Here is a 117,184-nt window from a genome sequence, read left to right on the forward strand (position 1 = left end):
ATAACAGAGCACGCACTGTGTACCAAACCCACTCTTTCTAGTTAAGCAAACCTCAAAAGAAAGAAAAAAAATCCACTAAACAACCACAAAAACCCATGGTACGTTTTTGGACTGAATTATGGTCACAGGCCCCAGGCCCTGGTGGGCTGGAGTCTCACTCTTGAACCCTGCCCTGGTCCCCAAGTTCTCAGACAAGCAAGGAGCCCAGCCCAGCCAGACTCTTGGGCTCCGGGCAAGGGGAGGAGGCTGCTGCTGCTGTTGCAGCAAGAGAGAATGAGGGGTGACAACAGGTAGGACCGGCTGGGAGGACACAGGGCTGTGAGGATGCCCCACCCCCAACCTAACGGACCCACTTCCTCAGCAGCATCCAGGCGCTGGGAGGCGGAGCCCCCCTTTCCAAACTGGAGTTGGGACTTGTCTCCACACCCCACCCCCAGCTCCTCCCGGGCCTTTCGTTCTGGAAAAACAAGCCCTGCCTGGCGGCCTTCTTGAGGCCTGGCCTCTCCTCCTGTTTTTCTAACTGGTTTATATTAGCGCTGGTGGCCTCCCTCCCAGCCCTCCTCCCTCCTCTGCACCCGCCCGTGTCTGTCACTCCAGCGGCCTCGCTGCTTCTGTGGCTGCATCTCCTCCTTTCTTCCTGCCTCTGGCTGCTAGGCTGCGTCTCCTCCATGGAGGGAAGACGTCCAAGCGGGGCTGGAGGGAGGCAGACACGGCCCAGGTCCGGCCCCTCAGGCTGGAAGGGGTTGGGGGTCGGCGGGGTTGGGGGTCGGCGTCCAGCGCTGAGCTAAGCCTGGAGGCACCCAGTCCACACCCTAAACTCCCTGCGGAGCCCTCCCTCTCTCAGCCCTGTGGGTTCCTGACACCGCAGGTCCAGCCCTCTGCTCAGCCCCAGTGCAGAAGTTTGAAGGAGGAAGTGCACCCCTGGCACCACTGGGCAAGGAAAGGCTGCAACCCCTCCTCCCTGCCCCATCCTGCTCCCTCTGCTTGAGCCCACCTTCCCAGTGCTTGGCAGGAAATAGCCACAGATGAGAAGAGAGGCCCAGGAGAGAACAGACGGGAACTAAACAGCCGCGACATCACTGTGTTCCCCCCGAGCTCTGGCCCAGCGCCAGCCAGACCAGAGCCCTGGACCCACGTCCCCACTCCTAGGAGTCTAGACCGAACGAGGGGGTCAGCCAGCCTGCCCCGGAGACTGAGACTCAGACGCTGGCTCCAATCCTGGGGACCGGACATTCCAGGCAGCCAGGATCACTGGGAGGAAAAACCATAGGCACAACCAGACACACAGACATGTGTTCACACATGCTGTTCCGTCATTCGGCAAAAGCTGAGCACCAACTGTGTGCCGGGCACTGGGGTCCAGCACCGCACCCGATGCCAAGCTCCTGCCCTCTTGGAGCTGTGCGAGGAGACGCAGCCTGCAGACCTGCTTGCTGATAAATGAGGTCATTTTAAACACAGCGAGATTAAAGCAGGGCAGGGACTCCCTCCGCTGAACCGACTGAGACAGCCTCTGAGGGACCCACAGACACAAGTGAATGGCCAGGCCAGGGCCCAGGAAGCTACCTGCTGGGGGTGGGGGGAGCGTGCTGGGCACGGAGGTCTGTGGGCCGCGGCCGGGCTCTCACTCAGAGCGTGATGAGGCCTGAAGGGGTTTGCGTGCGGGAGGGATGTGGGTGGTTAGTTTAGAGCTGTCAGGATTTACACGGACACACAGGGAAACAGCCGCCCAAGGCCCAGGTGGTGCACAGAATTCTGAGATGCTCCCCAGGGCGCCCAGCCCCTGTGTCCTCCCCCAGAGCAGGGAAGGGTGACAGTGGTGACTGTGGCAGGACAGTCCTTTGCGCCCCCATGACAGAGATGCCCGCACGTCATTCGCTGAGGCCGAGTCTGCATCACGGCTGACGAGCCTCGGCTTCCCTCTCCCGCTGGGCTGTGAAAGGGCCCCTGGGGGTGACCTGTGCAAAACCCTGAGGGCCCAGCCCCACCTCCCCAAGAAGAAAACGGACCTCAGTCCTACAACCACAAGGAACCGGGTTCTGCCACCCACCGAGTGATCCTGGAAGAGGACCCCAGGTGAAGACGCAGCCCCGCCGACATGGGCTTCCCCTGGTGAGACCCTGGGCGGAGCTCCCAGCAAACCCACACCCAGACGCGTGCCCTGCAGGAGCTGGGAGGTAAGGAACGCGCTGCCTGAAGCTGCCTGATTTGTGTAGATTTTTGATGCAGCAGCAGGAGACGGATTGACTGTCTCCCTGAGCAAAGCAGGGGCAGGACTTAAAAGGACAAAAGCCACAGGCCTCACACGGGAACGGGACGGCGTCTCGCTGGAGACTGGCTTGTGGGCAGGTTGCTGAGCAGCCGGTGAGGCCGGAGCACGGCGCTGTGTCCCAGACCGCTGCGCTCCCAATTTCCCCTCGCACGGCTTTTCAGCTGCTTCTGACCAGCTCTCCTAGAAGCAGTCACGTGCGAGTGTGTTGGTCCTTCTTCTAGGGTCCTGGTGGTCTGCCCAGTGCCGGGGCTCACCCTGTGAGGCAGGGTTCTGCAGGCCCCATGTCCGCAGACCCGAGTGTCCCGTGGAGGCTCTCTTCTTCCGGTGGAGAGCACAGGTCAGGCAATGTGTTCAGACAGAGGCTGGGAGATCACTGATCCATTGAGACACTGATTCGAAACTCTGGAAATATAGACATTATTTCATGGGCCAGCCAACGCTTTTATCCTGAGAAAATGTCAGGGAACCAAGATCAAGGATTTTAGCGGTCGTGGTCAGACTTCTGTCAGTGGTTTCCTGCGCGGCATTAACAGGGTTCAGGCACCCCTCGTTGCCCCGCGCTTCACAGACGCTGCCCTTGTTACAGCCTGAAGGTTTGTGGCAACCGTGCAGCAGGCAAGCCTGTCGGCACCATTTTCCCAACAGCATTTGCTCACTTCATGTCTCTGTGTCACATTTTGGTGATTCTCACAGTATTTCAGACCTTCCACCAGCAAAAAATTCTGACTCGCTGAAGGCTCAGATGATGGCTAGCATTTTTTAGAGATAAAGTAGTTTTAAATGAAGGCAGGGGGCTTCCCTGGTGGCACAGTGGTTAAGAACCCGCCTGCCAATGCAGGGGACACAGGTTCGAGCCCTGCCCCAGGAAGATCCCACATGCCACAGAACAACTAAGCCCGTGCACCACAACTAGAATCCTCTGCTCTAGAGCCCCTGAGCCACAACTATTGAGCCCACGTGCCGCAACTACAGAAGCCCACGCGCCTAGAGTCCGTGCTCTGCAACAAGAGAAGCCACCGCAGTGAGAAGCCCGCGCATCACAAGGAAGAGTAGCCCCTGCTCCCCGCAACTAGAGAAAGCCCGTGTGCAGCAACAAAGACCCAACGCAGCCAATAAATAATTTTAAAAATTAAGGCATGTAAATCTTTTTAAAAATTAAGGCACGTGCATTTGTTAGACATAATGCTATCGCACACTTAACAGCCTGAAGTACAAACGTAACTTTTATATGCGCTGGGAAACCAAAAACTTTGGGTGTCTGGAGTGACTGCAGGGGCCTGGAACCGAGCCAGCAGCACCTCTGAGCCCTGCCTTCATCCCCTCTGTTTGGTACATTCTGTTTGTGAAGGTGCAGGGAGGCCAGCCGGCTTGTATGGGTCATTGCCTGGAACCATGACCTCAGGCTCCAAGGTCAGCCTCTGTATTTTATTCTCTCCCATCATGCCAGAATTATTTCCTTATCGTTCTTACCGGTTCTTCAATTTTGCAGCCAGGAATCAGGAACCACCAATGGACTCCTAGCAAATTTCCCCCGTGGTGCCTCTCACTGTGGGAGTCACCTCTGCCTACGAGGTCCGCAGCTCCACCTCACACGGGCGTGTTGGGAAGGCCGGGGCTGGCAAGCTTAGAGCAGCCACCAGGCCAGCTTCCTGGGGGCCACGAGCGCTGCCTCCACGTGCATGAGCACCACGGTTCCCTGGCGCCTCACCAAGGAGATTTACCTTTAAATGCAATGTTTCCAGCAAGGAAGCCCCTTCACCACGGGCTCTGGTGACGCCAAGGCTCCTTTCAGCAGCTCTGCTTTACGAAGAGGGGGTCGAGCTCCCCTCAGAGGATGTGGGGCGGGGGAAGCTGCGGGAGGGAGGGTGGGTGGTCTGTGGTGTCCTGCCCACGACACAGTCCCTCGGCCACCCCGAAGCCTTGACCTGGCTGCAGGAGCCTCCCTGCTGCCCTCAGCATGGACACCAGCACCGCTTGGCCCCGCAGCCTGGAGGGCTCCCAGCTCCTCTGCCCACCCAGCCTGGAGACCCAGGACTCCTCTGCTACCGGGGGTGTGGGGGGCGGTGAACCAACCACCAGACTCTGCGCTGCCCAACCCTGACGGGACCCAGGGCCACGCTGGTGTACCACCGTCCTGAGCGGCTTCCTTCCATCATTTCCTACAGTTTTCAGTTTTTCTGAGGAATCATTGGCTTCCCATCTCTATTAAGAGATTCCTGTGATACTTTCTCGGAGACCCATTTACAGACGCTTCACGGCAGCCTGTGTGTCTCCTGCGCACACAACCTCAGTGAGACACGGCCATCTCCTCTGCCTGTGCTGTGGATGTGGGCCAGACCGCATGTTCCAGATCGGCCGCTTCCAGTGCACAGGGGCCCCTGGCCCTGACCTGCCCCTGGGGACGTTGGGGCAGGTGTCAGCCTGTCCAGGGAGGCCGTTTCCTGTCGCTTCAACAGTCGGGGACCCCGGAGACAGCCCCCGGGAGGCCACCACTGCTGCCCCACTGCACAGAACATCCAAAGGCCAGAGAGCGGACTCTCTTTTAAAAAGGCATCACATACTTCCCCAGGAGTTGGTCACGGAAGTGTTTATCTCACAGAGGCTTCTGACCGGTGGGCACTGGCAGGGAGGGCCTCCCAGCGCAGGAACAAGAGCCCTCTTTGGACAGTTACAGCCCCGCCACACATGTGAACATGGCAGCTTCTGTCCAACACAAAATGACAAAATTGTTCAAACACAGTCATAACAACATTCCTCTTGTGTATAAATAGTCTGACTTTCCCATGTTATGGGCTTCGTAAACAGGGGGCTTCCAAACTTGCGCAGTAGGAGTTAATAAATACCCTCCATCATCTGCACTGCTCTTCGTTTCATCCACGGGAGGAGGCCTCCGTGTTGCCAGGGGCAGTCCGGGGGAACCCCAAAGACAGGTAAGGTTTAAGACATGTCAGTTTTCCAAAGTCTGGATTTGAGGCCTGAATTCTGGGAAGGCACATCGTCGCTGTTGACCAGACACAAGACGTGATGGGCATCTCGGCCAGAGTTGACTCAGGGTGGACGACACCTAAAACGGGCACAGCACTGAGTGATCACTGGGAGCACGCCTCATCTCAGAGACAAGGACTAGCCGGTAAAACGGAACCAAGTCGTGCTGGGGACCAGCCCAGGGCCCAAAGGGAGGCTGAGCCTGGAGGGGAGACATGCACCTCCTGGCCCAGCCGAGGACACGACCACTTCTCTTCTTGTTCACAACATGCTGTGTGTGGAAAGGACGACTCTTTCCCCCTTATATGCCCTTTCTCTGCTTAACGATGTTAATACACCTCTCTGTGAATGTTTATTCGAAGTACACAAATATTTACAGTGGTTTTGACAAATGTAAATGGAGCGCCTTCGCTTACCTAACTGTGTACATCACACAACGTATGTTTTAACTTTACCACCCAAACTGACGTAGTTTGGACAAGGAATCGATGTTTTTACATGGTAACACACTATTTCAGAGAAGAAGCCTTAATGTGTGAAAAGTCTAAAAACCTCCGGGAGGCGGTCAGGGAATCAGAATGTGGCCAAGAAACCTGACTGAATCGCAACTGGAGTAACATCGCTGAGGGAGTGGGGACCTCGGGAGTGAGCAGAGCCTGTGGCTAAAGGCAGAGGGACCTGCACACAGCACTGTGCTGGAGCTGAGAGGGGTTTCCGCCGCTGTGGTTTATCAGCTCTGACACTGCCAGAGGGGACACGGAACTGAACACTTAGGTGAGAGGTTACGGAAAAGCAAGAGAGGGGCTGGGGTGACCCGCGCGGTCCAGATCACAGTTGGAGACACTGGTATGAACTCACGTTCCTCGTAATATAACGCGCATACAGGTGGACGCTTGTGGTGGCAGTTTCCGGTGTGTGGACGCGTGGTCGGCTCCCATCCGAGGAGGCCCAGCAGCAGCACGCACACCCAGCTCCAGATCTTGGTTTCCGACAAAAGGAACGGGGGCTCCTTGGAGAAAAGGCTGGTTTTAGGGCGGGGGGAGGAAATACACAAGAGAAGCCTGGAGAGCAGAAAACAGGGGTGGTGTCAAAGGGGCACAGGGCCCAAAGCTGGACCCAGAGAAGCGACAAAACCAAGGGATGCTGGACGGTGACCAGAATAGAGGTGAACGTGCACGAGTCCACACTCAGAGACGAGTGGCTGGAGAAGCAAACAGAGAACGCCCCTTAGCCTGGGAGACAGAGCAGGAACGTGGCTTCCAGCCACGCCAGCACAGGAGGGCTCAGGGCTGACTTCCCCGTCCTGTGCCGCCCACGATTCTGTGGGTCAGCAGCGCCAGTGGCGGTCTGTGCTCCACGTGGTGTGGCTGGGGTGGCTCCAGGGGCTTCTCTCTGGCGGCTGGGGTCTCGGTGTGGCCATGAGCTGGGTCCTCTGTCCACACCACCCCTTCTCTCCACGTGGCCTCTCGTCACTCAGCGGTATAAGCCAGGCTTCCTTCCTGACAGAACCTGCTGGGCCCAGAGCAGGTCACAGCGCAGATTCCTGGGGAGGGGAGAGAGCACCCGGCCTTGGTGGGAGGAGCAGCAAAATCACATGGTGGCGGGGGCAGGGCAGGGGGCCGATGGAGACATCTGCAGAGATCACGCACCACAGGAGGTGAGAGGCCAGTGGCAGGATGAAATGTAAGTAATTCAGAGCCTGTCTGAGGTTTCCAGGAACACGTCCTTTATAAAAGGGATCCGTTCTTTTAATTAGATATAGTTAAACACGTATGTTTACATTTGAATGACCTTGAATATTTTTTGGAAAGAAAAATAACTTAGCTGACCCATCAAACCCAACTAGGAAATTTAGGAAAGTTTAATGAAGCTTCGCATAAGTAAATAAACATAATTCTTCCAGAATCCATAACATTATGTTACACTATCTTATACAGTGTTACATGTCGGGGAAAGACACACAGTTGTTTCAAGTCAAAATTATGAAACTAACCCAACTTGTCCAAGGATTCATCTTCATTAAAAATATTACCCGAGTGTTTTTAATACAAATTGTGAAACTCCACATTTTCCAGCCTGCCATTTAAACAATATTAAAGTAGTGTTTGTATGACATGAAGTCTCCTTGGCAACATTTGCCAGAATTCACACCTCTCTGCTTCTTATCCAACGATCAACCATTGTCCCAGCTTTTATTTTTTCAGCTGAACACTTCTAAGGCATTAAAAGTTCAGTTTCTTTTTCCTGCCTGGAGTTCTCACGTTCTCTATTTGAAGTCTGTGCAAGTGTGCATCAGCCTATTTAAGCTCATATACCCTGTGTGGTTCACAGGGAGACAGGGAGTGACACTAAGATGCTCAGAGCCTGTCCCGGGTCGTACGGCCCAAGAGCCTAGTCGGGTCTCAGCCAGCTGAGACCCTGGGACTCTGGCCTCGGGATACTCCAAGGCTGCCCAGTGGACGGGTCTCAGCACGCTGTGTGTGCTGCGGCCCCTGTGGTTACTACCCTCTTATCGTCCTACCTTTGGCCAGTGAAGCCCTTCTCGCCCTCCCGTGGCCTCTACCAAGGAGACACAGCAGGCTCTCGTGCACTTCCTGCCACAGGCCTGGCGTTCGGGTTTCCAGGTAAACACCACACAGGACGTACTTATACTGAGAAATTATTTGTTGTTTATCTGAAATTCAAATTTAACTAGGGGGCCTGTATTTTTATTTGCTAAAGTTTGCAACTTTACCTGGAATCAGCCATGTCTCCGAAGAGTCCTGGCTCCCATCAGAAGTGGGGGAGGGCACTTAAAGCCACCTCTGGGGGTCTTGGTTTGTGGACCCCCCTCAAGCATAAGCATCCAGCCAAGTGCCACCAGAGGAAGCCGTGATGTGGGAAAAAGAGGTCAAAGTCAACAAGTGGAGGAACGCACTTGGGAGAAGCAGAAACTAGACAAGGCAAGGGAGGCGGGCGGAGAAACACGCGGCATTAACACCCCCACAGAGGAGGTGCCACCACACCCTGCGGTGTAGACAGCGCCTCTAAAACACGAAACACACAAGAGTCTCTTAGGAATTAAGGACACAGTAACAGAAATGAAGAAATTCATTAAATGGATTCAAAGAAAATGTTGAAGATGCCAATGAGATGGAATATAGACCAAAAATCATCCAAAAAACAGGCGTTTCAGAAAGAGAAGAAACAGAGGGGAGGAATGACAACAAAGGGGTTCAAGGAAATGTCTCAGAACAGAATGAAGGTTAGGCATTTCCCGACTGAACTGGGCTCCCATCGGCGCGAAACAGACCCACACCGAGGTCCACGCGTCCCCTGGGGTGTTGCCACCAGTGAAGAAAGAGAGGAGCTTCCGGAGAGTCTCAGAGGCTCTGGGCTTGAATCGGGTCCAGTGTTGTCAACAGTACACTGGGACCCAGGAGACAACAGGGTTTTGTAGGAAGTAGTTCCCAACCTAGAATTCCATATCCAGCCAAACTGTCAGTCAGGAAACAGGGTCCAGTAAAGATCTCTGTGGGTTTGCAAGGGTTCAAAATCTTCTCTTGTGTTTCCTTCCACAGGAAATTATGGGGAATGTGCTCTTTCAAAGTCAGGTAAGGAAAAAGAAAATAAGTAAAAAAACGAAAAAAAACCAAAACAGTAAGGGAAGGAAAAGGGCAGGCAAGGGCTCAGGGGAGCAGAGGCTGAGAGAACCCCCAGGGTGAACGCCGGGCCCAGAGGCGGCGCACGAGCAGCCAGCTGGACAGGCGAGACGTCTAGGAAGAGACTTCACGCGGAGGGAACGCACCTCAGCCGCCCTTGGGAGCGGGGCTGAGAACTTGGTGTTGAAATTGTGATGAGGGCATAGAAAACTAAAGCAACTGAAAAGAAAGAAGAAAAACAAGACAGCTACTGATTCCACGGAAAACAAAAACTCACACGGACGGAAAAGCAGTGACCCTGCTTCCTTTCATGGTTACAGTCGCATGAACACGGACACTCAGGTCCCCCAACTCACAGGCCACCGAGTGGAAGGAGGGGCGGGGAGGTGGGCAGCAGACCCCCCGCCTACTGTGTTTCCTGCCATATTTCCCAGACTGGAAGCTATGCCCCCCCCCGAGCGTGACCTCCACTTAGCGCAGCACAAAGAGCATTTCCCAGTGAAGTCGATGAAGACAGAGCATGTCTGTGGTCACGGCGCTTAGGAGGAGTAAGGACTGTTTCTAAACCCACTCAGATGAGGCTGTGTACCAGGTAGTGGTATATATTTCTTGGGTTTTGCTCAAAAAAGTCCAAACCCCACCAATTTAGAGAAATGGCAATGAACGCCAAAAGAATCGTCTTTTAAAAGGGCTGAAATTATGTGTATAAATACAGATGATTGAACTTGGTGCACCTCAAAAAAAATAATAAATTAAAAGGGCTGAAGCTGCTTCTGGGAAAGGTGGCGAGGCCAAGGGCAGAAAGACTACCGTTTCTCTTAAGCACCACGAACTATTCAAGATGTGTGGAGGCATAATTTTTATACAAATAAACTTAAAAAAAAATTAGTTTTGGAGTTAAACAGACTCAGAGCTGAATCATGGCTGACTGTGGGCAAGTTCACCTCTGTACTTTGAGGGTCCTCCCTGATCAGACAAGGCTCATTATAGGTTTGTTGTGAAATGAGCTAACTCTTGTGAAGAACCTAGCACAATGTCTATGGTGGAAGAAATCACTCAGATGTGTCAATTATTAATTGTTTAAAAACATAGTTCTTATTCTGCGATCTATCTCTTACACACCTTTGCTCAGAAAGCTACTACAGGATGTACTCCATGAAACAAGAAAGTAAACCACAAAAGGTGAAAACGTGGCATTCCAGAAACAGAGGCTCCAGCTGATGAGGCTAAGGGTATCCCAGGGCAGCCCAGACAGGGCACCAGGAGGGCGACTCCACCTGAACAAGAGTCGCTCAAGGAGCTGGACTGAACTGACAGGTTTTAAGTTCCAGCAACAAGTTTGGGGCTGAGTTAGTGATACACAGAAAAACGTGCAAAAGAAAAACCAGACTGGAGAACAAAGAGCTGAACGAGAAAGGAAAGAAAAGCTTGCTGAGCGGTGTCCACATGCACTGTGCTGTGACTGCACTGGGAGGAGGCTGAGGCCGGCGGAAGGGCCGAGGTTGCCGCCCTCGGGGCAGCGTCAGGGGGGTGAGGGGAGGTGGGCGAGGCAGGGAGCTGACAGCGCCACACAAGCCTGCCTGGCTGGTGAATTAAGACACAAGAATCCAACTGTAAATACGAGTAACAAAACCAACAGGAACAGGCAAAGTGAACAGGCTCCTCTCGGCGGGGAGGGGACCTGCCCAGCCTCATGGGGAGGCCCACGTCTGAGCCCAAGGACCCGGGCGTGACCACCTACCCTGTTCATGTGAGGGCTTTGGTGTCCCAAGCCCTTGAGGCCTCCAGGCCAGACCTGACCTGTGGTCCTGGTGGCCTCTGGGGCCTCCTCCACCCACAGAGGGGCCTGGGGGCAGCGGGTACACTCAGCAGGACTCCAGGCTCAGTCAGCCTCCTCCCCTACACCAGAGGCCACCTACCCTGGGCGAGGCCGGCCCAGGTGGGGTGTGGGGTGTCAGGTCCCAGGACAGCCACCCCGCCCCGTGTCCCCAAATTCACTGGGTCCATCTACGCTCCACAGGCACACGCACGATTCACGCTGGAGACCCAGCTCACCCTGATCTTGGGTCTTGGCCACGGCTCAGAGGCTCCCAAGGAGTTGACAGAACTGCCACCCAGACTGGGGGCTGACGCCTCCCTCCTCCCGGACTCGAGGGACCCTGACAGCACTGCTGCTGCCACAGCTGGAGTGAGGGGGCTGCAGGCCTGGCGCCGGCCCGCCGGAGTCTGCAGCGCTCCCCTCCCCGCTCAGCCAGGAGGGGTCCTTGGAATACACACAGGCTGCCCCACACCCCGCAGAACTCCAACCCTTTGCGAGGCGGCAGGCTCAGCTGCGGTGAGCGCGAGCCCCAGCCCTGCTGCTCGGCTGACGTGACCCCCCAGGACAGGGACCAGCGCCACAGCTCGGCCGCCTCATCCGAACACGGCCCAGTAGTGCCCTGGGAGGCTGAGCTCAGCACTGGACAGAATCCAACAGGGAGCCTGGGCTCTGGGTGCCCAGCCAGGTGGTGGGGTGTGTCTCCCTCTGGCCCCTGCCCTCGGGCTAACTCCAGACCCAGGTCGGGGCTCCTCCGCCCCATCCTGGGAGCCGCAGCTCCAAATCCCTTCAGGGACGTGTCCCAAAATTCAGCCCTGGAGACGAACGTTCCCTGCTCCTCTGTCACCCCAGGCTCCAGCATCCTTCCAGGCAAGTTCAGCAGGCCGCAGCCCGGCCAGGGTAGTGAGGCCGGCCTCTGCCCCACGCTGAGGCCCTGTCGCCCTCGTCAGCCTGCAGACTCCTCGGACGGCAGGGAGCACGGCCACCCGCACACAGGGTTTGGGGGCACACGTCCGTGTGTGCTGTGTTCCCACGGAGCGTCTGAGCAGGGCGGGGCCCCAGCCGGCTCTTCCCAGGGCCTGCCCAGCGTCCACTCTCACGTCCTCCCACTGGGCCTGAGCCCTGGCTCCTTCCTTGGCCCACTGTGTGGGCAGGTCACCCAGACCAGAAGACACCGGCTGTGCCCCAGGCATGGAGAGGCAGAGGGACGAGTCACGAGGGCTGAGCTCACTGAGGTGCCCCCACAAGGGGTCCAAAAGGCAGATCCCCAGTGAGTGTCCAAGACCACCCCCATCAGCTAGAGCCCTGGCTGGGCCTCCTCTAGCTAAAGCCAGGCCTCAGGCACGGTGAGGAGAGGCTGGGGTTAGGGGCAGACCACAGGCCAGAACCACATCACACAGGCAGGCCCTTCACCCTGCGCCCCCCTCAGGGGCTGCCCAGGGCTAGAACAGGAGACAGCAGAAAGGAGGAGCTGGGTGAGGGTGGAGGCCCCGCTGTGGTCTGGGAGGGGCTGCAGAGTCAAAAATAAAACCCCCGAGACCACCTCCTGAGGTTGTGGTTGGGGCCCAAGGCACCCAAGCCATAGGCAAGATGAGGTCTGCACACAGGGGCAGGGAGAGGGCTGCCAGGGTCCAGGCCCTGCAGGGCAGGGGAGGGGACAGGGATTGAGGAGAGGGAGCAGGGCTGGGCTGGCTCAGTCACATCAGGAACAGGGGCCTCAACCAAGGTACCACTGACGTCCGGGCCCACCTGCTCTAGGGCAGAGGCTGCCCTGTGCACTGCAGGGCTTGTCACAGCGTCCCTGGTCCTCACCACTTTCACCCCCACAGCGACGGCCAAAACCATCCAGATTTGGCCGAATACCCACTTAAGAACCATTGCTCTGGAAGGATGGTGAGAGCACGTGGCCTGGAGCCCCTGGGCAGCCTGCCTTCTGGGGGTGCCCCAGCTGGCACCAACCCAGGGTGGAGGAGGCTGGAGCAGGCGCCCCGGGTGCAGGGCCCTGTGGCGCTCTGCCAGCCGGCAGCCTTCAGGCGTCTGGGTTTGTGCCTCCCTGCCCAGGCCCACCCCCAGCACTCACAGCCCCAGCCAAGCTTCCGCGGGGGTCTTTGTCTCTAGACTCCGCCAAGGATGGGTGGGGTGAGCCACGGGGCAGCTCCTCCGCTGGGTTGGGAAGGAAACACCGGGAGCAGCCGCTCAGCAGCCATGGGTGTCAGCCAAGGGCGTCCCTGGCAGGCTGAGGCCCTGCTGGGAGGCCTGGCGGAGCTGGGGCCAGACTTGGCACCAAGAGGGCATGGTTCACTCCACCCCAGGGAGGCTCCACGGCTGAGGCCCTAGGCCTGGGACCCCTGCCCCACCCACAGCTGGGGAAACTGAGACTGAGGAAGGATGCCTGTGTCCTGGTCCTCAGCCAGGACCCCGGGGGCTGCCGGGAGCCCAACCACCGCCCCCTAGTGGCTGCGGTCCTGCGCCCTCAACGGCCTCAGGTTCCCCCCAGGTCAGGGCCAGGCCAGCTTCACCCTCCCCACGTCCACCCCACACAGGTGCTCCGTGAGCCTGCCCCCACGAGGGACAAGGACCCAGACAGGCCCCGTGGTGAGAAGCTGCTCACCCGGCTGGCGGGCACACACAGAACAGGCACCCACCTGGCTCAATGAGGCATCAGGGTATCTGTTCCCTTCCAGAGGAACTGCCAGGAAGCCCATGTCCAGGCATCCCCCCGCCCCCCAGGTCTGCTCGACCTGCAGGAAACCAGGCGCATCTGTGACAAAAGACGAGGAGCCCCCACAGTGCTAGTGCGAGGCAGGACGGGGCATCAGCGACAGAGCTGTGCCCCCCCAGACGCCGCTCCAGGGCTCCGGAGAGAGGCAGCCGCCCTCCCCTCCTGGACCCTGACGTGGAGGGGGGCAGGTGCTGGGGACGAGCCTCACCTGCGCTCACGGACTCCGACCGGGCTGCCTCGCCTGCAGCCTAGTCCCCAGGCTGGACACAGAGGCCCAGGGCCCCCACCCCCACCACTAGGGATAACCTATCTCCCTCCATGCAGGAGGAACCTAGAGTCCCTGAGGGCTACCGGCTCACACTAAGACTCCGGGCTTCTCCAGCTGCATAAGAGGTACTCTCTCCTTAGCCAGTTCAACCCTGAACCCACGAGAGCAGACCACCCCTTCCTGATGGCAATCCCTTCCTCACCACCACCATTCAGGTCCCCAGAAAGCGGCAGAGGCCAAGGAGCCCTCAGCAGGGCCCCCCAACTGTGTGGGCCCACCTGCACACATGATTTTTTTTTAATAAACAGGTCCAATATCACATGACCCACAGAAATACTGCATGGAGAGTCAACCATGTACCCTAACCCATCATCACAGCCGGGGTGCTCCCCAACCCCCAAGCTGGTCCCCTGGTACACTCCCCAACTATGTGCTCATTAGGAGCAGGGCTGGGACTCTTCACGGCTGCCCCCACAGCACTAGTTCATAAACAGCCAGGCTGTCGCTCCCGCAGAGCTGGCACCAAGACGAGAGTCAGCTGGGGGAAGGCACTGCCAATCTGCCACCCAGGGCCCTTGTGCCTCCTGTAACATCAGAGGCTGGTGCCAGCCTCAATCCCAAGACAGCTCACACCAAGCAGGAGAGGGTCGAGGCCAGCAGGGACGGTTGCGTTCTCTGAGTATTTATTGCAACGGGTCATCATCAACAACAGAGGCTGGGGAGAGCCACGAGACTCATTTGCCCTTCAGGTAGATCTTGGGGGTCTGCCAGCCTGCAGGAGCTTCCTTCAGGCCCGCCTTCAGCCAGATGCGCCTCAGGTCTCTCTCGAACTTCATCTGCGAGTGCAGAGGGAGGGATCATGACAGGTCTGCAGCACAGCCACGCACCTCAACCACCCTGCCCAGCTCTGGGCCGAGGGCCCACACTCACCTGCTTCCGTTTCAGGCGTCCTTCCCTGACTTTCCGCCGCAGGAACCGAGTCCTCTTGACCAGCTTGCGGTACTTGTGATGATTCATCTTCCGCCGGCGGATCTTGAGCACGTTTTTGCACTGCATCTGGCGTAGGTGCCAGACCTCCTCACTCCCCTGCTCGATCCTTTCCCCCGCCTGGCTAGGCGGACACTCATAGAGTTGGGCCGGAGACACAGTCCCTGGGGCCCCAGTGTCCAGTCTGGGTAGAAGGTAGCGAACGGTCAGCCAGCTCTCCAGGGGACTGATGGACATCTTCCTGGGAACCAGCATCTCCTCAAGTTCCAGGTGGACCCGCTTGCCAGGGAGGGAGACCACCCCACTCGGGCCTGTTGGTTGCGTGCTGTAGTGAGCCCTGCAGGCATGCCTGCCCAGCACCGCGGAGACAGGCCAGGGCCCACTGCAGCCTGCAGGGGACAAAATGGCACAGTGAGTTACCGCTCGTGGGGCGACACGACCAACGCACGGCCACCGGGCCCGGGGGCAGAACTTCACGAAGCCCTGCTGACATTCCCAGGCGCAGCCTTCCCCTGTGTGAGACCGGGACGTTTACGCGGTTGTTTGTGCGGCCAGACCCAGCCTCCAGCCGGTGAAGCACAGCAGCAGGGGGAACTGAGCTGCTAACCCCACATTCCTAACCGGGGTGCGCATCCCACCCCTCTGCCCCACGGGGGCCTCTCACCTGCCCGGGGAACGGCCCTGAGCAGCTGGCGAGTCAGGCGCACCAGGAACATGGTCTGCGCGCGGCGGCGGTCAGCGGAGCTAGAACACAGGCGCGCGCCGAGGTCACTGCGGGAACTCCGGTCCCCCCCGTCTCCAGCAGCCCGTCTCCCGCTCCAACCTCTGCCACCACGAGGACGCTACGTCGAGCACGGCTCCTCCCGCGAAACCTCCGCTGCCGCCGCTCCGCAGCCGCGCGACCCTGGGCAGGTACTGACCTTCCCTGAGCCTAGCTGCACCCCGAGGAGCCCCCCGCGCGGGTGGTGCCGACGCTCGGGTCTCAGGCCCCGAGCCCCAGGCGGCCGCGGCCGCCTCGGCTGCCTCCGGAGCCCGCACGCCTATCCTCGCCAAACGCGGCCAGGAAACTCAACGGACCGTTCCGCCGCCGCGCTCAGGCCCTTCCGGTCCGTCCTTAAACCGGCCCCCAGCCCGCGTGCGGCCGCCCTCCGGTTCCCGCTAGGGCCCCACGGCTCCCCCTCTGAGTCGGAGGCGGCCCCGCCGGCCCCAGAAAGCGACGGTTTCCGGCCGGAGGAGCCGCCCCCACCCCCCACCCCCGCCCCAGCCTCTCCCACAGCTCGCCGGCCCCCCCTGCCCCTTGCGGAGACTAGAAAACTACATTTCCCACAATCCCAAGGGGGGGGGGAAGCCCTCTGCGCCGGCGTGGCCCGAACTCGCCGTCGCTCCCGAATTAGTCAGGGGCCTGTCGTGCCGGGAGGCCGGAAGTGGCTTTTCGGGGCTGAGGAACGGACGTTATCCCGGCGACGGAAATAGGGTTTGCGGGGGCGACGGAAGTGGCCCGAGCAGCTGCGGCTGCTGGGCGGGAGGCCGAGGACCCGTTGTTGCTGGGCTTGCGGGGAGTGCCCTCCACCCCCTGCCCTCCTTCCCGAGGATAGAAAGGAGGGTGGCAGACAGGTGACGGCGGCTCGGCCCGCGCTCCCTCAGTCCTAACGCCGGGAGTGCGGTGCCGGGCGTTGGGGGGAGAGCCCGGGCGCTGTCAGGAGGGACTAGGGGGTCTCGGACCTGCTGCCCCGTCTCTTTGGCCTGCAGCCTCCTCTCTTCTCCAGTCTGGATAAGCGAAGGAGGCCCCGTGTCTAAGCGGGATGGGTGATAATACGACGCCTTTTGCGTAGGTGGAAGTGTTTTTTCTTTCCTTAGAACAAGCTCCCATCCCGTGCCCATGGGAAGTTTTTGTCGGAAAACCAAAAGCAGCCTCCATGAGCGTGGGGTTTAGCTAAGACGCAGTGTTGCTTCTCAGTGTAGGCGCCTCCGAGTGCACCACTTCACCCGTCTAGTCCACAAAGCCTCCGCTGTCCTCGCTGAGGTTGGCTAGGATGCGCAGGATCCCTAGAATGGACCTGCAGGGGCTCCTGCTGGGACTGGGATTTGGGGAATCCCATTGGCCCTGCTCAGAGGCTTGACCTGTAGGAGGGTCTTCCTGTGAGTCTTAGCAGGAAGTGGCCAGGCCTGGCCATCCCCAGGCCTCAACCTGGCTAAGCAGGGAGTGGAGGATAGGCCAGTAAGAGGGCAGAAATCGCAAGGTCCAGGCGCAGCTCCATAACTGAGTCGCCAGAGGACACTGTACCCTTCCATCCGAGGGGCTGCTTCTGGCTCCCAGGTCGGGTCTCTGAACACATTTGGGAGCCCAGCTCTCACGCCAGCCGCACAGCCTACCCACGCTTTTGTGGTTTGGTCGTAAGAGTGAGCCACAGGACCGCCCTGGTTGAGCAGTGATTAAGAACCCGCCTGCCAGTGCAGGGGACGCGGACTCATCCTAGGTGCGGGAAGATCCCACATGCCGGGAAGCAACTGAGCCCATGCGCCTCACCTATTAAGCCTGCGCTCTAGAGCCCTCGAGCCACAACTGCTGAGCCTGAGTGCCACAACTATTGAAGCCCGCACACCCTAGAGCCCACAAGCTGCAACTAATGAAGCCCACGCGCCTAGAGCTTGTGCTCCGCAACGAGAAGACACTGCAGTGAGAAGCCCACACACCACAAAGAACAGCTCCCGCTTGCCACAAGTAGAGGAAGCTCACATGCAGCAGTGAAGGCCCAATGCAGCCAGAAACGAAAAGAGCGAGCCACCTGGACCCTGGGCGCTGACCCTGGTGCTTCACACCTCCTTGGCTGTACGGACTTGGGGCACTCTTCTCCAGGCCCACTGGCACCAGGAAGGCCATGCCTCCCACCCGCACAGCAGTGCTGGTCTGGGGAGAGCTGACACGTCGCATATGACAGGCCCCCCAACAGCCCTTGATCCGCACAGAGCGCACGCGGCAGCCAGAGACAGCTCCGACGCCCACCTGCACCACCAGCCTGTCTGCTCCCCTGCCACCCACTCTGATGGAGGACCCCTTGGGGGTGACACTCCGCCAGGGTCCCTGTTCCTGGCTTCCCCACAGCAGACTGCACAGGAGCAAGCAAGCAGGATGACAAACTACAAACCCTTTAACGTCCCGATGTCCTGAGTAGAGAGAATGTGTTTATTTAACCACGTAAAATGCGCATATAGGAAACTTCTCTGTTTAAGAGCTGGTGGCCTGCACTCAGCATTGCACAGATAAAAATATACGACTTTCAACACAGATCTAAATACCTTCACATTTTAAAAATCAGAATTCTCTACACAAGTTTTAAGCTGACAAAATTCAAGTTCTGAGTTTTCATATATAGCTTTAACTTGTATTAAACACATGTTTATTTACAACGTGGACAGAGAGTAAGGGGCTGCTAAGGCCATTTTCTCATTGTGAAACACTGCAAAATACGTACATAAGTACAACCTAATATAGGCAAAGGTTCGAAAAGTTACTTTCTTGGTTTAACGTAATTGAGCATCTGAACGGGAGTGGAGACAGCCTGTCACAGCACCAAGAAGCCACGCCACCAGGACGTGCACCCAGCCTTTGTGTCCAGCAGGGCTGCTGCTGAGGTGGGCAAGCCTGGCGTGGGCGGGCGCCTTGCTGGCCGCTCCCTTCCATTTCCAAATTCCTCACACGGCCCAGAGTCAACAACCATTTCCAGAAAGAGTCACGCCCCAGGGCCAGTGGCTGAGATGTATACAGCGAGGGCGGAGGGGCAGCCCTTCGGGGACCCTGCCCCTCACCTCCGGTGCCTGCTGTGCCCAGGGTGGTCCCGATCGTAGCGATGGCCTGTCCGCTCGTAAGACCGAGAACGCTCCCGTCGCTGGTCTCTGTAGTAATGACTTTTTTTCTTGTATTTTCCAGAACTATCCGCCCGCTCCCGTGAGTGGCTCCGAGAGCGGGAGGAGCTCCGGCTCCGGGACTGGTGTGGCTTCTGGGTGGAGTACTTGCAGTCCTTGGATCTCCGGTAGCTCCTCACCTTGGAGCCTTTGTAGGGAGCGCCCCGGTGGGCCTGTCTTGGTGGGGAGTCACTCCGGCTCCGCGAGCGGCTCTGTGACTTGGACCCGCCAGACGTGGAGCCGCTCTCGCTTTTCCTGTGAAGGAGACCGTGTGAGTGACCGCCCATCCCGACTACCTCAGGGTCAGGAGCAACTGTCCCAAGGAGAGGCCGCACCATCTCCCGGGGAAAACATCCACCCGGCCAGGTGCAGCCTCCGTGCGCCCTGAGCAGCACACACCTCCTCTTAGGAGAAGCGGATCGTGATGGGGACCTCGAGTAGCTCTGCTCGTGACTCCCGCTCCGACTTCGACTCCCTCGCCCCTTCGGCAAGCTGAGAACAGGGCAGAACACAGTCTCAGACCCCACATATCTCCAGCCAACCCCAGTGGCCCGTCGGGGCACACGGATACTCACCCATTCACCGGGCTGTCAGCCTTGGCTTTCTTCACGCCCTCCACTTTCCTCTTGGCGTTCTTCGTGGAGAGGGGGGAAGGCTTGTTTCCTTTGCCTTCTTTGGGGGATTCTGCTAGAATCAAGTATGGGAAGTTACAACCTGATGACTATCCTGGTGAGAAACGGCTCAGCCAAGGTGAGGCCGCTCCCACAGCACTGCCGCTGCTGACGGTCACGCCCTGCTCCCAGCCCAGCTCGGAACTGCCAGATGTCGGAAGGCCACCTGTCTTGTTCGTCTTGTCTCCCGACCAGGATGGGCGTCATGCTTAATTCTAGAATCTGACAACACAGCCTACTGCTCCAGATTTAAGAGACATTCATCAAAGACAAACTACTTGGGCAGGCTGGGGAAACGGCCACTTCAGGAGCCCGTCCATCCCCCTTCCTAGGGGTGGCAGAAAAGCGGACTTCACAGGGGCCCCTGCCTCATGTCAAAGATCACCTGTTTTGGGGGGACTCTTGAGCATAAGGGAGAGCTCAGACTAGATGCAGACGTGATTCAAAGGGAAATCTGGAGGAGAGGGCCACCCCCGGGAGGAGCAGACGCGCGCACTGGGGCTCACCCGGCTTGGGGGCAGGTGAGAACCGCGACGCGCTGTCCAGCACCTGCGTGCTGCCAGGCAGCAGGCCCTTGGCTTGTGCCTTCGCCTCATCAAGGGCATGCCTGCGCTTCTCCACTTCACCTTCCAGCTGCGTCAGATCAACCTAGAAAAGCCAGAGTGCACGATTCAGCCGAGGTGCTTCCAGGCAAACGCAGATGCACGTTACATGAAAAGACACAGAACCTTTTTCCGAGTATACAGCTGCAGGATTTTTAAGCAGATTTCTTGAATTTCTTCTTCAGTCGCTCCAAACAAAAGAAACCAATGGGGACGATTGGGCAAAGGGATCTGTAAACACAAAAGCCATCACCGTTATACTTCTTCATGGCCAACAAGATTCTCGGCAATAAAAAACAAGCCTGCTGGTCACCAACAAGCTTTCTACTGGCACCAGTGAGCACAGTTTGAAGCAAAGTACGTAGAAGTTTGCTGGGGTTGGTGAACCCCCAGGGCGGCCCAGGACTGACCTCCAGTGTCCGGGCAGCGAGATAGATGCAGGCACAGGCGATGCTCTCAGGCTGGAACCGCACGAAAACGTCCGTGCGGAGGCTGTCGTTCATGTAGTTCCTGAAAACCAGAGGCAGGAAGAGCTGCACCCGCCGGGCGAGGTGCACAACACCTGCCTGCACTGTCTAGGTGAAGTCACTACTCCGCTAAGTAGTCTACTACCAGGGCTTAGAGCCGGACAGTCCTGAGAACCTCACAAGTTCATGGAAAAACATTCTAGCTGCTTTTTGTGAATACAGGACAGGAAGACAGGGAAATTACTGAAAAAAACTTTAAAAGCTGGCTGAATGTCAGACAATACATGTTGCTATGAAAGAGAACCGACTTTAACTTTACTTTTCCCTCTTAACCTCTGGCCTGCTCTCATGCAAAACAGTGCCTCTGAAAGATGTCTACTGTGGCAGTTCAATGTATTTGATTAAGGAAACCTAAATGCTCAAAATCCACAGTGCAGAGAACCATGCAAACTCAAATGAACGGGCGGAGCACGAAGCCTGCAAGGGCCTTTCTGAGACAGCTCGTCCTCTCGCGCTCCTTTTCCAGGAAGAGGTGCTCACGGCGTAGCTTCTTCCACACGGGAGTCCACTTGAAAAGGGGGGAAAACGCTCGTGGGTGCATGGGAATGCCATGCAGAGGGCTCAGTGCCCAAAGGGAAATCCTCTTCTCAGGCTTATCAAAGAACTGTTTCCAAAGTGTCCCATTTCAACAAGGGGTCTTAAAATGAACATTCATAAAGTCAGATAAAAACAACAAAATACTACAAGTTTCATCACAATCAGTACATTTTTAAAACTCAGTACATTTTTAAAACTTTATATTTTAGAAGACATAAAAATACAAAACATTTGCATTTCTTAAGTTAAAGTTCTAACATTTGCAACATATTTGTTTATATGTATTCCTCTAAGATTTAATAGACCAAAAATCAGACCTCACATTAACTTTATCAATATTGCGAAAACAAGAGATTAATTCCACGAGAAAATAGTTGAACAGGTCACATATTTAGTAACATCCCCAATGGTACCGGCTCCATCCACAGGGGAGCCAAGTTGTGCTGGGGTTGGACTGATGCACCCCCAACCCTGGTTATCTCTGCCCAAAATCCTGGAGGTGACCTACGAACCCACGGAGAGATTCCTCATGACGAATTCTACACCTGCCCACTAGCAGCGCCTGGCTCTGAAGCTCAGGCTCCAGCGCCCAGCTGGGACCAAGGAAGAGCCTGTGCGATGGAGCCAAGGCCACGCGTCCCGACAAGTGCAAGTTCAAACATTTTATAAACATAACCATCAGTAACTTTTTTGGTTCTAATAAAAAAACCTTTAGTACTCAAATAGTGATAATATTATTAAACCATTAACTTTTAAGTCCTTAAAAAAAAAAAAAGACAAATGAAGTCCTCAAAACACATATTTAAACTTACTGCTATTTTTGAAATAAGTTACAATATAAAAAGTGTCCATGGAATGATTTAAAGATGCACACCTTTTACTAGAATGTGTCAACACTTAGCTGCTGAAAAGAGCAACTTTTGGACTTTCGGAAATAATATCCCCACCCCACACTACAGTCTGGACCCCCACCAGCCCGTGTTCACAGCTTCCCGTAGGTTTGTTAAGAGAAAGGTACTGCATCTTTATTGCACAGGTAGAGCAGTTTCAAATGGACAAAATTCAAGTCAAGACAGTTATCAACTCTAATCGATACAGTTACCAAGCACGACAGAGGATTAACAAGAAGCACAATGCTCAGAGAACCACAGCAGCAGCGGGCCAGCACTAGACTATCGTGCGCATACCACCATCTAGAGCCAGCCTTCGGCGGAGAGCCTGCACTGGATTGGCTGAGGACGGCCGCTGTCCCTGCACCGAAGCGCTTGGACAGGAGAGGAGAAGTCTTAGTCACTTACCCTCAGAGGCTACCCTTTGATTGAAAGAGTACAGAAAAGAAAAGTCAAAATAGGTTCTCCATTAGACACAGCATAGCACCAGACAATTCAGTCAGCAAAAACACGACCCTTACAGACTTAACTCTGTGGAAAAGCACCCAGCTCTGAACCGTTACTTCAGGCTTGATTTCTAGCACACGCATTATTACAATCAGTCCCCAAACTGTAGGAAGGCTTTCACCCACTCTTCCTCCCACGGGATTCGCTTAACTGAGGCCGTTACACGCGAGTCCACGGTGGATCTACAGCCACTAAGTCCACGCTGGCAGCTGCGGGAAAGTTCCCAACGTGCCAGGTCCACAGCCCCAGCGGGAAGCCCACTGACTGCTCTCCTCGGGGGGCGGGCCACCTTACCGTTCCACCAGTGCCTGATATTTGGGGAGTCTGGTTGGAATTTACAAGGCAGGAACAATGGGCACTCAGACAACTCCTGCCCACAACCAAGTCATGGGACTGACTACCCACTGCCCAAGTGCCTCAAATCAACATACTCCTGCACTGCCCTGGCTGCTCTCATAAAACAAGGAAGGTCAACTCACCATGAGGTCTGGACCAGGTGTTGGTTACGCTCACACTCTAACACCTGAAGGTACATAACGATTATCTGGAAGATACGGGTCAGGCAGTTATTACCAAGAACCTCGAGAACCCAGAATTCAGATCTTGAGAGCGTCCACGCAGCAAATAAGAGCCTCGTGCTAGATCCCAGGGGTGGCTCCTGGTCACACGCCTGGTGCACAGCTCAGCTGGAGGGGAGTTTTTGCTGACACACGTGCTCCCTGCTTTTGCAGCCAGGTGCCACGAAAGGGCGTGAGGACCTAGCTGCACCCAAGTCTGTCTCAGCCGGTGCGGGGCTGATTCTCGTCTCCGACACGCTCTCCACCAGTGAGATCAGCCTGCCCTGAATGTTTCTGAACCCCAGCCGCCGATTTATACAAAACATGGTGTGAAAATGCTTCCAGAAATGAAGAAAAAGCTCTTAAATCTATGGTAATTTACCGAGATTTTGAATTAATGTCAGAAAGTCAAACAAGCAAGAGAGAAGATACACAGGGCACCCCCAATAAGAAAGGGGTGGAAACAGAGATGAAAACAGCGCTCTTTGCATCTGAGTGTAACACAGACGATATGCGCGGTGTCCTATGCTCAACTGACACACGCTGCAAAACTGCTTTCATTCATCTCCAAATAAAGAGTTCAGAATGCTTCCAATTCCCCCATAGAAAAAAATAAGATTATTACTAAAGCAGCTTTAGAAAATCAGCTGTTGAGAAAGAAAAAGTAAACTGACAGATTTCATATGTACAAGCTCATCACTATTTTTGAAGGCTCCAACTTAAAAGATGCAATTTCCAAAACTCTTAAAAATGGACTATTAACATTAACACAATACAAGAAGACCAGTGAGAAAATAGTTGTTTTCAGATTACAGATATGAACTGGAAAACCAAATCAGGGGTTTGATCCTTAGTTTCCAGTCTGGGTGGGAGTGAAGCAGTGACTGGGGGGGCTCACGCGGCAGCTGGGCCTCATACCCACCTTGTGAGGGTGCTTCACGTGGACGCAGAAACCCAGCTCTTTGAGAACTCTCCTTTCAGCCTTTATAATTTGATTCTTTAAGTTAACATAATCTTGATCCAACAGTAGAGGCACAGGTTTTCTACAAAGACAAAGCACAGGGTCTGCATAAGGGTCAAATAAAACAAACCTCATGGTTACCTCCAGTGACAATCTACCATAAAAAACACAGCTGGAGTCAAGAAGTTCACTTCCTTTAACTAACAAAACCTCAAAGTCTTCCTCAAGCTCCAGGACTGACCTACTTATCCCTCCCCAATAACCCTCTCTGTGTTCTCCTTACACATGATAAACGCCACCTGAACAGCGGAGGGTCTCACAATCTCATCTCACAAGGACTATGTGTCATCTGTCCAGCTCAACGTATAAGCAGGTGTATTGAGGATGAATGGAAAACCAAAGAACCAACAGAAGCACAACATTTAAAAGCCAAAGCTGTGTTTTACAAAGGCCCCCCAATAACTGGAGCACTGGAAAGCCTGGACCAAGGATGCCTGTAAACATCCTACAAACACACAGGACAGTCCCCACAACAAAGAATCATCCAACCCAAAAAGTAAACAGTGCTAAGGTTGAGAACCCAGCTCTAGAGCATTCAGGCTGACGTGGGGAAACCAGGAAGCTGATGCCAGCCCAACTACAGCCACAGTGCCCTGTCCTCCTGACTGTAGGCCCTTCACTGTTTAAACAGTATCTGTTGGGTACCCCCTAGGCACCAAGCCTCCTTCTGGACATAAGTTTAAAACCTCACACCCTAAATCTTGTTTCAGAAACGTTAATGTAACTGAACAACTGTGAAAACAGGGAGATGGATACTTACAACGGCTCTAATAAAGACTCACTTTTTCTCTCTCAGGTGTCGAAGGCGATGAAACACGTTGATGACATCCCGTATCCGTCTTGGAGCCTCTTCTATTTTGGAGGCCAGGTGAACACAGGCCATTGACACGTGCTGAAACATACGTGACGCAACACAAAGATGTCTGTTCCAAGGATGATACTCTCCAACAGCCGAAGAACGGCGGTTAAAAGCAAAGGAGGTGCACCCCGAGAAAAAGGCCACTTGGGAAAATCCCCTCCGCAGTACAGGGGCCTTCCCAACCCCCCAAGTATAGCGCTGCAACTGGAAGCCAAGGAAGTCAAACAACCGGGCAACGCAACAAAGCCAGGCTTCCTGTCGACACGTTTCCGTGGGAAAGAAGGACGGGGAGGAAGCCTCACCTCCATAGAATGCTTCACAAAGGACTTGGTGTAGAAGAACCGCTGGAACAACACCTGCCCGGTAGCCATGGCCACCTGCACAAGAAAAAGGTTCCATTCTTTTCAAACGCCCACCCCACGGGTCTCAAAGTACAATCGCTGGGTTTGACAAGACTCCTAACAAAGAACCAAAAGCTAAGACGTCTTCCGCGGCCACAGAACCTCTTCACGCACCACCGCCTCGCCTCCCGCATCACCGCCGGTGGGCGGCAGCGGGGACGCTCTGGGCCTGAGGCGGCGCTGGGCCCGGGGTCGGGGTCCGGGTTGGGGGTCGGCGCTGGGCCCGGAGCCCGGGCGGGGTCCGCACTGGGGGTCCGGCTCCGGGTCCGGGGCCCGCCCCGCCGCCCACAAAGGGCCCGGCAGCCTTCCCGGCGCCGGCGCGGCGGTTACCTCGGCCCGAGGCTCGCGGCCGCTCCCTCACCTGCGGCAGGCGGAGCAGGATGCCGGCCGCCTGGATGAGCTCGCAGCCCACCACGCGTAGGTCGGTTTCCGTGTCGGTGTCCAGGCCACTCGACATGGACGGCGTGAAGCGGAGCTTGTCATCGGGCAGGAGGCAGTTCTCCAGCGTGATGAGCACCCCGGAGTACAGCCGGTCCCCGATGAGCACCCCCTGAGACCCGGGGACGGCAACCCCGGAGCCCGGCGTGCCGGCTGCTGCCGCGGGGGCCGCCGGACCCGGAGCCCCGGCCCCGGCCGTCGCCGTCGCCGCCGCCATTTTGTGCCGCCGACTCCCTCTAGGGCTCCTTCCCGGCAGGGCGGCTCCTCGCGACGCCCTACGGCGGCGACTGCCCCGCCCCGCCGTATGCCATTGGTTCCACCGGCGGGCCGCCAGGCGCCGTCTTACCGCGATTGGCTTGACCGCCTGTCCGTCAGCGGCGCGGCCGGCGCCGGAATCCGGCGCAGGCGGGGGCGGGCTCGTTACCCAGGAGGCCCTGCGGCGCCCGGGCTAGGCCGCAGTCTCGGCCCCGACCCGGAAGCACTAGTCGCCAGTGCCGGCCCCGGGCTCCTTTTACGGTCTAACTGCCCCGGCGCGGCCGTACTGTTCGCGCAAAGACCCGGCAGCTCGCGAGTTTCCCACCGCAGGCCCAGGTTTCTTAGCGGTCTGGCAGGTGCCGAGGGGGCCTAGGAGGCCCGCGGGCGACCCCGGGTGGGCAGGGCAGGCGGGACGCCCCCTGCCGCGAGGGCCCGCGCGGCGGGGGCGGGAGGCAGCTCTCCTTCCCACGGGGTTGCGTCCTGCGGGCCGGCGGGCCGAGGCTTGGGTGGAGCTGTCGGAGGCCACAGATCTGAAAGAATGGGCGCGCGCGCTGGTGAGTGGTACCCAGCCCACGCCCAGCAGCAGCAAGATGCTGTTTCCCTGAGTTAATTTGTGCCCGCCGGCGCGGTGATTACTTTCTAGGCTTTACTGGGTCCAGGCTTTGGGGTATAGGTATTAACGCCAGATTCTCGAAGTTCTCGCCTTCAGAACTGAGTCCAGAGGGAAGGAAGAGGGTAGCTGGAAACGTTCGATTCTATGTTTCTATGAAGCCACACAGGCTACAAAGAGGCATTGAAGCATAAGGAGTCGGGATGGGATGCCCTGGGGCCGCAGGAAGGGGCTTGGACTTTATCCTGCTAACAGCGGGGAGCCATCCAGGGGTTTGACCCTCCATTTCCTCATCGGTTGTACCAGGCGTTCTCAGGATTAGTGACTGGCAGCTTCTGGTGGCTTTTACGTCACCCGACGTGTTGCTGTCGCCTGAGATGTGACAGCATCTGGAGTTATCTAGTTATCCGTTGCTGAACAGTTATCCCAGACTTTCATCAGGACTAGTGCAAGGACTAGTGTGTGAGGATGGTGGGAAAGAAAGACTGGATGAGGGGCAGCTTGGGGTGTGGGACAGATTGAAGAGGAGATTGCAGGGTAGGAGCCTGGGTGGGGCCGAGTTCAATACTTGGAAGCTGCCAGTGACTGCACCCAACTCAAACCTGCCCAAACCCAGTGGCCACCGTGGACTTCCACTGCTAGTGAGACTTGATCCTGCAGCTCAGGCCTGTGCCAGCTGAGTGCCAGGCTCCCCTCTTCTCTTCACCTCCGTGGGCCAGATAGCTGCAGTGCCCCACCTCCCCTACCCCAGCCAGCAGCTCCGGGATGTCCCTTCTCTGCGAGCCACAGCAGTATACTGTCCAGGAAAGGAAACCCCAGGAAACAGCTTGTTTCTCGTGGGTCCTGCCGGGGCTGCCCGTCCATGCCCTGAACAGTGGCTGGCCAGAGGAGAGGGAAAAGCTGATGTCTCTAGACAGCCAGGGCCAGACTCTGGAGCTGGGGACAGGGCCACAGCACAAAGGGAAACCTGGGTCCTGTGGCCAGGGTGGGAGTGCCAGGAACGGCCCACAGTTGTCTGCCACGTCTCCACCTGCCTTTATCGAAGTGAATGAAGAGACGGCAGGTCCTCCACAGGAGTGCATCTTAAACAGAACTTGATCCCCACACCAGAGGGCTCTTTGTATCCTCCACCTTGTCTTTCAACAAGAGCCGTTTACTGACAGGTAGTCAGGCACTGTGCTCGCTGTGGCAGAACAGGACTCAGCCCCCTGCCTCCAAGTGCTTAGTCTAGTGGCCATCTTTGGACACAGAGACATGGCGGGGGGGGGGGGGGGGGGGGGGGGTGGCGCTCTTAGGAATCCAGTGCAGTAATTGCAGCCAGAAGAGATGTTCGGCTACCGGAGGATGGAGGAAAGTGGGCAGACTGAAAAGGTCACCAGGCAGTGGGTGGCTAGGATTTGATTGGATCTGTATTGAGCTGGAGATGGGTGTCATCTGAGGAAGAAGTGACTTCCGGGGGCTTGCTGGCAAAGGATGGAGGGTGGCATCCCCACAGGACCCAGTGTGAGCATTTCGGAGTGGGTGCAGCTGGGCACTGCCCGATAAATGCAGGCGTCATCAGCAAGCAGACAGCAACTGCCGCCTTGGGCCCGGAGAGCTCTCCTGGAGCAGAGGGCATGAGGAAGGGTGACGGAAGGGAGTGCGCAACCCTTGGGATCAAGGGTTGACAGTGTCCCTCGGATTTAGGGACCAGGAGGTGTCTTTGGTCAGAGCTGTTGGGATGTGGTGGGCCTGCTCACAGACCCAGGGACAGGAGGCCAAAGCTGGAGGGGGGCTCAGAATGCAGATGAGGGTCCCAGAGAGGGCAGCAGGAGGGGGACAGAAGTTCCATTCCAGCCCAAGAGGAGGATGGACACCTCTGTGCGGCAGTGGTCAGAGGTGGACGGGGTTGTATGTGAACTGCAGGGTCGGTAGATCTGCTGTGACGACACGGTCCCTGTCAGCAGAGATTTCTGGGCTTGACTCTGGAACTAATGAAGCCAGGTATTTGGGGGAGGGACTGGAACCCTAACATTAAAACTCTCCATCTGATGGTCACCTCACTTCTGGGGGCTAAGGTGAGCCCAGGACCAGGAGAGCCACCCTGTCCGCTGCCCCTGCCAGTCTAGGGAGTGCAGGAAACCAGCTGGAGCTCAGTGGCTGAAGAGCTGAGCCAGGGAGTCCCTGCTGGAAACCACAGCAGGGGAAGGGGGAGGGGGGGCGTCAAGCAGCTGTAGGGCCTGGTGCAAACTATCCTCTTCCCCCAGCCTGCAGGAGGATCTAGGGTTCCTAGTGGAAGCCTCGCCCTGGTGGCATCACCACCCAGCCCAGCAATGGGCACGTGGGCACCCAGACAGGGCCCACCGAAGGTGTCTGTTGATACCAAAGAATGCAACTCATAATGCCAACACCACACAAATTTTATTTACACGATCCCTGTGAGGTTTCTGAACCTGAACCTGTGCTAATGAGGCAGGACAAGGCCTTTTTTCTCTGGTCGGTTATTGAGATGCAAATTAACACAAAGTCACAAACACCTGACAAATAACTCTTAGTTTTAGTGTAATCATCACATGGGGAAAAAAACGCTTCCCCTAAGATGCTCAGCCTGAACAGGTACTTGGTGTCAGCATCCCCCTCAGAGGTGCTGCGCCACCCTGGAAAAAATGCCTTCGGGCTCCTTCCCATCCCCCAAGGCAGCAGCAAATCCTTCCTGTCGCCTCCTTTTGGCCAAAGCAGCCAAAGATTTAAAAGTCTTTGGTTCATAGATGGCTAGATCTGCAAGCACTTTCCTGTTGAGCTCCACCTGGCACTGGGAAGAAAATCAGAGCCTATGTCAGCATCAGAAATGCATTTCAGTGAAACACAAGACTCAATGCAGCGGAGCACTCGTGATTTGAGTCACCTTAGCACAAGCATGTACCTCTTGCGCACCAGTGGGGGAGAGGGAGTAGTGAGTCCTGTTCAAGCAGGCCGGGGGAGAAGCGGGGGTGGGGCATGGTTCCCCAGCGCCACCACGGAACCAAGGGCCATCACCCAGACTGCTGGCCTAGGGGACCCTTTAAGTCAGCTAGGAAGAGGAAACCACAACTCCCATTTTACAAATGATGAAAAATGAAACAGAAAAGGTGTGTGAGGCAAAAGCAGAAGAACCAGGATCAAAAGTGGGCATTCCTAAAAAATAAATAAATAAAATAAAATTAAAAAAAAAAAAAAAAAAAAGTGGGCATTCCTAATTTCCGGAAGCAACCCAAAGTCAGTCATCACTTAAAATGTCAGAAAACCGATAGACAGTGCCAGTGAGCCTGAGGTGCAGAAAGAAGGGGAGATGGTCTCCAGGCAGTGAACACTGCTGTGCAGGAGGAGCAGGTTCTGTGTTTCTACCTGTGCCACAGGCAAAGTCCCTCTCCTTTTGAACCCAGCTCCCCATCAGTAAAATGAAGGTGTCAAACATACACTCACCCTGAGGATCTTCGTAAAGTGCCCGAGACAGGGCCCGGCACAAGGAAGAAGCACAGCACCCACTCCCCCTAGCTTTTTAAGAAAAAAATTAAATGCACACAAAAAGCTGAAGGAATAACATATATCCTCTCCAAGATGTTTTCCCTCCTGACTGTTTCAACTTGATCTGCTTCCTCATCACAATTCACTCAGTGTAAAAACTTTGAAATTACGCTGTGAAGGTAAAGCCAAGCTTTTCTACGTTTTTCTCTCGATGGGGACAACACCAGGGCTTATGTCTTGGCAGCACGGGTCCTATTTCGGATCCAGCTACCAGCGGGGCCAGGGCAGAGCGAGCGTGGGGAGTCGCGGAGCCCGCCAGCACTCCACCGCCGGAGTGAGAGCAGTGTCGGGCTGCTGGACCACGCCGGCTGGATGCGCTAGGAAGCAAGACGCTTAACGTGTCGCAGGCCCACATCCTCAACCGTACCTTCACCAAGTTGAGGACGAGCGCCGGGTACTTCAGGCCGTGTTCCTGGGAAGCCGCCGTAATCCGATTAATCCAGAGCTGAAATGGCAAGACCCTGCTCGTTAGGTGCGCGCCGCCCAGCCGAGGCTGTGACTGAACTCAGGGCCCTTCGTGCAGCCGCACAGAAGCCGCCGTCCTGTTCAGGCCGAACGACGAGCCGCGGCGCGCAGAGCAGACGCGGCCGCAGAGCGTCGGCCCCGCGCGCGCCGGCGCCGAGCGAGCGCACGGAGGCCAGCAGGCGGGCGCGGGGCCGACGCGGCTCCTGCTGGGCAGAGGACCCGTGGGGACGACGCGCCGGCCCCGCCCCTCGGCCCCCGGCGCCCCCGGGGCCGCGCGCTTACCGTCCGCAGGCTCCTCTTCCTCCGCCTGCGGGCGCGGGTGCACTGCACGAACGCTCGCGTCACGGCCCTCACGGCCAGCCGGTAGCACCGGTTCTTCCTCCCCCGGAAGTGCTGGGCAGAGAACGGGAGAGGAGGCGGTCGGCGGGGCCCGCGCGCGCCGGGCCGGGCGGGGGCGCGGGGCGCGCGGCAGACTCACCCGCGCGTGCTTCAGCACCTCCTGGACCCGCCAGTAGCGGTCGGTGACGCGGCTCCGCAGCCAGAGCTGCGCCGTGAGGAACACCATGGCGGTGGCAGCCCGCGCCTCTGCGCACCCAAGCGAGCGTCGCGCCGCCGCCACCCCTCCCGAACGCTTCCGGGTCAGCTCCCCGGGGGGACTTCCGGGTCGTCGCGCGTGCGCTCCGGGCCCGCGCCACCGCCCCGTTCTTGTGCGCATTCTCGGGGGGGCGGGGCGGGCGCGGGGCGGGGCCTGGGCTGTGGAGAAAAGATCGCGGGCGCAGCGGCAGCAGAGCTGACCGCCGAGGGTGGCCGAGCCGCGCCGCCTCCCCCTGAGGCTTCTGGTTCCCTTGGCGCCGCTGAGCTGTGACTTTGAAATGCAATGGCACGTTTTATTCCTTGTGCGCTTTGTCATCATTTTAGCGCGGTACCATTATTACAGAAAATAATGAAGGTGATTAGAGTGGAAGTGTACAATTGCTTTGTAACTTTTCGGTTAGGTGTAATTTTGGTTTTTTATTATTTTAAAAAATATTTATGTGGCTGCACTGCGTTTTAGTTGCACCACACGGGGTCTTTCAGTTGCGGCATGACGACTTCTGAGTTGCAGCATGTGGGATCTAGTTCCCTGACCAGGGTTGGAACCTGAGCGTGGAGTCTTAGCCACTGGACCACCAGGGAGGTCCCTTAGGTGTAATTTTAAATTACAGAAAAATTGGAAGACTAGTTCCAGAAACTCCCCAATATGCTTTACCCAAATGCACCAATTGTTTACATTTGCTGCCTTTTTTTTTATTTATTTATTTACTGGCTATGTTGGGTCTTCATTGCTACACACGGGCTTTCTCTAGTTGCAGCGAGTGGGGGCTACTCATTGCCGTGGCTTCTCTTGTTGTGGAGCACGGGCTCTAGGCACACAGGCTTCAGTAGTTGTGGCACATGGGCTCAAGAGTTGTGGCTCATGGGCTCCAGAGCGCAGGCTCAGTAGTTGTGGCGCACGGGCTTAGTTGCTCTGCGGTATGTGGGATCTTTCCCCGGGCAGGGATCGAACCCTTGTCTCCTGTATTGGCAGGCGGATTCTTAACCACTGGGCCACCTAGGAAGCCCCATTTGCTGCACTTTTTAATCATTCTCTCTATAAATGTTTATAAGCATGGTAGTGGGGTTTTCTTCTGGTCCGTTTGAGAAGTTGTTGACAGCTAAATACTTCACTTTATATTTCCTACGAACAAGGAAATTCTCTTACAAGTCACAGCAAAATAATCAAAACCAGGAAATTCAGCATTAATACAATGGTCCACAGTCCACATTCCAGTTCTGTCAAACGTTCTTACTGCTTTTGGAGACACTGCTTTGGGAAAGCAAGTGGTCTCCTTACTTGCTGCAGCTAATAAATCCTTCCTTATCTGGGGGAAAAAAAAAAAGGAATGTTCTTACTATTTTCTTGCCTGTCCAGGACCCTGCACGGAGTGGAGCTGGTACATCTAATTTTCAGTCTTAATCTGCAACAGTTCCTCAGCCTTTCTTTGTCTTTCTTGACCTTGGCATTCTTGAAGAGTACAGGCTAGTTATTTTGTAGCGTGCCTCTCAATGTGTTTGTCTGATGTTTCCTCCTGATTAGAATCCAGTTACACATTTCTAGCAGAATACTGCAGAAATTACATTGTGTCTGTCTCTGGGTGACATCAGGAGGCCACGATGGCAGCCTGTCCCAGCACAGGTGATGTCAGCTTTGACCCCTTGGTTATGGTATTGTCCACCAGGTTCCTCCACCACGTTTATGTTTGAACTATTGCGTAGTTTGCAGGGAAATACTTTATGAGTCATGACAGGCCCTCCTGTAAGCAGGTTCTGAGACAGAGGTCAGAACAGAGGTGTACTGTGTTGCGCCTGTAAAAGAGGGAGGGTGCAGACCGGACAGCATCTCATCCAGCCCAACAGTTCTGGAGCAAAGACTGCCTATTAGGGAAACCTCGTGTTGGGCGGCAACGGCCAGACCCCAGCACCTGTGCTGTGCTCAGCCAGCGTCCATCCGGAGCCTCCAGGAAGAGCGTGCCGTCAGCTGAAAGGCTGTTGTGACCTTGAAGCTCCGTGACACGTGGAGCCTTGAACGGATGTGGCTGCCACCACCACACTCAGGGACCACTTGCACTCACTCGTGCGTCTATCATTGACTTTGTAACTCTTTCCATACCTATTGGCATCCTCTCTAAAGAAGAGCTTTCCCTTGGGAGGCACCATTTTAGATAGTGTTAGAAGGGTGCACCCAGAGGGTGGCGCTCCAGTGACAAAGAAGTGGTGACCGAGCCAGGCAGGGCGATTGTCAAGTGCAAAGCCCCGTGCGGGCAAGATCAGCAAAAGGCCAGCGTGGTGGGAGCAGAGCCAGTGCGGGGCCAGGGCCGGTGAGCAAGTCAGAGGGCGGAGACAGAGGTTGGTGAGGACATCTGGGCCCTGGAGGTTAAGGAAGGACTCTGATGTCCCAGGTACCCAGCCTTCTTCCCAGCATGGCGGCCACAGGGCAGGACCCTGGAGCCTGGTTGCCTTCTCGGCCCACCCCGGAAAGTCACACAGCATCACTTCAGCAGCACTCTGGCGTGGGACCAGTCACAAAAGTCCGCTCAAGAGGTGGAGACTCAGACTCCAGCCCTGGACAGGAGGAGCGAGGGGATCCCACTGGAAGGAGCGGGTGCGAAGGACCACATCACTGGGGCATCTGCGAAAAACACCATACAGCACATTTGTTCTCCAGTCCTCGAAAGGGAGCCACTGGGGGCATCGTGCAGGAGAGTTACTACCTGAGAACAGCCCTCTGGGAGCCAGGGATCAAGTGAGAAAACCAGTTAGTCTAGGGGCTGGCCTTGGTACGGCAACATTCCAGGCAAGGCTGACAGTGGCCTGGACGTAGTGGATGCGGTGGAGGAGGCGAGAGGCAGTCGGGCTGTGGGTGTGCTCTGAGGTCAAGCCCACAGGCTGTGCTGGAGGCTGGCTGTAGGTCCATCCTGTAGCTTTAAAACCCCCCCTGGGACTCCCTGGCAGTCCGGTGGTTAAGACTCCCCCTTCCACTGCAGGGGGCCCGGGTTCAGCCCTGGTCTGGGAACTAAGACCCTGAAGATCCTGCACACCACCCGGTGAGGCCAAAAAAAAAACACAAAAACAAACATAAACAAAAACACCACCCTTACTCTGAGGACTCCAGAGACCAGAGACATCGCTCCGGCCTCCCCCTTTCCCTCATTCTCGTCTCCTGTGCATCTGCTCTCCCACCCTCTCCTCCACCTCCGGCCCAAGCCTCGCAGTGAATCATTGTTCTGTCTCCCTCTCCCTGGCCCCCCATATCCACCCATCAGCGAGTCCAGAGGGCTGTGCCCACACAAGCATCCCAGCGCTGCCTGCTTCTCCCCGCTCCACTGCTGTACCGCCACCATCTCACTGGTCTCCTGGCGTCTACTTTTCTAGGTACAGTCCGCTCTGCACCTGCAGGCCCTGTGAGCCAAAGAGACCGTGTCACAGGAGCACACACTCCCCAACGGCTTCCGTTGTCTTGGGAGTAAAATCCAAGTGCTCCCAGGGTCCCCGGGGCAGAGGCGCTAATTTAACATGAGGACTCTCACTTTTGAAAGATGAAACCTGTCTTCTAAAGCTGTTCTTCCAGAAAAATCGAATAAGGGCACTGATTTTCCATTAGGATGCAGGGGTGGGCAGTCAGAGACAACTGTCACTCTGTTGTACTACAGGATTTTTAATTTACCAAGATGAAGGAGTGGCAACAGGGAGAGGCTAAAGCCACTGAAGACAGATTTCTATGCCTCACATTTCCCGAGGGGAGGGCACACCATGCCCCACAAGGACACGGGCAGAAGCATCAGGGAGCCAGGAGCAGGGACCGGGGAAGGCTCAGGCCTTTGTTCGATTCCCGCAGGAAAGGCATGTCAGGGCGGGGAAGTGCCTTCGGGTTGGCGTGATTGATAATCCAGGAGGCCTGGTGCACAGAGGCGTGCCTGGTCCTGAGTGATTTCGGGCAGGGGGGATGTCAGCTGGGCACATGAGAGAAGGCAGCCATTCAGCGTGTGGGGCAGGTCAGCAGGGGACAGGAGGACAGTTGGCTGCCTGGCCCTGTCACTAGTGAGTGGGTGCCAACAGACACATACTGAATCCTAAGGAAGCAGAGCATGTGTGCCGGCCTGCACACAGGGAGCACGGAGGGTGACACCCCGTGGTGGACTGACGAAGGGGAGACGATCGGGTTTTGGTCAATTCTGTGGCCATGACTCAGTTTCTCTGCCAAAGAGCATGGAGCAGGCTGGAGCTGCAGGGGTGATGCGGCCATGGGAGTCAGTGGAGCGGTCCCAGGTCCAGCCACACGCTTCCTGCTGGGGCTCCAGCCACTGCCTCCGGGAACCTCTGGGCCCTGCACCCTGGCAGGTGGCTTCACACCAGCAGAGAGAAGTCTGTGCGCCCTGAAGGCCGTGGGAGCCCGGAGCCTCCTGTCCTGCTCTGACCTGGCCCCCCTGGGGCCCTGTGCCCCTAGGACTCCTCCTGCTCTCCACAGAGGGCAGGCCCCAGGTCCTGGGCTACCTCTCCCCACCGCGTCCTCAGGGTGGGGCTGGCCCCTCGGCTCAGCAAAAGCTCTGCAGTGGGGCCGTGGCCGCGCTCCACGGCGAGATGCAGTGGGGTCTTGTGGAGCCAGCCAGTGGCATTGACCTTCGAGCCCCTGTCCAGGAGGTGGCCGGAGACCTCCACGTGGCCTCCCCGGGCAGCGTGGTGCAGGGGGGTAAGGCCCAACACGTCCCGAGCATCCACCTCCGCGCCCCAGGCGGCCAGCAGCTGGACGGCGAACAGACGTCCACCAGCAGCAGCCCTGTGGAGGGCGGAGCGGCCGTGCCTGTCCTTGAGGCTTGGGTCCGCCCCGTGCGCGAGCAGCACCTCCATGTTCTGGAAGAGAAGAGAAGGGGGCAGGGGTGGGGGCAGGGGCTCAGCTGCCCTTCGGGCCTCCTTTCTGCACGCTGCTTCCTTATTCGGTGCCGCCTAGCGCCTCTGCAGGGGCTCCACTTAAGACTCCCACTTGCCCCCTATGGGTCCTGAGCCTCCTGCGGCCCCTCCTCGCCACCCGGGCTCTGGCTGGACTCAGGCCCGCACCCGCTGACCAGTAAATATTTGCTGCTGCCGGCCGGGCGCCCTCCCTGGGCTCCCAGGAGCCGGTTACCAGGGGGAGCGACGGCAGGGCGGCCCTCAGGCCCCTGGGGGCCGGCCCCTCCCGGCCACCCGCCTGATCACTGGGGAGCCGGGCCGGACGTACCTGCCGGTGGCCCAGGCCAGCCGCGACACCCAGCGCGGTGGCGCCTGCGCCGTCCCGGGCGTCCACCCGCGCCCCGAGCGTCAGGAGGAGGCGCAGGGCCGCCGTGCGCCCGGCCGCGGCGGCCACGAGCAGGGCGCCATCCAGGCCCGCGCCGTCCAGGCCCGCGCCGCCGGCCGCCGCCAGCAGCTCGAGCACCGGCAGCCGGCCGCCCGCGGCCGCCCAATGCGCCGCCTTCCAGCCGCGCGCGTCCGCCGCCGCGGGGCCCGGGCCCGGCGCGCCCAGCAGGCGCCCGGCCAGCAGCGTGCGGCCCAGCGCGGCGGCCCAGTGCAGCGGCGTGAGGCCGGCCCCGCAGCGCGCGTCTGCCGGCGCCCCGCGCCGTAGCAGCAGCTCGGCCGCCTGCGAGGGCCCGTGCCAGGCGGCCTCGTGCAGCGGCGTGCGCCCCGCGCGGTCTGCGGCTCCGGCCCAGGCCCCGCGCTGCAGCAGGAGACGCACCAGCGGCACGTGGCCGCGCAGCACCGCGAGGTGCAGCGGGGTCCTGCCCGCTCGGTCCCTGCGGAGCGGGTGAGGGCGGCGTGGGCCAGGGCGGGGCCCGGGGAACAGACCTGTCTCCTTTGCCCAGGAGGGGAACCTCTCCACCCCCTCGAGGGACCGCTGCCGCCCCTCCCACTGGAGGGACCCCCCCCACCCCCACCCCCGGGGAGATACCCGGTCCTGCCGGGGGCTCACCTCTCCTCCACACTGGCGCCCTGGCGCAGCAGCTGGGTCACCAGGCCCATGTGACCCTTCCACACGGCCCGCAGCAGGCGCCCCCAGGCCTGTGGGGCGCTGGGCCCCTCTGTCCAGGCTCCTGGGGCCTCCTCAGAGCCCAGCTTCAACCACCGCAGTTCCTGCTCTGCCCCTGCCTCTGTCCGGTCCTGGTCCTCAGGCTCAGAGACCCCAGAGACCATCTGGAAAGAACAGGAATCAGGCGTGGATGCTGGAGGCCCAGGCTGGCCCCAGGCCTCTGTCCCCGGCCGACATGGACCCCCCTGTCCCCAGGGAAACCCAGCTACCACTCAGCCTTCTGAGGGCCTGGGCTCTGAGTTACCCCCAAAGCGAGCCCACCCAGGGGCTCTGTCCTCCAGCAGGGGTTCCTCTGCATGCTGTCCCAGCCCAGCCGCAGCCTGGTGGCCCTTTCATGAAACTCCTTCTGAAGGTGCACAGGTGGGGGTATGGAAGGTGGAAGGCTGGAGCTGCAGTTGCTGGGGGGGGGGGGGGGAGGAGGAGCCTCCTGGGGGCCACACTAAAGGCCAGTTCTCCACACTGTTTACCCAGCAACTTAAGGGGCGGCCCTGCCCGTGGACCACAGGCCCTGTCCCAGCAGCCGTCAGCCCCTGCCAACTGCCAGGGCCTCTGGCTTGTCCTCCCCGCCAGAGACAAAGGCCAGGCAGGCAGGGACTTGCCCGTAGACCACAGCTCCTCAAGGAGCACAGCCTTTGATGCACCGTCACAGGCCCCGAGGAGGCAGCCACAAGCCTTCCCCGGGGGTCCCTCCCTCACGTGCTGCCCCCCAGCCCCACTCCTGTCCCTGCAGGCTAAGACCAGGCTGGAGTGGTGGGCAGGGTGAGGTGGGACCCTTCCCCCCAACCCAGATGCTGCATGAGGACGGAAGGTTCTCCACGGACACCGGGCAGGCGACCTGGACCAGGGGTGGGATAGGAAGCCCCCTGAGAGGAGGCTGAGGCACGTCTCCAGGGGCTGTAAAGAGGCAGAGCCCCAGGCAGTTGAAAGAGGAAGCCAAGCAGAAGGAGGACCGTTAGGAAAGGAGCCACGTCTGGAAGGTGGACATGGTGCGTGCAGGGAGGCCTGAGTAAGGCCTCCAGGTTGGTCCCCTTGGTTCTGAGGCCCTGGGGCGCGCTGAGCGGGGGTGGGGGACAGGTCCTGAAGGTGCCTTCCCATCCCCCAATCCCTGGGTGAGGCAGGAAGTGGGGCAGCTTTTGCAGCCTCGTCCCTCCAGCCTCTGGCGACGGCCCCCCAGAAGGCAGCACGGCTTCGGGGTGGTGTTCCCACCGCAGCCCCTCCCTGGCTTTCAGACACAGGTGTCCTGAGGGCCCTGCCCGGCAGAGAGGGCAGCCCTTCCAGGTGCTGAGTCCAAAGGGTGGGTCTCCAGGAAAGGGGTTGAGAGGCCCCATCCCACTCCCAAGCCATACGGACCCCACCTTGTGAGCCAGGGTCCCTCTGCTCAGATGTGCCCTCCCCAGAGGGGCCCTCGAGCCTGACCACTGATCTGAAGCAACCTCGTCCCCGACCCTGTGTGATTTTTTCTTAGCACGGATCACTGCACAAAAGTCCCTTTTTTATTGTGAGTGTCTGCCTCCCTCTTCTAGAATGAGAGCCTCGCAAGGGCGCATCCGCCAGGCTTGCAGATTCGGCCCCTGAAGAAGCAAGGTGCTCTGGGTGGATTCAGACAGTTTACTGGTTAAGCAGCCAGCAAAAGCCAGAAAAGCAAAGGTGTCAGCCTCCTGCGCGCTGTCTTCACAGGGTGACCCAGGAAGACACGAGAGGAGCCGGACCAGGTGACGGGGCATGAGGACACGGCAGGGGGGCACCCTGTTGCTGAGGAGCCGCCTTCGTGCTACAGCCACGCCCTGGCAGCCCTGGGCACCCCCCAGAGGCCGCCCAGCCTCTGCCACAGTCCGGGCACTGCAGCCTGCTCAGGTGACCTGCACAGAGCTGTCCGCCTACAGGCAGAGGCCTCTGTTGGCCTCCCTCCCATTGAATCCATCGGCCTCCAGTGTACCTGGTGCACAGTGGCAGCTCAACGGAGTGTTTGTTGAGTGAGGAAATGAGTGAGTGGAGGACCCCAGGAGCGGGTGGGGCTTAGAAAGCAGATGCTGTCTGAACGCCCTCCACCCAGACATGACCATCTGCAACATCTTTTTACCCCAGCTTCACTATCGGAGAAAACAAACAGCTACCACGAGAGCTTCGCACGGGTGCACCAGTGCAAATAGTCCAGTTGCATGTGTGTTGGGCAGCAGGGCTTGGCGTGCGCTGCGGGGGGGCCCCAGCAGCTGTCCTGGCCAGCCTTTCTCCACCCGTGTCCCTTGAACGAGCTGTGCGCGGTCACTGTCATCGTCCTGCGTCCCTATGTGTCTGAAGGGCGCTGGTGAGCTGAGAGGCTTGGAAAATGTTAGAAGAAACGTTGGAAGGGATGAGGCGGACTATGGGGGGAGGGAAAGAGAAACGTGGGCATCCGGTGCCACCTGGCCTCCTTCATCCAGCACCCAGACAACCTACTCAGTGGTTTCAGTGTCAACTAGTTATGTAAGTGGCATTTAAAACACTGTATGTTGTACATGAAGACCCCCGGAGTCTGTTAGGTGCTAAGAGTATTTCGATAACATTTGGAGAAATTAGTTGGGGTTTTCGAAGGGGCTGGGAATGCTTCCCCCCCTTACTTGAAATAACGGAGTACACACTCTGCCTGTTTTCAAGATGGATTGGATTCTGACACAAAGGATGCCTGTGATGGTAGCTGCCATCATTGAGTGCCTACTGTGTGCTGAGTCCCACACGAAGCATTTCACATGCATTGCCCACGTGCCCTCTCCACAGCCCTGCAGTGTGGGCACCCAGCATCTTCTGGGCTATTCTTCTGATGCTCAGAGGGGCCAGGTTTGGGGACGAGGAGACCAGTGGGGGCTAGGGGCTGTTGACCTCTCCGTGTCAGCTACTGACGGGGCAGTTACCAGAGTCAAGAACGCTGAAATGAAGTTGTTGTGTGCAGGGGCTGGAAGTGGGGAGAGGGCGGGACCCGGAGGGAGGAGGGCCCAGTGCTGAGCTGTCAGGACAGCTGTGCAGGCTCTGACCAGAGCACGCGGGGGCCGGCGGGGGAGACTTGCCAGGGCTGGAGCTGTAGTAACCTGGCAGAGAGAGGGTCAGCCTGGCAGCAGGGACTTGAGGTTCAGGTGCGGCCCTGGAGACGGATGGTCAGGGCTGGACCTACCTGGGCCGGGGTCCTGCCCTCCAGCTGGGTCTACCTATCTGGTTGCTGGGGTGTGGGTGGAGGTCTGACCTGGTGACCTAGGGTTAAAAGGTTGCTAATCTGACCCAGGGGTGGGGGTGGGGGGCTTCAATCCTGCCTGGTGACCACCGCTGTGAGCCCACCAGGCCCATTAGCAAGAGAGCATGAGTGAGCAGGAGAGGGAGACAGAGGAGGGTGAGGAAGAGAGCACTTCAGACACGGCACCCATGCTGCCCCGAAGGCTTCCTGACTGCCAGGCCTCAGACCTGATGTCCCCAGGGTGGGCAGGCCTGGCAGCCCAAGGCCTGGGGACCCTGCTGCTGCCGGGCCGGGCCCTGGCCACGCTCCTGCTCCTCCTGCTGCTGCCCGCAGCCGTGTTCCTGCTGCTGCTGCTGCCCGCAGCCACCGCCGTCTACCTGGGATTCCTGTGCCACTCGAGGGTGAGCTGAGGCCTCCATGGGTGGGGGCTGGCGAACTGTCTGGGGTCCCTGGGAAGTGGGAGTCCCTGGAGAGACACGTGCCCCTCCCTCAAGAGCCCCTTCTTCTGCCAAGCCCTCCCCCCTCCACTGGCCACAGCAATAGAAGGGCTTTTGTTTGCCACCCAGGGGGTGGCTCTCTCCCCTCCCCTGAGGCCTCTCGGCCTTGTACCAGGGGCCACCAGGGCCGGGACAGCCGGGCAGGGTGGGAAGAGGAGGAGGGTTCTAGGAAGAGAAGATAAAGATATTGTCAGATTTAACCAGTCCACAGTCCCCACCCCCCAACACAGCCGCTCCGAAGATCCCTCCTTCCCACCTATGGAATGGGCTATGGCTTGGTCTGGGATAGGGAGGGCATAGGCAGGTGAGCCACCTCTCCCTCTTTCTGTGGGCACATGGTGGGGGAGGGGCACCGAACGCTGCGCTGCAGTAGAGAAGGGGGTGCCAGCTGGCGACACCCCAGGGTCGGGCCTCAGGTCAGATGCCAACACAGGGAAGGGCCGGGGAGAGTAGAGACGGGGGGCGGAGGTCGGGGAACCAGAGAGCTATTCTCTGAATCTCTCCTCAAGGGACTCCTACTCGGGCCGTTTACCGCCCGGGCCCCCATCTCCCATCCTGAGCTCAGAAATGCCTGGCCCACACCCGGCCCCAGCTCCCTCGCGGGCTGAGCCAGACCTCAGGCCCCGCCCTCTCCCCTCCCGGCCCCGCCCTCTCCCCTCCCGGCCCCGCCCCAGTCCACCAGGCCCCGCCCCGGTCCCGCTGCACCGTCCCCCAACCCGGCACGCCCACCGGGAGGGAGGCCCAGCCCCGGCGCCGTCCACCTGCTCCCAGGCCCCGCCCCACCCCGCCTGACCGTGCACCCCGCCCTCAGGTGCGCCCGGCGCCCAGCGCCGCGTGCCGCGCGCTGCTGTCGGACCGCGGCTCGGCGGCGCTCATCGTGGGGGGCTTCCTCGCGCTGCCTCCGCTGCTGGTGCTCGCCTCGGCCGCCCGCGCCCGCCTGGCCCGACGCCTCCGCTCGCTGCTGCCGCCCCCCAGCTGGAGGCCCGGACCCCGCCGCCACCCCGACGGGGAGGAGCAGCTCTGCGCCTGGGTGTGATCCCAGAGGCGTCTCCGGATCCCGGCGGCCCCCGAACGCCCCGTGTCCCCCATCGGTGGCCCCGGGCTGGCGAGCTCAGGGCCTGCGTCCAGGCCGCAGCCGGGAGATCGCGCGCGCGCCGCGTGGCCCGGTGCGCGGTGCTGCGAGGGGCCGCGAGGCGGCCCGGACTCCCCCGGACGCGCGGCCCTTGCCCACCGTCACCGCGCAGTCCCCGCAGGCGCCGAGGGGCCGGGCCGCCCCAGGGAGCAGGGAGATGGCTCTGGGAGAAGGAGCCCGTGGCCAGGCCGGGAGAAAGGCGGCCCGCCTGGCTTCCGCCGCTGTGGCTGCCCTGGGCTCCTGTGCCCTGACGACGGGCAGCCCCGCGGGCCCCCCGTCTGGTCTGGCGGCGACCTGCAGCGAGTCCCGGAGGTGACCGCCGCACTCCAGGGTTCCAGAACTTCAGGCAGAGCCGCAGGGTGTGGAGGGCTCCGCCCAAGGCCCGGTCAGCCTTTCGAGTGAGGGCTCTGTCTGTTCTCTCTGGGTAATTTTAAGATCTTTTCCGTCTTTTGCGTTCTATGCTTTTAGGCGTGTTTCTGGTTGTGGCCATGTTCTTACTTATCCCCTTGGTTCATTCACCCTGTGTCTCCCGTTTCTGTGGTCAGTTCTGGAAAATTCTCAACCATGATTTCTTCACTTCTGAGGCAGGAGATAGATGGGCTCCAGGCTGGGCACGTAGAGCTGGCCGCCTGTTCACACCTCCTGGGGGGAGGAGACGATGCGCTCCAGGCCAGACCTGCATCACCAGCCCCCTGTTTACATTTCCTGAGGCAAGAGACAGCCGGGCTCCAGACTGCATATGTATGACCGGACCCCTGGCTGTATTTCGAGATCCGCACTTCGATATAAGAAACAGCAGCAGGAGTAGGGTAGATAACCGGGCACTGGACACGAGTATGTCAGGGACAGAGGGGGACTAAACCCCACGAAGAGATCAAGAGGTCAGACACGCCCCATCCTTGGGGCAAGGGAGACACTACACATGCGCAAACGCCTTCAAGGGGTCAAAAAGGCAGGGGATGCCCGTCCCGCTACCCCCCTCCCGGAGGCCCTTGCGATGGGCTCCATCTTGACTGAGAGGCGCGTGCACCCAGGGGAGGGTCCAGAGGCAGATTAGCCGGGGGGGACAAAGCAAGATGCCTGGCCAGAAGGGAGACGAGGCCCCGAAACCTGCCCCTTTACAAAGAATTTAAGAATTTCCCAAAGGCGCGACTCTCTCTCTGAGTTCGCCCGTGCGTCTTTCCACAAGTACTTTGCTTTTCCAATAACCTTTTTACTTTTCTCTTTACCTTCTGCCTCCTCGCCTGAATACATTCTTGACAAGGCCGGCAAGAACTAGGGACCCAGGCCCGGACCGCTGGCCCCTGTGGCCTAGTGGTCAGGACTCCTGGTCCGGGAAGTAAGGTCTTGCTCCCAGCTACCGCTCACGGCCCCTTACTGCTGCCTGCCTGTGTCCACAATGGGCTCTGCCTCCTTCATCCCACGGATCCTTTCTTGGGAAACACCTATTACGTGACTGCTTCCTGTTGTCTTTTACCTCTCAGGTCAGGTCATCTCTCCTCTGTGTTTTCCGTCGCCCTGTCTCCCAGGGCTGCCCTCTGGGCAGTTTCCTCATCTCCCTCTCCCAGTCCACTAAGCACTGGCCGTGTCTAACCTGCTGATTACCACATCCATTTTACTTTAAGTTATATGCCGTCCTGTCCAAAAGGGACACCGCTGGCGTCTTACGCAGATCTGATGGTTTTGATGGTGTCTCGGTGCCTGCTTGTGTTTGGGTTCCAGCTTTGACTTCTGGAATATTTCACACATAGTTTTTCGTTTGTCTGTTTTGTTTGTTTGTTTTTATTTTTTGGCAGCCCCGTGCTGCATGTGGAATCTTAGTTCCCCGACCAGGGAGCAAACCCGCACCCCCTGCAGTAGAATCGCCCTGTCTTAACCACGGGACCACCGGGGAAGTCCCAGCAAGCATATTGTTTCTTTGAATGTTTCTACTTGTTAAGCCTCAGCCCACACCTGTGAAAATTCTGAGGCCACGTCCCTCCAGAGAGGATTCCCATGTGAGGCGTGACCAGCCTGGGCCCCTGGTTAGGGTCCCGGTTGGCAGCCCACCATGCAGGGCACCCACACTCGTGGCCCTGATGCAGTGTGGTTCTCTGTCCCTGTGTTCAGGGAATTCTCTGCTTTCCCATTTGTTTCCTTTCATCACCCTGGGTTTCTGTTCACTGTTCTGTTTATTTATGTACTTCTTTTTAGCATTTCATGGAGGGGAGGGGACTTAGAGCTATCGACTTCCTTATAAGCCCAGCAGTGTATTAGAAATGTGTTTGTTGGGATTTGTCCGGAATCTAGTAATAGCTGGAAGGCTCTGGAAAGGATCCAGCACCGCATGTGGCCGGCAGGGCTCCACCTGCGGCCCGGAGGTCAGGGCCCCGATGTGCCCCAGGAGCCGCGCTCGGGGCTCGGCTGGCTCTCGAACGGGGCCTGGAGCGCGGGTGGCTCAGGGTCAGCAGGAGTCCTTGGGGTTTTCCAGTCGTCTCTTGCCAGTCAGACGGGAGCCTGGCGGGCTGCCCCGTGCCCGGGGAGAGCTTCCCCTGTCTGAAGCCGCCTTCCTTCCCCTCTTGCCTTGGGCTGGGCAGGCTCTGGCCAGGCGTGGAGGATGAGGGCTCTCTTGAGGACCCGCCTGGCCCGGGAGTCATCAAAACAACAGCTGGGCGCGGGGGGGCCACCACGGGGAGCTCAGCTGCTGAGCCCGCGGGTCCCTGAGCCGCGTCCCGGCCTCCCAGGCCTGCCTGAGCCCCGCGCGGCCTGCAGCTGGCCCTGGGGACAGCCTGCCTTGGCCCCAGCTCTGCCCCCCAACTCACAAAAGGAACACTTGTGGGGGCTGTGGGAGGTGGGCAGAGGGGCCTCGGGGTTTGCTTTAAGGGGCCAGTCGTCAGGGAGAAGGGGAGAGTCGAGGGCAGAGGTTCTGAGCTGCTTGGTGGACCAAAGGAGACCTCCACTTTGGGTAAAAAAGTCTCTTTCCGCCATTGCCCAGGGCCCTGCCCTGAAAGAGTGTGCCTGTGCGCACGCGCACGTGCATCAGCTGCAGGCGCGTGCGCATGAGCGCGGGCCTGCATCCCTTCTGTCTGCTGGCCCTCACGCCTCTGAGGGGGCATTGTCCAGACCCCGCAGGTGTAGAAGCTGGGCTTTGCAAGCTTCCCTGATCTGCCCAAGGCCATTTATTCATTCACAAAGCATTTCCTGGCAGCTCAGGTGTCTGCAGGCCCACCCGGAGTGTTGAGCAGAGAGGCGGCCAGGAGAGCTGGCCCCTTCCATCCCCACCGTCTGCACCGCAGGTGTGAGCCTGGCCCCACCCAGGTGTGTGGGCCAGGCAAGGGCTGCTGGGCAGAAACTGAGCGGTGCTGGGGAGGAGCAGGCAGAGCCCCTGCTGGCCCTGGGGACTGAGGCCCCACCCTGGGGACAAACACCCCTCCCCCTCAAGGTGCTCACACAGGTCTGCCCCTCCCTGCTCTCTCCTTTCCCATGCAAGACTGCCTGGACCCTGTTCGGGTCTGGGACAAGGCAAGGTGGTCACCTTCCTGTTACAGAAGGTTCTAGCACAGGAAACCGGGACTGGGGAGGGGAGGGGTCCCACCTCGGGAGGGGCACCACTGTCCAGTTCCATGCAGGCTGAAAACCAGGGGCAACTGGATGCTGCCTGCCTTTTGCCTCCCAGCTGCCCTTTGGCCTCGACCTCTTTGAGGCCTGCGTCAGCCCCCACCCTGCTCCTGGGCCCTCGCCTCCCCCAGGAAGCCCTCCCCTGCCCTTCCTGCCCCCCAGGCCTCCTTGCTGCCCTCACGTGTACCGGCAGGTTCCCACCCCAGGCCCTGGTACTTCTAGCTCCTGCCCACCGGGTGGGACACGACCCCACCCTCCAAAGGGAAAATGAGTAGACACGCATCTTTGCAAGCTTGCCCCTGCCTGTTCACCTTCTAGCTTGGCAGGGCTGGGGGACAAGGGCTCTGCCCAGTGCCCACATGTGCCCAGTGCAGTCTGTCGTGCGGCTGGGCCCAGTACAGAGGTGACGGACGAATGCAGATGGGGTGGCCCCACCGCGTGAGCAGGCTGCCCACCCCCTCATCCGTCTTCCCGGCCACCCTGGGTGTTGCCGGCCGAAGGACTGGGTAGGGGTCATTTCTGGGGCCACTAGGGGCAGGCCTGGACCCCTCGGGCGTGAGACAGTGGGACAGCCAGACCCCCGGGACTGGCCCTCAGGCCCTGGCACATCCCTCACCACAAACAGGCAGGTCGAGTCTAGAAGAATGTGTGGGTGGGGCGGTGGCAGGGGCGCCTGGGCCCTGCTGCTCTCGGCCACCCCCTCCCTCTGCTCCTCTGACTGCCGGGGGCAGTCAGGGGGCCTCGAGCTGGCGCACACCCCCCAGGCCCACAGCAGCTGCCCTCCCACTTCCGGTTTCTGTGTCCCCCGCTGTGTGTGTGTGTGGGGGGCGGCCTGTTTAAGATACAACTGACAGGAGAACCAGCACAGGCGACACCCTGGGTGTGGGGTGGGGCCAGGCCGCTCTGCCCCTCAGGCTCTCGGCTGGGGTCAGGGGTGGGGTCAGAGGCCCTGGGAGCTACCCTTTTCCCTGGGGTCAACATGACCACAGTGAGCTGGGGACAAAAGGCCCTTCTTCTCTGCAGGAGCCTGGACGGTGCGGAGGAGGGCGCGTCCCCGTGGGCCAGCGCGGGGCGGGGCAGCGCCTTGGAGAGCGACATTGTCCCTGGGTCCTGTGGACCCCCTGTTCGCCTGCTGTGGACTGGCAGGCAGGGTGGGCCAGCTCTGGGAGTGATGCTTGGGGACTCCTGGGCTGAGCCTTCCTCCTGGTCCCCAGAGCACAGGGCCAGGCAGGGGCCGCCCCGGAGAGGGAGGGGGCTGGGGCCGGGGCCGGCTGCGTCCCGGCCGCCTCCTTCCTTCTCTGCCCCCGCCCCAGGCCTGTCTTCCTTCAGAGAGGAGGTTTCCGGGCCATTACATTTGTGCTTCCTCTGGCGTCTGCCTGAGGCCCAGCCCTGGCCCTGACCACGACACCCCTGGCTGGCCCCCAAGTTCCCTGGAGACCCACCGTCTGCCCGTGTCCCCCCTGGGGGAGTGAAGGAGCCTCCCCGTGATACTGGCAGCAGGGCGGGTGTGGCTGGCTGAGCCACAGGGCAGATCAGGGAACTGGGGGGTGGGGTGGGGAGCGGAGCTGACCCGGTGGGGGTGGCGCAGTCTTGGTCTCACGAGGGTCAGGCCAGAGCTCAGGATGGGCACCAGGAGGGACTCTGGGCAGAGGTGACAAGGGACTCTCAGCCAAGGCTGGCGGCTGAGCTCAGCCAAGGCCAGGGAGAGGCCTGGCTGACCACGCCCAAGACCAGGCCCCCTGTCCTTTCTCCCTCTGATGGAGAGGCTGCAGGGAGGAGGACGCCTGCTTCCTAGAGGGCTTCAGTCACGGCCAAGAAGGGCAGCTCAGTTTTTCCAGAAGAGACGGACGCGTCCCCATCAGCCCAGCGGCACAGGCCAGGTGTGACTGGGGCCCGCCGCTGGGCGGGCGTGGGGACCCGCAGGGCAGACCCGTGTGGCCCGCTCCCCGCTGGTGGGCGCCCAGCCAAGCCCCGTCTGCCCGTGTGTACCGGGGTCAGCTGCCCCCGGGCCCCCAGGGCGCCTCCTGCTGCGCCCGCTGAGAGCCTCATCCCCGGCCGCCCTGCGCGGCCTCACGTGCTGGAGGGCTGGGGCCAGGCGTGGCCCTCTGGGCGGTACACCCTGAACTTTGGGGGCTCAAGCCCACCGCTGCCCCCCGGGGCCCAGGCGGAAGCACCAGGCAGTTTCTGGTCCCAGCCGAGGCCTGAGGTCTGTGGAGCTGAGCCAGCCCCGCCACTGCCAAGATTCCCGGCAAAAGCGGTGGGGGGGGGGGGGGGGGTGCGGCGGGGACACAGTTCTCGCTTGTTCCTGCCCCAGCTCCTCAGGCTCAGCTGAGCTGCTTCCTTTTTTAGGCAAAGTCAGAGCTCCGGCCTGTCTCACAGCCTGGCGTCTCACCTGCCAGAAAGGGAGGAAGGAAAACCATTGAGTCCCATCCGTCCTCCCTGCTGAGTGTCCTCCTGGGGAGGGGGGAAGGGAGGGGACATCCTGGCGGAGACGGCCCAGCCGCCCCCCCGGCTCCACAGAGAGGAGTGGCTGCCAGAGGGCCGTGGTGACCCCACAAGAAGGCATCTTAGGAGGGAGGGGGCAGGGCTCTCCTGGACCTCACTCCTGCCCACGGGACACGGCCTCACCTACGGGCAAGGAATCTGCCCCGGGGGGGCTGAGGGTCCCTCAGGATGCCCCTGCAGCCAGCCACCTGAGCTCTGGCCTGGCCAAGATCCCACATGCAAGACTCCTGTTCACAGTGAGTCTCTGGGAAGCCTTCCCCAGTGGGCTGCAGAGGTGGCGGAGGCGGGGCGGGGGGCGGGGTGGTGTCTGTACTCAGTCCTGGAGTTTGGCCTCAGCTGGGGCCCTGGGCCCCTCATTGGACAGGGTATATGGAGACAGCTACAGGCCTAGCACGATCACACTGGACAGGCCTCTTCCTCCAAGAAGCCAGGTGAGGTGGGGGCTTTGTGTCCCCCCAGAAGCTCCCCTTTGAAGGTCTCAGGTTTCTTTCCCCTCCCAAGCATCTTAGGATGCCCTGCCTCCTTTCCCAGTTATGCCTTTCTGGTCTCTGTTTGACGTTCCTTGGAGAAACATGGCCCAGTTCCCATACACCTGCCCCTCCCCAAGCCCTGTGGCCAGGGCCTGCGGCTTGTCGGGGGAGGGGACGTTGTTTCTGGTGTCCTCCACACACTCTCATACCCCCTGGGGCGCTCTTGGGCTTGGCTTCAGGGACTCCCGGCACTGCGGAGACAAGGGCATTGGGCCTAGGGAAGACCCGGCTCGGTGGCTCCCTCCTCGGCTCCCGGCTGGGGGCAGGGGGCAGGGGACAGGGCTGACCCCAAGGCCTTACGGCCGGAAAGGGAGACCTCAGCGTCTGTGTGCGTGCGTGCCACGCGCCTGTGGCACCCCCGCGAGTGCCGCGCGTCCCGCCGCGCGCCCGGGCCCTTCGTGCCCGCGCCTCCCGGAGCCGGCCTTGCTCCGCACGCGGGTCAGCGCGCGCGCCGGGACCGGACCTCGGGGCGGGGCCGCGGGGGGCGGGGCCTCCCGGGGGCGGGGCCCGCGTCGGGCTCGCGCGGTCGCGCGCCCGGCAGCCCCGGAGCGAGCGAGCCGCGAGCGGAGGCAGAGCGCGGCCGTGCTGTTGCGCGCGATGCTGCCCTGGACGGTGCTCGGCCTGGCCCTGAGCCTGCGGCTGGCGCGGGGCGGCGCGGAGCGCGGTGAGTGCGGCGGGCGGCCGCGCGGGGCTCGGCTCCCGGCGCGCCTGCAGCCCCCGACGTCTGCACCGAAGCGCGCTCTCTTTCCGCGGCTGCGGGGCGGGGGCGGGGGCGGCGGGCGGGGGATCCCACCCACCTGCGCGCGGGCCCCGGTGGCAACGCCGCGTGATCTTGGGGCCTGGACGGGGAGGGGGGAGGTGCCCGTCGGGGAGGCTGTCCCTGCCTCAGTTTCCCTTTCCTCGGAGCGATCGTTGGTAGAGGGATGGTAAGAGGGTTGGCGTCGCCATACTGGGTTGGGGGAAACTGAGGCCCCAAGGCCGAGACCAGAACCGAGACACCTCAGGCCCCTGTCTGCTAATGACACAGTGGCAAGGGCCTCATCTGCCCCCTGGGGTGCCGAGAAGAAGGGGGAGGCCCGAGAGGAGGTGATGGGGCCCTTGGGCTGCTGCAGCAGGCAGTCTGCCTCCTGGGTCCAGATGGAGCAGAGCATGGGGGCCGGGGGAGGGGTGGCACCATCTGTAAGTGGGGTCAGGACTCCAGCCCGGCCTTCTGGGCTGTGGGAGGCGCTGCAGTCAGTGCTCTGTCTCCCCCATGCCGCCACCTCTGTCCCCAGTCTCTCCAGATGCCTTGTGCCCCCATCTCACCAGTTACCTTACCTGGAGGCTGAGCTGTGTAGGCTGCTTCTTGGAAGCCAAACCCTGGTGGCCCAGACCCATCCAGCCACCACTCCTGGGGGCTGGGCCCGGACCCTTGACTCCAGCCTGCACACAGTCTGCTGAAGACAGGGAGAGTGTGGGGGCTTGGGGGGGGGTCAGCTCTCCTTTGCGAATGAGACAGAGCCCAGAGGCTGCCCCAGGTATGTGGCCAGGGTTCAAAGCAGGAACCGCTGAGAGTGTGGACCTTCTATTAGCTTAGAACCCCTCTGCCCCCTGGGGTGCCGCCCCAGGACCTTTGGGGTGTGACCGAGCAGGCTTTCAGGGCTTCTTTGTGTAAGGGCAAGTGCCGGCTGAGGGACAGCTCAGGCCCTGGGGGTCCTGCGCTGGGTGTGGGGCTGTCTGGGGGCCACTGCCCGGGGCTGAACCTCTCCCTCTCCCCCCAGGCCCCCCGGCATCTGCCCCCCAGGGGGACCTGCTGTTTCTGTTGGACAGCTCTGCCAGCGTGTCTCATTATGAGTTTTCCCGAGTTCAGGAGTTTTTGGGGCGGCTGGCGGCCCTGCTGCCCCTGGGCCCTGGGGCCCTGCGTGCCAGCCTGGTGCACGTGGGCAGCCGGCCGCACACCGAGTTCTCCTTCGGCCAGCACAGCTCAGGCTCGGCTGTCCAGGATGCCATACGCGCTGCAGCCCAGCGCATGGGTGACACCAACACTGGCCTGGCGTTGGCATACGCTAAGGAGCAGCTGTTTGCCAAGGCGGCGGGGGCCCGGCCGGGGGTGCCCAAGGTACTGGTGTGGGTGACAGACGGCGGCTCCAGCGACCCCGTGGGGCCCCCCATGCAGGAGCTGAAGGACCTGGGCGTCACCGTCTTCATCATCAGCACCGGCCGCGGCAACCTCCTGGAGCTGTCGGCTGCCGCCTCGGCCCCCCCTGAGAAGCACCTGCACTTTGTGGATGTGGACGACCTGCACATCCTCACGCCGGCACTGAGGGGCTCCATCCTTGGTAGGTGGGAGGAGGCAGGGCTTCCGGGAACCCCAGCTGGGAACTCAGGAAGAGGGCTGGCTGAGACTCCCGGAGGAACTCACATGCCTGGGTCAGAGGCCAGGGCTGCAGGGACAGGGGTGCCCACCCGGCTTCTCCAGGGACATGCTCTAGCCGCTCCCCCCAGGTGCCCCACCACCTGGGCTGAGGCGGGACAGAGGGGCAGGTCTGAGCAAACACCTCCAGGTGGGGCTCTCTGCCGGAGAGTTGGGGGGCTTGGAGTGGGCCGAGGGACCCTGGGGCTGCCTCTGGTGGGATGTGGCTACCTGGAGAGGAAGAGCAGGAGGTTCCAACCTGAGGACTCTGCAGATGCGCCCACCAAGCCTGGCGTAGGGGGAGGGCCAGGTTAGGAAGGGCTGAGAGTGCCTCCCACAGAGCTAGGGCCTCACGTCCCCACTGGAGCGAGGGCAGCCCCGGAGGGGTGTGAGCGGGACTGCCCCGCAGGCTGTTGTGGGGATTGCTGGAAAGGAGGCCGGACCTCAGAGGGCCTGCTGCAGGGGCTAGCGGCTCCCCGACTTTTTCATGGAACCCCCTACCCAGGTAAACCTGGCAGGAGAGGAAGCCGGTGTTGGAGGGCCTGATCACTAGCAAGGGTTGCTGTAGCCACTGCAAAATGACACCCTTGAGGTCTTCCACCTGTGGTTAATCACCCACCTGAAACCGAAGGCGGTTGGACTGTGGGTTGGAGGGAGGTAGAGGATCCTTCTGAAGATTTACTCCAGGACATCCGGCCCTGGTGGCCCCTGGGTCAACCACTGTGGCTGAGCTTGGAGGGGCAGCAGGAGAAAGGACAAGCAACCGGACAGGAAAAACCCAAGGCTGCAGGGCAGTGAGGCAGTAGGATGGGGGCTCCTGGGATTGGGGGCACGCTCTGAGTGTGGGGGATGGGCAAGAGGTGTGCCAGGCAGGCAGCTGCGCAGCCAGCATTGAAGAAGGCAGCATTGGGGTCCCTAGAGGCTTAATCCTGTCCAGGCATTTATCAGCCTCATCCACCTGCTCGGTCACTCAGATGGTCCTGTGGTGCTTGGCATCAAAGCTCAAGAGCAGCACACATGTGGGGGTCCCACCCTGGAGTCCCTCCACCACACTCTCCTGGGGACTTGAGGCAGGCAGCACCCCAGACTCCAGGTCCAGCTGCTCCTGGGGTTGTCACATCTCTCCTGCCCCTCAGGGCATTCTCCAGCGGCCTCCCGTCTCCTGGCTGTACCGTGGGCCCCATTTTCCTTGACTGTCCAACGTTGAGCTGACCCCAGGCCCTGTGCTGGCCACTCGGGCTGGGTGGGGGGTTGCTCCTCTGTTCTCTGACATCACTTTGGACCCTGCCACCTTTGAGGGGCTCTTGTCCATGCCCCTGCACCGGGTGGGGGGTGGCTGCTACAGCTCCCCGCTGGCCTGGGCTTGGAGCCGGAAGGGAAGCTCCTGATGGGGCCGAAGCTGGGGGCTGGCTGCACGCCTGTCCTGCCTCCAGCCCCGGGCTCTTGCGGATCTTTCGCATCTGGTGGGCGTGGCCGAGGCCGGCCTGGCTCCCCGCGCTGCCGCTCCCCGCCTCCGGGTGTCTTCCCGGAATCAGCCGTCGGAGCCGCAGGGTCGGGCGCGAGGAGGCACCTCCGTTCTCTGAACCCCTGCACCCCCCGCAGACGCGATGTGGCCGCAGCAGCTCCGTGCCTCCGAGGTCACGTCCGACGGCTTCCGTCTGGCCTGGCCGCCCCTTCTGACCGCCGACTCGGGCTACTACGTGGTGGAGCTGGCGCCCGGCGCCGGGCCGGGGACCGCGCGCCGCCAGCAGCTGCCCGGCAACGCCACGGGCTGGGCCTGGACCGGCCTGGACCCCGACACGGACTACGACGTGGCGCTGGTGCCGGAGTCCAACGTGCGGCTCCTGAGGCCGCAGCACCTGCGGGTGCGCACGCTGCCGGGTGAGGCGGGGCGCGGGGCCGGGCGGGCCGGGGGCGCGGCGCCCGCAGAGGAGGCCGGGCCGGAGCGCATCGTCGTCTCGCACGCCCGGCCGCGCAGCCTGCGCGTGAGCTGGGCGCCGGCGCTGGGCCCGGCCGCCGCGCTCGGCTACCACGTGCAGGTCGGGCCGCTGCGGGGCGGCGCGGCGCAGCGCGTGGAGGTGCCCGCGGGCCGCAACAGCACCACGCTGCAGGGCCTGGCGCCCGGCACCGCCTACCTGGTGACCGTCACGGCCGCCTTCCGCTCCGGCCGCGAGAGGGCGCTGTCGGCCAAGGCCTGCACGCCCGACGGCGAGCGCAGCCGCGCCCCGCGCCCCGCGCCGCCGGGGGCCGGGCGCCGGGCGCCGTGAGCCGGCCGCGCCCGCGCGCCCGAGGGCCCCCTTCTCCGAGCCCGGCGGGTCTTGCCCCGGGGGTGGGATGCCGGCCGGCCTTTGGCCCGCGGGACCCCCGCGCGAGAGGGCGCTCTGCCCCGGCGTCCGCCCTGCGGCTCGCGGCCTCGCCTGACCCTCCGCGGCGGTGCGCGCCCTCGCGACTCCCTCCCCCGCCCGGCCCAGAGCTGGGCACTCGGTGCGGTCCCTCGGGCAGGGTTTCGCGGGGAGATGGGCGGGATTTCAGGGGGCCCGTCGAAAACATCGGGACCGCAGGGTGCCGGGGCGGCCGGGCCTCCCGCTTGCACGAAGGGCCAGACCGGCTGGTGGCAGAGGCCAGCATCTGTTGAGGGGGGTTGGTCTCGGTGGCGGCTCCGAGTCCCCACCAGCCACTTGGGTCTTGGATGGGAAGGGAAGGCGCTGGCTCTGGCCTGGCGCCCAGAGGCTTCCTGGAGGGGACAAGGTCTGGGAAAGGGGAGGGGAAGTGCTGGGAGTGGATGGTGTGGTCCGCAGCTGGGTGGCTGGAGACACAGCCTTCCCCCGGATGCTCAGCTGGCTTGGGGGCAGTGCCTGCGGGAACAGTGGCCCTGCCTTCCTACCTAGGACCCCACCGGGCCCAGCTACAGCCACTGCGACGCAGATGGCACCTTTTGGGAAGAACGGGACAGAGCTTGCCATTCGGGACCCTGGAGACAGGAGAGCTTGTCCCTGTGGGGTCCTAAGGCTGGCACTTGCGGGGCGCTTTTCCTGCTTCTGGGCGGAGGGCCTCCATGGTGGGGGCGCAGGGACAAGCAGGGAAGACCCTGGGGGCTACACCCCAGCCATTCTCTGCAGTGTCTCCTGACCCCACCTCCTGTCACTCCTTACTGTGCTGGGGCCACCAGACGAGCCCCAATGGCAGGCAGTACTGCTCTCCCTTGGCCCTACTAGGCACCTCCTCCTCCACCTGCGCTGACTCAGTGCTCACTTTGCCTCTTCCCCCACTAACGCCCCAGACTTTAAAATACAGTAAATCAGATGTAAACTCAGCCCTGCTGTCTCCTGGGAGTGCTTTATTCCGTGTCAAAACACGCCAGCCCCGTGAAAGGTTGCGAGTGAAAAAAAACCTGTCGGGTAGAGGACAGATGGTACCCCGGCTGGTGCTGGGGAAGAGGAGGGGGGAACCCCCCCCCGCCAGCGCTGGGATTCAGGCCACTGTGCCCCCTGCGGCCTCTCTGTGCACCTCCTCTTCAGAGAGTGCAGGCCGCGTCCCTGAGGGCATTGCTGGGACCTGGGACAGCAGGCCCTCTGCAGGGCTGCCCCCACCTCCGCTGGCATGCCTACACCCTCAACGGCAGTCTGGCTGCCGCTGCCACCTGCTAATGGGAAGGAGAGCCCCTAACCCAAGTCACTCAGGGTTGAGAGGTGGTCTCTGGGGCCCCAAGGGTGTCTCAGTCTGCCTGCCACGGCCTGGTGGGTGTGGGGGGCGGAGCTTCAGGTGAGCCGGCCTACCACCACGTCCCAGCACCTGCCTCTGAGCACCACGTGGCCCCTGCCCAGGCACCCAGGGCCCGTTCCGCCCACCAGTTCAGTGTGTGTGGTGTTCGTGCGGGCAGGCCGTGTGCAAGCCCGGGACCCCCACCCTTGCTGTGTGAGCAGAGTGGGGAGCAGGGCTGAGGTGGTAGTGCCCCAGGGCAGATGGTAGTGCCTGGCAGGCCAGACTTGCTGGGGGGGGCCCTGCCAGGTGGGTGTTGTTTCTGCTCCATGTGCCCCAGCCCCCGGAGGCAGGCCGAGGGAAGCCTGGGACTGTGGCCTGTGCTACGGCAGGTTTCTGCTTATACCCCGAGCACGGTCAGTATTAAGCCGAGGATCAGGTGCTCCTGTGACCTTAGCAGCTGGCCCTGTCCCAAGGCTGGTGAGTGGGAACAGCAGGGTTCCAGGCGCCCAGACAGCTCTGACCAGGGAGGGGAACCCTCCCTGGGCCTGGGACCTGGGCCTGATCCGTCCCCGAGCGACAGAACTCCCCCCGTGGAGGCCTGCGTCTCCCACCCCAAACCCCTCGGTGCTCGCAGGTCGCAGCCCCCTGGGCACCCAGAGAGGCTCCCCTTCCACACTGCGTCCCCAAGCCCAGCTTGCAGCACACCGTGCAGGTGGCAGGAGAACAAGCAGGAGGTGCTGGCAGGTCATTTTCTACTGGCTTAGTCACACACTAAAGACAAGGTCAGTGGTGAGCCCCTTCACAGCACACGCCTCCAGGCCCAGGAGAGGGCAGAGCCACTGGAAGAGGCTCCAGCCCCGCCTCATCTCTGCTGGACACTGAGGCCCAGAGAGAGGAGCCCTCACGTCCATCTCCAGGCCAAGGAACGCCTCTCTTGGAAGCCCTTGTCTCAGAAGTGCTGCCCTTGCATCATCCCAGGCAGTTCGTAAAGGCCTTGGAGCCTGGGCAGCGTCTGGAAAGAGTCTCCAGGAAACAGCTTTGTCCCAGTCTCCACCCCTTCCCTCTGCCTACCCTGACTCGCAGGCCCTGGCTCCGCGGTCCATTCTGGGTCTGCGGCCCAGGCTGAGGCCTGCAGGGACTTACACGTGCCACCTCCTGAGGCAACTACGAGCTTCCCGGCACACCTGAAAGTCAGAACAGGCCGTGCAAGAGGGCATGATCCACGTGGCAGGCCGGGTGCACGTGGCAGGAGTGGGCCGGGCGGGGGAGGGTTAGGCTTAGGGCCGGGCACCTCTGGCGATGCCGGGTGGGCACGGTTCTCATGCTCACAAGGGCTGCTGCTGCTTCCTCACTTGACGAGGAGAAGCCAAGAATTGCACCAAGGCTGCCTGTCACACGCGTCCCGTGTGGGGTCTGTGCTGCAGCCCAGGGCTCGCCCAGCGGCAGGGGCTGCAAGGGCCAGGCCGTGGACAAAGGCTGTCTGTGAGAAGCCCGATGGCCGCTAGGTCTGGAGTCAGGTCTCCTAGAGGTGGGTGTCCTTAAGTGGTGGTGGAGTTGCTGGTTGCTCCCTGGCAGGAGCTGTTTCCATGGCTACAGCAAGAAACTTGGTCAGGTCCGGAAGCACAGCCGCCGTGTGAGACGTGTGAGTCCTCACAGCCTCCTGCTGGGGTGAGGGGGCAGCTCAGGAAGCTCGAGGGCGACGGCTGTGTCTGTGCTTTTTTTCTGGGATGAAAATTTTTCTTCCAACATCCGTTAAAACAAAAATGCCAGTGGAAGTCATAGCACCCCTAGAGGTGAGTGTGGTGAGGGGGGCTCCCAGGAGACCCTGCCCTGCCGGCCCCAGCCCTTGGGTGGGAGGTGGAGAGGGCGGGCTGTGCACCTGGCTGCCCGCAGCGGGCCGGGGCCCGTCAGGCCAGTGCCCTTCTTGGGAAGGGAGAGCACTGAGGTCTCCCAGGCAGGGGCAGGGTAGGGTGGGCGCGACCCCTGTTCACAGACGTGTCATGACCAGGGATTAAAACACCTGCCCCTTGTTGCTCATGTGTCAGAAGTGTCAGCGAACACACGCATGACAAATTACATCGCCCTAGCCGCAGACACGAGCGCCCTGCAGGAAGGAAAGGCCCTCCTCCCAGCGCGTTCCCACTGGGTGTGCGCTCGAGCACAGGGCGAGCCGTTGGTGGGTGGCCCGCAGCTTGCCTGAGCCCCTGACCACAGTGTCCACGGGAGCGGAGGCCACAGCCACCTGGCCCTGGTGCCGCACGTGGGGCGCACAGCACGCCCGGGGAGGGCGTGAGAGCCGTGAGCGTCTCAACTCACCGTGGGCCTGGGGCCCCGGGCCGCTCCCGGCGCCACTCCTTCCGCTGCCCCGGGGTCAGCCCCGACTGGACGGGAGGGCACGTGAAGCCGGGCTGAGCAGTTCCTCCTCCCAGAGCCACTGCTGCAGGTGCCACAGCCCCTCGAGATGACACTGGGGCTCCAGCAGCGCCACGGGGCTTGAGAGGCTTGCTTCCAAGGTCTGTCCAGACTGTGCAGCCGACTGTGCTCTTCTGGGAAGTCAGAGGTCCCAGCTCAGCCCTTCGAGGGGCAGGCCAGTGCTCACGGCACATCTCCTGTCCTCAGCGGGGCAGGCAGGCAGCTGAGTGCCTGTGCTGAGGGCCTCCCACCCCGCGTGCCTCCGGGGAGGGCCTGGCTGTGCTGGCCTTGAGCTGGTGGGGACGGAGGGCACGGCTCCGTGGGGGAGGGGAGAGTGGGCTGGGGCATCAGCTGGCGGCCACTTGCCAAGAGCAAACAGAATGTGGGAAGACGAGGCTGGGGGGCGGCGCGCTTAGGCTCAGCCCCAGGGCTCTCTCCAGGCCTGAGCCCAAGGCAGCCCGCCCATGGGCTGCGTCCTCCCTCCCCTCATAGCCTGATCCTCACCCTGGAGCCAGCAGGAGGAGGAGCTGCAGGGGCCCTATGGAGGGGACTCTGCTTTGGTGGGTAGGGTGGGGACCAGCAGCCCAAGGCCCTGGCCTGAGGCCTTGGGCCCGGGAGGCCCAGCAAAGGCAGCAGCTTTCCTTTGGGCTGGGCTGGGGCCTGTGAGGCCCAGTGAGGGGCAGGCGTGGGGCATGTATGAGCTGGGGCTCCAGAGACTGGAACCAGAGGGTTCTTTTGGGACCCGGAGAGAGAGAATGGGATTGGCAGGGGCCCAGCTGGGTGAGGGAGAGAGACCAGCCCCTGAAGGCCCAACTGTCCTAGGAGAGCAAGACCTAAGAGTGATGCCAGGGCAGGTAGGGAGCATCCGAAGTTCAAGTGGACAAGCTTCTGTCCCTGGGAGACACCAGGCAGGTCGAACAGCTGGCACTGCAGCCTCGGTGCCAGGAAGCCCTGGGGCCTGGCGGGAAGGCCCCAGCTCCTCAGGGGTCTGGCCAGTTGCAGGGGACATAGAAGCCACACCTGCTGCCCAGGCTCTCAAGGCAGAGTCCTCTGCACTGGGCCTGGGTGGCGCCCACTCTGCCCCTGCTGGCCTGTGCTCTCAGGGACAACTGTGTGCCCCCCTCTCTGGGCTCAAGGTCAGCCTGGAGGCCAAGCTGTCCACCTGCACCTTTAACTTTGGCAGTCTCTCCTCCAAGTCTTCAAAGCTGGAGGACTCCCTCAGAGAAAAAAACATGCTGTGGCGAGGGGGATGTTGGGGGAATCCCGGCAGCAAAACAGTGCAGCATGGGCGGCTGCGAGCCCCTCGTCCGTCATTAAACACACACGCGTCAGTTAGAATCATCCTACTTCACTTCTGTTAACTCAGTGTCTTTAGGAAAGCTGTGTCCGGCCTGCCCGGTGGCTTCCAGCCTAAGACTTTACGTGACAAACACAAGTGGGCTGGACATTCAGTGTGGTCCGCTGGAAGTGGGAAACTGAGTAGCGCTGTTCTGATAAGGGAACCCCTCCATCAAAGGGAGGGAGTGCAAGCACCTAAATCTTTTTTTAAATTAATTTTTGGCTGCATTGGGTCTTCATTGCTGCGTGCAGGCTTTCACTAGTTGTGGCTAGTGGGGGCCACTCTTCGTTGCCACACATGGGCTTCTCAGCACGGTGGCTTTTCTTGTGGAGCATGGGCTCCAGGCTCACAGGCTTCAGCAGTTGCAGCGTGTGGGCTCAGTAGTTGTGGCTCGTGGGCTCTAGAGCACAGGCTCAGTAGTTGTGGGGCACGGGTTTAGGTGGTCCGCAGCATGTGGGGTCTTCCTGGACCAGGGATCAAACCCATGTCCCCTGCAGTGGCAGGTGGATTCTTAGCCACTGTGCCACCAGAGAAGTCCCACACCTAAATCTTAAGAGAGCAACTTAAGATTTGTTTTTTAATTAAGCCAAGTTAAATGAAACTGACTTTTTTGTGAAACTGACTTTTAAAAAAAAATTTATTTATTTGGCTGTGCTGGGTCTTAGTTGTGGCATGGGGGATCTTCGTTGCCGCATGTGGGGTTTTTTTTTTTTTTTTTTTAATTGCAGCATGTGGAATCTAGTTCCCTGACCAGGGATGGAACCCAGGACCCCTGCATTGGGACCATGAGTCTTAGCCACTGAAAAGTCCATGAAACTGACTTCTTAAATGCACAGCTTTATTTCCGGAGTTATTCCTTGTCATACAAAAGTACATAAGCTTGCCAAATGCTGGCTTGTGGATGGAGCTAGAGAGTTGCCTGTGGACAACGACCTCACTTCTCTTACCCATTTCCTCTTCTTTATGCAGTGAAGCCAGCTAGGGGTCGGTGCTATTGGATGTAAGGTTTGAGGCTGGTCGGTAAAGACCTTAATGACGACCAATGAGGAACACCTTTGGTTTTTCTCTTCATTTGCGGAAAAAAAACAAACAGCAAACCCCAGACAGAATTATCTTAGAGTTATTATTATTTTTTTTCCTATTTTTCTTCAGGCTTAAGACTAAAGCTGTTTTCAGTCTCGTGGAGAGACTCCGTGTAATTTCGGGAAACTCAACAAATTCCATCAGGGAAAGAACGCAGGGGCCACCTGGATATTGGCCCAAGAAGTGAACTTTGCTAACTCTGGACACTGGGTTCCAGAGCCACGCTGGCCTCTGTGCATCCTGGTCTCCTTCTACCCGAGGCGGTCCAGCACCTAGGTCCTTGCAGCAGGCACGTGGCTTCTGGAGCTTGTCAGGGAGAAGCCTCCCCAGTCGTGACCAGAGCCGAGACCCTGGGGCCCTGAGCTCTCCGCCCGCGGGGGCGCCGTCTGTGGGGCCTCGGGGGCTCCGCCGTCCCGTACCTTTGGCGTCGGAGACTCTGTCCCCTCCCTCCCTGGGGAGCCACTCTGAATAAACAAAGGCTCACACGACCACGGACCGCTGAGTTTTGCTGAGACGCCCAAGAGGCGGCTCGGGAGAGCCCTTCCTCCTACTGACGGCCGCGGGAGACTGGCCGGAGCCGCGCTTCCGCCCGTCCGTCTGCTCAGCAGCGCCGGCACCGGGACCCGCCAAGCCCGGCCCGTGGGGCGGCCCGCCCTGCGCTGGGCACGCCCGGCTCGCGCCCCGCCGTCCGGGGGCGCCTGCTCTCGGCCGCAGCCCCCGGCCCCCCCGGCCCCGCGCCCGCCCCGGGCGGGGTCCTCCCCGCCTACCGGCCGCCCCCCACAAGCCCCTCCTCCGTGGACGCTCCCTCGGTCAGGACCCCCGCGCATCCAGGGCCCTCGGCCTCGGCACCGGCCTCCCTGCTCCCCGCGGGGTCGGAGCTCCGTGGGTGCCCATAGCAACGGGGTAGCGTCTTTGCCACGCGGAACGGACGAGACCAAAGGCGCGCACGCGCCCGGCCCCTCAGTTTTGTCCCTGACCGGCCCCTGTCACCTGGCGCCCCGCCCCGCCCCCTGCCGGCCTGCCCGCTGAGCCGGCTCCTGCAATAGCGGCGGCGACGCCGTGACGCCGCGGTCCTCGCAGCCAATCCGAGGGCCTCGCGAGGCTCGCGGCCCTCAAGCGCCTCCGTCGCCGGGGAGGAAGGGCGGCTGTCGCGCCTGCGCAGTCTCTGCCGCCGGCTCGCGGCGCGTGGCGCTCGCTCTGCGCCGCGCGCGTCCCCTCGGCTTCGGGTCTCGGCGGCGGCGCGCGGCGCTCGCGGGCCATGTCGTGGCTCTTCGGTATCAAGGGCCCCAAGGGCGAAGGCGCGGGGCCGCCGCTGCCCCTGCCGCCTGTGCAGCCCGGGGCCGAGGGCGGCGGGGACCGCGGCGCGGGGGACCGGCCGGCGCCCAAGGACAAATGGAGCAACTTCGACCCGACGGGCCTGGAGCGCGCAGCCAAGGCGGCGCGGGAGCTGGAGCACTCGCGTGAGTGCGGCGGGTGGGCGCGGACAGGGCGGCCGGCCGGGGGGCTCGGGAGCACGTGGCCCTCCGTGGTCTGAGGGATCGAGCGGTGAGGGGCCGTCGGGAGCGAGGGGGGAACCGGCCTCCAGCGGTGAGCCCGCCGGAACCACCCCTGCGTGCAGGGAGTTCGGGATTCCTTGATCCTCTGGCATCTTTGGAGCTGTCGCGCGTCCTTCAGGTGGGGGAGAGCCGTGCTGAGGGGCCTCGGAGGATACAGGCAGCAGGTGGCGGGGCTGCACCCAGGTCTCCAGTTACCGCCTCTTGTCGCCTCCACGTGGAGTGGCCGAGGCGGGCCAGGTCGGGGACCCGTCTGTGGTGGTTGCTCGCAATTTTCCGCTTAAGAAGCGAGATGCGTTCGAGGGTCATTTATTTTAACGGAGATAAAGCATACTTGCATTTATCGTTGGGAAAGGTTAGCGTTCAGGTAGGCAAGGTGTGTAAAGCAACAGGTCAAGCATCCCAGGGCCAGATGATGACCTTCCTGACCCAGACCCTCTGGGCATCAGCGGTGACTGCGTCTTCACTAAGCCCGCGTGTTTTTCTCCCGATCTTCTTTTCTCCTGTGGCTTTAACAGTTCCTCTCAAGGTTGTAGCCTGTGTTTAAGAGTCAGGAATGTAGCACATGGTGAGTAGATAATAGCTGAAAGAATACAGTGGCTCTCAAACTTTTAAGCAGAGGTGCTCTTTTTTCAAAGGAGACTCTATAGAGCAGCCTTGTGGTGAGCAGAGATGAGCAGGATGTCCCTTTCTCAGCAGGGGGTGGCCTGGCACTTTGTGGCTCAGTCTCCGCCCTCTCACAGGGGCCACGAGAACATCCTGGGCAAAGGTCTCCAGCCTGCCTGGCTCTCTGGTCCTGGGAGGGACATTCGAGACGTGGATATTTGGGCCTGGGCCCAGAACAGCCTGTTTCCTTAGGCCCAGCTGGAACATTTCCCACCTCATGGTGGGTTTTAAGTGTATTAGGTTTGCAAGACGATCTCAGTCATCCCCTGACAACTGAAGACAGGCTTGCAGAGGGCCTTGCAAGACAGTGGCTGGGCTTCAAGACACCTCAGATGATGACAGACTTCTGACACGAGACCTAGTTTCTTCAGCGTGTCGGGGTGGGGTGGGGGTGCCCATTCACCATGCCCAGAATTCCAGAGTTTCCCTCCTCTTGGAATCTGAAGCCTGGCTTTTGGCCCCTCAAATGCACACAGCTGTACGGGCCAGCGGGAGCAGCCTCGGGTGTGTCTGAGGGCAGCGGCGCCTTCCCGTGTGCTTGTGCCTCAATTGCTGCCAGGCCTCCTGCGTTGGCTGCCCCGGAGCTCTTGCCCCAGCACATCCTCCACCTGGGTCCCCAGGGCCTTGGCCTCTGCTCTCCAGTTTCCCCACCAAGCAGTACCTCCTGCAGAGTCCCCAGCTACCACCCCCTGGTGGCGTGGTCCATCCCTTTGGTCTCCACATCCAGTGATGCTGTCCCAAGTGTGGACTCTGTTTCATTTTTGTTGCTGTCACCCTTCCTGGCTTCGCGGCTGGCCAGTGGGAGAGGTTTCACCCTGGGCTGCTGCTCCTTCTGTCCCCAAACCCTCCTTCCCAGGTGCCTCGGGCCCCTCTGCAGGCCTGCCTTCAGAAGACACTCGCAGTTCACAGCCGGAGTGCCTGCCCTGGCTGGCGTGCGCCTGCTCTTGTGCACATCACTGCTCCCGGCGTGCAAAGCAGACACGCCCCGAGCTGCTCCTCGCAGCCTGACCACCGGCTCTGCCCCTCGGGCCCCAGCCTGATGCCGCCTGGCTCCCCAGGTCTCCCAGGCCCTCCTTGGGCGCCAGAGCAGCACATTTGGCCTTGAGCTGGGCGCTCCATGCGTGTACAGGTGCCTAGAAGAGCACCTTGCCTGTGGTGGGTGCAGTTAACGGGGCCCGCATGCCTCCCGGTGCAGGATGACTTCGAGGGGACAGCCATCATTGTCAGCACTGAGGTCGCAGCTTGTGACGGGGGGGCTCGCGCGTGCCAGGCCCTGCGCTGAGCGGTTTACCTGCTTTCTCCACCTCACTCCGCAGGTCAGGGGAGGTAGCGCCCTGCTCCATTGGCAGGTGAGGTGCTCAGAGCGGTCAGCCTAGCTGCCAAAGGTCACGGCGTGAGTAAACAGGCCAGCTGCAGGTCCTCCCCAAGCTCTGAAGCCAAACCATGGGCCCCAGCCGACCGCTGAGCCCCAGAGCTTCCGCCTCGGGCCTGACACACGCTAGGAGCCGGCGAGCCCCACGGGTTATTCTCTAGTCAGTGACGCGTGTGCTGCAGCTTGGGGGTGGCGGGTCCTGGGGTCTGCAGCTTACTTTGAAGGCCTCAAAGAACAAGACAGATCGTGGGGGGTAGAAGGGTGGAGGTGTGGGCAGCAGCCTGGGAGCGTGGTAGTATCAAGGAGGTGGCCTCCCGGGGTCCCGACCCTCTCCACGCTTCTATGCGTTGGAAAGTTTTTGTAGTGAAGGGTGGCACCCAGGAGAACTGCGCCATCGCAGCTCTGCTGGAGGGCCTGCTGTGCGGGCTTTCTCAGCGAGGAGAGGACCAGACACCCACTTGTTGCCACCTGTGAATTCCCCCTTGTGAAGAGAATACACCTGGAAAATGTCCGTTACACACGTGTTTCTAACATGTGGCTTGTGAAGAGCCAGCAGCCTGTGCGCATCAGCTTCTTTCTGTTTTATGTTGTGGTTTTTAACACCATGTATTTATTTGGCTGTGCCGGGACTTCGTTGTGGCCTGTGGGATCGAGTTCCCTAACCAGGCATAGAACCTGGGCCCCCCGCATTGGGAACGTGGAGTCTTAGCCACTGGACCGCCTGGGAAGTCCCTTCTTTCTGGTTTAATCCTCGTTTGCTTCTAATGTTTTCATCTGCCTGTGCTCAGTTGTGAATCAGTGATAGGTATCAGAGGCTCAAGGGAAACATTCGCACTTGAAAAATAAAGGACGTTCTAGCTACAGGCTTGCTTTCTGTTTAATGGGGAAAATCACCCCCAGGTTGACCCTCCTGCTGTCAACAGGCAGGGCAGGGCACAGCCACTCTGATGGACCCCTCTGGAGTGTGACGGTCCCCTGGGGATGGAGCAGACATAGGTGGCGAGACGGGGGCAGTGGCCTTTGGAGGGAGGGGTCACTGAGCAGGTCTGAGCAGGAACCAGCTGGCCACGCGTGCTCTCGGGTCGAGGCGGGCTGTGGTGTCCCTGGGCGCCCCCCGCTCCTGCGAGCACTTGCCTGATGCCCTCACGCCCACCCACCCGCAGGACATGCCAAGGAGGCGCTGAGCCTGGCACAGATGCAGGAGCAGACGCTTCAGCTGGAGCATCAGGCCAGGCTCAAGGTGAGTGTGGGTGTGGTGCTGGCAGAGGTGGGCTGCGGCCCCAAGGCTGAGGGGGCCCGGAGAGAACACGGGTGGTGGGTATAGGATGGGTGTACAGGCATCTCCTTCTGGGATTTGAGGGAAACAGGGATCAAAGGTGTGTGGCTGAGTTCTGCACAGAACCGTCTGGGAGGGCAGGTGTGGGTGAGGCGGTCTCCCCGAGGGGGGCTCCCGCCCTCACTCTGGGCGCGTCAGGAGCGGGCACAGCAGAGGCACCGGCTCTGCCCTCCACCCAGGGCTGCTGTGAAGTTAATCAGGAGGGGAGCCCACGGCGTGAGCACAGCGGAAGTGGTGGGGGGCTGGGGGAGCGACAGCTGCCCCCGGAGGCCGTCTGGCCACTTTGGGGCCCGGCCCTGCCCATTTCCCCTGGCTTCTCTCTGCCTGTGGGTCTGGGTCCTCCCGGGCCTTGGTGAGGCTGCAGCTGAGCTCCCCCAGGCCTGGGTGTGCGGTGCCGGCTGCGTCCCTGCCTGGGGGCCGCACAGACCTGCCTGGCCCCTTTGGAGCCCCCTCGGGAGGGGCGTCGGGGCGGGAAGCCTGGCCAGGCCCCGGGGCATGCAGCAGCTGGTGTGTCGCGCAGGAACACGAGGCCGCCGTGGAGCAGCTGAAGGGCGAGCAGATCCGTGTGCAGGCCGAGGAGAGGAGGAAGACCCTGAGCGAGGAGACGCGGCAACACCAGGCCGTAAGGAGGCGGGGTGGGGGCGCGCACGGGGGCCGCACACCCACGTCCCGGCCTGGACCTTGGCTTCTGTGGCTGGGCCGTGTTCACGCCGCCCTCTCCCCCCCAGAGGGCCCAGTACCAGGACCGGCTGGCCCGGCAGCGCTACGAGGACCAGCTGAAGCAGCAGGTGAGCCCTGCCTGGCTGCCTGTCTCCCCCGAGGGCGCGGGCATCCCCCCGGGGCGGCCGGGGGCCGGAGTCTGGGGGCGGCCGGCAGTGACCCCCGTGTTGGGGGGGATCCGACCGCGCAGCCCCGCGGGTCTCCCGGGTGGGACCTGAGTGGGACACGGACGGACGGGCCCATGAGGGGCATTCAGATGTCCTGCCTGTGTGGGCATTTTGGTTTTTAAATTAAACAACCTGGTAAAAGGCCCATTTTGTGAAGACAGCCGTCAGTCAGGGCCGCGCTGAGACTGAGCCGGGCGGGGGGCCGAGGCTCCTGCCTCAGGCTCTGCCGCCTGCAAGGCCCCAGGGTGACTGTCCCCTGGGGTCAGACGTCTCGGGCGCCGGGGCAGCTAACCTGTCGCTGTGATGCTGGCTGTGTCCTGATCTCGGAGCCCTTCCCTTCTCAGCAACTTCTCAACGAGGAGAACCTACGGAGGCAGGAGGAGTCCGTGCAGAAGCAGGAGGCCCTGCGACGTGGTAGGCCCGGCTGCGGGGCTCACGGGCGAGGGTCGCGGGCCCTGCTCCGGGCCCTTTGCTCCCCAGGCAGCATCAGGTGGAGGACGTGCTGAGACCCTGGGGGTGCGGGGCCTCTGGCTGAGCGCTGCTCCCCCGTCCCCGGGCAGCCACCGTGGAGCAGGAGCTGGAGCTTCGGCACAAGAACGAGATGCTGCGGGTGGAGGCTGAGGCGCGTGCCCGGGCCAAGGCCGAGCGCGAGAACGCCGACATCATCCGTGAGCAGATCCGCCTGAAGGCCGCCGAGCACCGCCAGACCGTCCTGGAGTCCATCAGGTGAGGCCGCGCCCAGCGGACACCCTCTGGCTCCTTCGCCTGAGCAGGCGCCCCAGTCCTCCTGGCCGGTCTGTCCGTGGCAGCCTTCGGGGCTGACCTTGGAGGCTGGCCTTCTCCGGCCACGCGGGCACAGGGCCCGATTCCTTCCCGGTCACGGTGCTGCTTCCCCTGCAGGACGGCTGGCACCCTCTTTGGTGAAGGCTTCCGTGCCTTTGTGACAGACTGGGACAAGGTGGCAGCCACGGTGAGTGCCACTGCAGCCTTCCCGTGGGCTGTGCGTGTCGGGGTCTCTGCTGCCTGGGAGAGTCACGGGCCAGCGGCTGAGGCGGTCGCTGCTGCCACCCCCCCGGGAAAGCCACACGTGACACGGCCTTTGGGTTCGGGGCACGCGGGGTGACTCGGTGTCGACCCTGGGGGGTCTGGGAAGGAGGGGGGCTTGCCACGCGTCCGTTTCACCTCCTCACCTGTGCCCGCCTTTTGGAAAGGGGCTGGGGGCACCCAGCCAAGCCTGCAGGGCATCGGTGGGAGGAGCCCCTTCGCTTCTGCCAGGGGACAGGGTGGGCACCACCTGCCTCCTTTGCCCCGCTCCAGGTGGCCGGGCTGACGCTGCTGGCCGTCGGGGTCTATTCCGCCAAGAACGCCACGTTGGTCGCAGGGCGGTACATTGAGGCCCGGCTGGGGAAGCCGTCCCTGGTGCGGGAGACGTCTCGAATCACGGTGCTGGAGGCGCTGAGGCACCCCGTGCAGGTAACCCCCGGCTCCTGGTCCAGGTGGCCTTCCAGCCGGATCGCACACGTGGCCTCTCCCCCTTTCTACCCAAGTGCTGCTCTCCTCTCCTGCACCCTGATTTGCATTTGGCTTTTTCTTCCCGGCTGTCCCTTGGGCCCGTGGTGGCGGCACGGGGGGACCCTTACCCCGGTGTGCTCGGTCCCTCTGTGGGCCTGTCGGCGTGACTGTGCCCTGGGTGGACTTGGGCTGTTCACGAGCTCCTGGGCTCCTGCCATCCTCCCGTAAGAGCAGGTGTTGGAAGCAGCCCTGCGCTGGCTGCCATCCTCGAGGGGAGCCAGGCCCCCCTCCTGGCGGGGGGGGGGGGGGGGTGGTCTGTGCAGTGCACGGGGTGCCGTGGACGATCGCTAGAGCAGCTCACCGCCCACCGTCCCCCCGCCGGCCTTCTCCGGGGAAGCGGGTCCCGTGTGTCCTGGGGCGGCTGTACCACGGGCTCTGTCGTTGACGCCCCCACCCCTCAGGTCAGCAGACGACTCCTCAGTAAGCCTCAGGACGCGTTGGAGGGTGTCGTCCTCAGCGTGAGTGGGGCTGTCCTGCACGGTTGCCTTCCTCTCCCCCACCTCCCGCCCCCCGCCCCGGGGCTGCCGGTCCTTCCTGGGGTCGGGTTTGCTGGCCAAGCCCCAGCCGGGAAGGAGTGGCCTCTCGAGCCGACACAGGCGCTCACCGCGTCGGGAGGGACGGACTCAGCCGCAGAGCGTCCCCTGAACCACTGTGTGCCCCGGCAGCCCAGCCTGGAGGCGCGCGTGCGGGACATCGCCATCGCCACCAGGAACACCAGGAAGAACAGGAGCCTGTACCGCAACATCCTGATGCACGGGCCACCCGGGACCGGCAAGACGCTGTTCGCCAAGGTGCGGGCACAGGCGGGGCCGGGGGCGTGGGGCCTTCCCCGCCAGGGAGGGATGCCGTGGGCAGGGGGCGCGTTGGGGGGCCTTGCCCCGCTCTTCCAGGCAGGGTCTCTCCCCGCAAAAGGCCTGGCCCCCGGCAGCTGAGGGGTGGGGCAGAGGGCAGATGGAGCAGGCGTTAAAGTGCCTTCCCTGCCCAGAAACTCGCACTGCACTCGGGCATGGACTACGCCATCATGACGGGCGGGGACGTGGCCCCCATGGGGCGGGAAGGTGTGACTGCCATGCACAAGGTTTTCGACTGGGCCAGCACCAGCCGGCGAGGGTGAGCTGGGCACCTGCCGGGTGGCCCTGGGGCTCCTGCTGGGAAGGGGGGGCGGTGTCTTTCCCCGAGGCCCAGGGGCCTCTCGGTGCCGGTGACTTCAGAGTGTTTGAAGGGGAGGGGCCGCCAGCCCGTCTTCAGTGACTCTCTTGCTGGCACCTGGCACGCGCCCATCTGTGGCCACGGTCTGCTGTGCCCCGCCTCACACGGCCCTGCCCTCACAGCCTCCTGCTCTTCGTGGACGAAGCGGACGCCTTTCTCAGGAAGCGAGCCACTGTGAGTGCCAGGGGCCGCGTCTGGCCCGGGCCCGGCCGGCCACCAGGGAGCGGGTGGGAGCCGGCAGGGGCGGGTGGCCTGCGCCACGTCTGCACTTCCTGGCAAGGTCGTTTGCAACCTGCTCCTCAGCTGCACTTTCTTCATACGTTTTGTTTGAAACGTGGAAGTTTGCATCTTTTTGGAGTCAAGCTTCAGCCTTCATATTTAGATTCATAAAAACCTTGCCGCGTTCTGTCCTGGACACGCAGGGTCTGCGCCTCACGCAGGGCCTTCCCTCACCTTCCCTGTGGCTGCGTGTAGGACTCCGCCGCACAGACCTGACACCAGGTCTTTCTCTCCGCAGGAGAAGATCAGCGAGGACCTCCGGGCCACCCTGAACGCGTTCCTGCACCGGACAGGCCAGCACAGCAACAAGTGAGGAGAGCCCGCGTGCGGGGCCCTGGCTGGCCGAGCAGGCGCACGCCCGACCCACGTGGCCGGACGCTGTGGGATGCCCGGCAGGCGCCGTGGGGCGTCTGGGAGCCACTGAGACCACGTGCTTGGGTCTCTGAGCAGTACAGGCTGGGCCACAGGCCACTGCCCTTGGCTCAGGCCCCGGGCGTCTCCGGCTGCCTCGGACATGTGTGGTCGGGGCCCACCCCACGGCCAGGGGCTCCCGGGCACAGGTTGCCCTGGGATTGGGCTGGCCCTCCTGAGCCCCCTAATCTTGGTCTTCTGTGTGGGCGAGACCCCTCCAACCGCCTGCCTTCTGGTGTCCAAGGTGGCATCTGGCCCGGCCAGCCAGCCACGTGGCTGCCACACCATACACGTCAGCCTCGCCCGCTGCTTCTGCCGCCGCCGCCAGTGGAGACCCCTCCCCCACCACCATCCCAGCACTTGGTGGGGGGAGGGGCAGGTGTCTGTCTCAGACCTGGGTCCCCGGGTCCGCGTCCCTGCTGCACACGGCGGCTTCCCTGGCCGTCCCCCCAGGCTGGGCCATCAGCTGGGGAGAAGCGTGAAACGGGGGCCAGACGGGGAGGGCTGGGAGGGAGAGGACGGCGCTGCGTCTCTGGGGCTTTGTGGGTTGAGAAGCTGCCCGGCAGATTGTGCTGGGCAAGAGCCCTGAGCTCCCGCCGTCGCGCCTGCAGGTTCATGCTGGTCCTGGCCAGCAACCAGCCCGAGCAGTTCGATTGGGCCATCAACGACCGCATCGACGAGATGGTTAGCTTCGACCTGCCGCGGCGGGAGGAGCGGGAGCGCCTGGTGAGGATGTATTTTGACAAGTATGTTCTTAAACCGGCCACGGAAGGAAAGCAGTAAGTGTCCCTGCCGCCACGGCTGCTCCCCACCTGTCGCGTTCGGGCCCTCCCTTCAGTGCCTCGGCCCCGCCAACTCCCCGCCTGGGTGCTGAACCCTAACCCCGCCCCTGGGGTTTCACCTGTGCGGTCGTGACTGCCCGTCACTGGAGGTCCTGCTGCCCTGTCCTTTCTTTGAAACACTCAGATCTAGGCCACGGGCAGCTCTGGTAGTGAGGGGCCGTCATGGCCCATTCCTGGACCCGCTGAGCCTCGCTCTGGACTCCTCCCGAGCGCACAGCAGGGCCCACCGGGTGGCGGGAGCCCTCCACGCTCACCCAGGCCCCCTTCACCGTGCCGTGAGCGCTCCAGCTAGGACGGTGCCAGTCTATTTGTAGCCTCTCCAGGGGCCAGGTCTCAGCCCCACTGACCTGGATCCCGCCTGCCGCTGCCCAGCCATCGTCCATGCTGCGGCGGACTTTGCCTGATCCTGCCACCCCTCTGCCACCTGCCCCCGAGCTCTCGAGCTCTCATCTGGGCCTCTTTCTCCATTTGCCCCTGGCTGGACCCATACCCGCCCCCTGCCGCCCCCCGCCCTAGCCAAGCTCCCAGGAGCCTGTCCCAGGCCAGCTGCAGCCCAGGCCCTGCATGCGGTCTGAGGTTCGGAGGCCTTTTTCACGAGAGTGTGAGCAGTCTCTCTTGGGTCTTCAGCCGAGCCTGACTGGGGATGGGATTCGCTTGCAGGGGGATTAGGAGTTCAGGTGCTGTCTGAGGGCTGTGCGGCGTCCCTGCCCCCAGGCAGGCGCTGGGGTGGGAGCAGGCTCCTGGAGCCCCCCGCCCCTTGCACATCCTGAGTGGCCGCGAGGCCCCCCCGGTGCAGCATGTGCCCGCCTGGGCCCTGTGTTGGGCTCCACGAGGAAGGGGCACACCCAGCAGGGTAGGAAGGTGGAACGGTCAGACCTGGCTCCTGCAGTGGACGTTGGGCAGGGTTTGGCTCATGAAGGTGAGGGGGTCGGACACGCTCCACCTGGGCTCTCCCAGCGCAGGCTCCTGCCCTCCCTCTGTGTGGCAGCCTGGGGCCCTGGGGGCTTCTGGTCTCGCCCGGGTCGTGTGGGCACCCAGGCATCCCTTGGGAACTCTTTACCAGGCGCTTGAAGCTGGCCCAGTTTGACTACGGGAAGAAGTGCTCGGAGATCGCACAGCTGACGGAGGGCATGTCGGGCCGGGAGATAGCCCAGCTCGCTGTGGCGTGGCAGGTGAGCTGGGGACACACCCCACAGGCCAGAGCCCGACCAGGCCAGGGACCCTCCGACTTGTCAGAAGGGGGCCAGGCGACCCCCGGGGTGTTCCTGAAGGGTCTTCTGCACAGACGTGGTGTGATGCCCTACTTTCCCCCACTGCCCTCCTCCGCCCCCGCAGTGGGGGGGACGGGCCAGGGCAGACCATGGATTCGCAGGTTATGGTCCTTCCCACTGTCACTGGTCCAGATCAGAGGGGGCCTCTGAAATCAGCAGCGTGTCTTGTGGCCATCAAGCTCAGTGTCTTAGGAACCTGGGTTTTGTCCCAAGTTGGGGCCCAGGGCCGTTGGCACAGGCGACTGCAGACAGGTGGAGGGTTGGGCGACACAGCCTGGGTCGGGCAGGGGTTGTCCCGTGGGCTTGTCCGAGGGCACAGGACGTGAGGAGCCAGGACGTGACTGACTTGATGAGGAGTGGGTGTCTCGTTGCCAGCTCCTTGCAGAGGGAGACTGTTGCCCTTAGGGTTGTCTGTGAGGGGTGAAGGCCTCAGGTGTTCTGGCTTTTTGGATGGGTTTGCTGAGTCCTGAGGGCCCAGGGGCAGCTGGACCTCTGGAGTTGATTCCATCCTCGCCTTGTGGCTCAGGGCACACAGGCCAGGGTGGTCTTTGTCATTCCTGACCACCCAGGTTTTCATCTGAAACATTCCAGTGGCGGTTCCATGGGTGCCCGGGGCAGGGAAGCCCAGGAGCCTTGGGTGCCGCTGTTCAGAATGAGTTTCTCCGTGGTCCCTGCCACGTGGAGCGTGCTGAGTGGCTCATACCTGTGGCCATGTGGTGACCTGGCTACTGCCAACTTAGCGTGAATGCTAAGTAGACATCTGCTTTGACTTGAACATCTTTGCCCAGATACACATGGGGACTGTACTCGTCAGAATGAACCGGGTCACGCTGCTGTAACAGACAGCCCTCGGTCGCAGACTGTCCTCAGTGAGTCAGGGGCTCTGCTGCAAGCTGGCCTCGCTGAGGAACCAGGCCTCACGAGCGTGGCTGTTTCCACCACCAACAGAGTGGCGAACAGGATGTCTTAGTCTCGGCGGCTGTGACAACATGCCACAGCCTGGGGCTTACGCAGACATTCATCTCATGGTTCCGGAGGCTGCACTTCCCAAATCTGGATGCCAGCGAGAGGGCTCCGCCATGGGCTGCGTCTGGCTGCCACTGTGTGCCAGTGCGGAGCCCTGGGTATCTTTTCCCGGGTGCTGGTCCTGTAGGATCAGGGCCCCCCCCGTGACCTCACCCAGCCTGAATCGCTTCCTAGAGGCCCTGTCTCCAAGTACAGCCACCCTGGGGTTAGGGCTTCATTGTGAATTCCGGGGGCAAAAAACGCTCAGGTCCAGTGGTGGGAGGCGCCCTGGTGCACTTCCTCCTTTCCCCTCCCCCCTCCCCCCCTCCTGTTGGGGAAACCAGGAGACAGGCCTGCATGTACCTGTGGGTGGGGAGCTGAGGGCAAGCAGACGCTGCGCGCACGCGGGCGGGCAGGCGTCTGTGTGCGGACGCGGGAGCCCGCAGGGTGACCCCGCTGCGTGTCCAGCCCCTGGTCAGCGGGGCCTGGGGCGTGGCTGTGAGTCCCCACCTCCACCCTCCCCAGGAGAGAAGAGCTAAACTTCTGTGGGGGGGGGTCCCCACCATCTTGGACAGAACATGTGGGCATTTCCCCCTGGAGTTTATCCCCTTGTGGCCCCAGATGCACAGGGCTGGGCGGCCCGGGACCTGTGCACCTGCTCCCTGCGGCCCACCCAGTGGTGTCTCACGGCCCTCACTGCAGCCGCCACCTCCATGGCAGTGGTTTTGTTAACGCAAGCCTGTGCTTTGTGTGTGTGTTTCGGCTGCGTTGGGTCTTCATTGCTGTGCACGGGCTTTCTCTAGTTGTGGCAGGCGGGGGCTACTCTTCATTGCCATGCGTGGCCTTCTCATTGCGGCGGCTTCTCTTGTGGCTCTCGCGCTCTAGAGTGTGGGCTCAGTCGTTGTGGCGCACGGGCTTCGTGGCTCCGCGGCACGTGGGATCTTCCTGGACCAGGGACCAAACCCGTGTTCCCTGCATCGGCAGGCGGGTTCTCAACCTCTGTGCGACCAGGGACGTCCCGAGTCTGTGCTCCTCACCACCTGCAGTTACCTACCGTTGGGACGCACTGCATTTCTTAAAAAAATTTTTTAAACCTACAGTTCATCATCTTAAAGGTTTTTAAGTGCACAGCTCAGTGGCATTAAGCACATTCACACTGTTGTGCGACCATCACCACCATCCTCTCCAGAACTTTCTCTCCTTCCTGAACTGAAACTGTCCCCGTTAAACACCCCCTCCCCCACCCCGGTACCCACCCTCCTCCTTTTTGTCTCTGTGACTGTGCCTCCCTAGGGACCTGATGAATCGTACAGGATTTGTCTCTTTGTAACTGGCTTATTCACTGAGCACAGTGTCCTCGAGGTTCGTCTGTGTCGTAGCCTGTGTCGGTCTTCTTCCTCGTTGGGCTGCCTGACACCCCAGAGTGCGGTGGACACACTTTGGGCACCATCCAGCTGTGGGTGGACACGGGTTGTTTCTACCTCTCAGCTGTTGTGAGGCGTGTGCTGTGAATGGGGCAAGGCCCTGCTTTCAGCTCTGGGGCACATTCTCCCAACTGGAATTGTTGGGTCACACGGTCATTTTTATTTATTTACTGATTTATTTATTTGGCTGCATCAGCTCTTAGTTGGGGCACGCGGGATCTCCGTTGCAGCATGTGGGATCTTTTAGTTGCAGCATACAGCATCTAGTTCCCTGACGAGGGATCGTACCTGGGCCCCCTGCATTGGGAGCGCAGAGTCTTAGCCACTGGACCACCAGGGAAGTGCCCACACGGTAATTCTGTGTCTGCGTTTTGAGGACCCTCTGTACGGTCTCCCGCGGCGGCTGCACCCGCAGCCCAGGCTCCCCACATCCTCACCGACACTGGTTTCTGTGTGTTGCTGGTGGCCGTCCTGACGGGTGTGAGGTGGTGTCTCGCTGAGCCGTTGATGCGCGCCTCCCTGATGGTCAGTGGTGTTGAGCCTCTTGTCATGTGCCTGTTGGCCGCGTGTGTGTCTTCTTTGGAAAAAGGTCTGTTCAAGTCCTTTGCCCATTTTTGAACTAAATTTTGACGGTTTTTTGTTATTAAATTGTAAGGGTTCTTTATATATTCTGGATATTAACTTTTTATCAGATACTAGGTTGCAAATATTCTCCCCCTTTCTACAGGTTGTCTTTTTTACTCTGTCAATAGTGTCCTTTGCAGCTCAAAAGTTTTTAATTTTGATGAAGTCCAATTTATCTATTTTTTTGTGTGGTCACCTGCTTTTACCATCATAGCCAAAAAGTCATTGCTAAATTCAGTGTCTGGAAACTTCTCCCCTGTGTTCTTTTCTGCCAGTTTTATAGGTCTCTGCTCCATTTGTTTTCTGTTGTTTTGGTTAATTAACTTGGCTGCATTGGGTCTTAGTTGTGTCACGCAGGGTCTTTCGTTGCGGCTCGTCGGCCTCTCCCCAGTTGCGCGTGCAGGCTTAGTGGCCCCACGGCGTGTCATATCTTAGCTCCCTGACCGGGGAACAAACCCGCGTCCTCTGCATTAGAAGGTGGATTCTTAACCACTGGACCCCCAGGGAAGCCCCTCTGATCCCTTTAGAGCTGATTTTTGTATATAGGGTACAACTTTGTCCTCTTGTATGTGAATATCCAGTTTTCCCAGCACCATTTGTTGAAGACTGTCATTTCCCCATTGAATGATCTTGGCACCCTTGTTGGAGGTCACATGACCATACGCGAGGGTTTATTTCTGGGCTGTTTGTTCTGTTCCATCGGCCTGTGTCTGTCTTAGTGCCAGTACCACACTGTCTTGATCACTGTAGCTTTGTAGTAGATTTTAAGATCAGGAAATGTGAGACTTCTGACATATTCTTACTTAAGATTGTTTTGGCTACTTCGGGCCCTTGGATTGCATATGAATTTTGGGGTGGATTTTTTTTTTTTAATAAATTTATTTATTTATTGGCTACGTTGTGTCTTCGTTGCTGCACACAGGCTTTCTCTAGTTGCAGCTACTCTTCATTGTGGTGTCTTCTCTTGTTGTGGAGCATGGGCTCTAGGCGCGTGGGCTTCAGTAGTTGCGGCACACGGGCTCAGTAGTTGTGGCGCACAGGCTTAGTTGCCCTGCAGCATGTGGGATCTTCCTGGAGCAGGCATCGAACCCATATCCCCTGCATTGGCAGGCAGATTCTTAACCACTGTGGCACCTAGGAAGTGCCGGGGTGGATTTTTTTCATTTCTGCAAGAAACATGATTGAAATTTTGATAGAGATTGCACTGAATCTGTAGATTGCTTTGGGTACGACTGACATCATAACAACATTAAGTCTTTCAGTGCACGAATGCAGATATCTTTCTATGTTTTGGAGTCAGCAACGTTTTCTAGTTTTCAGTGTACAAGGCTTTCACCTCCTTAGGTAAGGTAATTCCTAAGTATTTTATTTTCAATGCTGTTGTAAAGGAATTGCTTTCTTAATTTCTTTTCCAATTATTTATTGTTACTGTATAGAGACACAAATGGTTTTGTGTGTTAACTTTTTGCCCAGCAAGTTTGCTGAATTGATTACTTAAGGTTTACTACGTATAATAAGATCATATCACCTGCAAATAGACAATTTTATTTCTTTGTTTCTAATCTGGATGTCTTTTATTTCTTTTTCTTGCCTAGTTGATCTGTTGTGTTGACTAGAAGTGGTGGAAGCGGGTGTCCTTGCCTTGATTGTGATCTTCGAGGAAAAGCTTTCAGTCTTTCACTATTGAGATGATGTTTGCTGTGAGTTTTTCTTCCATGGCCTTTATCAGGATGAGGGAACTTGCTCATGTTCCTCGTTTATTGTTTGGCTGCGCTGCATGGCTTGCAGGATTTTAGTTCCCTTGGCAGTGAAAGTGCAGTGTCCTAACCGCTGGATTGCCAGGGAATTCTCCCTATTGTTTTCATCCAGAAAAGGTGTTGAATTTTTTCTTTTTTTGTGGCTGTTCTGGGTCTTTGTTGCTGCGCGCAGGCTTTCTCTAGTTGTGGTGAGTGGGGGCTACTCTTTGTTGTGATACATGGGCTTCTTATTGGGGTGGCTTCTCTTGTTGCGGAGCACGGGCTCTAGGTGTGCGGGCTTCAATAGTTGCAGCACGTGGGCCCAGTAGTTGAGGCACACAGGCTTAGTTGCTCCACAGCACGTGGGATCTTCCCAGACCAGGGATCGAACCCGTGTCCCCTGCATTGGCGGGTGGATTCTTAACCCCTGCGCCACCAGGGTTTTCTGCATTGAGATGGTCATGTTTTTGTCCTTCATTCTGTTCATTGTTTACCTAGGTTGATTTTCCTTAGGTGGTAAATCCCGCTTGGCTACGGTGGGATTTACCGAGTCCGGATTGCTAGTATTTTGTTGAGGATCTTACATCAGGATTCACAGAGAGTCTGGGTCTGTAGTTCATTTGTGGTGTTTGGTCTGGTTTTAGTGTCAGGGTGATGCTGGCTTCAGGATGAGGTAGGAAGTGTTCCTGCCTCTTGGTGTTTGGAGGACTGGTGAGACGGACTGACGTTAGTTCTTGAAGCTTTTTTTTTTTAAATGAACTTTTTTATTTTTGAGTAATGCCAGGTTCACAGGAAAGTCGCGAGGCTAGCACAGCCCGCACCATCCTGTGAGTGTCCCACCACAGCCCTCGATTGCACCTCAGGCTTCATCTCACCTGGAGCCCATCCAGATGCCCGTGACATGCAGTCTGGGCTGTGACAGTTCTCAGAGGTCCCTCATTTTTGATGGCGCCGGCAGCTTTGAGGGGTGCCGTAGGGTGTCCCCCGTTGGGTTTGTCTGGTATCTTGCCCATGATCAGACTGGGATTGTGAGGTTTTGGAGGAGACCCCAGAGGTGAGGCACCCTTCTGGTCACACAGTATTTGGGGGCACCAGATATTATGCCACATGACATCACGTGGATGTTGGCCTGGATCCCCTGGTTACCGTGGTGCCCGCTGGCTTCTCCACGGCAGAGTCGCTGCACGCTCTCTCCCTGCTTCCTCCCACCACGGCCCCCCTCCAGCTGCCTTCGCCCGCTGCTGCTTTGCAGAGCTCATGTGCTCCTCGCAGGAGGCCACAGGGACAGCCCCTCCCCCGACAGCCTTGAGGACAGCCGTGTCCCAAGGATGGGGCCAGCCCGGGTGAGCAAAGTGACTGGTCGTCCCAGATGGTGGGAACTCTCTCCCAGTGCCCTGCACGGGCTGAGGCTCCTCATGGAGCTGGCCTGGGCCCCCTGCTTGGTGGACACTTGAGTGTTTTCCTCAGGGCAGGCAGCATGTCAGAGCCACAGGCTGGGTGACAGGAAGCAGTGGGGCACCGAGCCACCTCAGAGCAGTGTGGCCTGGCCAGAGGCTTCCTGCCTTGGCAGCTGAAGTGCTGTGGACCACACTGGGGCCTGATGGGCAGAATTTGGTTCCCCACCCAAGTGCCAGGGCTGGGCAACCTGGGCATTGGTGGTGCAGAGGTGCCAACGGCGGCCTGGCCCCCAGCAACCCGCAGTTGTGGGCGGGCCGTCTGCAGACCGTGCAGGCCTGTGAGCGGCAGGTCCTGGTGGGCCACACGTGCTCTGTGTGTGGGGGCAGTTTGGCTCCTTGGGGCTCTGCCTCCCCTCGGTGGGTCTGTGTGGCCTGTGGTGGTTCTGCTGGCTGCGCCCTGGCCCTGAAGGCAGCTCTGCTGTCCACAGAGCAGGGCCCTCTGGGCCTGCAGTTGGGGGGCTGGGGTGCTTCCTGACAACGGGCCTCCGGGTTTCTATTTTCGGAAAGTCATTGAGAAACTCAGTGGAGCAGGCAGTACTGGTGCCAGCCCGGGATGCAGGCAGGGCCACGGGTGTTGCAGGGATGGCGGCTGCTCTGGGCTGCAGACTGGCCTGTGAGCGCGTGTGGGGCACACCTGTGTCCACGGGCAGGCAGGTGTGTGCCACCGTACACGTCGGGGTGCGTGTCCTGTTGAGAGGCCAGGCCCCTCCTGAGGCTGAGCGCAGGCCCAGCCTCTGCCCTCACCTGCCCCGCCCCACAGGAGGCCTTTGGGCTCTGGAGGGCGTCTCCGCGGTGGGGGGCAGTGCAGCGAGGATGAGTCCGGCCCGGCTGCCTTGTCCCTGGGTCAGGCCCTGGCCAAGAAGGTGAATGGCTCCTGGTGACTGGTGGGCCCTGAGAAACTGCAGGCTGAGACCCCTCCCCTGTGCGGGCAGCCCCTCTGGTGCCGTGTCTTAGGGCTCTCTTTCCCTGGCAGGCCATGGCCTATGCCTCTGAGGATGGGGTCCTCACTGAGGCCATGATGGACGCCCGGGTCCAGGATGCCATCCAGCAGCACGAGCAGAAGATGCGGTGGCTGAAGGCGGAGGGGAGCCAGCCCCCGCTCCCGAGCACACCGGCCGAGTGAGCCGGGCCTGGACACCTGGGGCACGCTGGCCAGGGGCATCACCGAGAAGAAACACCCAGGTGCCCTGTCTCCCAGTGGGTGTGGGGGCACCGCACAGCTGCCCACCTCCCAGCATTTTTAATCCTCTGGTCAGGGCCAGGGCAGCGTTAAAGACCTCTGCTCAGGACCAGCGGCACTGCGTGTCTTTGAGGCAGGTTCGTTGCCCTGCCCCCCCCCACCTCCAGGCGGTGGTGCTGGCTGGGGAGAGGGACAGGCTGGGGCCACCCCCAGCACACTCCTGAGAGATGTGTTTCTCCAGGCCAGGCCCAGATGGGGAGCAGGCACTGTCCCCCGTGCCCAGGGGCAGCGGCCACACTGGCAGCACAGCTTTCCAGGCGGGGGTGGGCTGCTGCAGCTGTGACCAGCAGTAGGGGGCCTGGCCAAGGGAGGGGACCTGGCCTTGCCCAGGACCAGGAAAGAGCCCGTGATGAGCAGAGCTGGCCCCTGTAGCTCAGTGGAGGGTGCCCAACGCTGTCCTCAGGAGGGGAGTGCCTTTCAGGTCTGTGAACCTGTAAACCCAGGGGCCAAGAACCAGCCCTCCGAGACCCGAAGGCCAAGGGGTGGGGTGGGGTGTGGATGCCCAGCCCACAGAAGCCACAGTCTCCCTGATTGGAGGTGGGGTCTTTTTACCCAGAATCTAATAAAAACTCCGACAGTATGATACTGCTCAGTGTCTGTCTCATGGCTGACGTGGGGGTCCCGGGGTCAGAGGCGAGAGAAGAGGCAGAGGCTGGAGCTTTCTGGAGAATTTACTGACCAGCAGGGGTGGGAGTCACAGTGAGGCGCCCGACCCGGGATGCCCAGGGCAGGGTGGCCGCACTTGCCGCAGCAGGGCTCGGGGGCCTTATTGCTGGACCGGGGCCTCCCCCGGACCCCTGCCCCGCGCCCCCCACTGCGGCCGGCGGACGCCCACGCCTCGTGCACGTGCTCCCGCGTGCAGACGTGGGCGCGCCGGAGTCCCGCCCCCCTCCCGGCCGCGCTCCCCTCCCGCAGAACTGGCTCTGGCTCCGGCTCCGGGAACCGGACCGACGGACGGAGAGACAGATGCGGGCGCGCGGGGAGCCGCCGGTTTCCAGCGGCGGACGTGGTCCCGGGCTGGGCGCGCGGCCCCGCCCGCGCCCCCGCCGCCGCCGCCGCCGCCGCCGCGCCCCCTCCCGGGCCCCACCCCGACCCCCTTTATAAAAAGAAGAGGAGACAGCACCTTCCGCCAGACGCGCCCGACGGCCGCGGGCGCCCTGGCCCGGGCCGGCCGTCCAGTCCCGTGAGCGTGGGCGCGGTGGCCGGCGGCCCCGCGAGTCCTGCGCGCGGCTCAGAGGTGCCGCGGGCTCGGGTGACCGTTGTGGTAGAGTTTCTGCTTCACGTGCACCATGTTCCCGGCCGCCTCCTCGAACGGCCTGTGCGGCCGCCGGCCCAGCTCCCGCAGGCTGCACAGCTTGGGCAGCCAGGTCCACGAGCCGTCTGCGGGGCGGGGGGCGCGGTCAGGGCGGGGGCGGGGCCTGGGCGGGGCGGGGCCTGCGGGGCGGGGCAGGAAGAGCGTGGGGAGTGGTCGGGCGTGGGCGGGGCCAGGGGCGGGCCTGTCGGGGCAGGACGGGCGTGGGCGGGGCGGGCTGGGTCAGAGAGTGGGCGTGGCGCGGGCGGGCGCGGCCCCGCCCGGCCCCGGGTCTCGGCGCCGCGCACTCACCGTAGCGCCGGCCGGCCCTCCAGGCGCGCACGGCGCAGTGCAGGACGCCGTCCATCCACACCAGGAACCAGCTGATGCAGAAGCCGAGCAGCAGTCCCAGCATGAGGTCGATCTCCTGCTTGGTGACGTTGTCCGTCACGAAGTAGTTCTCGGAGGCGTCCACCACAGACTGGTCCCCGTCGTACGGGATCACGTAGTGGACGTGGTGCCTGGGGGCGGCAGGGCGGGCTGGCACCTGTCCCGCGCGGCGGGGTGGACCCCGCAGTAAGCCGCACCCGTTGGCCTGCTGGGGTCTTTGAAGCCGACCTTGGGGGGAGCTGAGGTCGGGAGGGGCCAGCGCACTCGCCCAGACCCGGGTCACCAGGCGGGAGGCTGCCCGGAGGGTGGGAGTGTGCGAGGTCAGAGGTCAGCGTGAAGTCCAGTGGCTGGCACGCATCACCCTCCTTCCTCTGCTCAGCCTGGGGCTCAGAGGCCCTGACAAGGTCCCAGGAACGCAGCACAGGTGGAGGAGGCGGTCTAGGGTGAGGGCCCAGGCAGGGTGTTCCCGCCCAGTGACAGGGTCGCGGTCCGTCTGCGGGCCTGTGCCCACAGAGGCCCCTGCTGGCACTGCAGCGGCCTCTCCCTCCCAGCCTGCAGACGCTCCCCCCTTCCCTCAGCATCCCCTCCAAGCAGGGCCATGCGAGAGGAGGCCTGCCTTGGGCCTCTGGTCTTCCTTTTGCTCCTCCATCCCTGGCAGGAGCCTCCCCTGCCCCAAGTCTCTGTGCTTGAGGCCCAGGGGGCACCCCCTCGATCCTGCCCCACACAGATCCTTGCTCCTGGGCCTGATGCTGTCCCGCTGTCCAGGACCTCCTGGACCACAGTCCCTCCTCTGCATCCCAGCACCCACCGAGGCCTGGGCCATTCCCCTCAGCCTCCCCTACCTTGACAATCCAGGCTGAGGCCCCTGAACCCTCCCAGCCCTCTCCTGCCTCTGAGGGCCACACTGAACCCTCCCCATAAGGCTCCCTCCAGCCTCAGGCCTGCCTGGATTCCTCTCTTCCTCCAGGAAGCCCTCTGGGCCTCGCAATCCCAGGTGGAGGTACCCAGGACCCCAGACTCTGGGCTCCACTCCCCGTACCCCCAACAGGAGAGCCAGGGAGGAGCTGCTGGCCCTGGGTGCCCCAGGCATGTGGGATCTGTGCACCCCGAGCCCCCAGGGGCCTCCCCTGTGGCCCCTCCTTCCCCGAAGTGCAGGAGCCACCCTGCGGTCCTCCTACTGAGCCCCTCAGCTGGCTTCTCCAACTCTCCACCCCCAAGTCCCTGCGCCCCCCACGTCTGCTCTGAGCTCCAGCTGCCCGCGTGGCATCTCCACGTGGGATCTGCAGACACCTCAGACTTGCACCTAAAAATAGCTCCTCCCCCCAACCCACTTCTCCCCATCTCCCCTCAGCTACATGTCGACACCTCTGCCTGGTCTCCAGCTGAGATGGGTCCCTGTCCCCACCTTGCACTTGGACGTGCTCCACAATCCCCCTCCCCAAAGGGACCCCCTCAAAAACGGAAACCCCACAGGTCATCCCTGACCCCAGGCCCCTGCTGCCCCTCCCTCACAGACATCCCTGGGCCGGCGGGGGCCACACAGTGCCTTCCTCCCAGTGGGGACGGCGGCAGGCAGGCCTTTCTCACACCCCGTCCTGCTCCTCCTGGGGCCCATCCCGCTCCGCTTGTCCAGAGTGGGCGGGGCCTCGGCTGCCACAGCCCTTTGAGCAGGGGCGCCCGCACCCGGGTTAGTCCGCAGGACTCCCTGACACACGGCAGCCGCAGCTCATGTGCTCACAGTTCACCAATGGCCCTTATCAATCATCAGTAAGAGATGAGGAACTACTGATGACCGCCCAGAATGTGTAGCAGCTGCCAGCCCCCCAGGAGAGGACGGCCTTCATCACCCGTCAGCAGTCCCGTCACCCAGGACAGGCGGGGCCTCCCAGCAGCCAGTAACACTGAGCCTCACTGCCATCTCCTGCCCTCCTGCCTCCTGGACCCGACAGGGAGGGTCTTCCTCAGGACCACCACTTCCCCCAAGGAAGCCAAAAACACCCCTGCAAGTAGGAGGGGACAAGGGCCCCAACCGCCCCCGGGGTGTGTGTGTGTGACCTCCAGGGGGGTCAAAGGTCATGACCTGTGCTCCAATTGCTGGCCTGGCACCTGCCGCTCCTCCCCTGCCCCTTGCCCACCTCCTTCCTCCAGGTCAGGCAGGTCCCAGGGGGGCAGGTGGGGGCTCAGGTCACCCACGTGCACACGTATTTCTGTGATGTGTACATACATGTGTCCGGCCTGGGCCACGCATGTTGCATGTGTCTACCTGAGGTTGGACGCATGTTGTGTATACACGCCGGCCGCATGCACAGGACAGGGCGTGTATACCTCGGACCCTGCCCATGGGCTCCACATGTGTGCACGTGAACGCTCGCCCGGGCACGAGCATGGCGCGCGTCACACGGAGATGCACATGCAGTCGGCTCTGCGCGGCCTTCCTCTCTGGGCGCCGTGGTACATGTGCGGTGGGCGCTGCAGACACTGCCTGCCGGCATGCATGCCCCACGGCATCCACACACCATTCTCTGCGTAAAATTCTCTGCATTGGCATGTAGAAGGCACAAAAGTGTCTGTGAGCTTTTTCTGCACACGGGGTGTACACACAAGTAGAGGCCATTGTGGCAACACGTGTAAACGGTTTGCACACAAAGGCCTCATACGCAAGAATGACATTCACTGCACCCACAGGGCGCACATGGGTGCTGTATATTGTGCGACACACATGTAATGTGCATGCACATACATGTTGTCAATATACAAGAATACTTGGTACACTGAATTCACACATCCTGTATGCAGCGATGTGTACAAAGCGCACACACGTGGACACACACACACACAGAAACACTCTACGCCAACAGCAGGCGTGGCTCGCGTGTTGTCTGTGTCTAAGCTGTGCACGCGGGCCTCACTGCAGCTTGTGCTCCGCGGGCACTGGTTTTATACCATCCACGTGTGCTCTGGACACTACATGTGACCCATACACACACCCTGAGCAAATACACTCTGAAAACACACCCTGTCTGCCCAGAAGGGCGTTCGGTGTGAGGTCCCAGGTCACATGACAACAGCCCCCACAGGGAAAATGGGCCATCCCAACGTTTACGGAGCTGAAGCCTGGACCTGTGCGGGGCACACCTCCGCTCCCCGGGAGGGTCTCTGGACCCCTGCTTACACCCCCAGCCCGGTCGGCCAGGAAGCGTGGAGCTGACCTCCTGCTGTTCCGCAAGGGTGTGCCCCCCCAGCCCCCCCCCCAGCGCTCTGCAAGATTCTTGGCCAACACATGTGAGGGCTGTTTACACGCCCATCTCCACCTGCCCTGATGCCCGTGTTCTGTTTGAGCCCCGCTCTGCACACACAGGCATGTGGCATGCTGAGTGAGGCGTGGAACTGCTGTGTCTCTCACACACAAAGCCCTCGCCCAGTACGTGTGCACACATCCCTGGAGCAGGAGTACAGGGCAGGGTCAAGAACACACGTTCCCTGCCGGCCACAGGGCCCTGGGCAGGTCTGCCAGCTCAGCCTCTGGCCGCTCTCTCGTGGCCCAGCATGCGGGCTGCCCACGGGGCGCAGGGGCTGCTGTGTGTGCGCACATGTATATGCACAGACGGTACACACATGCGCATCTCATGAGAAGATGTTTATTTCGTACATGGACGTACAAACATGCATGGCCAGGAAGACTCCATCACTACATGTGCACAGAATGGGGGGGGGTCACAAAGTGGGTGTAGGGGCCTGGGCTCTCCCCTCCCTCTGTGTGACCTTGAGCAGACTCCACCCCCGGCCTCAGTTCCTCCCGTGGACAGCGACGGGGTTGGGCCAGATGCCCCTCCAAGGTAGGCCCTGCCCACCTTGACCTTCTGCTCTTCCCCTAGCTGGCTCCCAGGAAAGTTCATGGACACAGCTCAGGGCCCAGAGAGGAGGAGGGTGTCCTCTGTGGGCACAGCCGTGCTCAGGATCCCTCCCGGGACACCAGGCTGGGCTCTCCTGGCCTTCAGGCCCCGCAGCAGGAGGCCCAGGACCCATTCTGCCCATCACCCTGCGGGACCTTTCTCTAAAGGCGTTTGGGGAGGGGGGCCTAATGCCTCGGGCATGCCCCCGGCTCCGGGAACACCTCTGTGCCGCGGGAGGCTGGCCGGTCCCTCTGAGACCCGGCCTGGCGCGAGCCTCGGCAGCCCCCACCCGCCTAGCCCAGCTGGGCCTTGCAGCCCGGCCTGCACGGGGCTCGCCAGAGCCCCAGTGGGCCCCCCCACCCCCCCACACGTGTGATCACGCGTGTGCCCCTCTGGACGCAGACTCACCGGCCACAGTCGCAGTGGCAGACGCGGTCCTCGCCCCGCAGGTGCGGGAGGATGTAGTTGTGGAATCGGTCCAGCAGCGCGTTCATGTCCATCAAGCACGCGATGGCCTGGAAGAGCCCATGACCGGTCAGCGCCGAGGAGCGAGCGGCTGGGCCGCGGACCCCAGGCGGGGGCCGGCGCGCTGGGGCTGGGGGAGCGCAGGCCGCGCGGGCCGGTAAACAAGGCGCGGGAGGGGGAGGCGGCGCGCGGGCGCGGGAGGCGGGAGCGGGCGCGGGGAGCGGGCGCGCGGGAAGCCCCTCCGCTCACCATCACGATCGACGCCCCCAGAATCATGAAGATCATGGTGTTCGCGCTCATGGACATCGGGCGGGGCCGGGCCGGGCCGGAGCGCCGCCCCCCGGCCCCGGCGCCCCCCCGGCCCCGGCCCGATGCTGAGCCCCCGCCGCCTCCGCAGAGGTCGGCCCGCCGCGCACCCACCGCCGCCGGCCGGGGAGGAGGCGCGGGGCCGGCGCGGGGCAGGGGACGCGGCGCTCCCGGGGTCCTCGGCCGCCCGGCCCGCGCGCTCGCCGCGCCCGCCGCGCTCCGCTCCGCCCTCGGCCCTGCCTCCCGCCCTGCGCGCGGCGCGGCTGCGGCCCCCTCCCCCCGCGGCCTCCCCCGCGCCCGCCTCCCGGGAGGGACCTCGCCGCCCGCGGCCGCCTGCCCCCGCGACGCCGGCCGGACCCCTCCCCGGGGGCCGCAGGGCCCGCTCGCCCCCATCTGGCTGGCGCCGGCCCTGGCCGCCCGCCCAGCGCCCCCGGACCGCGGGCCAAGTCCCGTCCCGACCCCGTTCCGCCCCGCCCCGCCCCGCCGGGGCGATCCCGGAGAGGCCCGGGCTTCCTTCCGCTTTCCTCCCGGCTTCTCGGCTGCAGGCCCCTCCTCCCCGCCCGCCCGCCCGGGGTCGCGGGGCTGAGGGGCCGCCGGCAGGCTGCTTAGCCTCTGAGAGCAAAAAGCTGCCTTTAGCGGAGGGGCCGCAGGGTCGCTGCCAGGGAGGTCACTGCGGAGCCATGGACACATGGCCCAAGGATGGAGCCCAGCAAAGGCCAAAGAACCCCCCATTGCGGGCGCAGGGCCAGCCTCAGTCCCAGCTCCCCTTAGGGGTCCACCGGGAAGGTCAGAAGGCCGGGGTGTGGCCCTGATCTGGCTGCCCCATTGTGCTGGGGTTGGGGAGGGGTCACCCACAGCCCCCAGACAGCACTGCCCACACAGGAGCCCCCACACTTTCCCACAGGGGCGTGAGGGTTTCCATGGCTGCGGAAACCAGGAGGGGTCACCAGGGATGCGCGGTCCCAGCCCCAGGAGCAGGTGCCACATTCCCCCAGAGTCCCAGTGGACGCGAGGCCCTCGGGGTGGTGCTAGGGAGCTCTGCTTGAGCCGCAGGCCTGGGACTGCTGTGTGAGGACCCTGACGGGAGGGCCAGGCCCGGCGGGGAACTCAGGAGGAAGCCAAGATGACCAGCAACATCTATTTATTGGACAATGGCAGGTTCTTTCCCAAAAAGCACAGTCTGTTGCTTTATTCAGGGATTTGTACATTGCAGCCAGTTCGGGGTGAGGGGAAAGGGCCGCTCAGTGAGAGGCAGATGTCTGGGGGGAAATGTGCTATCAACCACTTTTTTCTTTTTTGGTCAAAGAAAAAAAACTTTACAATCCACATCCCACACGTAAGTGAAAGCGGGATGGGAACGACGTGATTGTAATCTGTCATTCATGTGTATCCTCCTGTTTCCTATGTACAGTTTATTTGGGTACCACTACCGTCCACTGGCAGAATACCTAAAGGCAAAAACAAACATCAGGAAGGAAGAAGTATTAACAAAAGGAAGCTCAGAAAGATGGCTTCGGCGGGAGGCATCAGTAGAAGCAGACGGTGTGCAGGAAGGTCCTGCCGCTCTTCTCCTCGAACTCCTGCAGCAGCTCGTCGATCTCGTTCTCCATGTCCTCCGTGTGCTGGATCTGCAGGGGCGAGAGCTGCCCTCAGCCGCTGCCTCCCCAACCCCCAGGCAGCCCTGGACCCGCCCCCCCGTGCTGCCCCGAGGGGGGCCCGACACGGACACAGAGCAGCTGCAGCAGGGAGGGTGGCCTCAGGTGTCACACACCCCCGTGAACGAGCAGACCCGACCCGAAGGCACCGTTGCCGGCCCGCAGTCCCCGGGCGAGGAAGCCCAGGGACCCGCCCTGCGCTGTGGGGGGCTGAGCAGCCCCTGCGCCCCCACCCGCCAGCTGCCACTAGTGTCCCTCCCGGCCCTGAGCCCCACCGTGTGTGGTCAGACGTCCCCGGTGGAGAACCAATGCCCTGGAAGGAGGTGGCGCTGCCAGGGGACAGCCCGGGGTGGTCCTGGCAGGGGCCAGCCTGCAGCCCGGACAGCGCGTTGACCTCAGGCTCGGCCTGAGAGCAGTGCCTCTCCCCTGCAAGCTCTGGCCAGCGTGACCCAAGTGGGTGTCACGTGTGCTATTTCTGGGAACTGTCGTCCCCTTCACTCCTTTCTCTTGCACGATGGTCAGACCATGGGGACGACTGCTGGAGCTTCCGGCAGCCACCTTGGACCCTGAGACACCTTGGGAACAGAAGGGCCTGGGCCACTCACACAGCAAGCCCGTCCAGGCCTGCCTGTCTCCAGACTTCGTGGTTAAGCCACTTGTTTTCTTCACGTTCCTATCACTCACAGTTAAGTTGGCCTAAGTGCAGAAACCACGGGCGAAAGATAAGACAAGGCACATGCGTCTCTTCTTGGGTAGGTCCTTCTGTCACAGCTAAGAGGAATGTGTGGCTCTGAGCAGAGCTGTACAGCGGCTGTAAAAGCTCGGGGTTTCCTGCACAGGGGTGGATGCCCAGGGCCACTCAGGGAGGGCCAGATGTCTGGAATGACAAGTCCGGAGGGTGGAGAGGACCAGAGCCCTTTGACACCATCTCTGGGGGCCCCCGAGCTCCACTCGGTGTTCGGGGCCTTGGCAGGGGGCCTGTACCCTGGGAGGCATCTCCATGGCAGCCGGACCCAGGCAGGTCACTCACCACTGCGATTGACAAAGTGCTCAGGGGTGGACCTGTTGGCCAAAGCCGACTCGGTGGCTCTCGCCTGTGGGCACCTCCACGTCTAGGAGTTTTAACATCCGGAGACAACCTGACCGTGAACCAAGCGGTGTGCTCGCCGTGTTCACGCAGAACCTCGGGTGCGGGCAGCGGGCCGCCAGCTGGTACTCACACACTGGCACAGCTCACAGATGAGGAAGGCGCCCAGCGTGGCCTCCTCGTGGTTGTCCTGAATGTCCACGTTGATCACGTGCACAGGCTGGCAGGTCTCCTGCTCCCTGGAGTTCAGATCTGTCCGCGACAGAAGGACGGAAGTCAGAGGCCTCAGAACTGAGCGTGGCAGCTTCTGCCCGGCCCGCCCGGCCTCTGGGGACGCAATTAAGGACCAACACTGCAGCATCTGAGTCGGCCAAGCGCGTCCCCCCAGGAGGAGCCTCACGCCGAACGCGGCTGCAGCCGGAGGAACGCTCGTGCTTGTCAAGCTGGACCCTGGGCCACCTGGTCACATCGCGGGACAGCAGTCAACGGTGCCCTCACAAAGTAGCAGGCCCCAGCTCCTCCGCGCCACACAGACCCCGAGCCCACGATGCGGTCGGCCAGCACCAGCGGCTCTGCCCCGACGAACACCGTGAGGCCACCACCTCCTGCCGCCGCCCGCCTGCCAGGGCCCTCTGCCCACCTCCCCGCGGCCCTGCCCAACTTCCAAAGGTGCACCAGGCATCCTCCACCAGCCGTGGGCCAGGACACGAAACCGTGCACATGACAGCCCGGCCACCGCAGAGGTGCTGGACGCACAGCAGGACAAGGGCAGCGCAGGGCCGGGCGCTGGGGCTGTGCTCACCTTCCACCACCTGGTCGTACACGCGCTCCTCGCAGGTGAGGATCAGATCAAACAGGTCTTTGCAGTTCTGGAACCTCTCCGGCCGGGGCTTGATCCTCTTATTTCTGTCCAGCATGTGCAGGATGCCGTTCTGCGTGTAGCTGGGTGCTGGAGTTAAGGAACTCTGAGTGATCAGGCGTGGCAGCACAGCACCCAGCCGGCTGGGCGCCCCAGGCACAGCCGCCCTGCCCCCCACCCCGCAGGAGCATCAGGGCGACCCAGGCGCCGGGGTGCAGGGGGAGCAGGCTATGCCGCGGTCCACAGTCCAGCAGAAGACGAGCCTGGTGGGGGTGCTCGTCCCCGGCCCAGAGTCTGGACGCACCCACCTCGGGCTACCGGGCTGCCCGCGGACCCACGCCCTTACAGAAATCAGACCTACTGTCTGCAGCCTTCTCTCACACACGTGCTTCCCCGACCAGGGATCGAAGCCACACCCCCTGCAGTGGAAGCGCGGAGTCTCACCCCCTGGCCCACCAGCAAAGTCCCCGCGACATCATGGCAAATGCTCATGCTGAACCCAAGCCCTTCAGCAAAGACAAAGCTAACCTGGAAACCCAGCCCCAAGTCTGGCTCCGTCACAGCAGTGAGGAAACCCAGAGGTGCACCCCAGCGAGGACAGGTCAGTGGCAAGAAGTACATCCAGGGGGAGAAGGCATGGGTCACTGAAAGCAGAGTGAAGGGAGGCCCAGGCCCGGGCCTGGAAGGGCCGAGTCCCTCGGAGCTTGGACGGGCCACAGAGGCCCCGTGGCCAAGGTCTGTGCCAAGCAGGAGGCCTCGAGCTGGAAGTGCCTCCTCTGGGACCCTCCAGACAGGGCCCCACCCCCACCCACGCGATGGCTGTATCCTCGCCCAGGAGCGGGCTCACCGCCCCAAAGACGAGGCCGCTGGTCTCTAAGGGTCGTTCCGCAGCATCTGGGACAAGCGTGCTGCCCACCCTGCTCAGGGCCACGTGCCAGCTTAGGGACTCAGTGACACCTTTACTGTCTTTCCCAAATTTTAAGTTATGATAGTTTATTTAAAGAAGCTCGTATGACTCAAAACACATTTCCGACCTTCCTGCATGGAGAAAAAGGCTTCTAAAATACAGTTAGTTAAGAGTTTTCACTTGAAAAGACACTTAGCTGTTAGCTGTGGGGCATTCTTGGTTCTTGCCATTTTTTAGACACGTGTAACAACCACAGCTGCCCCATGCTGGCCTGTGCCCCAGGCTGGCCCTGCCACCTCCCAGCCGCGCACGGCGGCGATGCTGCTACATCTAGGTCTGCCTCCCTAGAACCAGATCCTTCAGACGCCTCGCACTCACGTCCGGCAGAGAGGTGAGGGCCTGGGAGGCCATGCGGGGGCAGGGCTGGTGGTGGACGGGGGCTCCCTGCACCCCCATGGTGGCTCCGAGACCTGCCACAGGCAGCCCGGCTTCGGGTGACACCGAGGCTCACAGTGACGGCCCCCGGGGAGGAGCCCACCAGGCACTTGGGGGCTCCTCAGGGTCCCCAGCAGTCCTGCAAAGCCCTTTCCTCCTTTGCTTGACCTTCAGTGGTGCATGTAGATAATGTAACAGGTGAAACTCAGGTGCATGTACTGAGGAGAAAGGCCTAGATCAGAGGTCAAAGCCTCACAGGTCAGTGTAACAGGGAAGGAGTAACAGGGGCCTTCTGGGGCTGTTTTCTGACAACCCAGAGACGCTGGGCCCAGGCCGTGCCAGGCAGGACCAAGAACAGAGCGTGCGCAGAGTCCCTGGGGTTGAAACCAAGAAACACCGGATTCACAGGGACAGGCCTGAACTCCTGCCTCACACCATGGGGGTGGGAGGGACAGGAAAACGGGGATCAGGATAAGTCGTCTGCCACCAAGACAAAGCCTTTATCAGGGTCTGGCTTCTGAGGGAAGGCCCACGCTCTGCGCACGGAGGCAGGGGTGCTGCAGACGCAGGGCCCAAGCACTCCCGGCTGGGCCAGGGCCTGGGCGTGCTGAGGCAGCAGGGCCCGCCCCCGCAGGCCCCAGCCACGCGAAGCCTCCACAATGAACCCGTCAAGGCCAAGCTGCAAGGGAGCCGGGCAGCCAGGACCACCACCCAGGGCCCTGCCAGGCGGGATGGACATGTTTGGTCCCTAAAACCACTCCCTAGCCCAAACAGGTCCTCCCGCGGCCAACAGTGACCTCAGGCCCAGATGCAGCAGCTGACCACAGTGGGTAAAGGGCCAGCTGACCCGCCAAGGCAGGGAGCCTCCTTGGAGCTCACACGCCCGTCAGAAATGAACCCCTGGGGTGGGTAAAACTGGCTCAAATGCCCAACCCAGGAGGACGGAGGCCCCAGGACCCAGCGGGTGGAGGCAGAGAACACACATCCGGGCCCCTGCTCCACGTGCCCTGGGGTGGCAACCACGCACCCCCAGCTCACACCTGGATCCGCCACACCCCTTGCCGCTCGGCCTTCAGAGGGCGAGCGTCCGCTACTCTCACCTGCGACAGGTGAAGGGCGGCGGGGGCGCCTCCCCTGCTGTCTCGGTAGCATGAGTGGGGACTCCGGGAAAGGCGGGAGGCTCTCTCTGCGGCCACAAGAAGTACAACAACAAAAGATTGTTCTGAAACACTCTGGGGTCTTAACCATCAAACGATGTAGACCCTGTCGGCGGAGAGCACGTGCTCTTTACAAACAGTTACGTGAACACTGGTGAGCTGGCCGAAGCGACCCGCGGGGAAGCACCTGGATTCAGGATGGGGTCCTCATAGAGTGTCCTGAGAGGAAGGAACAGAGCAGGCACAGGGACTTGTTGCCAAAGTTCAAAGGCAAAAGGAAAACATACTGGAGGGTTCGAGACGTAAGCACAGGCACCATGCACCAGCCTCGTGCTAGGACCTGGGCCTGGAGGCCACCCACCCGGGACAGCGGCGTCCGCTCCTGACCTGGGCATCCCAGGGCTCCCACCTGTTCTAGTTCAAAGCGACTTCGCAGACGTGAGGTTTAGCCCCAACCTGAGTTCATCCTGCACATGTCCTCAGCACACGGAACACGCTCAGCTGAACACTTCTGTCTCGACAGGGATTCTCAGAGAAACGGGCCTGACAGATCATCTCGCGGGTGTGACTTCTGGGTGCCCGGGGCTAGGCCTTCCCGAGCCCTCGGCAGCGCCAGGTGGCCATCCCCATGGGCACGAGCACACTCCTCCTGCCTCCCCGTCCCAACCGCACGGAGGGAATCGGCGAGGACTCGACTCTGCTTCGCATCAGACAAGGAGGGTGGGCGGGGGGCCGGGCTGTCAAAGCAGAGATGCTCCTGGGAAGGTGGGGGGCTGCGGACAGAGGCTGGAGCCAGACCAGTGAGGAGGCGGACCAACTGATTTCAGGGCAGGGGAAGGCGCTGACAGAGTCCAAAGACAGGGTCAGATGCGCCCTCAAAGGGCATGGGTTTAACAGTGGAGCCCGCACCCCATGACCCAGCCCGGCCCCAGCGCCCAGGCCTCTGCCACAGACCCGCCAGGCTCCTGCTCCCCCGGGGGGCAGGAGTGCTTCCACAAACGTCGCCCGGCGCACGTGACTGAGACAAACCCGAGAGGAGACGGCCTCAGAGCACTGAGTACAGAAGCAGGGTCTCCAGTGGAGACAGAACCCTGAGAAGGAGGGTGGGGGAGCCAGGGGCAGTGCCAGCCTGATCCTCCTTGGAAAGAAGCTTCAGGGCAAGTGGCCTCCCAAGCCCGCCGTCCACCACCACCTGTGTTCTCTCTGCACAGCCAGGCCCGCGAACCCCCCACACCAGGGGCTCTGGGAGCAGAGTGGGCAGGGGTGGCTCTGCGCCAGGCCCCAGGCGGCTCGGGCAGCCGTGGCTGGACCGTCGCCGTGTGCGCTTCACCAGGGGAGGAGGCCCTCATCTGAGCTGCTCCTCGGACGCTGATGGAACGGAGCCCGAGGACAACCTGGTCCGTCCACATCAGCACCTCTGCCCCCAAATGCCATCAGGCCGAATTCGCAGTTTCCTGCGTTGGGGCTTAGCCTGGGGTGTGAACCCAAATCCCATGGTTGAGGCTGGCCGGGGGGGCTGCACCCCGAGAACACGCTCATCCCAGGCATCCTCCAACCTCATTCTACTTCCAGTTCCGAGCTTGATCCAACTGAAACAGAAGATGCAAAGACCCCTCATGCAGGGGCCCAAGTGCCTCTAGGGGAAGGTCCTTGAAAACAAGGACCTGCCCCTGGCTGGCAGAGCTCAGGCACGCGCTGGCCTGGACGGGCAACCACTGGCTGGCCACGCCCCAGGCAAGAGCTGGGGCTTCTGCAAACTCCACCAGGCCGAGCACAGCACCAAGGTCAGCTGGACCTCACGGTGACCTCCTAATTCCAAGTCCAAGAGTCTGGACGCCTGGCCAGTGGCCCTGCACTGCTGGATTCAAGACTCCACTCAGACCCCTGCCCACCTGTGGGGCTTCCCTCTGGGGTGTCGGCCCTGGAGCCCCCTCCCTGCACATGAAGCCTCCTGGGCACTGAGCGGATGGGCAGCTCAGCAGGGAAACTGGCCTCCCACCCATCTTGGGAACAATTCAATCATTTCACTCAAATGTTAGCCTCATAACTTAGCGACAACCTTGCCACCTTCACTTCAGATGAGACACCAACGAGGCTGCCTGGGTCCTGCCCTCGCCCACGGCTTCCCCGTGCTGCTGACTATCTGCTGTCACAGCACCCCCAGGGTTTCGTGCCAAGGCCACTGGCCTCGTAAGGCCTCGTGAAACGCACACACCCAAGAAGCACAGGCACTGGCCACCAGGGGAGGCAGGACGGGTGACAACCTCGTGTTCCTTAGACGGCCACACTCCCCAGACAGACTGAAGGACACACCGGGTGCCGCGGCCGCGCTGCACCCAGGACGCCGAGGACAGCCGTGCGGGAGCCATGGAGGCACCCCGTGCCGTCGAGGGGCAGGTATCGTGGAGGAAAAGACGATGGAACTAGAGGAACAAGCCTCTTGAGCAGCACATGCAGAGAGGGGGTTCCAACCCGTGGGGACCAGAGGCCTCGCTCTCGAACCGCCCGTGGGCCGGGGCTGGGGCCACGAGCCGCCAGGAAAGGCAGAGGTGCGACCACAACTCCACGCTGCAGTGGGGCGGCAAAGTTGCTTTGCTTGCGCCAAAGTCAGCAAAAAAGCAAACTGGAAAATAGGAAATGCATTTTGTCTGTAACCACGTCCTGCGTGTGCCCAGCTGCACCCACACCAGCCGCAGGCCTGGCCTCCGGAGCACAGGCGGGGCGGGGCAGCCCCCGGAACACGGCCTGGGCCGGCAGGCGAGGGACACTCACCCTTCTGACCAACCAGCCACCCCTCCCCACCAGCTCCCCCGGGACCGGCCTGCCCTGCAAGGGGCCTGGGGCCCGGAGCTGAGACCCCACCACCCCTCTTCTTCAAAGGAAAGACTCCTGCACAACAGTGTCAGAGACAGAACGAACAGCGGGACCCAGCAGAGAGCAGGCTGCGATCCTTCAGTCCACTGCCTCCTGCCCGGAAGCCCGAGGGGGCCGCGAGGTCAAGGGCCAGAGCCTCCTTCCCGCCACCCTGAGTTGCCTGAAGGGAGCGGATCACAAGCGTGGATGACAACACCGCGTAAGCAGATTCGACTTTCGCAGGCTTCTAAACAGAAGTGGTAGACTACTTGTCCAAATAGGGCAAAACGCTACATTTATTTAAATGTGAGAGGAAGCTCAAGAAAAAAAATTTAACAAATTGGCCAATAAATAGAATAAAAATGCACAGGAAAAATATCCTTAGTCTTAGTGTTTTCTTTCAAATAGACACATATTCACCCCCCAGCTGTGTGACATCGTAAAAATTTAACCTCAAAACAAGAAAGAAAGCTTGAGTCCCAGGTTGGAGCATTTTAGTGAAAATTAACTTACTTTTTAAAACTTTTTGAGAAAAAAATCTTTAGATCATGAATTAGTCTGCAAATAGCAAGTCACTTCTACACAAATGGTTCAAAAACAGACTAAATCCCAGACGTCACTGGTCTGGGTGGGGAGGGGACGACGACACAACCTGGTGATGCTGCGAACGCTGTCCTCCCGGCCGCCCGCCACTGCCCACCTCCCAGCAGCACCCGACACCCATCCCAACTACTGTGAGTTCAAGCAAAAATAAAACAAACCCCCTCCCCCCCCAGAAACTCCAGTTATTAAGTGATTTAAGCAGGAACAGGACAAAGCCCAGGGCGGCCCCCGACCCGGACGCCCCTGGCTGACCCTCGGTGCTCCCTGCTGAGCTGGCTGAGTTTGGCGTTCTCGAGACGACGCAGTTTGCACCAGAAACCGAACCGTTTTGCAAAGAGGGAATGAAGGTGGGGGGCTGGTCCAAGAGGCCTGTGGTCACTGCAAACCAACCGGCCTGCAGCCAGCATGGCTCCCTGTGGGGTCCCAGGGAGCAGCCAGGGTCGGGAGGCCTCGGGGAATCCCAGCAGCAGAGGAAAGGCGGGCGAGAGCCTTCAGCGCAGGAAGCGTCCGAGGAGGCAACGAGAGGAGAGGCATCGCCAAGCGTCTCCTGGTATCTGGGACGCACCAAGGGCTGCCTGACATGGCTTGGCGGCGCCTGTCCTACAAACCTTCCTGCATGTCCTGACACGGCTGGGACGGGGTGGCTGCACTCCCGCAAGCGAGCCAGGGAGGTGCTCTGCTAGCTGCACACAGAGACGGCGCTCTGAGGCCAGATCCCGCGAGCCCGACCCCGTGCCAGGGAGAGGCCTGCCCTCACACCCTCCACGGAGGCCCCCACGACCGTGCTTCTCTGGTTTCCAGGACATGTGTCCCCAAAGACACCCCGGTCAAGTCCCTGGCTGCAGAAGACAGCATCAGGAAGGTTCAGGTTCATGCGCTGGTGATGCAGCTTGGGCACGAGGCCCCTGGTGTCCTCACTCCTCCGGTCCCCACCCTCATGAGGAATGGTCAGTGCCGGGGTGGATGTGGCTGGACCTCGTCAGGCCTCAGGACCAGGTGGAAAGCCGTGCCCACTGTGTCCACGCAGTGCTGGGACCAGACCCACACCCGCTGTGGCAAGGCCCACACAGCCCACGCCCGCACCTCCTCCTCACAGGCTCTGCCTTGGGTCCGGGGGAGCGCATTCCTGATACCCACCCGTCCCCCCACCTCGGAGCTGTCACAGCTCACCCAGATTCCCACCAGCCAGCCAGCCCTCCGACGCTGGTCACAGGCCACGGCCACCTCGAGTTCAGATTCCACACGCCAAGTGCCACTAGGAGGGGACCAAAGGCTGGCTGCTGCCCACTCACCAGGGAACCCTGGCAACCCCTCACCTGCCATGGATGCAGGAGACACCCTCCCCAACAAGGCAGCCAGTCCACGTTTCCAGAGCAAAGCGGTAAGCAGCATGGATGCAAGAGGTTCCTGAGCCCTGCGACTGAGGCAGCACAGGGGCCTGGCGGCAGCCCCTGCAGCTCTGAATCAGGCCCCTCCCTCCCTGGAGCTGGGGTGCTAGGCCGGAGGCTTGGGGGGGGGGGGGGGGGCTGCAGCTGCTGTGTGTCGTCCCGAGAACGCACTCAGCCCACCAGCTGTGGCAGGGGCACCCTCAGCACACCTGGGGGTGAGCAAGGTTGACAGCAAACAGCTTCAGGCTCGGGTGATGGCTGGGACCCTCGAACGAGCCCTAAGGACCCACTGACCACGAGCTGTCACGTGGTGACCTGCTCACGCTGAGAGAGACTCATCAGGGTAATCAAAGCTGCAGTTTGCGCAAAGCACGGCAGCTGTACCACAGCCCCCAGCAAGCCCCACTGGGCGCCCGGCCCGACACTGCCCGAGCTCCGGCAGGGTCTGCAATGGCTTCACCACCCTGGTCCCCAGGCAAAGTAAAACCACCAGCACGGGCCGCGGTGTCACCCAATGGCCACACACCTGCGTCTGCACTGCACCTGCCACAGGCTGTGGGGACCAGGCCCCACCCGCCCTGTGTCGACTCAGGAGTGACCAGACAGCCACCTTGGCCGAGCAGCCACTCAACTTGGGGCAACCTCTGTTAGACGTGACAGCTACTCTTCTGGCCTCATCTGAAACATCTGAAGGCGGTCATTTTAATTTTAAGCATGAGTGCTCTTCTAAAACCCAAAAGCTTAAGTATCAGTAAAACTAGATCGGAGTTTCCCAAGAACCAGTGCCTGGCTTTGGAACATACTCACGTGTTAAACAGACACAGTTTTCAAAAACCACTTGAAATCACAGCTGCCAACCAGGGTAAAATGAGATGGGGTCAGATAGGTGAGCTGGTGTCCAGACGGGCACGGGGCCAGGGAGAGTGACCAGGGACCATGAGCGAGAGGGGCAGGAAGGACACACCAAGGGTGGGCGCCTGAGGGGCTCTGGCCTGACGTGCAGGAAGCACCTGCAGGGCAGAGCAGGGCAGCACAGCACGAGGAGAGTCTGATGAGACCCCGAGAACAAGGTTCTGCAAAAGCCCAGGGGCCTCGAGCAGGATGGAGCTGCCGTGTCTGCTGACCTCATACCCAGGATGGAGGCCCGGAGGCTGTGGGATTTATACGCTTAGAAAGCACATTTATTTTTACCTTTTACCCCAAGACAACAAAAATTACAGTGGAGCAGTGAGTATACACAGAAATTAACCTAAGGCCTAAAAGACAATGAAACAAAGATAAAAATGAATACACAAATACCTAAAAAACAATCTATACCCCAGAGATGATTAAGCACAAAAGACCCACAAGAGGAAGTGGGAGCGTATGCCCGACCCGCAGCCCCCAGAGACGGGGACGAGGCCGGGACCTGGGCCCGCGGCAGTCACACCTGCACTTCCACGCACTGTTTGGGAAGCAAGGGGCTGCACGTATCAAAAACCACATGAACTATATTTACAGCCACACATTCACCTGCTTTTTAAAACAAGTGGTTTTATAATTCACAAAGCCAGCACTCCAGACTTACAAAAGACTACTCCTGGAGCCACGAAGACACCGCCAGCCTCTCCTTTCCCTGCGGTCCCCCTCCGCCATGACTGGGCCCAGGGACCCTGCTCCTTAGGTCTCAGGCCAGTCACTCTTACATTTAGAAGAAAACGACTCCTCTTTCCCCAAAGGTGCTCCAGGTCGGCTGCGGTTCAGCCACAGATTCTGCTCAATCGATGAAGAGCCCAGGAGGAAGCTCGGGTGTGGAAACTGGCTCTGACAGAAAATGAGGACCTCAGGTGTCAGGCAGAAGCCAGCCCCTAAAAGCCCGTGCTGCACGACACGTGGACCAGAGAGGCAGGGCCACAGGCGGGGAGGAGGCTTCCCGGGTGAAAGCGATCCACAGACCACTGGCTGCTGGGCGCACAACCCCACGCACCTGAAGCGGGTGGCTGGTCTCACAGTCAGGGAAGCTCCTGCCTTAGAGAGGCCGGCTCTCACGTGTGTGGGGAGGGTCAGGTGAGCCCAGATTTCTGCACCGCCACCAGCAACTCCCACAGGGCGGGGGGAACGGAAACCCCGCCGGGCCGTCTGGCTCTACTCGCCGGGCCAGGCGACACCCGGCCACACCGGGCAGGGGCTCTGTGGCCACACCTGTCGCCGTGGGACCGAGGCAGGAGCCTCGCAACCCTACTCCTGCTGTGGAGACAAAACCAAAATCAAAACCCCTATTGATAGCCAAAAAATTAACAAATAAACGGCGTGCATGCTAACAGGACTACGGGCCAAAATTCACTGAGGGCTCAAGAACCACAGGGTCCCGGGCTGCGGCCCACGGTGGGCAGAGCTGTGCCAGGGCACAGCCCACAGGTGTCTCCGGGGCCCCTCTGTCCCCACCAGGCACCTGGCCTCAACTCCCGGCTCTGCCCAACAAGGGGCGTTTCCTCTCCCCTGAAAATTCAAACATTTACTGAGTGTCATGTTATCCTTGGGTGCATCTTACCACCTCCCCCTAGCTTCGCACTGTCAAGTTACAAAAGCCACCACCTCTGCAAAAGCCCAGGTATCCTTTGCTACGGACTTGGGTCTTTAGCTCACCTGCCGCGTCCTGAGCACATGGAGTGACGGGCAAATCCTGGGGCTCCCTGCCCCACTCATGATCACCTACCCTGCCCAAGTTGACAGGGCCTTTGGCCCCCCAGCCTGCTGTCCTGCCAGCGTCCCTGTGACACGCCCTGTCCCCCAGCAGACGCTCCTCCTTTCCTGGCCAAGGGCACGCCGAGCACAGCGCCAGGCACGGCCTTGCTTTGAACCTCCCACCCCCTCCCAGAAGGCAGAAATCCCACCCAAGTGAAGCCGGTAAAGCACTAAGGGTCCCCCCAAGAGCCTTGTGAGGGGTCCCTGGACTGGACGCTCCTGGGAGACCACGGGCTGGTACCACCACCCCTGAGCGTCTGCATTCTGAGAGGCCAGGCTCTGCCCCTTCACTGGAGCCACCAGGGACATGCACGAAAGCCCTTCAGACTTGGTCTGAGATGGGTAAATGCTGCCCGTTCCCAGAACAGCTCTGACGTGACAGGCCCTAACTTACAATAATTAAGGGAGTGTGAACAAGTGTATTATTATCTGCTTTCATTTCTCCATTGAGTTTATGGGTTTTTAAAAAACGAATAGTGCTAACTGAAAAATAATGTTCAAAAATATCAAAAGATGGGGTCTCAACCTAAGCTTATCAACAGAGTGTGCGGTGCAAGTACCAAAAGCCTGGAGGTAGGATCACAGCTTCTCCCTGGGAAACAGCCGTGGCTGACGCCTCTCCCAAGGCCAGGGCGGCTCTCACCACTCGGACCTCAGGGGAGGAGCCAGAGCCCATCACCCACACACAGACCAGGACCCGCTGGCTGCTCCCTGGACGCACTCAGTTGTTCCTAATGCAGTTCTAGGGCTTCTGAGAAAGGGGCGTGTGCAGAAGGTGCGCTGCTGGATCTCTTGGGGCTCCCCCAGGAGGGCCTCAGGACTGGGAGGGGGTGGCTCTGGCAGGTGTGAGCCCTGCGCCCCCAACAGCAGTGCCCGGCTGCGGCACTGACAAGAAACGCCTGTTTCTGCCCCAATGCCCCCACCCGACGTTTTCCTTGCAGCTGGGGAGGAGCGGGCACAGGAGTGGAGCGTGCAGCGACTCCCAGCAGCGAACGCCAGCGAGCCCATCAGCCTGCAGGTGTGCAGGGAACCTCCGCAGCACGTGCAGCAGGAGAGCCAGCGTGAGACAGCCCTCCACGCGGTGTCTATGCTGCTCCTGCCTGGGATGTCTGGGCTCCGTCCTGGGCCACCACCACTCACGGCAGCGTGAGGAGGCCCAGGCATTCACAGCAGCCCGGGGTGACCGTGCAGGGCCCAGTCAACACCTGGCCCGCAGGGACGATCTTAACGTCCACTGCCCGGAGTCCCACAAATCTGGTTTTAAAACGCCTTCCTGTCTTGCGGGTCTGAGGGAGCAGACCCAGTCTGTTTTGTCTCTTCCTGAAATGAAGTCAAGTCCTCTCAAGTTCCCTGCTCCTGACATGCCTCCTTCGGCAGCCAACGAGGCCCTCTCACGAGCTGAGCCTCCAGGAGCGCTGCCGGAGTGTGAGACAGCCGCCCTTGAACCAGTGCACACCTGCGCGCACACCTACCTGCAGTGTGCAAAGCCACGGATGCCAGGGTCCCACCTTCCTCACCTAAGCTACTCTAACATCATATCAGAACCTCCCCCGACCGTGTCCACGTGGACTGCAGCCCATGGCCTCGAGTGGCTTCAACCCCTGGACTGTCCCATGAGCACCAGAACAGAAACCCAGTGACCCCGCACACCTCGCACGGGCTGCCACATCTCCCGCCTCACAGGTGCCCCTGAGTGGTGCCCACAGGTGACACCTGTCAGAGACGCGCACACGGGGTGAAAGGGCAACCACTGGGATGCAGTTCTTTGTCTTTCCTAAGGAGATCGTTGTACATCTGGTCGTATGTGGTTTTGAAATCGTAAACGTTTGGCTTGTCGGGTGCTGGTCCTGGAAGCTTCACGTGAGTTCCTGTTCCAAAGGACCGGACGCTGAATCCTCGTTTGCTGAAAGACACAAAAGAACAGAGAATCACAGTTGGATTAAATGAGATACAAAACACTAAAAAGGAAGATGAAATGGGAAATGAACTGTATGAACAATCCTGCTGGTCTCAGAGAACATGTGTCTCAGTTCTTAAGTATTTTATTTGCAAACTTAAAAAAACCCTGTAGCATGTTAAAGCTAGACGAGGCCAATCCAAATAGAAGACCCTTGAACGTAGGGGAACCAGGCGGACATCTGTGACGGCGGCAGGACAGACACGTGGCCAAGGGAAGACTTCACCTAGAACATCTCGTCATCTGACTCTCGTCCCCGCCTCTAGAAGGAAACTGTTTGCCCAGGTTCGCAGCTGCCATGATGCAGGCTTCCCAGGACCCCCAACGGAGCCCCCGGCCTCCTGCGTCAAGGCACCAGCCGCCAGGGCTGAAGACAGGGAAGAGCCAGCAACCCCTAATAACGCAGGGCACCTGCCTGGCAGGCAGCGCCCACGAGCCACAGCCGCACCCCGGGGAGGAAGGCTCATGGCAGCACCCCCGCCGGGTCGGCTCCAGCTCGCGGGCGGCGAAGGCCCACACTGGGGGTGTCCCAAGTGCCTCCGGGAACCGGCCTCCCCACCCTAACCTCCTGTTCACATGGCACAGATCGCCCACGGTCACCGTCTCAAGCTTTTTTGCGCCTTTTATTGCAACTCGAGGGCGTCTGGCTGCGTCTGGGGCCGCTTTTGTCCTCACGAGCCGGAGGCCCGTGGGGCCCGAGGAGCGGGCGCGTCCAGGCACCCCCGTCCCGCGCGGGGCGCGGCAGCGCAGGGCTGGCCCTCCCCCTGCCGCGTGGGCACTGTCCCCGGGCACCACGGGCCCCCGTCGCTCTCTGCGGACCTGCTGACCGGCGGACAGACACGGGAAGAAACCTTATTCGACGCGGCCCCTCCCCGCAGACACGGCGCTCCTAGAAGCCAGGCCCGAGAGTCACTGTCCTCCCGCAAGGACAGCAGGACCCGCAGGTCGGTCACTGCCGCTGTGAGACGGGAGGGGCCCAAGGAGCGCGGCCACCGTGCCCGGCGGGACACAGCCTCACGGGCACACGTTTTAATAGTGCTTCTCATCCGGTTTGGGTCAAAATCTCCCCCAAGTCCTCTGAAGCTGGTAAAAGCTGAGTCGTGTCCCTCCGTCCCTGAAAGGCCTGAGCTGTGCCCCCAACCAGGCCCCACAGGCCGCCCAAGGTGGAGAAAACGGGGCCAACAGAGACGACAGGATGAACGGACCCTGGGGCGGGTGGGATGCAGGGGCCCAGCCACGCGGACACCTATCCGCGGGCCCCCGGCAGGTGCCCCCAGACCGCGTCACCCAACCCGCTTCCTCACCAGGTCAGGTACAAACAATAAAAGAACCGTCTCCTGTCAAAGCACCAACAAGCCGGGCGTGAAGGTCCCTCGACAGCAGCCACGGGCCACACCCTCCCAAGACGGGGACAAGGGAACAGGTCACGGCAGGAGAGCCACGGCCACACCCCACAGGGTACCACGCTTGTCCTGCTGGCTTCACGCCTGTCACTACGCCACAAGAACTGCCCGAAAAGGCAGCTTCTCCTCCTAGTGCCAACCCCCCACCCCCAACACATCCTGGAGGGAGCAGGGCCTTGCAAGAGGGAGCTGTGCTACGAAAAAACACGAACCCACAGAAACAAGGTCCCGAGGGCTTGGGGCTGAGTCCAGTCCCCGCAGAGGGAGCCTGAGCTGTGACCTCACCGGGAGGCAACGCAGTGGCTGCGTCCACGGAGCGGCTCCACACGTTCCTGGGACCACCCCGGGCCTGTCTCCAAAGGCCGCGCATCTGTTCACAGGGTCTGGGGAGAAAGGCCTGTCTCCTGGTGGCTGCCCTGATGCTTTAAAACAAGTCCTTTGGCACCAAATAACGAAGAAATTAAATATGCGAGAGACAGTGTCTTTGGGGGTCAGAATAAGAAACCACGGTTGAGACCACTTTTCTTAACAGCTACCTAAGAATCCTGCTCTAAAGGGCTCCCAAAAATCACTTGGGGGAACAATGGGAAAATCAAAACACTTCCCAACAAAGATAAGTGATTTATTTAGACACAACTCCTGCATCACTCTAAAAAAAAAAATCAGTATTTCTACATCTCAGTCATTTCCTTCTGCTCACCCTTTGAGATACTTACCCATAATGAAAGAACTTATTTACAGGAGCCCACCTCTTAAATCTAAGTTCAAATTTATTAAAATGAGCCCAGGCACAACTACTCTTGAAATACATTAATGAAACACACAGTGAAAAAGCCTTAACTTAGCCAAGCAGTAGCAAAGGAGACTATTAAATCCCCAACAACTGAAGTTTTAAGAAAAACCACCACCATTTCTACCAGTGGCAGGTTTGCCATTCCGCTTTGATACAACAGTATTTTCTGGAGCTTACGATGTGCTGCGGATTCAGCAGTGACCAAAACAGACCCAGATTCCTCTCCTCCAATGCCGTGGGGGTGGGGGTGGGAGGGTAAATAACCCATCCGGGACACAGGACGGGGGAGGCCATGGGGCGGGTGTGGGGGTGAACGGAGAGGAGACAGAATTTCTCAGGGGCCCCCAACGCACTGTACCCTGTGACGCAGGCCCCAGACAGGACCCCAGGGTGTTCCAAGTTGGGGCAGGGCAGGTGTGCCACAGAAAAGCTGCCCACAGGGTTCCCAGGAGGCCCCAGGTGCAGAGGCCCTGGTGGGGGGTCTCACATGGCCTCCCTTCCTACTGGGGCAGCGCGTCTGAACTTCCCCAGGTGGCCGGCTCCTGTCCTCCTCTCCTGTCACAGTGGGGTCTGAGGTTTGCGTTAGGTCCACACCCCCAAAGACAACCTGGGCCCACCTTCCACCTGGTGGATCCCTAACACGGCTTCCAAGAGGGTGCCTGCTGGTCTCTGCAAGGCTGGGTGGAGATCTCCCCACTAGAACCTGTCCGGGGGGCGGGGGGAACTGCTGCCCCTCCAACTGCCTGAAATGTTACTCAAGCATATTTAAAAGCAAAAATGAAACCCCCCAAAAGAGGAATTCACTGGCAGAAGTATTTAAACCACACACACACAGAAATCCAGTTTGTTCTCCCCCCAACAAAACATTCACAAGTGGCAAAAAGGCCAGTTAGCGACAGAGGCGCTATTTCTTCTCAGCTCCTCAGCTGACAGCCCATCTTGTGTGTGGCTGTGCGTGGTGACGATGTGTTTCTCACAGAAAAGGACTGAGCGCTATAAACATACTGCTGACAACCAAAAGGCTTTGTCTCAAGGGCCAATTATTCCGTATGTTAAACAAATCTTCCAGACAAGTACTGCTCAAACTTGTCTTTATAGGCACCAAAAATCTATCAGAAAGATACAGAAATCATGTTACATGTTAAGATACAGAAATGTCAATTTATAGAAAAGATAGATTAAAGTATGATAGAAAATGTTGAATTCTGGGAAACAGGATTGTTTCAATTGTTATCCTAACGCCTAAAGGTAAAATAATAAAGTTAAAATGAACACTGATCGACAAAACACCCAAATTAACAGCACGGGTTATGGCATTTTTCCTATTTTCTACAGTGTGGTTATCAACCCAATTCAAAGCATTATTTTAGCTAAGACTGAATCCTAGACCACTGCCAACCCTCTGAAAGCACGACCTACGTACACAACGTGCTCATGGTTGTTAAGTCACACCTACTACCGGTGGAATCAGCCACTGCGTAATCAGCCCAGTTTCTAGCCACACAGCGACCTCGTGTTTACTCACCACAAACCGACTGCTCATGCACCTCCACACTTGGGCGCCTGCCGGCCGTTCCCCAGTGGTATAGCCGCAAGCCCAGGAAGATCAACTTTCTGAAATGTTAACATTCCAGTAGAGCTGCTGTCACGACTAGCAAAATGTGGGCCTAAGCACATTCCAATAAATGTTTTCAAGGATTTATTTTATTCTTACCCTCCCACAAGGTCAAGGAGAAACCCAGAGGCTTCTCAGCATGAGATCACCGCACACGGAGCCTGTGACAATCATGCCACGCCATTTAACCCAAAAGAGAGCTCCTGTTTAGATGTCCCTCCTCCAGGCCTGCTCTTCCTCAACCCTGGCATCTTGAAGGCCAGCTTGCTCTGTCGGTCACTGCCGCCTCCCCAGCGGGTAGGGCCAGCACAGAGCAGGTCCTCAAGATCTGGTACCTGAGCTGTTCCAGCCCCAATACTGTGCTGAGCACTACTAACCACAGTGAACCCATTCAACTATCTTCCCTGCTCTGGCCTTGACCTGTTCTCACCTACGGAAGGTTGGAGAAGACGATCCTTAAGGCAGGGAAAAATGTCCTAGCTGCTGGAGCTGATACCATGTTTGGTCTACCCAGCTTTGTCTCAATGTTCACATCCAAAGATAAATCTACCTTCTTCCAAACAATGCTTCTGGTCTTAGTTCTGCCCCCTGAAGACAAAAAGCAAAAAACAATGCACAGCCCTTAACCCTACGAAGGCAAATGTGTCCCCCAAGGCACCTCTTCCGCATCTCTGGCCATCCTCAAAGACATGACTTCAAAATCCTTCCACCTCTCTAGATGGCTTCCAGCTTACCTGCTTCAAGTGCACCCAGAAACAAAATATCAAAAATGCACACAAAGGGGCCACAAGGCATAGCTCACAAGCCCTCCTTCGTTTGGGACAAGAGGCTCCTGGAAATGTGCTCAAGACAAGGGGCGAGTTTAGCACCGTCACTGGGAGCGTGCTGTGTCAAGCTGCCTGGGCTCAGACCCTGTGTTCAGGCCCAAGCAGCCCCGAGACTCGGTGCCCTCTAGGAGAGGAGTTCTGAGTACCTCCATCTCAGTGTGGCTGGAGTCTGCTTGCTCTACTCATGATATTAAGACGCGAGCACCCCCAAATCGAAGACTCGTGGGATCTCATCTGACTGTTGCACTCGCCACACCCTGGATCCTTCTCCAGCTCGTGTTTCACCCCGTTGGGTCTGTTACTCATCCGTCAGGACTGGAGCCCCTTGCATCCGGAATCTTGCTGTCACTCAGGAGGTGGGGCTTCTTGCTCTGGGAATTATCTCCTCACTGGTGGACATCCAAAGTGTTGTGAGGATGAAGTCAGATGGCATTTGCAAAGCACCTGGCACAGAGGAGCTCAAGAGATTGACTCTAACCTTGTTTCTTCCACATCTGCAGCCTTGGTGCCCAGGAAGTTATGGCTGAAAACAGTACTTTACAGAAGTCTTTCTTTAAAGTCTGTTTTGAATTGTTACAATTAAAAATATAGCTTCCAAAAATCAACATGCCCCTTAACATCTAACAGAGTTTGGAAAAAAAATAAAGTAATTGGCTCCAAAGGGACATATTTAATCCACAGAGCACAAAAAACAGGAGGCTCTGTGGAAACAAACACAGTCTTCCTACACCCCTTAAAAAGCCTAAGGACCCCCAGGACTAGTATTTCAAACAATTTAGTCTCAAAAGATCAAAAACGATCACCCAAGAGAACATTATGACCAGCTGCAGACAACGCCAACACCCATTAACACTTGTACTCCACTTGTCAGAAAAATACAGCCCGAGCCGATCTTCAACAAGGCAAAAACAAAACTGGGTTTCACTAATAAATGACCTAGTGTGCATGTCTGATCAACTAAAATCCTTCTGACAGTTCATTTCAGAAGCTTTCCTATGCATAGTTTTATGCAGTTGTAACCAAACTGCATACACAATTTTTCCTGTTTTCACTTATACCATTTTTGCTTGTTTTGTTTTGGCCATGCCCTCAGCAAGCAGGATCTTGGTTCTGACCAGGGACTGAGTCCGTGCCCCTGCAATGGGAACTCAGAGTCTTAACCACTGGACAGCCACGGAAGTCCCTTATTACAGCATTTTATTTTTTTTTTAATTAATTTATTTATTTAATTAATTGGCTGTGTTGGGTCTTTTTTGCTGCACACAGGCTTTCTTTAGTTGCGGTGAATGGGGGCTACTCTTTATTGTGGTGCACGGCTCCTCACTGCCATGGCTTCTCTTGCTGCGGAGCACAGGCCCTAGGCACATGGGTTCAGTAGTTGTGGCTCATGGGCTCTAGAGCACAGGCTCAATAGTTGTGGCGCACGGGCTTAGTTGCTCCGTGGCATGTGGAATCTTTCCAGGGCAGGGATCGAACCCGTGTCCCCTGCATTGGCAGGTGGATTCTTTACCACTGCGCCACCTAGGAAGTCCTAGCTAGCATTTTAAAATGCTTTCCACAATCATCATCTTTAAGGCCTAAATCTCCAAATCTTTTATAAGCTCTCCTAGTTGTAACAAAAACCGTCATATAAACTTCTTAAAGATGCTTTTAAACCCTGTAAATTATCCAAATAAAGTCATAAATAATTTTCAAAAGTAAAAATTACACAAAAAGTTGTTGAATCTCAATAGCGATTTTAAATCTAAAGGAAGGGTGGGATCCTTTTCTTGCCCCAGCAGCATGAAAAGATGTAAGGAAATGGGAATTCAACAACTCTATCCTTCTCCTTTTGGAAGACAGTCTGGTGGAATGTGTGAAAATGTAAACTATGCCTACCTTTTGACTCAGCAATTCTACCCCTAGCAATTTATGACAAGAAAATAACTTGAAAGATACGTAAATGGCACAAGGATGTGGACATTATAAAACTGAGAAACAACCCCAAGCCTGTTACCAGGGGACGGTTACCAATCCTGCTGCAAAGCACTGCTCTGAGTACTGGGTCATGGTTTTGCAGCCACTGCCTTTACTCAATATGAGTAAATATGTTCAAACCCAATGTATCAATAACGTATCAATATCGACACAGGCAGAAAAGAATATTGAAATCAAACTACGTTCACGTTCTGTGGTGAGACTGCAGGATGATATTTTGATCTCCCTTAAGTGCGTGTACTACGTGTATCCAAGACACCCAGAAAGAAGGATGTGCACCAACATGATACCTCCAGGCAGCCTTCTCTTCCTTTCTTTATTTTCTACAGAGAGGATTTTTTGCAACAAGCAAATACTATTATTTTAACAAAGGAAAAATCTCCCCAAATATAAGCATCTTAGAAATTAAAGATTCACGTCTAAAATAACTTCACATTCATGACATAAGTAACGTACGTTACTCTAAACTTACCTCCTTCTGCCCTCATTGTGAATCTACTCTTTCCATGAGTAAGTCTGAAAGACAGCAGAACGGGTAGAAGTACACAAGCATTCCTACTTGGTGATTATTTGCAGGGCTCTTCGGTAGCCTCCTTTCCACAGGAGACCCAAGGCTGTGCCGGCTACTTTGAACTATAGGCAAGGGCTTGTATCTTGCAGTGACTGTCTCAGGACTATCAGACAGGCAAGACTTTGGAACTGATTTATGAACAGCTGCTGCAGGAAATTTAAAAACACTTCCTTTTGTAAGATTTCACCCCAACTTTGTTATGCAGATAGAAAAGAGCTTACATTAAACAAAGGATCACCAGCCAGAACCAGCAGAATGAAGTGGTCTCCAGATGATTTGTTATTCTAATTGAGGATACCAAATTTTGTTTTCCTTGAATAATTTTCCTGGAACGTAAACCCTGCAATCTTTTCCTTAAATGTACCACTTCTGGTGACTCTGAACAGATAAATGCAGTTTGGGGATCAGATCCAGGACACGGTAGTCCTTGCACTTTTCCAGTTTTAAAACAACTCCACAGTTTAAAAATTCTAGTTTAGAAACAGACTCCACATTGGTTTGTTAGGCTCCAAGCATACTAGACGCAACCTGAAAACTACAGGAGCTGAACACTGCAGAGTGCGGTAGGTGTCTGGAGGACCTACACACGTAACCAGCGGCTCAGGGACACCTGGTACGTCCACCTTCATCAAAAAGGAGGGGTGCGGGGAGAATTCCGATTGCCCCGGGAGAGTCCAAGCTGACTGCGGTAGGAGGAGGGGCGCGGTCTGCCTGTCCTGCAACGTCCACGTGGGGTAACTTCGGGAGAAGGAACAGTTTCAACTTTTACTATCGAAGCTGACTACCAAGCTTTAACCGTAACGCAAGGGCTCGATTTCACTCCCTGTGAAGTGATCCTGAAAGAAAAAAATGTTATCAAGCGGGAATAAATTTTTATTAGACACACACAACACCAGGGTGCCCAGGGGGGAGTGAGCTCTGACACACTAATCAGGCGCGTGAAAGCAAGCTCGCGTGGGGCTCGGAAATCATCCACCGGAGCTGTTCCAAGGAAGGAGACTTGAGCAAGGTGCAGACGGGAGCCGACGCGCAGACGCACGAGGTTAACGCGGGCCCCTTCCCCGTCTGCAACACTCCTTCTATCCGGCGGTCCTGCCGTGCTAGCGTCGCACCTCTGACACGGCGACACGCCCGGACACGGCCGGCCCGTCCTCTCGCGGACCCCAACCCTCCTCTCGGAACGGAGCGCCTCCCTGCCGGGCGCCCACGCGAGGCCGACCCTGCCCCACACGGGCGCGCGCAGGCGGGCCGGGAACTGCAGCGAGCCGCTCACACCCGCCACCGTTCCGGCTCAGAATCCGAATTTTCGGCGCCGCTAAGCACACAGGGGGGCGCGCGGCGGACCGAGCTCTGTCCACTCCTCGCGACGCCCGGCCCCGCGGCCCACGAGCCCGGACGGCCGCGGCCTCTCGGCCTGCCTTCGCGGGCCGCCGCGCGCCGCCCAGCGTGGGCTGGGGAGACCCGGGGCCGGGAAGCGGGGCCGCCCAGCGCGGGCCGGGGAGACCCGCGGCCGGGAAGCGGGGCCGCCCAGCGCGGGCCCGGGAGGACCGGAGGAACGGCCGGTCGGCCGGCGTCCGCGGGGCGCGCTGAGCCAGGGCGGAGGCCGCCGCTACCTGAGGATGTTGTGCGCCTCCATGCTCCGGTTCTGGTTGCTCGAGCACACCACCGCCACCCGCAGCGGCGACGACGGCATGGCGGCGGCCCCACCGCCCGCGACGGCCGCTTCGGGACTCCCACCCGGCCGCGCCGCTTCCGCACCAGCAAGATGGCGGCCCCGGCGCCCGGAAGTCGTGACGCGGAAGCGGCGGCGCCGGCGCCGGCGACGTAGCGCGTCGGCACGCGCGGCGCGGACGTGTGCGTGGCGTCCCAGCGGCCTCGCGGCGGTGCCCGGGCGTCAGCGCCGACGGCGGCGCGTGGCTCGGGAGCCTCCTGGCGCCCCGCGCTGGCGTCCCGACGTCAGAAGCCCTCGCCGCCGTCGCCGGGAGGGACGCGTGAGGCGCCGGGGGCGGGGGCGCTGGCCGGTCGCGGCCTGCGTCTCCCGGTGGCGCCCTGCGCGCTCCGTCCGCCCCGGTTGCCTTCGCACCTGCCGCCCGAGCCGCCGCGCCTCCCTCGCCCGCTCCCCGCTGCTCCGCGGCCAGTCCCCGAGCTCCTCCCCGGCGCGCCGGCGCGCCTCCCCGCTCCAGGCGGCGCGCCCGCGGCCCTGCTGCGGCCACTGCCGCGGCCTCTCGCGGACCTCCCGTCTCCGGGCTCGCGCAGACGCCGGCGCGCGCCCGTCCTCGGAAGACCCTGCGAACTGGGGCGCGGAAGTGAAGTTGTAAAGACACTTGGAGAGGTGCTTAGGGGGGAGACGCAGGAGGTGTGAGGAGGCCGCCCGGGTCGGGAGAGCAAGTTGACTTCAATCCCTGGGTTTGTCCGGAGGCGCTGCGGGCGTGAGGGGCGGCGTCCTGAGGTGACCGCGGGACCGGCCGGCCCGCTTGCGCTCTCCGCTTGGAGTGGCCAGCGAGGTGATGTTTTGCAGTGGGAGCGCCACGAAGGGAGGGAGCAAGGGAGAGGCGATGCTCGCCGTGGATGCGCAAGTGGCGAGAAGTGAGGACGCGAAGGGGTGGCGGCGGTGGAAAGGTGCCGTGTGCTCAGAATTGGAGATGCCAGTGGAAGAAGTGTCACCAGAGCCAAACGGTGGTAGAGCAGGATCCTCGAAACGGGGTGTGGAGGGGGCCAGTTTTTGGATACCTGTAGGCTAGGTGCGACCGTAGGCGGGGTAGAAGACAGTCTCACTGTTGGAGAGAGAGAAACTCAAAAGCTAGGGCAGAGAGAACTGTCCTCACTGATATTCAGGTGTCCTGTCGTGACTGCTGATGTTTGCGTGGAGGAAAAGGCTGAGAACCAGACGCTCAGAATATTTAAGGACCCTTGGGCATGGTGTGCGGGAGGGACAGTGCATGACTGCAGCAGGGAAGCATTTGCTTGGAAGGCCCTGGGGTTGAGGAATGAATGAGGAGGAGTGAGGGCATGCTCCCCCTCACCCCCCCAACAGCACCCTGCTCTCTATGTATTTCAGTATATGCAGGACGTAAGCTCAGGGGGACATACACTGAAATGTGGCAGTGGGAAAGGAGGCATTTATGGCATTTAGGCTTAAGGGTCCTTTGAATGCCCTGTATACTTTTTTGAACTTCTTACCTTTGTATTTTGTGATGAACATGTATTTTCTCTTATACCCACCACAGATAAAAGTGCTGTTTGCATTTTGAAAACAAGACCCCTTCCATGACTTCCCCAATGTGCTCCTGATTTCAAAGACATCATGGTCTGCCCATACCAGGGCAATACCAAGCTCTCCTACCTCACCTCTCCCTGCTTCCTGTTTAGAACTTAAGGGACCACCAGCTAAAAACAGCTTGTCCCATGCCTTTTTTACCTGGGCATTTGCCACCCCCACACCTCAAGTCTTAGTCCAGGCGTGGAGATTCCGATAGATGTCACCGACTTCGAGAAAGCTTACCCCTGTCCTCCTCTTCGCCCACTGGCCTTTCTGTGCTCCGGGTACCACCCTTGACTTGCTCTGGTGGCTTCGGATGCTTTTAGCACTCTGCTTCTCTGCCCCCTGCATTCATAGGCTCTGAGCTCAAAAGGGCTAGGGCCTCCATTTCCAGCCGAGACCGCTTTGTTGCCATATGTCCTGTGCATTTAGAAAAGTCGTCCCTCTGGAGGCTCACCGAGTGCTCGTCAGGCAGGTACATGAGGGAGATGGTGCCCAGGCGGGTGTCAGGGCCGTCTGCACACTGTCCATGCTTATGCTGCCAGCATCTGTTTGATGAACTTTATACTTCCATCATGGCGTGGGAACCCCAAGCTGAAATAACAAAACATATGACTAGTCTTGCACCACTGGAAATCCCAGGGCCCCATGTAAACGGTCCAATGTTCCCCTTAGGACGCTTCAGTCACCTGGGGCACATGCCTTCCAATGGGACAAACAACGCTCCATGAGCAAGTATTCCCAATAAAAGACTGAAAACACAATGAGCTCTCACGCAGGTAACTTGCATATTTTTCAAGCAGGGTAATTCCTCAAGAGCTGGAGATAATAGAAAAACCTGAGATGGATAAGACAATTTTTAACAGCTTTAATGAGGTGCAAGAGGCATCTAATCAACTAGACATTTAAAGGATACAGTTGACAAGTTTTAACCTACATCTATGAAACAGTAGTAACAAGATAACATCACCTCAAAAGCCTCTTCATATTCCTTTGTAATTCCTTGTGCTCCCCTCCACCTGCATCTCCATCTCACCAAGTGACCATTGAGCTGCTTCCTGTTGCATAGATTAGTTTGTACTGTCTAGAATATTATATAAATGGAATCATAGAGTATGTACTCTTTTTTTTTTTTTTTTTTTTTTTGGCGGGGGGGTGGTGTCTGGCTTCTGTCACTGAGCATAATCATTTTGAGGTTCACCTATAATGTCGCGTTATAAATAGGTTCATTTCTGTTGCTGAGAAGTATTGCATCTTATGGGTACACCCCGTTTCGTTTACCCATTCACCTGTTGATGGACATTTGGGTTGTTTCTGGCTTCTAGCAATTACAAAGAAGGCCACTGTGAACATCCGTGAATGAGTCTTTATATGGACATATTCTTTTATTTCTCTTGGGTTAATGCTTGGGTGTAGGATGATTGGATCATACATTTAGATGTACATGTAACTTTGTAAGAAACTGCTGCCAGATTGTTTTCAAAGTGGATGTACTATTTTTTTTCTTTATATTTTCTTGGCCATGCCATGTGGCATGTGGGATATTAATTCCCTGACCAGGGATCAAACCCTTGCCCCTTGCCTTGAAAGCAGAGTCTTAACCTCTGGGCCACCAGAGAAGTCCTGCAGATGTACTATTTTACATTCCCATGAGAAGTGTTCCAGTTTCTCCACATCCTTGCCAGCACCTGATGTGATTAGTCTTTAAAGTTTTAGACAGTTTATTTTTTTTTTATCTCATTTTTTTAAATTTATTTTTTGGCTGCTTTGGGTCTTCATTGCTGCACGTGAGCTTTCTCTAGTTTTGGCAAGTGGGGGCTACTGTTCATTGCGGTGTGCAGGCTTCTCAGTGCAGTGGCTTCTCTTGTTGCAGAGCACAGGCTCTAGGTACTCGGGCTTCAGTAGTTGCAGCATAAGGGCTCAGTAGTTGTGGCACATGGGCCCTAGAGCATGAGGACTTCAGTAGTTGTGGCATGGAGGCTCAGTAATTGTGGCTGTTGGGCCCTAGAGTGCAGGCTCAATAGTTGTGGCACACGGGCTTAGTTGCTCAGCAGCAAGTGGGATCTTCCCGGGTCAGGGCTTGAACCTGTGTCCCCTGCATTGGCAGGTGGATTCTTAACCACTGCGCCACCAGGGAAGTCCCTAGACATTTTTAATAGATGGCATGTCATGGCATCTCAGTGTGTTTTTAATGTGTATTTACCTAGTGACTAATGAAATGGAGCATAGTTTCAGGTACTTATTTGCCATTGCTACATTTTCTTTGATGAGGTGTCCAAATCATTTGTGCACTTATCATTGTGTTGTTATTAAGTTTATATATATATGGGGCTTCCCTGGTGGCACAGTGGTTAAGAATCCTCCTGCCAATGCAGGGGACATGGGTTTGAGCCCTGGTCCAGGAAGATCCCACATGCCACAGAGCAACTAAGCCCGTGCGCCACAACTGCTGAGCCTGCACTCTAGAGTCCACATGCTGCAGCTACTGAAGCCCAAGCACCTAGAGCCCATGCTCTGCAACAAGAGAAGCCACCGCAATGAGAAGCCCGCTCACCACAATTAAGAGTAGCCCCTGCTCTCCACAACTAGAGAAAGCCCGTGCACAGCAACAAAGACCCAACACAACCAATGCAAATAATTAATAAAAATAAATAAATAATTTTTTAAAAGCTTATATGTTCTAGATATGTGATCTGTAGATATCTTCTCCCTGCGGTTTGTCTTATTCTCTTATCAATGTCTTCCGAAAGACAAAAGTTCTTAAGTTTGATATAGTACAGTTTGTCAATTTGTTCTTTTGTACATTGCACTAAAATATCTGATATGAAAAATATACTGGATTGGATTAATGGTAGCTTAGATATTGAAGAAGAGAAGGTTAGTGAAATTGAAGACATATAAATAGAAAGTATAAATGAAAGAGGAAAAATGAACAGAGCATTGGTGAGCTGTGGGGCAACCTCTAGCAGCTGACCCGTATGTCTTCAGCATCCCTGGGGGTGGGTTTGCACTCTGGCCCATGGTTAGAGACACTGCTCCTGGCCCTGCTTGAACTCTAGGGAGTTTTGCCTCTAATCCTGTTTATTGGTTCCTTTCTTGGCCTGTTGATTCCCTCACACACAAACTAGTCAGTCCTAAGCTATAGATCTTCACATCCTTTTTTTTCTTCCATGTTCTACCCTCCAAACTCCAGCCACCTTGGCCTCCCTGGCCTCCCAGATCCATCCGCTCAACTCAGGGCAGCACTGGGCTCTGCCTGAGTTCCTCCTCCTTGCTCTGCATCCTGAAAATCTTCCAGACAGGAAGCTGGAGCAGTCACAAACTCAATTCATTTCTTTCCTATCTCTCAGGGGTCATGGCCCTTCATTGCATTATAGCCATTGTATTTAGGACTGTTGTTTTGCATATTTTGTATGTTTTTTTAGTTGTTTTAGGTGACAGGGTAATTTTGATCCCCGTTACTTCTTCTTGGCTGGAATCAGAAGTCTCACTAAGTCCGTTTTATAGAGAGTGAAATGTGGGACTTCCCTGGTTGTCCAGTGGGTAAAACTCCACGCTCCCAATGCAGGGGGCCTGGGTTCAATCCCTGGTTGGGGAACTAGATCCCACATGCTTGTCACAACTAAGAGTCTGCATGCTGCAACTCAAAAAAAAGATCCTGCGTGCTGCAACAAAGATCCCACGTGCTGCAACTAAGACCTGGTGCAGCCAAAATAAATTTTAAAATACATATATATAAATTTAAAAAATAATAATATAGAGACCGAGAAATGTGGACATTCACCCTGCAGATATTAAGGTTATATTAATAAAGGTAATATTGTACCACTGTAGGAAAAGACAGAGACCAATGGAATACAATAGACCATAAGTAGACCCATGCACGTGTGGGGATGTGGTCCATGATATGGGGCCACCACGGCCTGGAAAAGGATGGATTGTTTCTGCAGACTGGGTTGGGGAAATTGGCTCAGTGTGCTGATGGTTGGATCCCTACCGCATACCATATACAGAGGTTACCTCTAGACAATTAAAGACATAAATATGAAAAGTAAAGTCATAAAGCCAGTTGAAAAAGATATTTTCGTTTGGAATATTTATGTATTCTTTGGGTGTGCAAGGATTGCTCAACACCAAAAAAAAAGAAATGGATACAACATATAAGAATAAAAGGTATGATGTCATCAAAATGAAGGATTTGTTTTGGCACACATTGTTTTGACATAAAACAAAGGACACTAGTGACAGCGTTCACGGTATAGGAGAAAATATTTGCAACAACTAAACCGTCAAAGGTCTGTATCTAGAACTGTGCTGTGCGGTACAGCACCCACTAAACATGTACGGCTATTTAAGCTTATGTTTAAAGTAATTACAAGTGAGGATGCGGTTTCTCAGTTAGACTAACCACACTTCACGTCCTCAATATCCACAATGACTGGTAGCTACTGACTAGACTAGTGACTGCTGTGAATTGTGTTCCTCAAAAGAATATGTTGATACCCTAACCCCTGGGTACCTATGGATGTGCCCTTATTTGAAAATAGGGATCTTTGCAGATGTCATAAAATTAAATTACAGTGGGTTAGAGTGGGCAGTAATGCAGCGAGTGGTGTCTTTATAAGAGAAAGGAGAAGGAAATTCAGACACAGAAGCACAGAGGAGACAGGAGGAGGCCACGTGACAGAGGTGTCCTTGGAGATTGCAGTGATGGGTCCACTAGCTGAGGAGCCCCAGAGATTGCCGGCAATACCAGGTGCTGAGAGCAGTGTGAAGCAGGCATGAAACGTTCCCTTGTAGCCTTCAGGAGGAGCCACCTCTGCCAACACCTTGATTTCGGACCTCCAGCACCCTGAGAGAATAGATTTCTGTTGTTCTAAGACACCCAGTGTGTGGTTTTGTTACGACAGCCCCAGGAAACTAATATGGGACAGGTAAAGAACTTTTTCATAATTTCAGAAAGTCCTCTTGGGACAGCACTGAATATTTGTGGAACTCTTGAAAATCAAGAGGAAAAGACCACAGCAATGGGAAAATGTACAAAAAAATACAAGTAAGTAGTTCACCCAAGGGGAAATCCAGATGGCTAATAGAAATAGTGAGTGGTGTGCAGCCTCTCCAGTGATCAGAAGAGCGCAAATTCAAGTCAAATCCAGCCAACAGATGGGCAAGAAAGCCACAAAGCTGAATGATGCACAGTATTTGTGAGAAGTTGCAGAAGTCAAAGCCTACTTGCACTGCTGGTGGGAGTGTTAACTGCCTTAGCCATTAAAAGCAAACTGATAATATTGGTGAAATTAAGTATGCACACCCCTAAGATCCACTGCCCCTCACCTAGAGAAATCCTCACACAGGCCCCTGAGGAGTATGGACCGGGGTTCTCACGGGGACACTGTGGTTAACACTGCAGCTACCGCGTTCCTCCAGGGGTGAGGACAAGTCAGCCTGGTGGATGCACACTAGAAACTGCATGTAACAAATAGAAACTGTTATTTGTGCATTCTGCAACGTGGATAAAATCTCAAAGACACGGTGTTGAGTAAACATGAAAAACAAGATCAGCCACACAACATCAGAGTGGTTCCCATGACGGAAGAAGGGGGACGGGCCTGGGGAGAATCTGTCGGACTGGAATCCAGGTTGAGCAGGACAGAGACACCAGGGGCAAAGGAAGGCGAGAGTCCAGATAAAAGTTAGGGAGGGCAAGGAAAGGCACATCCCAGACGTGTGAGGGCACATAATTCACACAGTGGTGAAGACCAGAGCTGGGAGGTCCTGGACGCCAGACCGGCCCACCCACCCCCCACCTAGGAGTGAGGGAAACGCAGCTCTGCTGCGTGGGACCAAGAGGACAGCGCCTCTGTCGACGCCCACCCAGACTCACCGTAAGAGAAAAAGAGAAGAAGCGTGCTGACATCCCTGCAGATAGAGAAGACAGGCCAGAAAGACATGCCCCAAAACCAGGCAGACATTTTAACTGAACGTTTCATCACAAGCTAAACAGAGTTAGGGAAATGATAAAAGGAAAGAACACCCTGCCTCAGAAACGGAAGAAACGTTTTACCGAGATCATTAGAAAAAATGAAGATTTGAACAGATAACATCTCTAAAGGAGGGGGGTAATTCTGGGACCTCAAAAGGAAGAGGCAAGGTGTGTGACCCTTGGGCTCCTGCCTTCAGAAGGTGCAGCCGGACCCCTCCCTGGAATGGGGCTGCCACCACCCCTCCCTGGGGTGCTCCCTGAGGGCATGCTTCCCGTCCCTGGAGAGACGTGGCTGGAGGCTCTGGGTGTCAGGGACCCAGGACTCTAGACTCTGGCTGAGGTGGCCACACTGCTCATCCCCCAGGCCAGGGTCTTCAGCGGCTGCCTGGCTGTCACTATG

The 117,184-nt window shown here is 59.6% G+C and overlaps 9 protein-coding genes across 15 annotated transcripts; 3 read left to right on the forward strand and 6 right to left on the reverse strand.

The window, feature by feature from the left end:
* Positions 1-14,365: 14,365 nt before the first annotated feature.
* Positions 14,366-15,879, reverse strand: AURKAIP1 (aurora kinase A interacting protein 1). Of its 2 annotated transcripts, none has more exons than XM_057746104.1 (4): positions 15,769-15,879; positions 15,356-15,435; positions 14,635-15,080; positions 14,366-14,540 (listed from the first exon to the last, which is right to left on the reverse strand). In XM_057746104.1, exons 2-4 carry the CDS (start codon positions 15,405-15,407, stop codon positions 14,439-14,441), a joined length of 600 nt encoding a protein of 199 aa, XP_057602087.1. In that variant the 5' UTR covers positions 15,408-15,435; positions 15,769-15,879; the 3' UTR covers positions 14,366-14,438. The 2 variants fall into 2 exon arrangements, with proteins under 2 accessions (XP_057602087.1, XP_057602082.1); XM_057746099.1 differs by lacking the exon at positions 15,769-15,879 and adding an exon at positions 15,612-15,762.
* A 1,975-nt stretch (positions 15,880-17,854) lies between these two features.
* On the reverse strand, positions 17,855-25,870 carry CCNL2 (cyclin L2). Of its 6 annotated transcripts, none has more exons than XM_057749821.1 (11): positions 25,528-25,870; positions 25,068-25,142; positions 24,689-24,798; positions 23,808-23,928; positions 22,808-22,872; positions 20,278-20,377; positions 19,994-20,098; positions 19,772-19,913; positions 19,170-19,281; positions 18,994-19,086; positions 17,855-18,849 (listed from the first exon to the last, which is right to left on the reverse strand). In XM_057749821.1, exons 1-11 carry the CDS (start codon positions 25,819-25,821, stop codon positions 18,495-18,497), a joined length of 1,572 nt encoding a protein of 523 aa, XP_057605804.1. In that variant the 5' UTR covers positions 25,822-25,870; the 3' UTR covers positions 17,855-18,494. The 6 variants fall into 6 exon arrangements, with proteins under 6 accessions (XP_057605804.1, XP_057605812.1, XP_057605838.1 ...); XM_057749829.1 differs by having other exon boundaries at positions 19,170-19,278; positions 25,528-25,848; XM_057749855.1 differs by having other exon boundaries at positions 25,497-25,634.
* A 2,977-nt stretch (positions 25,871-28,847) lies between these two features.
* MRPL20 (mitochondrial ribosomal protein L20) lies at positions 28,848-31,114 on the reverse strand. Its single transcript, XM_057718407.1, has 4 exons — positions 30,956-31,114; positions 30,760-30,870; positions 30,380-30,457; positions 28,848-29,260 (listed from the first exon to the last, which is right to left on the reverse strand). The coding sequence occupies exons 1-4, from the start codon at positions 31,040-31,042 to the stop codon at positions 29,087-29,089; spliced, it is 450 nt and encodes a 149-aa protein (XP_057574390.1). The 5' UTR covers positions 31,043-31,114; the 3' UTR covers positions 28,848-29,086.
* Positions 31,115-35,496: 4,382 nt separating this feature from the next.
* ANKRD65 (ankyrin repeat domain 65) lies at positions 35,497-38,439 on the reverse strand. The gene is made up of 5 exons (XM_057748187.1): positions 38,318-38,439; positions 37,373-37,509; positions 36,995-37,244; positions 36,269-36,818; positions 35,497-35,904 (listed from the first exon to the last, which is right to left on the reverse strand). Exons 1-5 carry the CDS (start codon positions 38,437-38,439, stop codon positions 35,497-35,499), a joined length of 1,467 nt encoding a protein of 488 aa, XP_057604170.1.
* A 1,999-nt stretch (positions 38,440-40,438) lies between these two features.
* Positions 40,439-47,979, forward strand: TMEM88B (transmembrane protein 88B). The gene is made up of 3 exons (XM_057749917.1): positions 40,439-40,714; positions 41,622-47,419; positions 47,889-47,979. Exons 1-2 carry the CDS (start codon positions 40,439-40,441, stop codon positions 41,844-41,846), a joined length of 501 nt encoding a protein of 166 aa, XP_057605900.1. The 3' UTR covers positions 41,847-47,419; positions 47,889-47,979.
* Positions 47,980-48,337: 358 nt separating this feature from the next.
* Positions 48,338-54,279, forward strand: VWA1 (von Willebrand factor A domain containing 1). The gene is made up of 3 exons (XM_057749902.1): positions 48,338-49,238; positions 50,335-50,892; positions 52,569-54,279. The coding sequence occupies exons 1-3, from the start codon at positions 48,578-48,580 to the stop codon at positions 53,231-53,233; spliced, it is 1,884 nt and encodes a 627-aa protein (XP_057605885.1). The 5' UTR covers positions 48,338-48,577; the 3' UTR covers positions 53,234-54,279.
* A 6,378-nt stretch (positions 54,280-60,657) lies between these two features.
* On the forward strand, positions 60,658-78,965 carry LOC130830006 (ATPase family AAA domain-containing protein 3). The gene is made up of 16 exons (XM_057696815.1): positions 60,658-60,962; positions 64,257-64,333; positions 64,950-65,051; positions 65,158-65,217; positions 65,661-65,730; positions 65,877-66,042; positions 66,217-66,286; positions 66,634-66,789; positions 67,290-67,346; positions 67,554-67,679; positions 67,874-67,998; positions 68,220-68,271; positions 68,615-68,685; positions 69,399-69,566; positions 70,693-70,801; positions 78,120-78,965. Exons 1-16 carry the CDS (start codon positions 60,761-60,763, stop codon positions 78,267-78,269), a joined length of 1,761 nt encoding a protein of 586 aa, XP_057552798.1. The 5' UTR covers positions 60,658-60,760; the 3' UTR covers positions 78,270-78,965.
* A 74-nt stretch (positions 78,966-79,039) lies between these two features.
* On the reverse strand, positions 79,040-84,897 carry TMEM240 (transmembrane protein 240). Its single transcript, XM_057748016.1, has 4 exons — positions 84,675-84,897; positions 84,369-84,475; positions 79,990-80,198; positions 79,040-79,766 (listed from the first exon to the last, which is right to left on the reverse strand). Exons 1-4 carry the CDS (start codon positions 84,729-84,731, stop codon positions 79,618-79,620), a joined length of 522 nt encoding a protein of 173 aa, XP_057603999.1. The 5' UTR covers positions 84,732-84,897; the 3' UTR covers positions 79,040-79,617.
* Positions 84,898-85,855: 958 nt separating this feature from the next.
* Positions 85,856-109,338, reverse strand: SSU72 (SSU72 homolog, RNA polymerase II CTD phosphatase). The gene is made up of 5 exons (XM_057749940.1): positions 109,156-109,338; positions 100,159-100,302; positions 88,276-88,415; positions 87,607-87,725; positions 85,856-86,359 (listed from the first exon to the last, which is right to left on the reverse strand). Exons 1-5 carry the CDS (start codon positions 109,233-109,235, stop codon positions 86,258-86,260), a joined length of 585 nt encoding a protein of 194 aa, XP_057605923.1. The 5' UTR covers positions 109,236-109,338; the 3' UTR covers positions 85,856-86,257.
* Positions 109,339-117,184: the final 7,846 nt, after the last annotated feature.

The sequence above is a fragment of the Hippopotamus amphibius genome, chromosome 1 (genome assembly GCF_030028045.1).
Source record: "Hippopotamus amphibius kiboko isolate mHipAmp2 chromosome 1, mHipAmp2.hap2, whole genome shotgun sequence".
NCBI lineage: Eukaryota > Metazoa > Chordata > Mammalia > Artiodactyla > Hippopotamidae > Hippopotamus > Hippopotamus amphibius.

Excerpts from the sequence above, each read along its gene's own strand:
- AURKAIP1 (XM_057746104.1), bottom strand. The coding sequence starts at position 15,407 with ATGTTCCTGGTGCGCCTGACTCGCCAGCTGCTCAGGGCCGTTCCCCGG. Across the intron at positions 15,081-15,355 it reads CAGGGCCGTTCCCCGGGCAG|GCTGCAGTGGGCCCTGGCCT; the intron begins GTGAGAGGCCCC and ends TGTCCCCTGCAG. Across the intron at positions 14,541-14,634 it reads GACGCCTGAAACGGAAGCAG|ATGAAGTTCGAGAGAGACCT; the intron begins GTGAGTGTGGGC and ends CTGCACTCGCAG.
- TMEM240 (XM_057748016.1), bottom strand. The coding sequence starts at position 84,731 with ATGTCCATGAGCGCGAACACCATGATCTTCATGATTCTGGGGGCGTCG. Across the intron at positions 80,199-84,368 it reads TGCCACTGCGACTGTGGCCG|GCACCACGTCCACTACGTGA; the intron begins GTGAGTCTGCGT and ends TGCCGCCCCCAG. Across the intron at positions 79,767-79,989 it reads GAGGGCCGGCCGGCGCTACG|ACGGCTCGTGGACCTGGCTG; the intron begins GTGAGTGCGCGG and ends CCCGCCCCGCAG.
- TMEM88B (XM_057749917.1), top strand. The coding sequence starts at position 40,439 with ATGAGTGAGCAGGAGAGGGAGACAGAGGAGGGTGAGGAAGAGAGCACT. Across the intron at positions 40,715-41,621 it reads GATTCCTGTGCCACTCGAGG|GTGCGCCCGGCGCCCAGCGC; the intron begins GTGAGCTGAGGC and ends CCCCGCCCTCAG.
- VWA1 (XM_057749902.1), top strand. The coding sequence starts at position 48,578 with ATGCCTTTCTGGTCTCTGTTTGACGTTCCTTGGAGAAACATGGCCCAG. Across the intron at positions 49,239-50,334 it reads GCGGGGCGGCGCGGAGCGCG|GCCCCCCGGCATCTGCCCCC; the intron begins GTGAGTGCGGCG and ends CTCTCCCCCCAG. Across the intron at positions 50,893-52,568 it reads ACTGAGGGGCTCCATCCTTG|ACGCGATGTGGCCGCAGCAG; the intron begins GTAGGTGGGAGG and ends CACCCCCCGCAG.
- LOC130830006 (XM_057696815.1), top strand. The coding sequence starts at position 60,761 with ATGTCGTGGCTCTTCGGTATCAAGGGCCCCAAGGGCGAAGGCGCGGGG. Across the intron at positions 65,218-65,660 it reads AGGACCAGCTGAAGCAGCAG|CAACTTCTCAACGAGGAGAA; the intron begins GTGAGCCCTGCC and ends TTCCCTTCTCAG. Across the intron at positions 69,567-70,692 it reads CCGGCCACGGAAGGAAAGCA|GCGCTTGAAGCTGGCCCAGT; the intron begins GTAAGTGTCCCT and ends ACTCTTTACCAG.
- SSU72 (XM_057749940.1), bottom strand. The coding sequence starts at position 109,235 with ATGCCGTCGTCGCCGCTGCGGGTGGCGGTGGTGTGCTCGAGCAACCAG. Across the intron at positions 87,726-88,275 it reads GTACGACCAGGTGGTGGAAG|ATCTGAACTCCAGGGAGCAG; the intron begins GTGAGCACAGCC and ends TGTCGCGGACAG. Across the intron at positions 86,360-87,606 it reads TCTGTGAGCTGTGCCAGTGT|ATCCAGCACACGGAGGACAT; the intron begins GTGAGTACCAGC and ends TCGCCCCTGCAG.
- MRPL20 (XM_057718407.1), bottom strand. The coding sequence starts at position 31,042 with ATGGTGTTCCTCACGGCGCAGCTCTGGCTGCGGAGCCGCGTCACCGAC. Across the intron at positions 30,871-30,955 it reads AGGTGCTGAAGCACGCGCGG|CACTTCCGGGGGAGGAAGAA; the intron begins GTGAGTCTGCCG and ends TTCTCTGCCCAG. Across the intron at positions 30,458-30,759 it reads GGAAGAGGAGCCTGCGGACG|CTCTGGATTAATCGGATTAC; the intron begins GTAAGCGCGCGG and ends TTGCCATTTCAG.
- CCNL2 (XM_057749821.1), bottom strand. The coding sequence starts at position 25,821 with ATGGCGGCGGCGACGGCGACGGCCGGGGCCGGGGCTCCGGGTCCGGCG. Across the intron at positions 20,378-22,807 it reads CACCTGGTCCAGACCTCATG|GAACTACATGAACGACAGCC; the intron begins GTGAGTTGACCT and ends TCTGGTTTTCAG. Across the intron at positions 19,914-19,993 it reads AGCTGTATACTCGGAAAAAG|GTTGATCTGACGCAGCTGGA; the intron begins GTTCTGTGTCTT and ends TGGCTTTTCTAG.
- ANKRD65 (XM_057748187.1), bottom strand. The coding sequence starts at position 38,439 with ATGGGGCCTCTCAACCCCTTTCCTGGAGACCCACCCTTTGGACTCAGC. Across the intron at positions 37,510-38,317 it reads AAAGCCAGGGAGGGGCTGCG|CAACTGCAGCTCCAGCCTTC; the intron begins GTGGGAACACCA and ends CCCCCCCCCCAG. Across the intron at positions 36,819-36,994 it reads GGCGCCAGTGTGGAGGAGAG|GGACCGAGCGGGCAGGACCC; the intron begins GTGAGCCCCCGG and ends CCCGCTCCGCAG.